Source organism: Ranitomeya imitator, chromosome 6 (genome assembly GCF_032444005.1).
Source record: "Ranitomeya imitator isolate aRanImi1 chromosome 6, aRanImi1.pri, whole genome shotgun sequence".
Lineage (NCBI taxonomy): Eukaryota > Metazoa > Chordata > Amphibia > Anura > Dendrobatidae > Ranitomeya > Ranitomeya imitator.
In genome coordinates this window covers 449407763-449551941 of record NC_091287.1, presented here as the reverse complement: position 1 = coordinate 449551941, position 144179 = coordinate 449407763, and the positions used below count along the sequence as shown (strand labels likewise).

Below are 144179 nucleotides of genomic sequence, written 5' to 3'. Positions count from 1 at the left end.
GCCATTTCATCTGCTGGTGTAGGTCCACTGTGTTTTATCAAGACCAAAGGCAGCACAGCCGTCTACCAAGAAATTTTAGAGCACTTCAAGCTTCCCTCTGCCGAAAAGCTTATTGGAGATGGAAATTTCATTCTCCAGCTGGACTTGGCACCTGTCCACACTTCCAAAAGTACCAATACCTGATTTATAAACAACAGTATCACTGTGCTTGATTGGCCAGCAAACTCGCCTGACCTTAACCCCATAGAGAATCTATGGGGTACTGTCAAGAGGAAGATGAGACACCAGACCCAACAATGCAGACGAGCTGAAGGCTGCTATCAAAGCAACCTGGGCTTCCATAACATCTCAGCAGTGCCACAGTCTGATCGCCTCCATGCCACACCGCATTGATGCAGCAATTGATGCAAAAGGAGCCCCGAACAAGTATTGAGTGCATTTACTCAACATACATTTCAGGTCAACATTTCGGATTTTAACCCCTTTCTGACATAAGATGTACTATCCCATTGAGGTGGTATGGGCCCGTATGACCACCGACGAGATAGTACGTCTAACGCGATCAGCAGCGCTCACAGGGGGGAGCGCGGCCGATCGCAGCCGGGTGTCAGCTGATATCCGGCACTATGTGCCAGGAGCGGTCACGGACCGCTCCTGGCACATTAACCCCCGACACTGCGATCAAAGATGATCGCAGCATTCCGGTGGCATAGGAAACCATCGTGCAGGGAGGGGGCTCCCTGCGTGCTTCCCTGAGACCCTTGGATCAACACGATGTGATTGTGTGGCTCCGAGGGTCTCCTACCTCCTCCTCCCTGCAGGCCCGGATCCAAAATGGCTGCGGGGGGCCTTTTGTGTCCTGCAGGGTGGTGGCTTTCAAGCGCCTGCTCAGAGCAAGCGCCGAGAAGCCTCCCTCCAGTGCCTGTGTGATCGCTGATCTGACATAGTGCATTGCAAAGTGTCAGATCAGCGATCTGTCACTTAACTGTGATGTCACCCCTGGGGCACTGTAGAAAAATATTAACATGTGTAAAAAAAAAAAAAAAAAATCGTAAATAAAGAAAAAAAAATATATTGTTCCAATAAATACATTTCCTTATCTAATTTTTTTTAAAAAGCAATAAAAGTACACATATTTACTATCGCCGCGTTCGTAACAACAAGACCTATAAAACTGTCCCACTAGTTAACCCCTTCAGTGAACACCGTAAAAAAAAAAACGAGGCAAAAAAACGACGCTTTATTATCATACCGCCAAACAAAAAGTGGAATAACACGCGATTAAAAAGACATATATAAATAACCATGGTACCACTGAAAAAAATCATCTTGTCCCGCAAAAACGAGCCATAATACAGCGTCATCAACGAAAAAATAAAAGTTATAGTCCTCAGAATAAAGAGATGCAAAAATAATTATTTTTTATATAAAATCGTTTTTATCGTATAAAAGTGCCAAAACATAAAAAAATGATATAAATGAGATATCGCTGTAATCGTACTGACTCGAAGAATAAAACTGCTTTATCAATTTTACCAAAATTGGAACGGTATAAGCGCCCCCCCCCAAAAGAAATTCATGAATAGCTGGTACCAATAAAAACATCAACTCGTCCCCCGAAAAAACAAGACATCACATGACTCTGTGGACCAAAATATGGAAAAATTATAGCTCTCAAAATGTGGAGACGCAAAAACTATTTTTTGCAAAAAAAAAAGCGTCTTTTAGTATGGGGCTAAATTTAGGCTTAGGGTTGGGGCTAAAGTTAGGGTTAGGGTTGGGGCTAAAATTTAGGGTTTGGATTACATTTACGGTTGGGATTAGGGGTGTGGTAAGGGTTATGGTTGGGATTGGGGTTAGGGGTGTGTTTGGGTTAGGGTTTGTTAGAATTGGGGGGTTTCCACTGTTTAGGCACATCAGGGGCTCTCCAAACACGACATGGTGTCCAATCTCAATTCCAGCCAATTCTGCGTTGAAAAAGGCTCCTTCCCTTCTGAGCTCTCCCGTGCGCCCAAATAGGGGTTTACCCCAACATATGGGGTATCAGCGTACTCAGGACAAATTGGACAACAACTTTTGGGGTCCAATTTCTCCTGTTACCCTTGGAAAAATACAAAAACCGGGGGCTAAAATTAATTTTTGTGATTAATTATTTTCACGGCTCTGTGTTATAAACTGTAGTGAAACACTTAGGGGTCCAAAGTTCTCACAACATATCTAGATAAGTTCCTTGGGGGTATAGTTTCCAATATGGGGTCACTTGTGGGGGGTTTCTACTGTTTAGTTACATTAGGGGCTCTGCAAATGCAACGTGACGACTGCAGACCAAGCCATCTAAGTCTGCATTCCAAACGGCGCTCCTTCCCTTCCGAGCTCTGCCATGCGCCCAAACAGTGGTTCCCCCCCACATATGGGGTATCAGCGTACTCAGGACAAATTGGAGAACAACTTTTGGGGTCAAAATTCTCCTTTTACCCTTGGTAAAATAAAACAAATTGGAGCTGAAGTAATTTTTTTGTGAAAAAAATTAAATGTTCATTTTTTTAAACATTCCAAAGATTTCTGTGAAACACCTGAAGCGTTACTAAACTTCTTGAATGTGATTTTGAGCACCTTGAGGGGTGCAGTTTTTAGAATGGTGTCACACTTGGGTATTTTCTATCATATAGACCCCTCAAAATGACTAAAAAAAATGGTGCTGTAAAAATAGAATTATTCTTACCGTTAATTCAGTTTCTAGGAGCTTTCCACGACAGCCCAGGAGGTTGTCTCCATACCCTAATGGGGGACTGGAAGCACAAGAGGTTAAAAACCCCTCCCACCTCCCATTAACCAGTGACTTACAACTGAACCCATAGCACCGGTTACCTTTTAGGTTCTCAGAAAAAATATCCAAGAACATCGGGAGGGAATTAATGTTGTCGTGGAAGGCTCCTAGAAACCGAATTAACGGTAAGAATAATTCTATTTTCTCTAGTAGCCTTCCACGACAGCCCAGGAGGCATGCCAACCAATTCTGTATTTAGGGAGGGACCACAGCCTGAAGAATCTTCAGGCCAAAGACTAGATCCTGGTTGGACCAGAAGTCCAATCTATAATGCTTAGTAAATGTGTGCAGAGAAGACCATGTTGCAGCCCTGCAAATCTGCTCTGTTGAAGCACCAGCCCTTTCAGCCCAAGAGACGGAAGTAGATCTGGTGGAATGAGCCTTTAGGCCAGCAGGAACCGCAATATTCTGAGCTAGATATGCTTCAGTAATGGCCTTTTTTATCCAGTTGGCAATGGTACTCTTCGCTACTTTTTCGCCCTTGTTTCGGCCAGATAAATGAACGAAGAGATTTTTGTCAATTCTGAAGGATTTAGTTTGTTCTAAGTAGTGTAATAATATACGCCGTACATCCAAGGTATGAAATCTGTGTTCTTCCGGATTTGAAGGATCGTGACAGAACGATGGGAGGACTATGTCCTTTGATCGGTGAAATTCTGACACTACTTTCGGAAGAAAACATGGATCTGGTCGGAACACAATGGAATCATCCCTTATGGTAAGATAAGGTTCTCTAATTGAGAGGGCTTGTATTTCCCCCACTCATCTTGCAGTAGAAATTGCAACTAAGAAGGCGGTCTTGCAGGACAGGAGCTGTGAGGAACAAGATGATAACGGCTCAAATGGAGGAGCCGTAAGGCCCTTTAGAACTATGTTTAAGTCTCATGATGGCACAAAGATTTGTTGTCTTGGACAATGTCTTGATGCTGAGACCATAAACCTTTTTATCCAACGATGACCTGCAAGGTCTTGGTCGAAGACAGAACTCAAAGCTGACACTTGAACTTTTAAGGTCGGCTTCAACCCCAACTCAGTCCTTTTTGTAGAAAATTTAATATTTATGAGATATTAGGATGGAAAGGGTCAGGATTATAAGGATGACACCACGAGGAGAACCTCTTCCAAATTTTGCTATATATAGCATTGGTGACAGGTTTTCTAGATTTCTGTAAAGTAGAGATTACGGACTCTGAAAGAACTTTAGCTTTTAATACCTGGGCTTCAATAGCCAGGCTGCCAGCTTGAATTTTTGAGGGTTCGGATGATAAAAGGGACCCTGGAAGAGTAGATCCTCTGATGTTTGTAGAAAGACTGGACCATCCACTTTCAATTCTGATGAGGTGATACCAGCTCCTCTTTGGCCATGCCGGAGCTACTAGGATAGTCGGGACCTGATCGTCTCGGATCTTCCGGAGGGTCTTTGCAAGTAACGGTATTGGAGGAAACACGTATGCTAGTTGGAACCTCCATGTATGAGCAAAGGCGTCTACTTCTTGAGACCTGTCTTTGGGGTCTAGAGAGAAATAGTTCTCGACCTGTGCATTCTGGCTTGATGCTAGAAGATCTATGTCGGGGAGTCCGTCAACATTCTGAAAACATCCGTCTTAAGGCTCCATTCTCCTGGTTGTAAATCGTGACGACTTAGGAGATTCGCATGAACATTTACTGACTCTTTGAGGTGTATTGCTGATAGTGAGAGGAGATGTTTCTCTGCCCAGCAAAAAATTCTGTTTGATACTACTCTCAATTGGTTGAACTTCGGACTCCCCTGGTGTTTTAGATGCGCTACAGTCGTTATATTGTCCGAGTAGACTCTGACATGTTGACCTACAATCAGACTGCTGGCGGCTAGAAGGGCCTTCTCCACTGCCATCAATTCTCTGAAGTTGGAAGAATTGGAGCTTTCTTTCCGATTCCAGTGACCTTGGAATGGGATCTGCGAGACAACTGCTCCCCAGCCTTTTTGACTGGCATCCGTTGTCACTGTCACCAGCGGATCTTGTATCCAGTCCACTCCTTTTTGCAAGTTTGTTTGGATCGCCCACCAGGTTAACGAGGCTTTTACCTTCCCTGGAGCGTACACTCTCCTGTTCAGGAAATTTGGATTTCCGTTCCAGTTTCCTAGGATATGTGCCTGCAGAACTCTGGAGTGGCCTTGAGCCCACTGGACTGATTGTATACAGGCCGTCATTGACCCCAGAAGAGACATTGCAGTCCGCAGAGTAGGAGACCGTTGCTTTTTGAAGTCCAGGACCTTGGATATCAGGTTCCTCTGGTGTTCTTCTGGTAGGAAAGATTTTTGATTTCCAGAGTCCAAAAGGACTCCGAGAAATTTTATCACCTTTGATGGTAATAGATGACTCTTCTTCAGATTGGGTATCCAACCCAAAAGCTGTAAGATGCTCAGAGTTTTGGAAATTCTCTGATTGAGAATTTCGGTGAAAGGACCAATTATTAGAAGGTCGTCCAAGTACGGCACTATAGCGACATCTTGGTTTCTGATATGAGATACAGCTTCCGCCATGACTCTGGAGAAAACCCTTGGGGCCGAGGAGATCCCGAAGGGGAGAACATTGTATTGAAAATGTAAGATTTTGTGATTGGACTGGACCGCAAATCTTAGATATCTCCTGTGACGAGGATGTATTGGAATATGGAAATAGGCATCCTTAAGGTCTATTGTTGCCATATATGAATGAGGAGCTATCAGAGGGATGGCTGTTTTTACTGACTCCATTTTGAATTTGCGGTAAGTAATGTATTGGTTGAGAGCTTTTAAATTTATTATGATCCGAGCTTGCCCGGAAGGCTTTTTTTTACCATAAAAACACTGGAATAATGCCCCTTTCCTTGCTCGTTTACCGGGACCATCGAAATAGATCTCGAGTTTAGTAAATCTTGTAACCCTGACATCATCAGTTTCTGAGTCTCCCGAGATGACAGGGAGGTGACTCTCAAGATCTTGGGAGGAGGAGCATTGAACTCTATCAGAAGACCCTGTTGGATAACACTTACTACCCAAGGGCTTTTGGAGATATTCTGCCAACTGAACGAAGTTCGAAAGCCTCCCCCCCTCCGGATCGGAGTCATTGTTTTTCTTGTTGTGTTTGTTGGGGAATAAGGATGTTTTTAGGTTTCCCCTTGGCATAACTCCATCTTCCGGTTTTTCCTTTTCCCTTAACCTGGGAGGGTTGGGACTGGGAGGCCCGAAAAATCGCTTCTTGGGAGGTCTTTGTTCAGGAAGTCATGACGTCACCGCTGTGCTCTGCTTTACAGCCAGCCGGCGCTGACACAGTCAGTGCGGGAAGCGGACGCCGGGGGACGTGACAGACAACAGAATGCGAGTATGTACTGTTTTTTTTTTTTAACTTTTACAACTGTAACCAGGGTAAATATCGGGTTACTAAGCACGGCCCTGCGCTTAGTAACCCGATATTTACCCTGGTTACCAGTGAACACATCGCTGGATTGGCGTCACATGCCGATTCAGCGATGACAGCGGGTGATCAGCAACCAAAAAAAGGTCCTGATCACTCCCAGCGACCAACGATCTCCCAGCAGGGGCCTGATCGTTGGTCGCTGTCACGATTAACGATTTTGTTAACGATATCGTTGCTACGTCACAAAAAGCAACAATATCGTTAACGAAATCGTTGTGTGAAGGTACCTTTATTTGAAGCTGCTGGTGCCTCTGGAGTCCCTCAAACCTCAAGGTGTAGGATCCTTCAAAGGCTTGCTGTGGTGCATAAACTTAATATTCAGCCACCCTTAAACAGTGTTCACAAGCAGAAATGGTTAAAGTGGGCCCAGACATACATGAACATTAATTTCCAAATAGTCTTGTTTACTGATGAGTGTCAAGCAACCCTGGATGGTCCAGATGGATGGAGTAGTGGATGGTTGGTGGATTGCCACCATGTCCCAACAAGGCTGCGACGTCAGCAAGGAGGTGGAGGAGTCACATTTTGGGCCAGAATCAGGGGAAACAGTTGGTAGGATGCTTTAAGGTTCCTGAAGGTGTGAAAATGACCTCTGCAAGTATGTAGAGTTTCTGACTGACAACTTTCTTCCATGGTCTAAAAAGCAGAAACGTGCCTTCAGGAGCAAAATCATCTTCATGCATGACAATGCACCATCTCATGCTGCAAAGAATACCTCTGAGTCATTGGCTGCTATGGGCATAAAAGGAGATAAACTCATGGTGTGGCCACCATCTTCCCCTGACCTCAACCGTACAGAGAACCTTTGGAGTATCATCCAGCAAAAGATCTATGACGGTGGGAGGCAGTTCACATCAAAACAGCGGCACTGGGAGGCTATTCTGCCTTCATGCAAAGAAATATAAGCAGAAACTTTCCAAAAACTCACAAGTTCAATGGATGCAAGAACTGTGAATGTGATATCAAAGAAGAGGTCCTATGTTAACATGTAACTTGGCCTGTTAGGAGGTTTTGGAGTTAAATAGCTGCTTTGATCAGTGTATGTGACCTCCTAATGCTGCAAATTCCACAAATGAGCATTTTCAGTTCTTTAAAACATATCAAATGTATAGAAATTCTACTGTGCCTAATAATTTGGAACAGTGCATTTTGAGTTTTTATTTTTTTGGAGATTATACTGTTATCATTGTGAGGTTTCCTCAATAAAATTCAATGTATAATCTAACGGGTAATGACTTTTATTAGACTGACTGTCATTTGCACCGACCATTTAGGAAAATCCGAGAAAAATATCATTTGCATAATAATTTGGAACAGTGTAAGCAGCGTCGGACTGCAGGACCTTGGGCCCACCAGAGAAAATAATTCTTGGGGCCCACTATGTAGCTACATAGAAATAAATATAAGACCACCAATTGTGTGATATGACATGCTAATATCGGCATAACATAAGGTAGTACACGTCTTAATGATATAGCGGAGTTTGGCGCCCACATTTCGGTTCAAACGCAATGATAAATGTCCCCTGGTGTTTATTAACCATTAGGCCAATGTGTTATAGCACCAGTGTAGTGGAGGGGATTTTATAACATCTCATCTATACTCGTGAGAAAATCCACGGCGGGAATTGACCGATGCAGATTTAACATATTCACTACCTATTTCATCCTTTGCAATATAAAGGATCAGGTCAGTGGTAAAGGTGTAACATTACATATTAGTAAAGGCAGCAATATCTGCACAATATCTGTGTGGATATTTCCGCTGTTAATTTCCTGTTTGATTTCTGCAGCAATACATTATGTGAATGTCCCCTCTTATAGTGGTGGGGGTCCTAAATCACTTATGTATGACGGAGTAATATCAAAAGAGTTTTTCCTCACATCCCTCCATATTAGGGTTGAGCGACTTTTAGTTTTTTAGGGTCGAGTCGGGTTTCGCGAAACCCAACTATCTCAACAGTCGAGTCGAGTGGAATCGGCCGATTATCGCGAAAAGTCGGGGATCGACCGAAACATGAAACCCAATGCAAGTCAATGGGGGAGCATAGTCGGCAGTGAGTAGAGGCCAGGAAAACATGTACAGTGCCCATTTTAATGGCAAAAACATCCATTCTTGTTACTGAAGCTTGTCAATCTTAATTTACCTTATAATAATAGTAAGGCATTGGAAATTGGGGGTCATTTGGCTAAAGTTGTGGGGGGGATAGGGCTGGTTCAAGTATTTAGTGGGCCCAGGAAATCTGGACCACGTCACGGCAGTGGAGCAGGGAGAGGTAAGTATTTCAACTTTGCAAGTGCTGTGATCCTGAGCAAGCAGGGGGGGCCCACTCGTTGGCATTGGCACTGGCACAGGGCCCCTCAAAGTACGGCGGTGTGTTTGCACAGCGGGGGCGCCTCCCACCGGCAGCGACACTTTTGCGTACTATGAGGGGCCCTGTGCCAGTGACGTCGTCAACGAGTATTCCTCCCCCACCTGATGAAGGAACCTGCACTTTCATCTGCACCTTCCTCTTTGTCCCCGTGTAAGGTGGTATGGTATGCGGGAAGAGGAACCTGACTTTCAGCAGGGTCACAATCTTGCTGTGTAGCGTGCACGGCGAATTGTGCGTTATTGGTCAATGTACCAGCAGACTCATCTATCACTGGCTGGGCAATGGGCAGGATGAGGAGGAAACACAGATATAGGCACAAAGAATAAAGTGGGCTAAATGCAGTTCAAAATTGGTAACAGGACTAACCAGGGGGCATTGCAGTGGAGGACAACTGTAATGAGAGGCTGACACAGAGAGTAGGCCCAAATCAGTAAGTAGTCTAAATGCAGTTCAAAATTGGCAACAGTAGTAAACAGGCGGCACAGCTTTGTTCAGTGGAAGACAACAGCAAGGAGTGGCAGACACCGATAGTAAGCCCCAACCCAACTAGTAGGCCAAATGCAGTTGTTCCATTTAACAACTATTTAACAAGAGCCTGAAGATAGAAGCTCAGGAAAGGCAACCTGGAGAACACCTTGGAGCGGAAGACACCGTCTCTACAACCCAGACCCAACTTGTAGGCCTAATGCAGTGTTGTTTCAACAACTACTTAACGAGAGCTAGAAGATCGAAGCTATGGAGAGGAAACCTGGAAAACACCTTGGAGCGGCAGACACCGTCTATACAACCCAGACCCAACTTGTAGGCCTAATGCAGTGTTGTTTCAACAACTACTTAACGAGAGCTAGAAGATCGAAGCTATGGAGCGGCAACCTGGAGAACACCTTGGAGCGGCAGACACCGTCTCTACAACCCAGACCCAACTTGTAGGCCTAATGCAGTGTTGTTTCAACTACTTAACGAGAGCTAGAAGATCGAAGCTATGGAGAGGCAACCTGGAGAACACCTTGGAGCGGCAGACACCGTCTCTACAACCCAGACCCAACTTGTAGGCCTAATGCAGTGTTGTTTCAACAACTACTTAACGAGAGCTAGAAGATCGAAGTCATGGAGAGGCAACCTGGAGAACACCTTGGAGCAGCAGACACCGTTTCTACAACCCAGACCCAACTTGTAGGCCTAATGCAGTGTTGTTTCAACAACTACTTAACGAGAGCTCGAAGATCGAAGCTATGGAGAGGCAACCTGGAGAACACCTTGGAGCGGCAGACACAGTTAGTAGGCCCTACCGAAGTAGTAGCCCCAATGCAGTTTTCAAATTCCTATAGGCTGAAAACCAGACTACTGACGCTCAGCTTTTTTCAGAGGAGGAAAGCTGTATTGAGTGGCACAGACAGACACAGGTAGTAGGTCTTAAACAAAAAATTTGGCTCAATGCAGTTTAAAAAAGGTTACAGGGGTACACAGGCAGCATTGCTCTGGTCAGTGGAGGACAATTTCAATTATGGACCGCAGACAGACTTAGTACGCCTACAGTTAAAAAAAGGATGCTCTATGCAATTTAAAATAGGTTCTAGGGGTACACGGACAGCATTGGTCTGGTCAGTGGAGGACTATTGGAAGGAGGGACCGCAGACAGGCTTAGTAGGCCTAACATAACAAAAGAAGGCTGTAGGCACTTTAAAATAGGTTCCAGGGGTACACGGGCAGCAGTGGTCTGGTCAGTGGAGGACTATTGGAAGGAGGGACCGCAGACAGGCTTAGTAGGCCTTACATAACAAAAGTAGGCTGTAGGCCCTTAAAAATAGGTTCCAGGGGTACACGGGCAGCAGTGGTCTGGTCAGTGGAGGACTATTGGAAGGAGGGACCGCAGACAGGCTTAGTAGGCCCAACATAACAAAAGTAGGCTGTAGGCACTTTAAAATAGCTTCCAGGGGTACACGGGCAGCAGTGGTGTGGTCAGTGGAGGACTATTGAAAGGAGGGACCGCAGACAGGCTTAGTAGGCTTAACATAACAAAAGTAGGCTGTAGGCCCTTAAAAATAGGTTCCAGGGGTACACGGGCAGCAGTGGTCTGGTCAGTGGAACACTATTGGAAGGAGGGACCGCAGACAGGCTTTGTAGGCCTAACATAACAAAAGTAGGCTGTAGGCACTTTAAAATAGGTTCCAGGGGTACACGGGCAGCAGTGGTGTGGTCAGTGGAGGACTATTGGAAGGAGGGACCGCAGACAGGCTTAGTAGGCCTAACATAACAAAAGTAGGCTGTAGGCACTTGGAATTATCTTGCAGGGGTACACAGGCAGCATTGGTGTTGTCAGCGGAGGCCGATTGTAATGAGTGTCTGACAGTTAGTACTTCCAAAAAATAAATAGATGTTAATGTCTCGCAATACAACAAAACCAAAAAACAAAAGGATGGCATACTTAGGTACAGGGGTGGGCTCCTCTGCTGAGTTTCAGACCTAGTAATTTGGCGCAAAGTATTTACTGGTGTAAATATAGGACACTGCCCCTGACTATTTTAAGTAGCATCATGCATATCAACACATTGGTATTGTCAGTGCCAGGCATTGAAGGATGTCAGCGCATAGACTAAACATTGGTAGAGCTGTGAGAGATAATTTAGCAAATCGTAGAGCACTGTTTGAGCTGGGGGTGGGGAAACTGTCTTGTGGCCGGCGGTACAGGCCCAGGGCCCCTCATGTTACAACGGTGTGTCTGACGTTGGTTGCGCGCCACCACCGCCAGAGACACTTTATTGTACTATGAGGGACCCAGTGGCAGTGCTGTCGACCAAAAGCGTGCACACCCACCTCTTCAGACAAACGGCCATTTAGGGAGGTGTAAACATGTCGTATGCTGGACAAACAGCTGCTGCAAATTACGAGATTGGAAAACTCAGTCAGAGCAGTCCAGAAGCAAGACCTTTTCATAGGAAAGCTAGGTGTCAGCCGGGAAAGGTGGGGCAAAATAATTTGAAATCCAGTAGTGGTTCATTTTAATGAAGGTTAGATCATCAACATTTTGGGTAGCCAGACGAGTCCTTTTTTCGGTTAATATTTAACCAGCAGCACTGAATACTCTTTCTGATAGCACACTAGCTGCTGGGCAAGCAAGCTCCTGCAATGCATATTCTGCCAATTCTGGCCAGGTGTCTAATTTGGATGCCCAGTAATCAACTGGGAATGACGGTTGAGGGAGAACATCGATAAGGGATGAAAAATAGTTTGTAACCATACTGGACAAATGTTGTCTCCTGTCACTTTGAATTGATGCTGCAGTACCTGTCCTGTCTGCGGTCATAGCAAAATCACTACACAACCTGGTCAGAAAACCCCTCTGTCCAACGCCACTTCTGATTTGTGCACCTCTAACACCTCTGGTCTGCTGCCCCCTGCAGCTCGTGTGAGAACGATCACCGGCGCTGTGTGCTGGGAATGCAAACGGTCAACAAGAGTTGATTGTTTGGTTGCTAATATTTGTTCCAGGTTCTCATGTGGCATAATATTTTGCAATTTGCCTTTATAGCGGGGATCAAGGAGGCAGGCCAACCAGTAATCGTCATCGGTCATCATTTTAATAATGCGTCGGTCCCTTTTGAGGATACGTAAGGCATAATCCGCCATGTGGGCCAAAGTTTCAGTTGTCAAATCTGCGGTTGTGCTGGGTTGAGGGGCAGTTACAGGCAAATCTACGTCACTTGTGTCCCTCAAAAAACCTGAACCCGGCCTTGCCACGCCACCAATTTCCAGTGCCCCCGGAGAAGCTTCCTCATTAAAAAAAATACTCATCCCCATCATCCTCCTCGTCCTCCTCCTCCTGTACACTGCCCTGACCAGACAATGGCTGACTGTCATCAAGGCTTTCCTCTTCCTCTGCTGCAGACGCCTACTCCTTTATGTGCGTCAAACTTTGCATTAGCAGACGCATTAGGGGGATGCTCATGCTTATTATGGCGTTGTCTGCACTAACCAGCCGTGTGCATTCCTCAAAACACTGAAGGACTTGACACATGTCTTGTACCTTCGACCACTGCACACCTGACAACTCCATGTCTGCCATCCTACTGTCTGCCCGTGTAGGTGTATCCTCCCACAAATACATAACAGCCCGCCTCTGTTCGCACAGTCTCTGAAGCATGTGCAGTGTTGAGTTCCACCTTGTTGCAACGTCGATGATTAGGCTATGCTGGGGAAGGTTCAAAGACCGCTGATAGGTCTGCATACGGCTGGAGTGTACGGGCGAACGGCGGATATGCGAGCAAAGTCCGCGCACTTTGAGGAGCAGGTCGGATAACCCCGGATAACTTTTCAGGAAGCACTGCACCACCAGGTTTAAGGTGTGAGCCAGGCAAGGAATGTGTTTCAGTTGTGAAAGGGCGATGGCAGCCATGAAATTCCTTCCGTTATCACTCACTATCTTGCCTGCCTCAAGATCTAGTGCCCAGCCACGACTGCGTTTCTTTCTGCAAGAACTCGGACAGAACTTCCGCGGTGTGTCTGTTGTCGCCCAAACACTTCATAGCCAATACAGCCTGCTGACGCTTGCCAGTAGCTGCCCCATAATGGGACACCTGGTGTGCAACAGTGGCAGCTGCGGATGGAGTGGTTGTGCGACTGCGGTCTGTGGACGAGCTCTCGCTTCTGCAGGAGGACGAGGAGGAGGAGGGGGGGCGAACGGCTACAGCCAACTGTTTCCTAGACCGTGGGCTAGGCAGAACTGTCCCAATATTGCTGTCCCCTGTGGACCCTGCATCCACCACATTCACCCAGTGTGCCGTGATGGACACGTAACGTCCCTGGCCATGCCTACTGGTCCATGCATCTGTTGTCAGGTGCACCTTTGTACTCACAGATTGCCTGAGTGCATGGACGATGCGCTCTTTAACATGCTGGTGGAGGGCTGGGATGGCTTTTCTCGAAAAGTGTCGACTGGGTAGCTCGTAGTGTGGTTCAGCGTAGTTCATCAGGGCTTTGAAAGCTTTGCTTTCAACTAACCGGTAGGGCATCATCTCTAACGAGATTAGTCTAGCTATGTGGGCGTTCAAACCCTGTGTACGCGGATGCGAGGATGAGTAATTCCTTTTTCTAACGAGAGTCTCATGTAGGATGAGCTGGACGGGAGAGCTGGAGATCATGGAACTAGCGGGGGTGCCGGTGGACATGGCAGACTGAGAGACGGTTGGAGACGGTATTCTTGCCGGTGCCCTAGATGCAGTGTTTCCTACTACGAAACTGGTGATTCCCTGACCCTGACTGCTTTGGCCTGGCAACGAAACCTGCACAGATGCTGCAGGTGGTGTGGAAAATGGTGGCCTTACAGTGACGGAAGGGATGTAGCGTTGCTGACTAGCTTCATTGGCCGAGGGTGCTACAACCTTAAGGGACGTTTGGTAGTTAGTCCAGGCTTGCAAATGCATGGTGGTTAAATGTCTATGCATGCAACTTGTATTTAGACTTTTCAGATTCTGACCTCTGCTTAAGGTAGTTGAACATTTTTGACAGATGACTTTGCGCTGATCAATTGGATAATGTTTAAAAAAATGCCAGACTGCACTCTTTCTAGCATCGGATACCTTTTCAGGCATTGCAGACTGAGCTTCTTTAACCGGATGGCCACGCTGTCCTCCAACTGGTTTTGGCTTTGCCACGCGTTTTGGGACAGATACGGGCCCGGCAGATGGAACCTGTTGCGATGTTGATGCCTGCTGCGGCCCCTCCTCCTCCTCCGCTTCAGAACTACTGCCGCCTGCACCCTGTTCCCCCAATGGCTGCCAATCGGGGTCAACAACTGGGTCATCTATGACCTCCTCTTCTATCTCATGTGCAACTTCGTCTGTTACCGTGTAAGCCGGTGGTATAGCGTTCGTGACGGGGCACCATAGTCTCATCAGGGTCTGATTCTGGATCAGTACACTGCGAGGGCAATGTGGTGGTCTGAGTCAAAGGAACAGCATAGTAATCTGGCTGTGGCTGTGCATCTGTGCACTCCATGTCCGATTCAATTTGTAATGGGCATGGCCTGTTAACTGTTTCACTTTCTAACCCAGGAACGGTATGTGTAAAGAGCTCCATGGAGTAACCCATTGTGTCGCCTGCCACATCCTTCTCTGTTGTTTTTTTTGCTCAACAGGACAATGGAGCGACTTGTCCCTGAGCATGAACATCCACTAACGACGCGCTGCTTTTACATTTACCAGTTTCAGAAGAGGAGGCAAAAGAGCTAGAGGCTGAGTCAGCAAGGAAAGCCAAAACTTGCTCTTGCTGCTCCGGCTTTAAAAGCGGTTTTCCTACTCCCAGACAGGGCCGCCATCAGGGCATTACAGCCATTACTGCTGTATGGGGCCCGGTCAGCAGCAGTACACAGAGGGGCCCGCAGATCCGGGGCCCCACTGTTGTGCTTCTACTGATCGGGCCCCATCATGCAGTAAAATACTGTGCACTGCGGCGCTGGGGCCCGGGAGCCTTTTTGGAGCTGTGCACGGCCGTCTCACCTAGTCGGCTGCACAGCTCCTGCTCGGCTGTGGCTAGAATGTATGGGCTCCCTGCAGGTCCTGACTACAGCCCATACATTCTAGCCGTCTCAGTAGTGAATGTGCTAGAATGTAGGGGCTCCTGTCAGGTCCTCTCAGCAGCCCATATATTCTAGCTGCTGCTTCACTGCTGGAAACACTAGACGCCCCGGGAACGACTGAGGTAAGTATAAAAAACATTTTTGTTTTTTTAATAGGTGAGGTGAGGTGGGGGGGAGTGAGACTGCAGATGATGGGGTGTGTTTTAGGGAGTACTGTACATGATGAAATAATAGGGGGCTGCAAATGATAAAGTGTATTTGAGGGGGTACTACACATGAAATGATTGGGGCTGCAAATGAAGTAAGGGGGACTGCAGATGAAGTGAAGGGGGGATAGGGGACTGCAAATGATGATGTGGGGGTGATGGGGACTGCAAATGATGTGGGGGGACTGCAAATGATGTGGGGGGACTGCAAATGATGATGTGGGGGTGATGGGAACTGCAAATGATGATGTGGGGGTGATGGGGACTGCAAATGATGATGTGGGGGTGATGGGGACTGCAAATGATGTTGGGGGACTGCAAATGATGTGGGGGTGATGGGGACTGCAAATGATGTGTGGGTTATGGGGACTGCAAATGATGATGTGGGGGGGATGGGGACTGCAAATGATGTTGGGGGACTGCAAATGATGATGTGGGGGTTATGGGGACTGCAAATGATGATGTGGGGGGGATGGGGACTGCAAATGATGATGTGGGGGGGATGGGGACTGCAAATGATGTTGGGGGACTGCAAATGATGATGTGGGGTGATGGGGACTGCAAATGATGTGGGGGTGATGGGAACTGCAAATGATGTGGGGGTGATGGGAACTGCAAATGATGTGGGGGTGATGGAGACTGCAAATGATGATGTGGGGGTGATGGGGACTGCAAATGATGTTGGGGGACTGCAAATGATGATGTGGGGGTGATGGGGACTGCAAATGATGATGTGGGGGTTATGGGGACTGCAAATGATGATGTGGGGGGGATGGGGACTGCAAATGATGTTGGGGGACTGCAAATGATGATGTGGGGTGATGGGGACTGCAAATGATGTGGGGGTGATGGGAACTGCAAATGATGTGGGGGTGATGGGAACTGCAAATGATGTGGGGGTGATGGAGACTGCAAATGATGATGTGGGGGTGATGGGGACTGCAAATGATGTTGGGGGACTGCAAATGATGATGTGGGGGTGATGGGGACTGCAAATGATGTGGGGGTGATGGAGACTGCAAATGATGTGGGGGTGATGGGGACTGCAAATGATGTTGGGGGACTGCAAATGATGTGGGGGTGATGGGGACTGCAAATGATGTGTGGGTTATGGGGACTGCAAATGATGATGTGGGGGGGATGGGGACTGCAAATGATGTTGGGGGACTGCAAATGATGATGTGGGGTGATGGGGACTGCAAATGATGTGGGGGTGATGGGAACTGCAAATGATGTGGGGGTGATGGGAACTGCAAATGATGTGGGGGTGATGGAGACTGCAAATGATGTGGGGGTGATGGAGACTGCAAATGATGATGTGGGGGTGATGGGGACTGCAAATGATGGGGGACTGCAAATGATGATGTGGGGGTGATGGGGACTGCAAATGATGTTGGGGGACTGCAAATGATGATGTGGGGGTGATGGGGACTGCAAATGGTGGGGGTGATGGGGACTGCAAATGATGTGGGGGTGATGGAGACTGCAAATGATGATGTGGGGGTGATGGGGACTGCAAATGATGTTGGGGGACTGCAAATGATGATGTGGGGGTGATGGGGACTGCAAATGATGTTGGGGGACTGCAAATGATGATGTGGGGGTGATGGGGACTGCAAATGATGTGGGGGTGATGGGGACTGCAAATGATGTGGGGGTGATGGAGACTGCAAATGATGATGTGGGGGTGATGGGGACTGCAAATGATGTTGGGGGACTGCAAATGATGATGTGGGGGTGATGGGGACTGCAAATGATGTGGGGGTGATGGGGACTGCAAATGATGATGTGGGGGTGATGGCAACTGCAAATGATGTGGGGGGACTGCAAATGATGATGTGGGGGTGATGGGGACTGCAAATGATGTGGGGGTGATGGGAACTGCAAATGATGTGGGGGTGATGGAGACTGCAAATGATGTGGGGGTGATGGGGACTGCAAATGATGTTGGGGGACTGCAAATGATGATGTGGGGGTGATGGGGACTGCAAATGATGTGGGGGTGATGGGGACTGCAAATGATGTGGGGGTGATGGGAACTGCAAATGATGTGGGGGTGATGGAGACTGCAAATGATGATGTGGGGGTGATGGGGACTGCAAATGATGTTGGGGGACTGCAAATGATGATGTGGGGGTGATGGGGACTGCAAATGATGTGGGGGTGATGGGGACTGCAAATGATGTGGGGGTGATGGGAACTGCAAATGATGTGGGGGTGATGGAGACTGCAAATGATGATGTGGGGGTGATGGGGACTGCAAATGATGTTGGGGGACTGCAAACGATGTGGGGGTGATGGGGACTGCAGATGATGATGGGGGGTGATGGGGACTGCAAATGATGTGGGGGGACTGCAAATGATGATGTGGGGGTGATGGGGACTGCAAATGATGTGGGGGTGATGGGGACTGCAAATGATGATGTGGGAGATGGGGACTGCAAATGATGTGGGGGTGATGGGAATTGCAAATGATGTGGGGGGGATGGGGATAGGTAATGATGTGGGAGTGATAGGGACTGCAGATGATGAAGTGTGTTTGAGGGGGTTCTGCACATGATGAAATGATAGGGGGCTGCAAATGATGAAGTAAGGGGGACTGCAGATGAAGTGACGGGGGGGGATAGGGGACTAAATGATGATAGGGGACTAAATGATGAAGTGGGGGTGATGGGGACTGCACATGAAGTGAGTGTGAGGGACGTGGACAGCAATTGAATTGAACTTGGGGGTGGGAAGAGCAAATGATGTATTGAAGGTGGGGAGAGCAAATAATGAATTTTGAGGGTGGGGAAGATCAATTGATAATGAATAGAGGGTGGGAGAGAGAGAAGACGTGGCAATGAATTGAGGCAGAAGGGGCATGTAACTATAATGAATCGGGGTAAGGGTTAGAGCGGGAGGTACATAGTGGGTTCGTTGAGGATAAAGTAACTGGTAATAAATTGGAAGAATACAGGTGCTAATTAATTTATATATTAAATGAGGAAAGTGGCTATATACAGATAGTGGGGGCACAGTGGCGGATTATAATTTATATTTGGAATGGTGGGTTGCATAATAACCAATTATATATTAATGGTGGGTGAACGTCTGTAGTCAGATGTGTAGTGTAGAAGAAAGGGAAAAAATGGGGAATGTGCTCTGGAAGCGGTGCTCTAGATAACTGTGTTATTTTATGCAGATGAGACGAGTCCTGGCAGAAAGAAGTGATAGCGGTCTGCGCTGGATTAAAAAGAAACGCAAAGATGAAGGACTTTAGCTAGAGACGTCACTGGTGAGTATGTTACCTGTACACTGACACCATACACTGTATACTGTATACAGTGCTCCTGTGTATAATGTCACTGGTGATCACTATACTATCTGTACACTATACACTATATACAGAGCTCCTTTGTATAATGTCACTAGTGATTGCTGTATTACATGTACACTGTACCCTATATACAGAGCTCCTGTGTATAATGTCACTAGTGATCACTATATTATCTGTACACTATACACTATATACAGAGCTCCTGTGTATAATGTCACTAGTGATCGCTGTATTACATGTACACTATACACTATATACAGAGCTCCTGTGTATAATGTCACTAGTGATCGCTGTATTACATGTACACTGACACTATATGAAGAGCTCCTGTGTATAATGGCATCGGCGACCACTGTATTACCTGTACACACACTGCATACTAAGTACAGATCTCCTGTGTATAATGGCACTTATGGTGATAGTATTTTTTTTTTTATTAATGATCAGTATTGTACTATTCAGTCACAATGTGGTGGTAATATGTTGTCCGGCCATGGTGTAGCGGTATTTGTTCCTTGTATGTGCTATTATTCGGTCACTGTGTGGTGGTAATATGTGGTCTGTTCATGTTGTGTTGGTATTTGTTCCTTGTATGTAGTTGGTCACCATGTGATGGTAATATGTGGTCTGGACATGCTGCGGTGGTATTTGTCCCTTGTATGTGATATTGTTCAGTCACTGTGGTGGTAATATGTGGTCTGCACATGGTGTGGCGGTATTTGTTCCTTGTAGATAGTATTATAGGTCACTATGTGGTGATAATATGGTGTCTGGTCATGGTGTTGTGGTATTTGTCCCTTGTATGTGGTATTATTGGTCAATTGAAAAATAAATAAAAATACACCTAAATTGTATTGCATATTTTAACAAATGTTTAATAGATTAGAGTAGAGTAGGGCTCGGCCAAAAGAGTCTACCTTGTTGTCGTCTCAAATTTAAAAAAACTTTTTGGCCAAAACAAAAGCTGCTGGCTATGTGTTTGATCTGGTAATGGGAACTGTTAATGTGTGATTTGTGAGAAGTGGAGTTTTGGCAAGAGACAGCGGTGGGGCTGTTGACAGTTCGAGGGGTGGAGGCGGGGCTGGGGTGGAGCCTGGGCGGAGTCTTAAGGGGCCCTGAAAATTTTGCCAGTATGGGGCCCTGAAATTCCTAGTGGCAGCCCTGCTCCCAGAAAATGGAGCGTTCGAGGCCTTGTGTAGCCAGACGAACCTGGCTCCACAGCTCGAGACTTAGGTGCTATATTGTTTTTCCCACGACCACCTGATGCTCCACCACCACTACCATCATTACCAGCTGGCAATGAACGCCCACGGCCACGACCTCTTTCACCAGACTTCCTCATTGTTTTAAAAACGTAACCAAAGTAACGGTATTTGTTACTGTAAAACAACTTACAAGGTGAACTCAAACTTCTGTAGGATTTAGATATCCCTTTATAGGTGGGTGAGACTGAAAGGAAAATCAGGCACAATGTTACACACTCGGTTTTCTGTGGCACAAAATGAGACAGATGCCACACACGCAGGACTGGCACTGAAGCACAAATGCCAATATTAATCTCCCACTATTTATTTTTTTTTCAGGGAGAATTTAAAAACCAAAATAAAAAAAAACAGACACTAGGCTTTCTGTGGCCCACAATTTGAGAGAGATGGCACACACGACTGGCACTCAAGCACAAATGCCAATATTAATCTCCCACTATTTATTTTTTTTCAGGGAGAATTTAAAAACCAAAATAAAAAAAAACAGACACTAGGCTTTCTGTGGCCCACAATTTGAGAGATGGCACAAACGACTGGCACTCAAGCACAAATGCCAATATTAATCTCCCACTATTTTTTTTTTTTCAGGGAGAATTTAAAAACCAAAATAAAAAAAAGAAACTAGGCTTTCTGTGGCCCACAATTTGAGAGAGATGGCACACACGACTGGCACTCAAGCACAAATGCCAATATTAATCTCCCACTATTTTTTTTTCATTATTTCTGGGAGAATTGGCAAGAAATCAGGCCCACTGTTAGACTGTATGTTTTCTGTGCCAGAAAATGAGACACAGATGCCACACACAGGACTGCCACTGATGCAGATTTGCCAATTTTAATCTGCACCCTTTTTTTTTTATTCAGGGAGACTAGTGAATAAATCTGGGCCACTGTATTAGATAAAAAAACACAGTATACCCACTATTGGTGTGCAAAAATTATAACATTATACTATCACTCAGAAAAAGAGGTACCGTATATAAAAAAAATGTATATAATCAACCACCAGGGTGCGCTGTGCCCGATTGCAATGAGACCCACTGCACAAGAAGATAAAAACAAAGCAATACTACAAGGACCAAAAAAGAAGAAAAACATACAAGGCAAAGGAATATAAAATATAAAAATATGTGTAAAAAAATAGCAAGTATTTGACGAAGGTTAAATACCGAAACGCGCGTCGGGTACGCGCTGGCACAGGAGAAAGCTCCCCAGGTATAGAGAATATTTTTTAATTTTGGCTGTACAGCTGCACTTTGGTATATGCAAATTTAGGCAGACGCTATCACTGTGTATGTGTGATAGCTGCCTGCAGTGGTGCACTTTAGTTGATTTGAGCTGAGTGGTGGCACATTATCACTTTATTCTTACTTGCACCTTATTGTAGCAATTGCGGTTACACTTTAGGGTTATATTAACCCCTTCCCCCTTTTTCTTTTTTACACGAGGTTTTCATGGTTCAATTGTGCAACATACCCCCAAAAAATTTTTTTCCTGCATACGTTATATATGTGATAATTTTTAGTCAGGTAAATACTACTTCACCTTACTTGCTATATTTGCACATTATATTATATATATATTTTTTACACATATTTTTATATAATGATAATTTTAGAGTATCCCCCCTCCCCGCTTTTCTTCCTTGTTTTTGCAAATTATAGTGTTTGTTATACAGCCTGTTATTTATTTATTTATATCCTGGTATTGTGGAGGCCATATTGCTCATAAATATATACAGCCTTGTAATCCTGCTGCTGCGCGGATGTGGTTTTTTGTTTTTAATATTTCTCTTTTGATTGTGTAAATCATTGGCATTTCCTTTAATAATGCCATATTTTTACTATTCCTTTGCCTTGTATGTTTTTCTTCTTTTTTGGTCCTTGTAGTATTGCTTTGTTTTTATCCACTGTATTAGAGTATATTTTCTGTGGCAGAAAGTGGCTTGAAGAGATGTAACAAAAAAAAAAAAGGGACTGTCCTACCATTACTATCTCCCTGCAGTAATCTCAGCAAGGTATGGCAGGCAGCAATAACAAGGAGTGGACTGCTGCACAAATTAAATCAAAAGTGTGGACAAACAAACAAGATAGCTGTACAGAAAGGAAGGAACAACAGGATTTGTGCTTTGAAAAAAGCAGTTGGTTTGCACAGCGGCGTACACACAGCAATGCAGCTATCAGGGAGCATTCTAGGGCAGCCCAATGAGCTACAGCGCTGAGGAAAAAAAATGTAGCCTCCACTGTCCCTGCAAACAAAAGGTGGTGTTGGACAGTGGAAATCGCTACAGCACAAGCGGTTTGGGGGTTAATGGACCCTGCCTAAAGGTACCTTCACACATAACGATATTGTTAACGATATCGTTGCTATTTGTGACGTAGCAACGATATCGTTAATGAAATCGTTATGTGTGACAGCAACCAACGATCAGGCCCCTGCTGGGAGATCGTTGGTCGCTGAATAAAGTCCAGAACTTTATTTCGTCGCTGGACTCCCTGCTGACATCGCTGGATCGGCGTGTGTGACACCGATCCAGCGATGTCTTCACTGGTAACCAGGGTAAACATCGGGTAACTAAGCGCAGGGCCGCGCTTAGTAACCCGATGTTTACCCTGGTTACCATGCTAAAAGTAAAAAAAAAACAAACAGTACATACTTACCTACCGCTGTCTGTCCTCCAGCGCTGTGCTCTGCACTCCTCCTGTACTGGCTGTGAGCCGGAAAGCAGAGCGGTGACGTCACTGCTCTGCTTTCCGGCTCACAGACAGTACAGGAGGAGAGCAGAGAAGCAGAGCGCAGCGCTGGAGGACAGACAGCGGTAGGTAAGTATCTAGTGTTTGTTTGTTTTTTACTTTTAGGATGGTAACCAGGGTAAACATCGGGTTACTAAGCGCGGCCCTGCGCTTAGTTACCCGATGTTTACCCTGGTTACCGGCATCGTTGGTCGCTGCAGAGCGGTCTGTGTGACAGCTCTCCAGCGACCAAACAGCGACGCTGCAGCGATCCGGATCGTTGTCGGTATCGCTGCAGCGTCGCTTAATGTGAAGGGGCCTTAACACTATCCCTGCTTCTGAAGAAGCGGCAGCAACCTCTCCCTATGCTCAGATCAGCAGCAGTAAGATGGCGGTCGGCGGGAACGCCCCTTTATAGCCCCTGTGACGCCGCAGACAGCAAGCCTATCACTGCAATGCCCTTCTCTAAGATGGTGGGGACTGAGACTTATGTCATCATGCTGCCCACACTCTGCGTCCACCTTCATTGGCTGAGAAATGGCGCTTTTCGCGTCATTGAAACGCGACTTTGGCGCGAAAGTCGCGTACCGCATGGCCGACCCCACACAGGGATCGGGTCGGGTTTCATGAAACCCGACTGTGCCAAAAGTCGGCGACTTTTGAAAATGAACGATCCGTTTCGCTCAACCCTACTCCATATACTTTTCACAGAAATCTCTCTACCTCCTATAAGGCCATAATGTTTTATGAAGGGCCTCATTTTGTTAGTAGTAGGGGAAGAAAAGTTTTAGTCAGGGGTGATGAAGAGGGAGAGGGGCTCAATCAGGGTGATACAGGGGGAGGTGACGCAGTCGGAGGTAATAAAGGGGGAGAGGAGCTCAGTCAGGGGTGATACAGGGGGAGGTGGCGCAGTCAGGGGTGATACAGGGGAAGGGGGCTCAGTCAGTCAGGGGTGATACATGGCGAGGGGGCTCAATCGGGGTGATACAGGGGGAGGGGATACAGTCAGTCAGGGGTGATACATGGGGAGGGGACGCAGTCAGTCAGGGGTGATTCGTGGGGAGGGGACACAGTCAGGGGTGATAAAGGGGGAGGGGACAAAGTCAGGGGTGATAAAGGGGGAGGGGACACAGTCAGTCAGGGATAATACAGGGGGGAGTGGGGCTCAGTCAGGGTGATACAGGGGGAGGTGGCGCAGTCAGGGGTGATACAGGGGAAGGGGGGCTCAGTCAGGGGTGATACAGGGCGAGGGGGCTCAATCGGGGTGATACAGGGGGAGGTGACGCAGTCAGGGGTAATATAGGGGGAGAGAGGCTCAGTCAGGGGTGATACATGGGGAGGGGACGCAGTCAGTCTGTCAGGGGTAATACAGGGGGGAGAGGGGCTCAGTCATTCAGGGATGATAAAGGGGGAGAGGGGCTCAGTCAGGGGTGATACAGAGGGAGGTGGAGTAGTCAGGGGTGATACAGGAGGAGGGGACACAGTCAGTCAGGGTAATACAGGAGGAGGTGGCGCAGTTAGGGTGATACAGAAGGAGGTGGCGCAGTCAGTGATACAGGGGGAGGGGACACAGCCAGTCATGGGTGATACAGGAGTAGGGGACACAGTCAGTCAGGGTGATACAGGAGGAGGTGGCGTAGTCAGTGATACAGGGGGAGGGGACACAGCCAGTCATGGGTGACACAGGGGGAGGGGACACAGTCAGTCAGGGGTGATACAGGGGGAGGTGGTGCAGTTTGAGGTAATACAGGGGGAAGAGGCTCAATCAAGATGATACAGGGGGAGGTGGCGCAGTCAGGGGTGATACAGGAGGAGGGGACATTCAGTAATGAGTGATACTAGAGGAGGTGGCGCAGTCGGAGGTAATACAGGGGGAAAGAGGCTCAATCAGGATGATACAGGGGGAAGTGGTGCAGTCAGGGGCAATACACGGGTAGAGGGACTCATTCAGGGTGATTCCGGGGCGAGGGGATTAAGCAGGGGTGATACATGGGAGGGGGTGCAGTCAGGGGTCATATAGTGGAGAGCTCACTGAGGGGTGATACGAGGGCCGGGGTGCAGTCAGGATGATTCAGGGGAGAGGGGTTGCAGTCAGGGGTGATATAGAGGGAGGGGGTGCAGTCAGTCAGGAGTGATAAGGTAATGGGGCCCTCATTAATCCCTAAGTGACTTAGCGCCTCCCCCTCTATCAACCCAGAGTAAAGGCCCCCCATTTACACTTACTTTTAGGCTGGCAGGGAGTCCCTTGTCCAACCATTGCAGCTGTAGCAGGGAGTCCTCTATCTCCCTCTGCTGCTTACACTGTGGGGGAGGGGAGCGCGCGTTATAGATGACAGCAGCTCATTAGGCTACTTTCACACTTCCGTCTTTTCAGATCCGTTGCAATGCGTCGTTTTGGGAAAAAAACGGATCCTGCAAATGTGCCAGCAGGATCCGTTTTATTCCCATAGACTTGTATTTGCGACGGATCGCGACAGATGGCCACACGTCGCATCCATCGTGCGACGGATGCGTCGTGTTTTGGCGGACCGTCGTCTGGAAAAAACGTTCAATGTAATGTTTTTTGTCTGCGTCGGGAAAGCGTGTCACGACGGATCCTGCGGCATACGTCGTTGACTAGAATGGAAGCCTATGGACGCAGGATCCATTGTGACACGTCGTATGATGGAATCCAGTGCTGGAATCCGTTTTTTTTACACTGAGCATGCTCAGAATCAGGAATTTGTAGCCAATTGGCCAGACAGGCCCCAAATCTATTTAAGCCTGGCCAGGGGCGTCACCCCCAAATGTGCCAGCAAGACTCCTGCCAGCCTGAAGACAGACAGCCAGTCAATATATTGGTTTCCCTATTTTCCAGTAGCCAATCACATTTGGGAGACTCCCATTTTTAGGCATGGAAAATGGATCCGTCAAAAAAACGGATGAAACGGATGGTAAAAACGGATGCAACGGATCCAGTTTTTTGACGGAACAGTCTAGCGGATGCGTCGAAATACTGGATGCGTTGCATCCGTTTTTCACTATTTTTGACGCATCCGTCGATACGTCGCGCCGACGCATTGTGACAGATTAAAAAAAACGGAAGTGTGAAAGCAGCCTTACCTGAGCTGTGCTGTACAGCTGGGGAGAGGAGGACACAAAGCTAAGGCTACTTTCACACTAGCGTTGTTTGGCATACGTCGCAATGCGTTGTTTTGGAGAAAAAACGCATCCTGCAAATGTGCCCGAAGGATGCGTTTTTCTCCATAGACTTACATTAGCGACGCATTGCGACATATGGCCACAAGTCGGATGCGTCGTGTTTTGGCGGACCCTCGGCACAAAAAAATGTTACATGTAACGTTTTTTTGTGCGTCGAGTCTATGTCGAAACTCCGCCCCCTCCTCCCCGGACATTACAATGGGGCAGTGTATGCGTTGAAAAACTGCATTTCTTTCACAACGTACGTTGGCCCGACGCATGGCGACGGCCCCGTACCGATGCTAGTGTGAAAGTAGCCTAACACTAACTGGCTGCGCTGTGGCCAATCAGTGTTAGCCTTATCAATAGCTGTTCCACTCTCCCTGCTTGTTCATCACAGGGAAAGGCGGTGACAAAGTCATCAGGACACGAGCGCTCATTACTTACAAATAGTGCTCCGCAGTCTGCAGCAGCCCAACATGTCAGCTGTAATGAGTGACGCCCGCACTGCTGTCTGAGTAGATCTGAGCGCCGGAGCCAGGAGTAGTGGTGACGTCACGCTGGGAGGACGTCCTGCTCGCAGCTCCCCCCACAGTCAGAGAGCAGCGTGGGCGTCAATGATAACAGCTGACATGTTCGGCTACTGCAGACCGCGGCTCAGGATTTGTAAGTAACAGCGCTCTTGTGTCCTGATGACTTTTTAGGTCACTACATGGGGGCGTGGGGAGCAGTGAATATTCATTTCCCTTTAGCAGCGGGGTCAGGGGCTTCTGCTTCCTGTCACCCGCTGCTGCTCCGCTGGCACTGGGGCCCCCATAGCAGCTGTCCACTGGCTGGGGGCCCTGGAGCAGTGGGGGCCCTAGGCAGCTGCTGGCCAGTATGCCAGCAGGTGTCAGTGCCTGGGCCCACAGGAGAATCCTCCAGTTCTCTGGTGGGACAGTCCGACAATGGCTGTAAGCCATAATCATCAATATTAACAGAAATAAACACATGAAATAGATCACTCTGTTTGTAATGACTATATAATATATGATTTTCCCTTTTTGTATTAAAGAACTGAAATAAATTAACTTGATGATATTCTGATTTTGTGAGATGCACCTGTATGTGAAAAAAGACCCGGTAAGGGTAGAAATATCTCTTACTTTGTAGCCTATGTCTCTATACCCCACACCACATGTTTTGTGCCTGTTACATGTATAAGTATTCCTTAATTTAATGCCCTTGGGAAAACAGGAGGGTCTGGTTGTTTTCTTCTGTTTTGGGACCATTACCCAGTTCAACCAGTACCTCCCAACAGTTCTGAGTGCACAACGATTTTTCTTCAAAGGGAGTCTTTAAAAGCCACTCAATGTATCTTGAAGTGGAGCCTCATCTGGGACAATGCCTTCACAAGGGCAGAAAATCTGGGAGACTCCCCCAAACAATGACGGAAAACATAGTGGCTCATTCATTCAGTCACCCATCCAATGAAAAATTTAGGCCACGGCCCACGTCTTCTGAAAAACAAAAAGGAAGAGAACAAGGTTAGCCTAGTCAAAGCTAAGACAGTTCTGCTGCTCAGACACGTCTACCTCGAAGGACATGAAGATGAATATCTGGGTGTCGGCTGCCCAGGTGTATCAGCTGTTTTTTTCTAAAATGTAACCTGAAGGTCAGCCTCCAGCTGACAACAGATTAAACCATGGTTCCTGTGTCCCCAATGAAGCAACAGAGAAAGAATTAATTTTATATTATCTAGTGTCTTCCATTTTTCGGTGGGTTCCAACAATTGCACATTACAATAAATCAAAAATATTTGTGTGAAAGCTAAACTAAAAAACAAGACGCAAAGTGCTGTATCCCGTGGCAAATATCTTATTTATCTCCATTGTATTTCTTATTAGCAGTCCTTTATATCACACTTCTGTTTCAATTTCTAGACCAGAGACCTTCTAAATGATATAGAGATGAAGCCAATGTAGCCACCGACATGACATTCAGCTACAATGTGGTCACCGACATCCCGCTACGATGTGGCCAGCGGAATGCCGCTACGATGTGGCCAGCGGAATGCCGCTACGATGTGGCCAGCGGAATGCCGCTACGATGTGGCCAGCGGAATGCCGCTGCGATGTGGCCAGCGGAATGCCGCTGCGATGTGGCCACCGGAATGCTGCTGCGATGTGGCCACCGGAATACCGCTGCGATGTGGCCAGAGGAATGCCGCTGCGATGTGGCCAGCGGAATGCCGGTGCGATGTGGCCAGCGGAATGCCGGTACGATGTGGCCAGCGGAATGCCGCTGCGATGTGGCCACCGGAATGCCGCTGCAATGTGGCCAACGGAATACCGCTGCGATGTGGCCAGCGGAATGCCGCTACGATGTGGCCAGCGAAATGCCGCTATGATGTGGCCACCGAAATGCAGCTACGATGTGGCCACCGAAATGCCGCTACGATGTGGCCACCGGAATACCGCTACGATGTGGCCACCGGAATGCTGCTACAATGTGGCCACTGGCACTGCTATGATGAGGCCAAACACTATGCCAACGTGCGTTGTTAATGTACGTCAGCACGGTTTTCATATTGTTAATGGCCACTTAACTCTGATAGTATAAAACAGGTCACAATTTAACACAGTCGCGATCAGTCTGAAAACCACGGCAATTTGCGGTTTACTCACAATCGTTCTGTAATATACACCTCGGGAAGATGATAGCCATACTCAAGCATCATCAGCCACTTTCTTTCCTCTTTTAAGCTCGGCAAACATCATTTCTTGGGTGTAAACTGCAGCACTTCGTGTTATACATATAATCATTACAAGTGACACTAATTGCCAATGCTAAACTAACGCTGCATATGCTTCTCTCCAATCTCTTTAAGGAGAGCAGAAGTATAATAATTATACACAACTTGAGAGAACAAATATACAAAATATCATTTTTCCTTTACACATTATACATTAAAGGGGAGTGAAAATGGCTTTTCTTCTCAGAAATAGTGCTACTGCTATCAACGGGTTGAATGATATTTGGGCTTAGCTCCACCCAAGTGAATAGAGCTCAGTTGCAGTACCAGACACAACCCGTGCTCAGAAGTGGCGCTGTTTCCGGAGGAAAAAATATCCCTTTATTTGTTAAATTTCAAACAACCATAAAGCATAACTAAAAATTATTATATAATACACTAATTTACACATACAGTTAGGTCCGTAAATATTTGGATGGTGACAGAATCCTCGTGATTTTGGCTCTGCAGGCCACTATTTTGGATTTATAATGAAACAACTGAGGTAAAAATTGAAGTGTAGATTTTCAGGTTTAATTAAAGGGGTTGAAGAAAAATATCCTGTGAAACATTTAGAAATTGCAAGCATTTTTTTTAAAAAAAAGCCTCCTCATTTAAGGGGCTCCAAAGTAATTAGATAAATTAACTTTACCATAAAAAGAATGTTCATTTATATTACTGTACCTTGTAGCGAATCCTTTGCAGGCAATGACTGCCTGTAGTCTGGAAGCCATGGACGTCAGCAGGGGCATAACTATCGCTGTTGCAGTGGTCGCCGCTGCAACAGGGCTCGGCGGGTGAGGGGCCCACCGACATCAGCAAATACTTCAGCTGGATGTGCATCCTTGGACACACATTCAGATGAAGTGTATTGCAGCGAACAGACCTATACGGGCCAATCAGAGGCCAGCAGTTGACGTCAGCACGCACTTGACTTGGGGTGCATGGTAGTGACGTCATGCGTTCCTGTCGCTTGCACACTGAAGTCAGTTGCCAGCTTCAGGAGAGGACACCGTGTGGCGAGGGAAAGGCTTCTTTTTTATAAATCAGTGAATACACGCTGGCCATGCTACTACATGGATGACTATGGGCTGTGCATTATATAACATGGATGAGTATGGGCTGTGCATGGTATTATATGAAGGATGTGGGCTGCGTATTACAGTAACATGGAGAACTATGGAGAGTGCATTATATTATATGGAGCACAATCAGGTGCATTAAACTATATGGAGAGTGCATTATATTATATATGGAGGACTATGGGCTGTGCATTATATTATATGGAGGACTATGGGCTGTGTATTATACTAATATGGAGGACTATGGCTGTGCATTATATATGAAGATGCATTATACTATATGGAGGAAGACAGGGTGCATTATATATAGAAGACTATGGGGGTTCATAATATTATATGGAGGATTATGTGGTGCATTATACTATATGGAGGACTATGGAGAGTGCATTATATGATATGTAGGACTAAGGAGTGCATTATACCATATGAAGGACTATGGGCTGTGCATTATAAGGATATGGGCTGTGTATTATACTAATATGGAGGACTATGGCTTGTGCGTTATATGATATGGAGGACTATGTGTTGTATTATACTATATCACGGACTATGGGCTGTGCATTATACTAAATGGAAAACTAAGGGCTATGCAGTATACAGCTCTGGCAAAAATTAAGAGATCACTGCACAGTTTTATAAAAATCAGCTTCTCTACATGTCTGTCATTGCATTCCAGTGTCAGTTGAATTTCAACCAGAGTACACCTCATTCTACTTAAAGGAAACCTGTCACCCCCCTCAGGCGTTTGTAACTAAAAGAGCCACCTTGTGCAGCACTAATGCTGCATTCTGACAAGGTGGATTTTTAGGCTAGTTTCACACTTGCGTTTTTTTGAATCCATCACAATCCGTTTTATTTTATGCAGGATCCTGCAAAAAAATTTGCAGGATCCTGCATTTTCCCATAGACTTGTATTAGCGACGGATTGTGACGGATGGCCATCCGTTTCATCCGTCGTGCACTGGATCCGTCGGAAAATAGCAGTCCGTCGTGCGAAGAAAACGTTCATAGAAACGTTTTTTCTGCACGTTGGAAAATTGGTCAGCGTCACATCCTGTGCTGTCCGTCGACGGATATAATGGAAGTCAATGGACACCGGATCCGTCGCTGACCGTCACACACTGGAATCCAGCGACGGATCCCGTTTTTCCCCTCTGAGCATGCCCGGAAGGATTTTCAGATCCTGAAAAGTCTATCTCTCTCTCGTCCCCGGACATTTAATTCCCGGAACTTGTGTACGACGCATCCATCATTTGTTTACTGTAAGTGATATCTGTAACTTGTATGTAACCCCTTCTCATGTAAAGCACCATGGAATCAATGGTGCTATATAAATAATAATAATAATTACATTGGATCCGTCGCACACATTTTTCCCTATTTTCGTTACGTCCGTCGATACGTCAATTTTGCTACACCAGGACGGACAGCACAAAAGGCAAGTGTGAAAGTAGCCTTAGTTACAAACGCCTGCACATGCTCAAATAAACACTTATAAAATGTGCCCCCACATACCCTGAAATCGTCCCGGGGGCGGGACTTTCCTTCCTACTTAGACGCAGCACAGCCGTCACTCCGGTGCTGTGCGCGCTGGGCGCCGCCTCCTCTTGCTGCGTTATCGTCCCGGCGCCTGCGCTGTAAGTACGAAGGGCAGCGCAACTGCACATGCCCGGAAAAAAAAAAAAAAAAAAAAAACTTACAGCGCAGGCGGCGGGGACGATAATGAAGCAAGAGGAGGCGGCGTCTGGCGCACACAGGTCTGGAATGACGGCTGTGCTGCATCTAATTAGGAAGGAAAGTCCCACCACTGGGACGATTTCAGGGTATGTGGGGGCACATTTTATAAGTGTTTATTTCAGCGTGTGCGGGCGTTTGTAACTAAAAAGCCACCTTGTCAGAATGCAGCATTAGTGCTGCACAAGGTGGCTCTTTTAGTTACAAACGCCTGAGGGGGGGGGGGGAGGGGGGTGACAGGTTCCCTTTAATGTGCTTCTGATTACGTGATCACCTGAACCAAATCTTATTTAACAAAGGAAAGTATAAAAAACTCTGCAGAGGTATTCACAATCCTCTTGAAAAAGGACAAGCTGGATGGCAAAACAAGTGCTAGTAATATCCGAAAAGTAATAGGAATGAAAATATAACTTAACCATGCCAAAGGAGTTGAAAAGAAAAGTCTCAAGTGAGGAAAAGAAGGGCTCAATTCTGGCTTCACTGGCAGAGGAACACAGTAAGCGTCATGTTGCCTCCATCCTTCTGTCCATTACAACAAGGTCAAGCAGCACACATTCGGGACAAGAAAGCTACAGACCGGCATAGGGTGAAAACGACTCTCCACTGACCGGGATGACCGTCATCTTATTCGAATGTCAATCAGCAACCACAGAATGACATCAAGTAACCTGCAAAAGGAATGGCAAATGGCAGCTGGGGTGAAGTGCACCGCAAGAACAGTCCATAACAGGCTCCTAGAGGCAGGACTCAAGTCATGTAAAGCTAGAAAAAAAAAACTTTCATCAATGAGAAGCAAAGGAGAGCCAGGCTGAAGTTTGCCAAAGACCATAAGGATTTGACCATAGAGGACTGGAGTAATTTTATCTGATGAGTCTAATATTCAGCTTTGCCCAACACCTGGTCAGCTAATGGTTAGACGGAGGTCTGGAGAGGCATAAAAGCCAGTGTGTCTTGCACCCACTGTGAAATTTGGTGGAGGATCGGTGATGATCTGGGGATGCTTCAGCAAGGCTGGAATTGGGCAGGTTAATCTTTGTGAAGGACGTATGAATCAAGCCGCATACAAAGTTATCCTGGAAAAACAGTTGATTCCTTCTGCTCAGGCAAAGTTTCCCAACTCTGAGGACTGTTTTTTCCAGCAGGACAATGCGCCATGCCACACAGCTAGGTCAATCAAGGTGTGGATGAAGGACCACCATATCAAATCCCTGTCTCCAGACCTGAACCCCATTGAAAACCTCTGGAATGTAATAAAGAGGAAGATGGATAGACACAAGCCATTACAAAGAAGTACTGCTTACATTTTTGTACCAGGAGTGGCATAATGCCACCCAAAAGCAGTGTGAAAGACTGGTGGAAAGCATGCCAAGACGCATAAAAGCTGTGATTAAAAATCATGGTTATTCCACAAAATATTGATTTCTGAACTCTTCCTGAGTTAAAACATTAGTATTGTTGTTTCTAGATGATTATGAACTTGTTTTTTGCATTATTTGAGGTTTGCAATCAATGCAATTTTTTGTTATTTTGACCATTTCTCATTTTCAGAAAATAAATAAAAAATTTATTGCTTGGAACTTCGGAGACATGTTGTCAGTAGTTCATAGAATGAAAGAACAAGTTACATTTTACTCATAAATATAACTACAAAGAGAAAAATCAGACAAACTGAACATTTTGCAGTGGTCTCTTAATTTTTGCCAGAGCTGTATATGCAGGACTATGGATTGTGCATTACATTATATGGAGGAATATGGGGTGCATTATAATATATGGGGAGATATATCAGGATGGGACCCAGAATAAGGGACATATATCATGATGGAGGACATACAGTGGTGACTAAGTATTTGATACACTGCCGATTTTGCAAGTTTTCCCACCTACAAAGAATGAAAAGGTCTGTAATTTGTATCGTAGACACACTTCAACCATGAGACTAAATCTAAAATAAAAAATCCACAAAAAATCACGTTGCATGATTTTTACATAATTAATTTGCATTTTACTGCATTAAAGAAGTATTTGATACAATAGAAAAACAGGACTTAATATTTGGTCCAGAAACCTTTGTTTGCACATACAGAGGTCATACGTTTCCTGTAGCTGTTGACCAAGTTTGCACACACTGCAGCAGGGATTTTGTCCCAGTCCTCCATACAGATCATATGATTTTGGGGCTGTCGCTGGGCAACATTGACTTTCAGCTCCCTCCAAAGATTTTCTAATAGGTTTAGGTCTGGATACTGGGTAGGCCACTCCAGGGCCTTAAAATGCTTCTTACAGAGCCACTTCTTAGTTGCCCTGGCTATGTGTTTTTCGGGTCATTGTCATGTTGGAAGACCCAGCCACAACCCATCCTCAATGCTTTTACTGAGGGAAGGAGGTTGTTAACCAAAATCTCGCGATACATGACCCCATCCATCCTCCCTTCAATACAGTGCAGTCGTTCTGTTCCCTTAGCTGAAATGCACCCCAAGGTATGGTTTCCCCCACCATGCTTCACGGTTGGAACAGTATTCTTGGGATTGTTCTATTTTGGTATCATTTGACCACATGACCTTCTCCCGTGCTTCCTCTGGATCATCCAGATGCTGACTGGTGAACTTCAAATGAGCCTCGACATGTGCTGGCGTGAGCAGGGGGAACTTGTGTTCTTTGCAGGTTCTTAACCCCTTTCTGACATCGGACGTACTATCCCGTCGAGGTGGGGTGGGCCCCTATGACCACGGACGGGATAGTACGTCCAGCGCGATTGGCGGCGCTCACGGGGGGAGCGCGGCCGATTGCGGCCGGGTGTCAGCTGCTTATGGCAGCTGACATCCGGCACTATGTGCCAGGAGCGGTCACGGACCGCCCCCGGCACATTAACCCCTGGCACACTGTGATCAAAGATGATCGCGATGTGCCGGCGGTGCAGGGAAGCATCGCGCAGGGAGGGGGCTCCCTGCGGGCTTCCCTGAGCCCCTCGCAGCAACGCGATGTGATCGCGTTGCTGCGAGGGTCTTACCTCCCTCCCTGCCTGCTCCAGACCCGGATCCAAGATGGCCGCGGATCCGGGTCCTGCAGGGAGGGAGGTGGCTTCACAGAGCCTGCTCAGAGCAGGCACTGTTAAGGCTGTACTGCTCTAAGTGAGATCAGTGATCTGACAGAGTGCTGTGCACACTGTCAGATCACCGATCTGTGATGTCCCCCCCGGGACAAAGTAAAAAAGTTAAAAAAAAAATTTCCAAATGTGTAAAAAAAAATATTCCTAAATAATGAAAAAAAAAAAATATTATTCCCATAAATACATTTCTTTATCTAAATAAATAAAAAAAACAAACAATAAAAGTACATATATTTAGCACCGCCGCGTCCGTAACGACCGGACCTATAAAACTGGCCCACTAGTTAACCCCTTCAGTAAACACCGTAAGGAAAAAAAAAAAAAACGAGGCAAAAAACGCTTTATTATCATACCGCCGAACAAAAAGTGGAATAACACGCGATTAAAAAGACACATATAAATAACCATGGTACCGCTGAAAGCGTCATCTTGTCCCGCAAAAAACGAGCCGCCATACAGCATCATCAGCAAAAAAATAAAAAAGTTATAATCCTGAGAATAAAGCGATGCAAAAATAATTATTTTTTCTATAAAATAGTTTTTATCGTATAAAAGCGCCAAAACATAAAAAAATGATATAAATGAGGTGTCGCTGTAATCGTACTGACCCGAAGAATAAAACTGCTTTATCAATTTTACCAAACGCGGAACGGTATAAACGCCTCCCCCAAAAGAAATTCATGAATAGCTGGTTTTTGGTCATTCTGCCTCACAAAAATCGGAATAAAAAGCGATCAAAAAATGTCACGTGCCCGAAAATGTTACCAATAAAAACGTCAACTCGTCCCGCAAAAAACAAGACCTCACATGACTCTGTGGACCAAAATATGGAAAAATTATAGCTCTCAAAATGTGGTAATGCAAAAAATATTTTTTGCAATAAAAAGCGTCTTTCAGTGTGTGACGGCTGCCAATCATAAAAATCCGCTAAAAAACCCACTATAAAAGTAAATCAAACCCCCTTCATCACCCCCTTAGTTAGGGAAAAATTAAAAAAATGTATTTATTTCCATTTTCCCATTAGGGCTAGGGTTAGGGTTAGGGCTAGTGCTAGGGTTAGGGCTAGGGTTAGGGTTAGGGTTAGGGCTAGGGTTACAGTTTGGGTTGGGGCTAAAGTTACAGTTAGGGTTTAGATTACATTTACAGTTGGGAATAGGGTTGGGATTAGGGTTAGGGGTGTGTCAGGGTTAGAGGTGTGGTTAGGGTTACCGTTGGAATTAGGGTTAGGGGTGTGTTTGGATTAGGGTTTCAGTTATAATTTGGGGGTTTCCACTGTTTAGGCACATCAGGGGCTCTCCAAACGCGACATGGCATCCGATCTCAATTCCAGCCAATTCTGCGTTGAAAAAGTAAAACAGTGCTTCTTCCCTTCCGAGCTCTCCCATGTGCCCAAACAGGGGTTTACCCCAACATATGGGGTATCAGCGTACTCAGGACAAATAGGACAACAACTGTTGGGGTCCAATTTCTCCTGTTACCCTTGGGAAAATACAAAACTGGGGGCTAAAAAATAATTTTTGTGGGAAAAAAAAAGATTTTTTATTTTTACGGCTCTGTGTTATAAACTAGTGAAACACTTGGGGGTTCAAAGCTCTCACAACACATCTAGATGAGTTCCTTAGGGGGTCTAGTTTCCAAAATGGTGTCACTTGTGGGGGGTTTCTACTGCTTAGGTACATTAGGGGCTCTGCAAATGCAATGTGACACCTGCAGACCATTCCATCTAAGTCTGCATTCCAAATGGAGCTCCTTCCCTTCCGAGTCCTCCGATGCGCCCAAACAGTGGTTCCCCCCACATATGGGGTATCAGCGCACTCAGGACAAATTGGACAACAAATTTTCGGGTCCAATTTCTCCTTTTACCCTCGGGAAAATACAAAACTGGGGGCTAAAAAATAATTTTTGTGGGAAAAAATTTTTGTTTTATTTTTACGGCTCTCCATTATAAACTTCTGTGAAGCCCTTGGTGGGTCAAAGCGCTCACCACACATCTAGATAAGTTCCTTAGGGGGTCTACTTTCCAAAATGGTGTCACTTGTGAGGGGTTTCTACTATTTAGGTACATTAGGGGCTCTGCAAATGCAATATGGCGTCTCATCTCAATTCCTGTCAATTTTGCATTGAAAAGTCAAACGGCGCTCCTTCCTTTCCGAGCTCTCCCATCCGCCCAAACAGTGGTTTACCCCCACATATGGGGTATCAGCGTACTCAGGACAAATTGTACAACAACTTTTGGGGTCCAATTTCTTCTATTACCCTTGGGAAAATAAAAAATTGGGGGCGAAAAGATAATTTTTGTGAAAAAATATGATTTTTTATTTTTACGGTTCTGCATTATAAACTTCTGTGAAGCACTTGGTGGGTCAAAGTGCTCACCACACCCCTAGATAAGTTCCTTAGGGGGTCTACTTTCCAAAATGGTGTCACTTGTGGGGGGTTTCAATGTTTAGGCACATCAGGGGCTCTCCAAACGAAACATGGCGTCCCATTTCAATTCCAGTCAATTTTGCATTGAAAAGTCAAATGGCACTCCTTCGCTTCCGAGCTGTGCCATGCACCCAGTGGTTTACCCCCACATGTGGGGTATTGGCATACTCAGGACAAATTGTACAACAATGTTTGGGGTCCATTTTCTCCTGTTACCCTTGGTAAAATAAAACAAATTGGAGCTGAATTAAATTTTTTGTGAAAAAAAGTTAAATGTTAATTTTTATTTAAACATTCAAAAAATTCCTGTGAAACACCAGAAGGGTTAATAAACTTCTTGAATATGGTTTTGAGCACCTTGAGGGGTGTAGTTTTTAGAATGGTGTCACACTTGGGTATTTTCTATCATATAGACCCCTCAAAATGACTTCAAATGAGATGTGGAACCTAAAAAAAAATGGTTTTGTAGAAATGAGAAATTGCTGGTCAACTTTTCACCCTTATAACTCCCTAACAAAAAAAAATTTTGGTTCCAAAATTGTGCTGATGTAAAGAAGACATGTGGGAAATGTTACTTATTAAGTATTTTGTGTGACATATCTCTGTGATTTAATTGCATAAAAATTCAAAGTTGGAAAATTGCAAAATTTTCATAATTTTCGCCAAATTTCCGTTTTTTTCACAAATAAACGCAGGTACTATCAAAGAATTTTTACCATTGTCATGAAGTACAATATGTCACGAGAAAACAACGTCAGATTCACTGGGATCCGTTGAAGCGTTCCAGAGTTATAACCTCATAAAGGGACAGTGGTCAGAATTGTAAAAATTGGCCCGGTCATTAACGTGCAAACCACCCTTGGGGGTAAAGGGGTTAATCCATGACGGCATAGTGTGTTACTAAGAACGGGATCTCACTTGCGAGAAACTCGCACGAGTCTCGCATCTCAGTACCCGGCACTCGGACTGGAGCGCTAAGCTGCATAGAAATACATGCAGCCGCACACTCCAGTCCTGAGTGCCGGGTATTGAGGTGTGAGACTCGTGCGAGTTTCTCGCAAGTGTGATCCCGGCCTAATGGTAATGTTTGAGACTGTGGTCCCAGCTCTCTTCAGGGCATTGACCAGGTCGTCCTGTGTAGTTTTGGACTGATTCCTGACCTTTCTCAGAATCATCCTTACCCCACGAAGCAAGATTTTGCATAGAGTCCAAGACCGAGGTAGATTGATAGTCATCTTCTGCTTCTTCCATTTTGTAATAATTGTGCCAACAGAATTTGTCTTCTCACCAAGCTGCTTGCCTATCGTCCTGTAGCCCATCCCAGCCTTATTGCAGGTCTACAATTTTGTTCCTCTTGTCCTTAGGCAGCTCTTTGGTCTTGCCCATGGTGGAGAGATTCGAGTGTAAATGATTGAGTGTGTGGACAGGTGTCTTTTATACAGGTAACTAGTTCAAACATGAGCAATTAATACAGGTAAGGAGTGCAAAGTAGGAGAGCTTCTTAAAGAAAAACTAACAGGCTTGTGAGAGCCAGAATTCTTGCTGATTGGTAGGTGATCAAATACTTATTTCATGCAATAAAATGCAATTTAACCCCTTAATGACTGCCAATACGTCTTTTAACCCCTTCATGACCCAGCCTATTTTGACCTTAAAGACCTTGCCGTTTTTTGCAATTCTGACCAGTGTCCCTTTATGAGGTAATAACTCAGGAACGCTTCAACGGATCCTAGCGGTTCTGAGATTGTTTTTCGTGACATATTGGGCTTCATGTTAGTGGTAAATTTAGGTCAATAAATTCTGCGTTTATTTGTGATAAAAACGGAAATTTGGCAAAAATTTTGAAAATTTCGCAATTTTCATTCTGTTAAACCAGAGAGATATGTGACACAAAATAGTTAATAAATAACATTTCCCACATGTTTACTTTACATCAGCACAATTTTGGAAACAAAATTTTTTTTTGTTAGGAAGTTATAAGGGTTAAAATTTGACCAGCGATTTGTCATTTTTACAACAAAATTTACAAAACCATTTTTTTTAGGGACCACCTCACATTTGAAGTCAGTTTGAGGGGTCTATATGGCTGAAAATACCCAAAAGTGACACCATTCTAAAAACTGCACCCCTCAATGTACTCAAAACCACATTCAAGAAGTTTATTAACCCTTCAGGTGCTTCACAGCAGCAGAAGCAACATGGAAGGAAAAAATGAACATTTAACTTTTTAGTCACAAAAATTATCTTTTAGCAACAATTTTTTTATTTTCCCAATGGTAAAAGGAGAAACTGAACCACGAAAGTTGTTGTCCAATTTGTCCTGAGTACGCTGATACCTCATATGTGGGGGTAAACCACTGTTTGGGCGCACGGCAGGGCTTGGAAGGGAAGGAGCGCCATTTGACTTTTTGAATGAAAAATTGGCTCCACTCTTTAGCGGACACCATGTCACGTTTGGAGGGCCCCCGTGTGCCTAAAAATTGGAGCTCCCCCACAAGTGACCCCATTTTGGAAACTAGACGCCCCAAGGAACTTATCTAGATGCATAGTGAGCACTTTGAACCCCCAGGTGCTTCACAAATTGATCCGTAAAAATGAAAAAGTACTTTTTTTTCACAAAAAAATTCTTTTAGCCTCAATTTTTTCATTTTCACATGGGCAACAGGATAAAATGGATCCTAAAATGTGTTGGGCAATTTCTCCTGAGTACACCAATACCTCACATGTGGGGGTAAACCACTGTTTGGGCACATGGTAAGGCTCGGAAGGGAAGGAGCGCCATTTGACTTTTTGAATGAAAAATTATTTCCATCGTTAGCGGACACCATGTCGCGTTTGGATAGCTCCTGTGTGCCTAAACATTGGCGCACCCCCACAAGTGACCCCATTTTGGAAACTAGACCCCCCAAGGAACTTATTTAGATGCCTAGTGAGCACTTTAAACCCTCAGGTGCTTCACAAATTGATCTGTAAAAATGAAAAAGTACTTTTTTTTCACAAAAAAATTTTTTCGCCTCAATTTTTTCATTTTCACCTGGGCAGTAGGATAAAATGGATCATAAAATTTGTTGGGCAATTTCTCCCGAGTACGCCGATACCTCATATGTGGGGGTAAACCACTGTTTGGGCACACGGCAGGGCTCGGAAGGGAAGGCGCTCCATTTGACTTTTTGAATGGAAAATTAGCTCCAATTGTTAGCGGACACCATGTCGCGTTTGGAGAGCCCCTGTGTGCCTAAACATTGGAGCTCCCCCACAAGTGACCCCATTTTGGAAACTAGACCCCCCAAGGAACTTATCTAGATGCATATTGAGCACTTTAAACCCCCAGGTGCTTCACAGAAGTTTATAACGCAGAGCCATGAAAATAAAAAATAATTTTTCTTTCCTCAAAAATGATTTTTTAGCCTGGAATTTCCTATTTTGCCAAGGATAATGGGAGAAATTGGACCCCAAATATTGTTGTCCAGTTTGTCCTGAGTACGCTGATACCCCATATGTGGGGGTAAACCACTGTTTGGGCGCACGGCAGGGCTCGGAAGGGATGGCACGCCATTTGGCTTTTTAAATGGAAAATTAGCTCCAATCATTAGCGGACACCATGTCACGTTTGGAGAGCCCCTGTGTGCTTAAACATTGGAGATCCCCCAGAAATGACACCATTTTGGAAACTAGACCCCCAAAGGAACTAATCTAGATGTGTGGTGAGGACTTTGAACCCCCAAGTGCTTCACAGAAGTTTATAACGCAGAGCCATGAAAATAAAAAATAAAAAATATTTTCTCAAAAATGATCTTTTAGCCTGCAATTTTTTATTTTCCCAAGGGTAACAGGAGAAATTTGACCCCAAAAGTTGTTGTCCAGTTTCTCCTGAGTACGCTGATACCCCATATGTGGGGGTAAATCACTGTTTGGGCACATGCCGGGGCTCGGAAGTGAAGTAGTGACGTTTTGAAATGCAGACTTTGATGGAATGCTCTGTGGGCGTCACGTTGCGTTTGCAGAGCCTCTGATGTGGCTTAACAGTAGAAACCCCCCACAAGTGACCCCATTTTGGAAACTAGACCCCCAAAGGAACTTATCTAGATGTGTGGTGAGCACTTTGAACCCCCAAGTGCTTCATAGAAGTTTATAATGCAGAGCCGTGAAAATAATAAATACGTTTTCTTTCCTCAAAAATAATTATTTAGCCCAGAATTTTTTATTTTCCCAAGGGTTACAGAAGAAATTGGACCCCAGAAGTTGTTGTCCAGTTTCTCCTGAGTACGCGGATACCCCATATTTGGGGGTAAACCACTGTTTGGGCACATGCCGAGGCTCGGAAGTGAAGTAGTGACGTTTTGAAATGCAGACTTTGATGGAATGCTCTGTGGGCGTCACGTTGCGTTTGCAGAGCCCCTGATGTGGCTTAACAGTAGAAACCCCCCACAAGTGACCCCATTTTGGAAACTAGACCCCGAAAGGAACTTATCTAGATGTGTGGTGAGCACTTTGAACCCCCAAGCGCTTCATAGAAGTTTATAATGCAGAGCCGTGAAAATAATAAATACGTTTTCTTTCCTCAAAAACAATTATTTAGCCCAGAATTTTTAATTTTCCCAAGGGTAACAGGAGAAATTTGACCCCAATATTTGTTGTTCAGTTTCTCCTGAGTACGGTGATACCCCATATGTGGGGGTAAACTACTGTTTGGGCACATGCCGGGGCTTGGAATTGAAGTAGTGACGTTTTGAAATGCAGACATTGATGGAATGCTCTGCGGGCGTCACGTTGCGTTTGCAGAGCCCCTGATGTGCCTAAACAGTAGAAACCCCCCACAAGTGACCCCATTTTGGAAACTAGACCCCGAAAGGAACTTATCTAGATGTGTGGTGAGCACTTTGAACCCCCAAGTGCTTCATAGAAGTTTATAATGCAGAGCTGTGAAAATAATAAATACGTTTTGTTTGCTCAAAAATAATTATTTAGCCCAGAATTTTTTATTTTCCTAAGGGTTACAGGAGAAATTGGACCCCAAAAGTTGTTGTCCAGTTTCTCCTGAGTACGCTGATACCCCATGAGTGGGGGTAAACCACTGTTTGGGCACACGTCGGGGCTCAGAAGGGAAGTAGTGACTTTTGAAATGCAGACTTTGATGGAATGGTCTGCGGGTGTCACGTTGCGTTTGCAGAGCCCCTGGTGTGCCTGAACAGTAGAAACCCCCACAAGTGACCCCATTTTAGAAACTAGACCCCCCAAGGAACTTATCTAGATATGTGGTGAGCACTTTGAACCCCCAAGTGCTTCACAGACGTTTACAACGCAGAGCCGTGAAAATAAAAAATCATTTTTCTTTCCTCAAAAATTATGTTTTAGCAAGCATTTTTTTAGATTCACAAGGGTAACAGGAGAAATTGGACCCCAGTAATTGTTGCGCAGTTTGTCCTGAGTATGCTGGTACCCCATATGTGGGGGTAAACCACTGTTTGGGCACACGTCAGGGCTCGGAAGTGAGGGAGCACCATTTGACTTTTTGAATACGAGATTGGCTGGAATCAATGGTGGCGCCATGTTGCGTTTGGAGACCCCTGATGTGCCTAAACAGTGGTAACCCCTCAATTCTACCTCCAACACTAACCCCAACACACCCCTAACCCTAATCCCAACTGTAGCCATAACCCTAATCACAACCCTAACCACAACCCTAATTCCAACCCTAACCCTAAGGCTATGTGCCAACGTTGCGGATTCGTGTGAGATATTTCCGCACCATTTTTGAAAAATCCACGGGTAAAAGGCACTGCGTTTTACCTGCGGATTTTCCACGGATTTCCAGTGTTTTTTGTGCGGATTTCACCTGCGGATTCCTATTGAGGAACAGGTGTAAAACGCTGCGGAATCCGCACAAAGAATTGACATGCTGCGGAAAATACAACGCAGCGTTTCCGCGCGGTATTTTCCGCACCATGGGCACAGCGGATTTGGTTTTTCATATGTTTACATGGTACTGTACACCTGATGGAACACTGCTGCGGATCCGCAGCCAAATCCGCACCGTGTGCACATAGCCTAATTCTAAAGGTATGTGCACACGCTGCGGAAAACGCTGCGGATCCGCAGCAGTTTCCCATGAGTTTACAGTTCAATGTAAACCTACGGGAAACAAAAATCGCTGTACACATGCTGCGGAAAAACTGCACGGAAACGCAGCGGTTTACATTCCGCAGCATGTCACTTCTTTGTGCGGATTCCGCAGCGGTTTTACAACTGCTCCAATAGAAAATCGCAGTTGTAAAACCGCAGTGAAATGCGCAGAAAAAAACGCGGTAAATCCGCCATAAATCCGCAGCGGTTTAGCACTGCGGATTTATCAAATCCGCAGCGGAAAAATCCGCAGAGGAACAGAATACGTGTGCACATACCGAAACCCTAACCCTAGCCCTAACCCTAGCCCTAACCCTAGCCCTAACCCTACCCCTACCCCTAACCCTACCCCTAGCCCTAACCCTATTCTAACATTAGTGGAAAAAAAAAATTTCTTTATTTTTTTATTGTCCCTACCTATGGGGGTGACAAAGGGGGGGGGGGGGTCATTTATTATTTTTTTTATTTTGATCACTGAGATAGATTATATCTCAGTGATCAAAATGCACTTTGGAACGAATCTGCCGGCCGGCAGATTCGGCGGGCGCACTGCGCATGCGCCCGCCATTTTGGAAGATGGCGGCGCCCAGGGAGAAGACGGACGGGACCCCGGCTGGATCGGTAAGTATGATGGGGTGGGGGGGACCACGGGGGGGGGGATCGGAGCACAGGGGGGGGGAATCGGAGCGCGGGAGGGGTGGAACGGAGAACGGGGGGCGTGGAACGGAGCACGGGGGGGCTGGAACGGAGCATGGGGGGGTGGAACGGAGCACCGGGGGGGGGGGTGGATCGGAGTGCAGGGGGGGTGATTGGAGCACGGGGGGGTGATTGGAGCACGGGGGGAGCGGACAAGAGCACGGGGGGGGAGCGGCGCACAGGACGGAGGGGAGCCGGAGCAGTGTACCGGACAGATCGGGGGTCCGGGGGGGCGATCGGTGGGGTGGGGTGGGGGCACACTAGTATTTCCAGCCATGGCCGATGATATTGCAGCATCGGCCATGGCTGGATTGTAATATTTCACCCGTTATAATAGGTGAAATATTACAAATCGCTCTGATTGGCAGTTTCACTTTCAACAGCCAATCAGAGCGATCGTAGCCACGAGGGGGTGAAGCCACCCCCCCTGGGCTAAACTACCACTCCCCCTGTCCCTGCAGATCGGGTGAAATTGGAGTTAACCCTTTCACCCGGCCTGCAGGGACGCGATCTTTCCATGACGCCACATAGGCGTCATGGGTCGGAATGGCACCGACTTTCATGACGCCTACGTGGCGTCATGGGTCGGGAAGGGGTTAACTGACCTGAGATATTAGAGAATAGCATCCCCATACAGGAGACAATCCAGCAGCTGTCGGCTGGACACTATAGCTGACAATTTTCTGCATCAGCCACGATCAGTGTTGGCACCGTACATATCTGTTTAACCCCTTAGATGCTGCAGTCAATAATGACTAACATATAAATGTTTAAAAGAGTGTGGCCTCTCCCTCTTTATCCCCATCGGCACACTGAGATCATGATTGTGTGGTCCTGATGTTTGCCATGGAAATTCACGGCCAAATAGCGACATTAGAGTCTGCCGGCTACACTGACCTGTTACAAAATTCAGCGACATTTTGGTGGTAAAAATAAAATATATCATTCCTATCATGCCACTTTGTATTAAATCCTGAAAAGCACCCGAAGGGTTAATAAACTACCTGACAGCAGTTTTCAGTATGTCAGGAGGTGTTTTTAAAAAGGTATCAGTTTTAGGGTTTTTCCAAAATATAGAACCCCTAAAGTCACTATTTTTTTTTTTTTAAATCAGATACATTTTTATTTAACCAAATTCAAGGTACAAAGCAATAAAATAAAAATCGCAATGAGAACAAAATTAACAATGGTCATTAGTTTCAGAAATTCTCTCCCTTCCCCTCCGCCTCATTACATACAAGAGCAGCGAATAATGCATGGTATAACCTACATTTGGGGTCATCTTATCTCCACCCAAGGTGTCCACAATGTCTCAAATGTTCTTATGCCTTTTATCTTAAGATAAATGTTTTTTTCCATATTCACAAGAGTCAGACTGCATGAAAAATTCCCTTAACGTCGGCGGATCTTCATTTATCCAGTATCTGGCGATTAGTTTCCGCGCAATATATAATAATCTAGCTATTGCCAATTTATATTTATTATGTACCCGGACCTCCTCCATATATCCCAGTATACACACCACAGGATCTATCCTACAACCATATGCTCCTCCTATGACATTAAGCACCGCTATCCAATATGGGTTTGGACACTGCCATAACATACAGTGGGGCAAAAAAGTATTTAGTCAGTCAGCAATAGTGCAAGTTCCACCACTTAAAAAGATGAGAGGCGTCTGTAATTCACATCATAGGTAGACCTCAACTATGGGAGACAAACTGAGAAAAAAAAATCCAGAAAATCACATTGTCTGTTTTTTTAACATTTTATTTGCATATTATGGTGGAAAATAAGTATTTGGTCAGAAACAAAATTTCATCTCAATACTTTGTAATATATCCTTTGTTGGCAATGACAGAGGTCAAACGTTTTCTGTAAGTCTTCACAAGGTTGCCACACACTGTTGTTGGTATGTTGGCCCATTCCTCCATGCTGATCTCCTCTAGAGCAGTGATGTTTTTGGCTTTTCGCTTGGCAACACGGACTTACAACTCCCTCCAAAGGTTTTCTATAGGGTTGAGATCTGGAGACTGGCTAGGCCACTCCAGGACCTTGAAATGCTTCTTACGAAGCCACTCCTTCGTTGCCCTGGCGGTGTGCTTTGGATCATTGTCATGTTGAAAGACCCAGCCACGTTTCATCTTCAATGCCCTTGCTGATGGAAGGAGGTTTGCACTCAAAATCTCACGATACATGGCCCCATTCATTCTTTCATGTACCCGGATCAGTCGTCCTGGCCCCTTTGCAGAGAAACAGCCCCAAAGCATGAGGTTTCCACCACCATGCTTTACAGTAGGTATGGTGTTTGATGGATGCAACTCAGTATTCTTTTTCCTCCAAACACAACAAGTTGTGTTTCTACCAAACAGTTCCAGTTTGGTTTCATCAGACCATAGGACATTCTCCCAAAACTCCTCTGGATCATCCAAATGCTCTCTAGCAAACTTCAGACGGGCCCGGACATGTACTGGCTTAAGCAGTGGGACACGTCTGGCACTGCAGGATCTGAGTCCATGGTGGCGTAGTGTGTTACTTATGGTAGGCCTTGTTACATTGGTCCCAGCTCTCTGCAGTTCATTCACTAGGTCCCCCCGCGTAGTTCTGGGATTTTTGCTCACCGTTCTTGTGATCATTCTGACCCCACGGGGTGGGATTTTGCGTGGAGCCCCAGATCGAAGGAGATTATCAGTGGTCTTGTATGTCTTCCATTTTATAATTATTGCTCCCACTGTTGATTTCTTCACTCCAAGCTGGTTGGCTATTGCAGATTCAGTCTTCCCAGCCTGGTGCAGGGCTACAATTTTGTTTCTGGTGTCCTTTGACAGCTCTTTGGTCTTCACCATAGTGGAGTTTGGAGTCAGACTGTTTGAGGGTGTGCACAGTTGTTTTTTTATACTGATAACAAGTTTAAACAGGTGCCATTAGTACAGGTAATGAGTGGAGGAAAGAGGAGACTCTTAAAGAAGAAGTTACAGGTCTGTGAGAGCCAGAAATCTTGATTGTTTGTTTCTGATCAAATACTTATTTTCCACCATAATATGCAAAAAAAATGATAAAAAAACAGACAATGTGATTTTCTGGATTTTTTTTCCCCAGTTTGTCTCCCATAGTTGAGGTCTACTTATGATGTAAATTACAGACGCCTCTCATCTTTTTAAGTGGTGGAACTTGCACTATTGCTGACTGACTAAATACTTTTTTGCCCCACTGTATGTAGAATTCCAGCCCTCTCCACCGGGCACCGAGGACACTCAGAAGTCTGTCTAAGGCCGGTTTCACACGTCAGTGGCTCCGGTACGTGAGGTGACAGTCTCCTCACGTACCGGAGACACTGATTCACGTAGACACACTGAAATCAATGTGTCTCTGCACATGTCAGCGTGTTTTCACGGACCGTGTGTCTGTGTGCAAAACACGGAGACATGTCAGTGTTCGTGGGAGAGCACGGATTACACGGACCCATTAAAGGGGTGGAGCCGCATATTCATGACTGTAATGGGCGGCACCACGTGACCGCTCATACAGGAGAAGCTGCGGCCAGGACAGGACGCTGCGAGGGAGCCAGGTGAGTATTTTATTAACAGCGGGCGGCCGCACTGGGGGTGGGTGGGGACAGGGATCTTTATTTAAAACACGAAAAAACAACAAAAAAAAAAAGGATTTTTTCATATCTTCTTTCCAGTGAACGCTGCTGGAGAGAAGTTATGAATGGCGGCTTCAGCACCACGTGGGGGGGGACAGCGCTTATCTCTAGCGCTGTCTCCTGCACGCTCCGTGTGGTACCCATTCGACACACGGGCGTCACACGTGTGCCACACGGATGGCCTACATGAGCTCACGGACACACGGATAACTCCGGTACCGGAATTATCTGGACGTGTGAGACTGGCCTAAGACCCGCTCTATAGAGCTGTACAGGAGTCCTATATACTCTATGGAGTACATATCTCTGCAAGAGTCTACCCGGTTCACTCAGCGATAATTGGAGTATACCGTATTTTTTGGACTATAAGACGCACCGACCATAAGACGCACCCCAAATTTGGAGTGAAAATTGCAGAAGATAGAATTATTCTTACCGTTAATTCGGTTTCTAGGAGCCTTCCACGACAGCCACCAGGAGGTTGTCTCCATACCCTAATGGGGGACAGGAAGCACAAGAGGTTAAAAAACCCTCCCACCTCCCATTAACCAGTGACTTACAACTGAACCCATAGCACCGGTTACCTTTAGGTTCTCAGACTAAATATCCAAGAACATTGGGAGGGAATTAATGCTGTCGTGGAAGGCTCCTAGAAACCGAATTAACGGTAAGAATAATTCTATTTTCTCTAGTAGCCTTCCACGACAGCCACCAGGAGGAATGCCAACCAATTCTGTATTTAGGGAGGGACCATAGCTTGAAGAACCTTTCGGCCAAAAGCAAGATCCCGATTGGACCAGAAGTCCAATCTATAATGCTTAGTAAATGTGTGTAGAGAAGACCATGTTGCTGCCCTGCAAATCTGCTCTGTTGAAGCGCCAGCCCTTTCAGCCCAAGAGACGGAAGTAGATCTGGTGGAATGAGCTTTTACGCCCGCAGGAATAGCAATATTCTGAGTTAGGTATGCTTCAGAAATGGCCTTTTTTATCCAGTTGGCAATGGTACTCTTCGCTACCTTCTTGCCTTTGTTTCTGCCAGAAAGATGAACGAAGAGATTTTTGTCAATTCTAAACGATTTAGTATGTTCTAAGTAGTATAACACTATACGTCGTACGTCCAAAGTATGAAATCTGTGTTCTTCCGGATTTGAAGGATTGTGACAGAACGATGGGAGGACTATATCCTGTGATCGATGAAATTCTGACACTACCTTCGGCAGGAAACAGGGATCTGGACGGAATACGATGGAGTCATCCCTTATTGTAAGATAAGGCTCTCTCACTGAAAGGGCTTGTATTTCCCCCACTCGTCTTGCAGTAGAAATTGCAACCAAGAAGGCCGTCTTGCAGGACAGAAGTTGCGAGGAACAAGATGATAATGGCTCAAATGGAGGAGCCGTAAGACCTTTTAGAACTATGTTTAAGTCCCAAGATGGCACGAAAATTTGTTTTCTTGGACAAAGTCTTGATGCTGTGACCATAAACCTCTTTATCCAACGATGACCCGCAAGGTCCTGATCGAAGACGGAACTCAAGGCTGACACTTGAACTTTCAAGGTACTTGGCTTCAGCCCCAACTCTAATCCTTTTTGTAAAAAATCTAATATTTGTGAAATATTAGGATGAAAAGGGTCAGGTTTATGAGGATGACACCACGAGGAGAATCTATTCCAGATTTTGCCATATATGGCATTGGTAATAGGTTTTCTAGATTTCTGTAGAGTAGAGATTACTGACTCTGAAAGGCCCCTAGCTCTTAGTACCTGGGCTTCAATAGCCAGGCTGCCAGTTTGAACTTTTGTGGTTCCGGATGATAAAAGGGGCCCTGGCAGAGAAGATCTTCTGATGCTTGAAGAGAGACTGGACTGTCCACCTTCAGTTCTTCGATGAGGTGGTACCAGCTCCTCTTTGGCCATGCTGGAGCTACTAAGATAGCCTGGTAATAACAAAACCAGGCAACATAATAGATACAGGAGGGGGATAGGAGCACTAAATAGTGCAAAATAACTCCCCACCCAACAAAACAACCAACTCCATAACATATGTAAGCAAAGAGTACAAAAGGAGCATAACGGAGATCAAAAAAGGTAATAATGCTTTATTAAATTACATGTAAATGTCACGCACGCGCCCAGACTGGTTGGCGCGGGCATACGGGGGTGTGGCCCCACTGGACCACAGACCAAACTTCCCTGGAAGGGGCGTAACTAAGTAGCTTCCTAGGTGTTCGCTGGAGCCTCTGATGGTGAGGTCAGACTTGTGCAATAGGAAGCTACCAGGTGCCACTCCAGGGTGATGTCTGGCTGTGGCTGCTGATCCCACTAAGGAACGGAGCGGGCACGGCTGGCACTCTGGCTGACAGGCAGGCACGGCTGGGACACAGGCAGGCAGATGGGTACAACAGAGACACTGGCGGGCAGGCGGACACGGCTGGCTCTCTGGTAGGCAGGCGGGTACGGCTGGAACATAGGAAGAACCGGTAGGGACCGGTCTGCAGGCAGGTATGTGAAACAGGTTGGAACCTGTTCAGACAGGAGGACTAAGTAACAAGTAGAGAAAGACCGCAAGAGCGGATGCAGAGCGAAAGCACAAGAGCTAGAACCAAGAACAGAAACGCAGGAGGCTGAGTACGAGTAGAAGGTGGAACTAAGAGAAGAGGAGAAGGCAGAGCCAAGGGTGGAGCCGCAAGAGGCGGAGCCAAGGGCAGAGACGCTGGAGGCGGAGCCAAGAGCGGAGACGCTGGAGGCGGAGCCAAGAGCGGAGACGCTGGAGGCGGAGCCAAGAGCGGAGACGCTGGAGGCGGAGCCAAGAGCAGAGACGCTGGAGGCGGAGCCAAGAGCAGAGACGCTGGAGGCGGAGCCAAGAGCAGAGACGCTGGAGGCGGAGCCAAGAGCGGAGACGCTGGAGGCGGAGCCAAGAGCGGAGACGCTGGAGGCGGAGCCAAGAGCGGAGACGCTGGAGGCGGAGCCAAAAGCGGAGACGCTGGAGGCGGAGCCAAGAGCAGAGACGCTGGAGGCGGAGCCAAGAGCGGAGACGCTGGAGGCGGAGCCAAGAGCGGAGACGCTGGAGGCAGAGCCAAGAGCGGAGACGCTGGAGGCGGAGCCAAGAGCGGAGACGCTGGAGGCGGAGCCAAGAGCGGAGACGCTGGAGGCGGAACCAAAAGCGGAGACGCTGGAGGCGGAACCAAAAGCGGAGACGCTGGAGGTAACGCCAAGAGCGGAGACGCTGGAGGCGGAGCCAAGAGCAGAGACGGAGCCAAGTGTAGAAACAGGAGGCGGAGCCAGATAGAACCGCAAAGAGCGGAGCCACAGAGCAAAGCCAGAGAGTGCGAAGCAAGGTCTGAGTGCAGAGCCGCAAGAGTGCGGAGTGTAAGCAGACAGAGAACACAATGAAAGACACAGCAGGGAAGGAAGCCACAGACAAGAAGACCGAGATAAGACTTAAGGCCCCTTCACATTTAGCGACGCTGCAGCGATACCGACAACGATCCGAATCGCTGCAGCGTCGCTGTTTGGTCGCTGGAGAGCTGTCACACAGACCGCTCTCCAGCGACCAACGATGCCGGTAACCAGGGTAAACATCGGGTAACTAAGCGCAGGGCCGCGCTTAGTAACCCGATGTTTACCCTGGTTACCATGCTAAAAGTAAAAAAAAAACAAACAGTACATACTTACCTACAGCTGTCTGTCCTCCAGCGCTGCGCTCTGCTTCTCTGCTCTCCTCCTGTACTGTCTGTGAGCCGGAAAGCAGAGCGGTGACGTCACCGCTCTGCTTTCCGGCTCACAGACAGTACAGGAGGAGTGCAGAGCACAGCGCTGGAGGACAGACAGCGGTAGGTAAGTATGTAGTGTTTGTTTTTTTTTACTTTTAGCATGGTAACCAGGGTAAACATCGGGTTACTAAGCGCGGCCCTGCGCTTAGTTACCCGATGTTTACCCTGGTTACCAGTGAAGACATCGCTGGATCGGTGTCACACACGCCAATCCAGCGACGTCTCCAGGGAGTCCAGCGACGAAATAAAGTTCTGGACTTTATTCAGCGACCAACGATCTCCCAGCAGGGGCCTGATCGTTGGTCGCTGTCACACATAACGATTTCATTAACGATATCGTTGCTACGTCACAAATAGCAACGATATCGTTAACAATATCGTTATGTGTGAAGGTACCTTAAGTACAGACAAGGCAATGGAACAAGACACAGGGACCAGGATATTCTGCCTCCTGGAGGGCGGACTACAAGATCAAGGCAATAGCACAGAGAAAAGCTCAGAGGGAGTAACTCAGAGCAAGGCCAGGCAAACTCAGCAGCTAAACACTAACTGAGCTAACACATTGCACAGGCCCAGACCACAGGGTGGAGCTGCACTATATACAGGAGGCCTCTTGATAATTGGTCAGGAACTGATTAGACAGATGCACCTGATTCCTATAAGAACCAGAGAGTTCAGGCGCCGGCCCCCTATACACATAGCCATGAGGCATGCAGAGAGCAGAGACACAGAACATGGAGCTGGCATGAAACAGAAACCACATCATGGCCTGGAGCAGTGGGTAAGATTGTGTGAGAGATGTGAGGCCATGCCGTGATGCCAGCAGAGTTGTTACAGTACCCCCCCCCCTTTACGGCCCCTCTTCTTCAAGCCCGCCAGAATAACTTGTAGAAGAAGGATAGGAGCACACATAGTCCAGGCCAACATGACATCTTCAGAGTAGAATAAGGCAGGCGGGTCACCAGGAATCTCATAAAACAAAGTCTCTTGGTGCTCAACAGGGTTAGCTTCCACAATGAGCTGGACCACCTCCTTCAGGTAGACAGGCAACAGGGAATTGAATGCTGCTGTCTTAACATCTTCACCAGCCGGACACATGGAAACTGGAAGCCTTCTCATAGGATTCAACTTTTGCCCGACAGGTAGCAGAGATGTTCTTAGGTATGGAACACAAGAAAAGTCATTAGAGATGAGAGTGGAGAACAACAGCTCCACCGGGTCAGAGAAAAATTGAGGTGAACAAACTTCTGTTTTGAAATCTTCACCAGCCGGCCACAAGGACGCTGAAGGTATCCACATAGGAACCATCTTCTGCCTGTTATACAGAAGAAATCGTCCAAACGGTGGGGATGTTCCTAGGAACGGATTACAGGAATAGTCGTGGGAGATGTGTGGAGAGATAGTCACCACCTCCCCATCTTCAGTGACGTTAGCACACCTTGACTCGACGACTAACTGTTTACTGGTATAGTCGCTGGAGATGTGTGGAGACATCGTCACCGTCTCCCCATCTTCGGTGACGTCGGCACATCTTGACTCGACAACTAGCAGACCAGCTGAAGAAGATGACGCTGCTGAGAGTCTTTGATGCATGGGAACCAGACACTTCTCAAGACTGGGTAAGTTCAAACGAAGCACTTTACTGGAACTCTTGACCAGAGCGGGTGGTAGAGTCCTTGGCTCAGAATGACCCATGGGCATAACAGTCAGCATACGGAAAACAAACTTCTTCGTGTATAAGGCTCCAACTTGGAGCTGTAGTTGTCCTTGCAGGACTAGACTGCTCTTTAGCAGGGCTCGGCCATTATCAGGCAACGCCCACACCGGGTTCTGGAGCTGTAGAACGGAGACCATACACTGACTCCGAATGATAGGCGGCTCAAACACACCAAAGCTCCCAGAAGGCAGAGAAACAGTCATTAACTTTGACGGAGAGGAAGTACTCTCGCCAGGGGCAGCCTCTCCTACTGGCCCAGGGTTTTGGAGTACAGGCTTCACAGGGCAAAGACCATCTGAATGTTCTTTACAACCACAGGGATACCGTATTTCAATCTCAGCACCAGATTCAGGCTGCAGATTTGCCAGACCCCTCTTATTAGACCTCTTGGATCTTGCTCGGGTGGCCGTTTTGGCGGGTTGTGGAGCAGATGAGTCTTGGACGGTCATGGACGGAAGTGACGGTTTACCTACAGGTTTCTTTCGTCTGGACCGTCTCTGTGAGCTTGAAGGGGAAGACTTTTCAGGAGATGCTGTACTTGGCTCATCGAAGGCTTTACAGAAGGCCACCAGGAAGGCCGGCAGATTCGAGATGATGGGGTCCCCTGCTTCCCAAAGGGGGTCGCACCACATCAAAGCATCTCCTCTAAGGTAGGCCATTAAGAAACCTACTTTCAACCAGTCAGTGGGGAATTGGGTAGCATGCCACTTGAAATAACGCAAGCACCGCTCCAGGAACACACGACATTGCTTTGGGTCCCCATAGTAGCATGGAGGATCTGCTGGCTTGGATTCGACATTAGGAGCGCAGGCTTGAAGTTCATCCAACAGCTCATTAGCGATGACAATTGGGGATGGAGCAGTGAAGGACTGGCTTTCAGACTGGGTAAACAGTTTCCTCGGAGGCCAATACTGGCAAGAAGAGAGTTCATCTTGCTCCGAGAGCGAAGGTACATGGGACTCAGCGGGGACCATGGCCTGTGCAAACTGTCACGCACGCGCCCAGACTGGTTGGCGCGGGCATACGGGGGTGTGGCCCCACTGGACCACAGACCAAACTTCCCTGGAAGGGGCGTAACTAAGTAGCTTCCTAGGTGTTCGCTGGAGCCTCTGATGGTGAGGTCAGACTTGTGCAATAGGAAGCTACCAGGTGCCACTCCAGGGTGATGTCTGGCTGTGGCTGCTGATCCCACTAAGGAACGGAGCGGGCACGGCTGGCACTCTGGCTGACAGGCAGGCACGGCTGGGACACAGGCAGACGGGTACAACAGAGACACTGGCGGGCAGGCGGACACGGCTGGCTCTCTAGTAGGCAGGCGGGTACGGCTGGAACATAGGAAGAACCGGTAGGGACCGGTCTGCAGGCAGGTATGTGAAACAGGTTGGAACCTGTTCAGACAGGAGGACTAAGTAACAAGTAGAGAAAGACCGCAAGAGCGGATGCAGAGCGAAAGCACAAGAGCTAGAACCAAGAACAGAAACGCAGGAGGCTGAGTACGAGTAGAAGGTGGAACTAAGAGAAGAGAAGAAGGCAGAGCCAAGGGCGGAGCCGCAAGAGGCGGAGCCAAGGGCAGAGACGCTGGAGGCGGAGCCAAGAGCTGAGACGCTGGAGGCGGAGCCAAGAGCAGAGACGCTGGAGGCGGAGCCAAGAGCGGAGACGCTGGAGGCGGAGCCAAGAGCGGAGACGCTGGAGGCGGAGCCAAGAGCAGAGATGCTGGAGGCAGAGCCAAGAGCAGAGACGCTGGAGGCGGAGCCAAAAGCGGAGACGCTGGAGGCGGAGCCAAGAGCGGAGACGCTGGAGGCGGAGCCAAGAGCAGTTATGCTGGAGGCGGAGCCAAGAGCGGAGACGCTGGAGGCGGAGCCAAGAGCGGAGGCGCTGGAGGCGGAGCCAAGAGCGGAGACGCTGGAGGCGGAACCAAAAGCGGAGACGCTGGAGGCGGAGCCAAGAGCGGAGACGCTGGAGGCGGAACCAAAAGCCGAGACGCTGGAGGTAACGCCAAGAGCGGAGACGCTGGAGGCGGAGCCAAGAGCAGAGACGGAGCCAAGTGTAGAAACAGGAGGCGGAGCCAGATAGAACCGCAAAGAGCGGAGCCACAGAGCAAAGCCAGAGAGTGCGAAGCAAGGTCTGAGTGCAGAGCCGCAAGAGTGCGGAGTGTAAGCAGACAGAGAACACAAGGAAAGACACAGCAGGGAAGGAAGCCACAGACAAGAAGACCGAGATAAGACTAAGTACAGACAAGGCAATGGAACAAGACACAGGGACAAAGACACAGGGACCAGGATATTCTGCCTCCTGGAGGGCGGACTACAAGATCAAGGCAATAGCACAGAGAAAAGCTCAGAGGGAGTAACTCAGAGCAAGGCCAGGCAAACTCAGCAGCTAAACACTAACTGAGCTAACACATTGCACAGGCCCAGACCACAGGGTGGAGCTGCACTATATACAGGAGGCCTCTTGATAATTGGTCAGGAACTGATTAGACAGATGCACCTGATTCCTATAAGCACCAGAGAGTTCAGGCGCCGGCCCCCTATACACATAGCCATGAGGCATGCAGAGAGCAGAGACACAGAACATGAAGCTGGCATGAAACAGAAACCACATCATGGCCTGGAGCAGTGGGTAAGATTGTGTGAGAGATGTGAGGCCATGCCGTGATGCCAGCAGAGTTGTTACAGTAAAAGTGTAATAAACACATAATAGCAATATATTAGTACAAGAATATATATATAGTGCTCATGGATGGTTAAAACATAAGTGGACAACCCCCGATGTGCACCGCCAATAGGGCCAATACACAAGCATAAGGTATACGTGTGCTGATTCAGGTGCGCAAGGGTAGCTGCACCCGAGTAACGATAGTACCTAGTGGTAACAGGAGTAAGTATAAAACGTAGCCACACATACCGCGTAAAGGCACCAAGGCAGGGCACACCGGGCGGGGACCACCAACGCAACCCCCGACGCGCGTTTCGCCCAAAGGTTAATTAGCTTTATCAAGGGGGGATTAAGATAGCCTGGACCTGATCGTCCCGGATCTTCCGGAGGGTCTTCGCAAGTAACGGTATTGGAGGGAACACGTATGCTAGATGGAACCTCCAAGAATGAGCGAAGGCGTCTACTCCTTGAGACCTGTCCTTGGGGTTTAGGGAGAAGTAGTTCTCGACCTGTGCATTCTGGCTGGACGCGGAAGGTCTATATCGGGAAGACCCCACCTGTCTGTCAACATTCTGAAAACGTCCGCCTTCAGGCTCCACTCTCCTGGATGCAAGTCGTGACGACTTAGGCGATCTGCATGAATGTTCACTGACCCCCTGAGGTGTATCGCTGAAAGTGAGAGATGTTTCTCTGCCCAGCAAAATATTATGTTTGATATTGCTCTTAGTGGGTTGAACTTCGGACTTCCCTGGTGTTTTAGATGCGCAACAGTCGTCATATTGTCCGAGTAAATTCTGACATGTTGACCTATAATGAGACTGCTGGCTGCCAGAAGGGCCCTCTCCACTGCCAACAATTCTCTGGAGTTGGAGGAACTGGAGCTTTCTCTCTGATTCCAGTGACCCTGAAAAGGGATTTGCGAGATCACTGTTCCCCAACCTTTTTGACTGGCGTCTGTTGTCACCGTAATCAGCGGATCTTGCACCCAGTCTACTCCTTTCAGCAGGTTTGATTGGATCGCCCACCAGGTTAACGAGGCTTTTACCTTCCCTGGAGTGTAAACTCTTCTGTTTAGGGAATTTGGATTCCCGTTCCAGTTCCCTAAGATGTGTGCCTGCAGAACTCTGGAGTGGCTCTGAGCCCACTGGACTGATTGTATACAGGCCGTCATCGACCCCAGAAGAGACATCGCAGCCCGTAAAGTCGGAGAACGTTGTTTTCTGAAGAGTGAGACCTTGGAAATTAGATTTATCCGGTGTTCCTCTGGTAGGAAGGATTTTTGAGCTTCTGAATCCAAGAGGACTCCAAGGAATTTCCTCACCTTTGATGGTGATAGCTGAGACTTTTTTAGATTTGGAATCCAACCCAAAAGCTGTAAGATGTTCAGAGTTTTGGAAATTCTCTGATTGAGAACTTCGGCGGAAGGACCAATTATTAACAGTTCGTCCAAGTACGGTACTATAGCGATGTCTTGGCTCCTGATATGGGCTACTGCTTCCGCCATGACTCTGGAAAACACCCTTGGGGCTGAGGAGATCCCGAAGGGGAGAACATTGTATTGGAAATGTAAGATTTTTTGGTTGAATTGGACCGCAAATCTTAGGTATTTCCTGTGGCGAGTATGTATTGGAATATGGAAATAGGCATCCTTGAGGTCTATTGTTGCCATATATGAATGAGGAGCTATTAGAGGGATGGCTGTTTTTACTGACTCCATCTTGAACTTGCGGTAGGTTATGTATTTGTTGAGAGCTTTCAGATTTATTATAATCCGAGATTGCCCGGAAGGCTTTTTTATCATGAAGATACGGGAATAGTGTCCTTCCCCCTGCTCGTTCACCGGGACCATGGAAATAGCTCTTGAGTCTAGCAAGTCCTGTATTCCAGCCATCATCAACTTTTGAGTCTCCCGAGATGACGGGGAGGTGACTCTTAAGATCCTGGGAGGAGGCGCATCGAACTCTATGAGAAGATCCTGTTGGATAACACTCACCACCCAGGGGCTGTTGGAGATATTCTGCCAACTGTGAACGAAGTTCGAAAGCCTCCCCCCCACCGGATCGGAGTCATGCTTTCTTGTTGTGTTTGTTGGGGAATAAGGATGTTTTTAGGCTTCCCCTTAGCATAACTCCACCTCCCTGTTTTTCCTTTCCCTCTACCCTGGGAGGGCTGGGAGGGTCGAAAAAACGCTTCCTGGGAGGTCTCTGTTCAGGAAGGGTTTTCTTTCTGTCTGTGGCTTTCTCTAAGATGTCATCTAAGGAGGGCCCAAACACATAGTCACCCTTAAAGGGAATAGAACAGAGTTTTATTTTTGAAGTAACGTCTCCGCTCCACATTTTTAACCAGAGAGCTCTTCTGGCTGAATTTGTCTGGACCAAGGATCTGGCGGCCACCCGGATAGATTCCAGTGAGGCGTCTGCAAGGAACCCTGTTGCTCTGTGCAAGATAGGCAAAGAGTCCAGTACCTCCTCTCTAGGGGTACCCTGAGAGATGTGGCTTTCTAACTCTTCTATCCAACGGAAGAGAGAGCGGGCCACGCAGGTGGAAGCTATATTGAATCTGAGGGCCGAGGTAGACGTTTCCCAGGACTTTTTGAGAAGGCTCTCAATCTTCCTATCCAAGGGGTCCTTTAATTGGGAAGAATCTTCGAACGCCAGAGCCGTCTTTTTAGCCACTCTAGCCACCTGGACATCAATTTTTGGGATGCTCCATTTTATTGAGTCCTCATGAAGAGGAAACCGATGTTTAAAATCTGGAGGCGTTGTTAGCTGCTTCTCGGGCAATTCCCATTCATTATTAATCATATCTATTATGCTTTTATGGACGGGAAACCCAGGTTGCTTTTCAGTATGTATACCGAACAGTTCGTCTTGTATAGACTGAGGAACTGATTCCTCCTTTAACCCCATGGTGTTCCTCACTGCAGACACCAATTCCTCAATATTTTCAGAGGAAAAAAGGTATCTCCTAATTTCCGCAGTTTTATGGGGTAACGCATCTTCCTATTTAACAGAGGAAGACGTATAAGATCCCTCAGACTCTGACTCAGAATACTCCTGGATTTTCCTCTTTTTGGGGAGTGAAGGACCAGGTGAGGATGGTGGTGGCGATGGAGGTGGGGCGAGTGTTGCTAAAGAGGTTTGAACCTCCTGCCTAACCAAGGAGCAAATTTCATCAATGAAGGGTGTTCCGCTCTGACGATTTTATCCGTACAAGGTTGGCACAACTTTTTCTCCCAATCTGGTGGCATTTTCGCATTACAGGTAGCACATTTGCGTTTGGTAATGTTTTTAGGGCCAGGCTTGACTCCCTGCAATGAGAGAGTAAGAGGTAAGAAGGTATATTTAAATGTACCTTTAAATGGGACCCCCTCTGCCGCACTTACTAGGGCTTGAGGAGAGCTGGGCTCTGCAGCTGCAGGGCAAGACGAATCCATGCTACAGCAGGCTTACCTGAGACGTCTTCGCAGCTTATATAGAAAATAAGCTTGCACCAGCGCGTGGCAATTAGCCGCCCCGCCCCCTCCGCAGTCCCAGGCAGGCGTGCGAGGATGCAGCGTGCCTCGCACGCCGTTCGGTAATCCATAGCACTGGACTGTGTCGCTCCTGTACAGGAGCGCCGACCCGGAAGTGGAGCGCCACCTGACTTCCGGGTCGCCGAACAGCGTGCGCTGGAGGGGGAGACGCCAGAGAGCTCAGGGAGGCCTCCGGTGGGCTCACCGACCAGCTTTGTCCCCGCAAGAGGACGCAGGAGGACCGGGAAACGCGGTCCCAGAATCCAGAGGAGACGGGAGGCACAGCGCAGGAGGAAGCCGCGGGGGGCCCGACCATTAGTGCCCGGCAAAGAAAGTAAAAAACAGGTACACTGCTAGAGCCGCCGCTGCAGCGCACCAGAAACCTCTCCATGCCCCATGGGGGACAGGAAAGACACTGGTTAATGGGAGGTGGGAGGGGTTTTTAACCTCTTGTGCTTCCTGTCCCCCATTAGGGAATGGAGACAACCTCCTGGTGGCTGTCGTGGAAGGCTACTAGAGAAAAAAAGATTTTTTAGAAGATGGGGGTCCGTCTTATTGTCCGAATTTACAGTATCTTACCTGAGGGCTGGCGGTGGCAGAGCAGGGTCACAGGTGGCATGGTGTCAGCAGAGGTGGGGTGATGCGGTACGGCGTGCACCTGAGCAGGGTCCCTTCCTGCTAAGGTGGGCGACGCCACAGCCTGGTGTCCATGGGGGGATTGCAGCAGTGATGTGGCGATGGCAGAGGTGCGGGGATGAGCGGTATGGCGTGAGCAGGCTCCCTTCCACAGGTGAGGTGATTCAGCAGCCCGGTAAGCAGCAGAGCCGGGTTAATTACCGGTTTATCGGTGGCGGCGGCCATCTTCCTGAGGCCACGCATGTGCAAGTGGAGTGCTCTGCTTCCTGGGGCTTCAGGAAAATGGCCGCGGGAGGCCACGCGTGCGCAGATGGAGATCGCGGCTGCCATTTTCCTGAAGCCGAGATCTAAAGCTGCGAACTCGGCTTCAGGAAAATGGCCGCCGCAATCTCCATCTGCGCACGCGCGGCCTCCCGCGGCCATTTTCCTGAAGCCCCAGGAAGCAGAGCACTCCATATGCACACACGCGGCCTCAGGAAGATGGCCGCCGCCACCGATAAACCGGTAATTAACCTGGCTCTGCTGCTTACCGGGCTGCTGCATCACCTCACCTGTGGAAGGGACCCCGCTCACACCATACCGCCTCCTCATCCCCGCACCTCTGCCGCCGCCGCACCACTGCCGGTAAGCCTGCATTACGACTATAAGACGCACCCCCCGTTTTCCCCCCTTTTTTGGGGGGAAAAAGTGTGTCTTATAGTCGGGAAAATATGGTATCTACTATATAATTGTCTAAGGGTCACTTCCGTCTTTTGGTCTGTCCTTCTGTATGTCACGGATATTCATTGGTCGCGGCCTCTGTCTGTCATGGAATCCAAGTCGCTGATTGGTCGTGGCAAAACACCCACGACCATTGCCACGTCCAATCAGCGACGGGCGGCAACATGGCCGCTCCTTCCTTCCTGCATTCAGTGCCCGCTCCGTACTCCCCTCCAGTCAGCCCTCACACAGGGTTAATGGCAGAGCTAATGGACCGCGTTATGCCGCAGTGTAACGCACTCCATTAACGCTGCTAATAACCCTGTGTGACCAACTTTTTTTTTACTATTGAGGCTGCCTATGCAGCCTCAATAGTAAAAAGATCTAATGTTAAAAAAAAAATAAAAAATCATCATATACTCACATTCCGGCGCATTTCCCGCTCCTTGCGACACTCCGGTGACCGCTCCATGCAAGCGGCAGGTTCCGGTGACAAGAATGGTATGCGACAAGGACCTGCCATGACGTCACGGTCATGTGACCGCGACGTCATCACAGGTCCTGCGCCCATACCAACCCTGGGACCGGAAGCTGCCGCATGCACCGCACACAGGGCCAGGACTTCAACGAAGGGTGAGTATATGTTTATTTTTTATATTAAGTCTGTATACTACATGGCTGGGCAATATACTACATGGCTCTGTGCTGTATACCCCGTGGCTGGGCAATACACTATGTGGGCTGTGCAATACACTACGTGGGCTGTGCAATACACTACGTGGCTGGGCAATATACTACGTGGCTGAGCAATATACTACATGGACATGCATATTCTAGAATACCCGATGCGTTAGAATCGGGCCACCATCTAGTATTCCATAATCAGTTCCCATCTATCTTCCTCTATCGTACCCAACTCCTCCTCCCATTTCCCTTATGCTCTGATAGGATAATTATTTTAAAAAAAAAGTATGCATTAGATCCTTATAAATGCCCGACTCTACCCCTTTTGTTCCCCCCTCTGTGCAGACATAATCAATCAATATATCCTTGTGAATCTCCATATTCATCGTCCTACTCTGCATAAGAATGCCGAAACTGCCCGTATTGAAATCTGCAAACCTCCCGTAGCCCATAATCCTCCTGCAACTTTCCAAAGGGCACCAGTCCCTGTGCGTCCTGCACCTGTACCATGTACTGTATTCCCAGTCTCATCCAATTTTTAAATTCTCCCATTTTAACAAATTCCGGTAGAGTTTCGTTTTGCCATATCGGGGAAAAATTTGTCAAGTGCTCCAAACCCCTAATCTTTTCAATTGCCTCCCAGACTTTATGCATCAGCGTTAAAGTAGGATACACCAAACCCATCTTCCTAAAACCTCCTGCCTCCAACTCCTGAATCAAGGGATCCCTCCCCATCACCTGGACCAAGACCCTTTGTATTGAACCAGCCTCAGACACATCCCTCCACCCCCTCATCTGTTGGCCCTGAGCAGCTAAGTAATAAATCCAAGGGTTCAGAAGCGCCAGCCCCCCACCATCCTTGGGCCTCTGCAATATCTCAAGTCTGATCCTCAGTGGTTTTTCCCCCACACAAGATCCCTAAATATAGAGTCAGTAGTACGAAACCATCGCCTAGGGCAGGGGTCCCCAACTCCAGTCCTCAAGGCCCACCAACATGTCATGTTTTCAGGATTTCCTTAGTCTTGCCCAGGTAATAATTGCATCACCTGTGCAATGCAAAGGAAATCCTGAAAACATGACCTGTTGGTGGGCCTTGAGGACTGGAGTTGGGGACCTCTGGCCTAGGGAACCAGATAGGGGCATTGTGCAAGACGTACAACAGTTGGGGCATCAAAATCATCTTAATCAGATTAATTCTTCCCACTACTGTTTACACCAGGCCCCTACTTTACTACTAAACTTACTCAGCAGTGGAATCAGATTCAAATCTGCATAGCTCGAAATTGGAAGTGCCACCTGAATGCCCAGGTATTTAAACTGACGCACCACTGCCAACCCACTACCTTCCCCCGACACTGGCAAATCAAAAACACAATCATCTAAAGCCAGAACAGTGGATTTTTCCCAGTTAATTTCTAAACCAGACAAAGACCCAAATGTTTTAATAATATCCATTGCTCCCAACAACGATTCTCCGGAATCCTCCAAAAAAAAGCAACACATCATCTGCATACAGGGATACTTTTTCTTCTACCAAGCCATATCTGAACCCTTTAACCGAAGCCATCCTCCTAATTGTCTGCGCCAAAGGCTCCACTGCCAAAGCAAAAAGTAGCGGGGACAGTGGACACCGCTGCCTAGTCTCCCTATGAAGCGCAAAACTCCCAGATATTTGCCCGTTAAATCTGACCCTAGCGGTTGGGGAAGTATATAGCAACCGTATCCATGAAATAAAGGTGGGCCCAAAACCAAAGCGTCCCAACACCCTCCAAAGATACTGCCACTCAACACTATCAAACGCTTTACGCGCGTCCAATGATACCACAACCCTACTGCTCCTATTGTCCAACGGCAGCTTCAAATTCAGAAAAAGTCTACGCATATTAGTCACCGTAGACTTATTTGGCATAAATCTAGATTGGTCAGGATGAACAAGATCCTGAACCACACTCGCCAAATGGCTAGCCAAAATTTAGGCCAAAATCTTTACATCCACTGTCAGCAATGAGATGGGCCTATGAGATTCCACCAACCCCGGATCTCTTCCCTCTTTCGGAAATTTTATTATTATTATACATTTTTTATAGCGCCATTTATTCCATGGCGCTTTACATGTGAATACGGGGCAAATATAGACAAATACATTAAACATGAGCAGATAACAAGGCACACGAGTACATAAGGAGGGAGGACCCTGCCGCGAGGGCTCACAGTCTGCAGGGGGTGGGTGAGGATACACTAGGAGAGGGAAGAGCTGGCTGTGCGGCTGTTCAGTAGGTTGAGGATCACTGCAGGCAGAAATGACCACCACCACCGCCTCCCTCATGGATGCCGATAATTCACCCTCCCGAAGAGCCTCTTCAAATACCTTTTGCAGTCTGGGTGTTACCATCTCAATTGTTTTTGTTTGTAAATTTCACTCAGGTTACCATATGCCCCCGGGGCCCTATTATTAGCCATAGAAATAATAGCCATTTCAATCTCTTCTTTTGTTATGGGCACCTCCAGTCTCCCTTTATCACTATCTTTAATACTTGGGAGCCCTGCTTCCTCAAGAAAACCCTCTAGGTCTCCAAATGAGTCCTCCGATCCCGAAGAATATAACTGATTTTAGAACCGTCTAAATTCCCCCAAAATACTCTGTGTCCCCCACCTCCCTTCCCTCATCAGTCTTCAATTTATATACATAAGACGATTCCCTCTGCGCCGCTACCACCACTGACAACAGATGCCCCACTTTTTCACCGTCATCATAAAATTGCGTTTTCTGGAAGGACCACCTCCTCTCCGCTTTTCTCAAGTACACCTTATTCTAAAAGTCACTGCAAACCTGGATAGGCCCCTAAAAAAAAAATAATTTTGTAAATTTCCTTGAAAAAATGAAAAGTTACTGCTACATTTGTAAACCTCCTAAAATGCTAACAAAATAAAATAGGGATTTTTGTGTACTCACCGTAAAATCCTTTTCTCCGAGCCATTCATTGGGGGACACAGACCGTGTGTGTATGCTGCTGCCACTAGGAGGCTGACACTAAGTGATACAAAAAGCACCTCCCCTGCAGTATGCACCCTCCTGCTGGCTCGCAGCTAACCAATTCAGTGGAAAAGCAGTAGATCAATAATAACATATGAGAGTATAGTATATCAAATTATATATGAGAGTATAGCAAGTAAAAAATTTTATATATATATATATATATATATATATATATATATACATACACATATATATATATATATATTTTACTTGCTAGACTCATAATTTGATATATATAGAGAGAGAGAGATATATAGATTATATATATATATATATATATATATATATATATATATGAACATAGCATGTGAGATTATATATGAGAGAGTAGCATGTTAATTATAAAAAACAAGTACAAACTAATAACAGGGCGGGAGCTGTGTCCCACAATGAATGGCTCGGAGAAAAGGATTTTACGGTGAGTACACAAAAATCCCTATTTATCCTTCGCCTCATTGGGGACACAGACCGTGGGACATCCCAAAGCAGTCCATGGGCGGGAACAACATCAGAACAGACCCTGTGTAACGCCATTTACAAGGGCGCCACCGCGGTCTGCAGAGTCCGCCTGCCCAGACTCACGTCTGCGAAGGTCTGGGAATTATGGTGCTTCAAGGGTGCATGCGGGCTGGATGAACCCGCAAAGCTGACAGATGCGCTTTGCTGATGCCTGGTGTCTAGGACCCAAGGAACCTCGATCGATCGAGTGGAGTGAAAATAGGCTGACGTCTAACACGGAAGGACTTCTGGATGTGTAAAGAATCCACCAGACTAACATGGCTGAAGACACGGCTAAGCCCTTCCTGAAAAAAACACCAGGAAGCCCAAATGAGGTGTCCATCCTCTCGAAGGACACCATCCTTGACACGTACTTGCTCAGGGCTCTCACATTGTCCAGGGAATGGGGTGCCCATTCCGTTTTGTGGGCTGGAGCTGAAAGAGAAGAAGGAAGAACGATGCCCTCGTAACAGTGGAAATCCGATACCCCCTTGGAAACAAGGGATGGGGATGGGCTGAGGACAACCTTGCCTTGATGGAAATAAGGAAAAAAGATCTGAAGGAACAGAGCGGTCAGCTCCGAAGATTCGTCTGAATTGACCTGGACAACACGGATGTCCAGGATCATTGGGGCCTTCCTGTTTCCTAAACACCCTCGAAACTAGTGGGAAAGGCGTGAAGGAGCTGGTATGACAGAAGAACCAGAGCATGCACAACAATGGCTATTGGGTCTCGAAGCCGAATCATGAACTGGAGTACATTGGCGTTCAGGCTGGACGCCAATCGATCTATATCTGGAGTGCTCCAGTGAAGGTAGACATGTTGGGAGACTTCCGGATGAATTTCCCACTCACTTGAGGCGAGATCCTGGCGGCTGAGCTGCCACCCAGAGCTGTACTCCTGGAATGAGTACTGCGGAGATCATCGGATGATAGATCTCGGCCCATCAGAGAGGGTGAGGTACGCAGGTCAAGGTGTCTGACCGCGGGTACCTGGTAGATGTATTGCACAGCCGTGAAAATATCCAACTGAATTTGGATGGGGAGACCTGCCAGAGAGCATTGGGCCTGCAGCAGGCGCAGAGGTACCATTGGGATTCCCAGAAAGAACTGATCGGGAGACTGGATTCCCGAAATAACCAGAGGCCTTGAGCTGGGACGCTCCGTAGTTACTAGCAACCATTGAACCAGAAAACAGGATCTCCCCCAGATGAGAAAGACGCTCAAAGATTATCCTTTGGAAACCTGTTTGACCTGTAGAAAAAAAACAAGCGGAGCGAAGGGAACTGCCTCCATTGCTATTATTCTACTCAAGGATACTCATAGCAACTCGGATGGAATGAGGGCAGGTACCGATTGGGGCTGAAATTCAGCCCTGTCTTGAGGACCCGCGTCTTTTAACGACGTAGCAGAAGAGATAGCCCACGACCAGACAGGCCGTTCTGACATTTGCCAGAATTGCCTGATGACCATTCTGGCCCGGAAAGAGGGGATGAGTGACCAAGTGCGGGGGCTCCCTGTTGAAGGACCACGGCCTTGTTTCAAGGGAAGACTCCAACCCTCTGGAGGTGTCTAGGATCGCCCTTAAAGAAAAAGGATATCTGCTGGGCTGAAAACGAGGAAGACCTGTCTGAGTCTATATGCTAGCCCAGGTGAGGAAGGGTATTGTAAGGTACATATGTATATAGACGGGTTCAGCGTAATCCTGGAAGGACGGTTGGAAGTCGACCAGATAGGAGAGAACGGCCACGCACACAAGGTGCCAGAGGGACATGACAGCCGTCATGAAAATGGCGAACACTTTGGGAGCAGTAGCAAAGCCGAAGGGCAAGGTCGAGACTTGTGAACGTAAGCATCCCAAATGTCGATGGATGCCAGGAAAAACTCCAGCTTTTCCTATTGAAGTGATGGCCGAGTGGGGGAACTCCATCCAAAGGAGGATGACCTTTTCGAAGCTTGTTAGAAGTTCGAGTTCCAGGATTGGTCTTATCTTTCGGTCCTCTTTTTGGAACCAAGATCCCTCAGATCTAGACTGTCCTGGACAACCCTTCCACTGTTGGTTGGCCCCATAGGCCCCTGCTATCCTTTGAGCCCACGTGGGGAACACTCCCAATTATTTACCGAATAAGTGACCACTCTGTAAGGGAGTGATGACAGAGGCTTTTTTTTTTTTTTTAAACGCAGAGTATGCTTCCGTTCTGTTATCCATAAAGCTGAATGAAATGGGATTTGCCGCAGACAGCGTCGCGCAACTAGCCGCATTCAAAGAGGCACGCACCAGAAAAGCCTCCCGCTCAAGAGATTTGAATGGCCCGCTGTACTGTCTCCGGAGGAGAGATAATTGATCTGAACCAAACAAATATAGATTAATACTGGAACCATCAGTAACAAAAAACTTCATAGACCAAGCACCCTATGGCGAGGTGTGTAGCATATTGTACATAGGACACTCCTATGTGTTGCGGACACTACTCAAACTTTTTGTTAATGAAAGAAGCTAAGGTGTCCCACCAGTAGACCATTGGTCTGGTAACCCGTGTGGGCTAAGGAAGGGTAAAGCTCTGAACTCGATGCCGCAAGACAGAACGAGTCATTGTCTGACAGTCCGTTGCATTTTAAAAGATGATCCATCGGCAGGAAAACTGGTAGGCGCCAGGTAGCGAAGTGCGCGGTTGAATCCGCCAGTGAGGAGAAGAACCCATCTCTTGAGTTGCTGCCGTCTTTGAACGTGCAGAGATAAAAAGGATGAACTCTCAAATTAACCAACCTCTTATCAGGGAAGTGGAGAGGAATCGTCCGCCTCCTCGCATCATCCGCTAAATAGTGGCGATGCAGAGGGGAACTGCTCGGATGTCAAATGGAAAGGCATCTCTACAACTACGGGGATCAAGTCCCCTGGAGGGCTGGGTTGACATCAAGCCCGGTGGTAGCAGAGTATACGTAGAGGGGACACTCCATGTGTTCATTTGATGAGGAGGACGTGAGGAGATCGGTGCCCTTTGAAGGACCCGTCGCCCAGAGTATACGTGGAGGCGACACTCCATGTGCTCATTTGACGATGGTGTGAGGAGATCAGAATCCTTTGAAGGACCTATCGCCGTGAGTATACGTGGAGGCAATACTCCATGTGCTCATTTGATGCTGGTGTGAGGAGATTGGTGTCCTTTGAGAGACCCGTCGCCCAGAGTATACGTGGAGGAGACACTCCATGTGTTCCTTTGATGCAGGTATGGGGAGATCGGTGTCCTTTGAAGAATCCGTCACCCAGGGTAAACGTGGAGACAACACTCCATGTGCTCATTGGTGCTGGTGTGAGGAGATCGGTGTCCTTTGAAGGACCCGTCGCCTTTAAAAGAAAGTTAAACCAGGCATGGCATCTCATGACGCTTGAAGAGTCTGTTTCTAGAAAAATTCTATTTGCGATTATTCATTGGTGTTTACCGTTGCGCTACCATGGTGCTCGCCAGTGAGTCACTTATCCGGACGCTCGCTGTCCAGGAAAATTGCAAATGCGCTACTAAGGGTTTCCATTTTTGAGGGACCCTGCGTGATCTAGAGGAAGACCTTGTCAAATTACAGAGATTGTGGCCTAAATGGGCGAATCGATCCTTTTCTGAGGCTCTAGCGTATAAATCCAAGGCGATGTCTGATTCATATGCGGAGTCTTGTTCCTCTAGAATACATGTGGCCCCTGCTAGCCTAAAACTCCCATGTATGGGAGGATCTATGTATATTGGTCTTGCGAGCACTTCAAACCTGAGGGTTCAATCTTTTGTCAGAGAAACCATAGATTACGCCAGATGCGAAGCCCCTTGGGGGGAGCTAGGTACTCTGGGAAGAGCTGGGATCGGCGGCGGCGGAGGGCTCTTGCGCTCATTTGAGCTAAGTACTCTGTTAAAGGCGGTCGGCTTCTGGCTGGTCATGACTTTAAGAGCAGAGAAAAAACTGGTCATGAGTCTCTTTAAACTAGGAAACCTTTAAGACCAGGGAATGCTGGTCATGTGTCTTTAAGTCCAGGGAAAAAAATGGACATGTACCTATAAGCCCAGCGACTATTGGACATGCGCCTTTAAGACCAGGGAATGCGGTCATGTACCCTTAAGACCAGGAAATGCTGGGCGAGTGCCTCATAGACCAGGGATTGCCAGTCACTTGCTGGTCATGCGCCTTTAAGACCAGAGATTGTAGGTCGTAAGCATTAAACAAAACAGGGAACGCTAGTCCCTTTTATGCTGCCAGTGCGTACGGGGAAAGGTGGGAGGGATTGCTGTCTCCTTACCCGGATTCTGAGTCCCCCTTCTGGAATAGCGCTGTCTTCAGTGCTGAATACGCCAGTGCGTGCAGCAGCCACTTCCGGATGAGCTTGTGTCCGGAGATTGCAGGAGGAAGAAGATGGCCGCCGAGAATAGGGTTCTCGTCCTGAATTAGAGGCGCCTGAATAAGGAGGTGGACCTGAAGCACGGCCTTGCAGGGGGCGGAGTTCCGGATTGCGGCCTACACAAACCCGAAGCCGGGGGCTAAATTTTTTAAACCAGCAGGCGCCGAACGGGGGAAAATGGGGAAAAAAAGCCACCGATTGCGCAGAGCCCTCCACCGCTCGAGCTCCGGCACTTACCCCAGTCTGCAGCTTTGTTCAGCAGGTCAGAAAAGAAAGAGATCCTGTGCTGTTGCTGCTGTTTGGACGGTGCAGGGATAAGAAAAGTCCTCAATCCATCGTCCCTTTGGAGGTGGAGAGGAACCGTTTGCCTCCTTGTACCATCCTCTTTTCGTGGTGGTGTAGTGGGGGCTGCTCGGACGCCACACTGTAAAGTGCCTCTGAACAGCCGAGGGTAAAACCTGGTGGGCAGGGCTGAATGTCGGCCAATAGGCCTGGCTACAGAAGAGAAGAGGATACTGGAGGTGACACTCCAGTGCTTGTCTGATAAGGGAGGGGGGAGATCGGTGCCCTTGAAGGGGCCCGTAGCCCCTAGAATCAGCTCAGGCAGTGGCTTCCCACGTCGCAGGAGAGGATACGGAGATTTAAACTTCCGTGCTCGCCTGTTGTTGGTTCGGGGAGATCGGAACATGAAAGAATCCGTTGCCCCATTCGTCAGTTGTAAAGGTACAAAGAGTTTTTGGGGTCTGAATAGCAGACCAGTCCATGTGCATCAAACGGACACGAAGCAAGAACTGGTTAGCTGAGAGCCAGCAGGAGGGTGTATACTGCAGGGCGGGAGCTGAGAGCCAGCAGGAGGGTGTATACTGCAGGGCGGGAGCTGAGAGCCAGCAGGAGGGTGTATACTGCAGGGCGGGAGCTGAGAGCCAGCAGAAGGGTGTATACTGCAGGGCGGGAGCTGAGAGCCAGCAGAAGGGCGTATACTGCAGGGCGGGAGCTGAGAGCCAGCAGGAGGGTGTATACTGCAGGGCGGGAGCTGAGAGCCAGCAGGAGGGCGTATACTGCAGGGGAGGAGCTGAGAGCCAGCAGGAGGGCGTGTACTGCAGGAGAGGAGCTGAGAGCCAGCAGGAGGGTGTATACTGCAGGGGAGGAGCTGAGAGTCAGCAGGAGGGTGTATACTGCAGGGCGGGAGCTGAGAGCCAGCAGGAGGGTGTATACTGCAGGGCGGGAACTGAGAGCCAGCAGGAGGGTGTATACTGCAGGGGAGGAGCTGAGAGCCAGCAGGAGGGTGTATACTGCAGGGGAGGAGCTGAGAGCCAGCAGGAGGGTGTATACTGCAGGGGAGGAGCTGAGAGCCAGCAGGAGGGTGTATACTGCAGGGGAGGAGCTGAGAGCCAGCAGGAGGATGTATACTGCAGGGCGGGAGCTGAGAGCCAGCAGGAGGGTGTATACTGCAGGGGAGGAGCCGAGAGCCAGCAGGAGGGTGTATACTGCAGGGGAGGAGCTGAGAGCCAGCAGGAGGGTGTATACTGCAGGGCGGGAGCTGAGAGCCAGCAGGAGGGTGTATACTGCAGGGGAGGAGCTGAGAGCCAGCAGGAGGGTGTATACTGCAGGGGAGGAGCTGAGAGCCAGCAGGAGGGTGTATACTGCAGGGGAGGAGCTGAGAGCCAGCAGGAGGGTGTATACTGCAGGGGAGGAGCTGAGAGCCAGCAGGAGGGTGTATACTGCAGGGCGGGAGCTGAGAGCCAGCAGGAGGGTGTATACTGCAGGGGAGGAGCCGAGAGCCAGCAGGAGGGTGTATACTGCAGGGGAGGAGCTGAGAGCCAGCAGGAGTGTGTATACTGCAGGGGAGGAGCGAACTTTTTTTGCATCACTTAGTGTCAGCCTCCTAGTGGCAGCAGCATACACCCACGGTCTGTGTCCCCCAATGAGGCAAAGGAGAAATAACATATTACAAATGGTGCTGATGTAAAGCAGGCATGTGGGAAATATTTATTAATGATTTGCTATGGTATGACTATCTGAATTAAAGGGATAATCATTCAAAGTTTGAAAACTGCTAATTTTTTTTTACATTTTTGTCAAATTTCATATTTTTTTCTAAATAAGCACAACACATATTAACCTAAATTTACCATTATCATAAAGTATAATGTGTCACGAAAATACAATCTCAAAATCACTGGAATTTTTCAAAGCGTTCCAGAGTTATTACCACAAAGTGACACTGGTCAGATTTTTAAGATTTGGTTCTGTCACTAAGGGGTTTTTTTTTGCCTTAAAACTCCTGGGTTTCTTTTGCAGTATGTTTTGAGTCGTTGTCCATCTGTACTTTGAAACGTCGTCCAATCAGCCTTGCTGTATTTGGAGCAGATACTATAGCCCTGTATGCTCTACACACACACACACAGTTAGGTCTAGAAATATTTGGAGACTGAAACAAGTTTTGACATTTTAGCCATTTACCAAAACATATTCAAGATAGAATTATATAATTAATATAAAATACAGAGGCTTTAATTTGAGGATATTCACATCAGAGCTATCTCTGACCACTGCTGTTAGAGGCAGATGCTACCTGTATAACGCAGCTTGGACCTACTATGGATGGAACGGGCTCAGCTTCTAATCCTGCACCATACACCTGCACCCAAGATATGCAATACATTTATGGTGGATATCAGAAGGCACGTTTTTCGAGATCGGAATTAAAAATAAAATAAATAATAATATGGATTTTATTGATAGAATATCACTTAAATCATGTCATAATTGAAACCAGATAAAAAAAATTATTTTTTCTAATCTGTTCTACTTGTCTTGGTGAACTTTACCACCATTGTTTGTGATAAACATTGTAAAGAAATATTTTCATAAAGACCATGGTTCTGTTTTAGATTTATTTTATTACAAATTTGTATTGAAATAACAAAAATATTAAGCACAGATGAAAACGTTTTTTCCAAATACTGTATGAGGTCTTCAATTTCAGTTGGAACCAAAAAGGTATTTCAGAGAAAATCATACAAATATCTGACAATATCAAAATTCACAGTCCTGCACAAAGAAAAAAAAAAGGAACAAGTTAAAATGTAATTACCGTATATACTCGAGTATAAGCCGAGACCCCTAATTTTGACACCTAAAAACTGGGAAAACTTAATGACTCGAGTATAAGCCTAGGGTGGAAAATGCAGCAGCTACCGGTAAATGCCAAAAATAAAAATAGGTACCAATAAAAGTAAAATTAATTGAGACATCAGTAGGTTAAGTTTTTTTGAATATCCATATTGAATCAGGAGCCCCATATAATGCTCCATACAGTTCATGATGGGCCCCATATAATGCTCCATACAAAATACGCCCCATATAAAGCTCCATACAGTTTATGATGGGCCCCATAAGATGCTCCATATTAAAATATGCCCCATATAATGCTGCACAAATGTTGATTATGGCCCCATAAGATGCTCCATAGACACATTTGCCCCATATAATGCTGCACAAAGGTTGATTATAGCCTCATAAGATGCTCCATAGACACATTTGCCCCATATAATGCTGCACAAATGTTGATTATGGCCCCATAAGATGCTCCATACAGACATTTTCCCTATACAATGCTGCACAAATGCTGATTATGGCCCCATAAGATGCTCCATAGAGATATTTGCTCCATATAACGCTGCACATGGCCCCATAAGATGCTCCATAGAGATATGTGCCCCATATGCGGTTGCTGCAATAAAAAAAAAGGACCCCAGCACTTGCTATATTCACCTTTCCCGTTCCACCGCTGAGCGTCGCTGTGTCTTCTGCACTGACTGTTCAGGCAGAGGGTGGTGCGCACACTAATCGCGTCCTCTGACCTGAGCGTCACTGCAGAGGACGCAGAAGACACAGCAGCACAGACGGTGGAATGGGAGACAGGTGAATATCGCGCACTGCCCCCCGTCATACTCACCTGCTCCCGGCGCGGTCCTTGCAGGTCCCTGGTTCTCCGGGTGCTGACAGCTTCTTCCTGTAGTGAGCGGTCACATGGTACCGCTCATTACCGTAATGAATATGCGGCTCCACCCATATGAGAGTGGAGTCGGGTCCATATTCATTACTGTAATGAGCAGTACCATGTGACCACTCAATACAGGAACAAGCTGTCAGCTCCCGGAGAACCAGGGACGTGCAGGGACCGCGCGAGGAGCAGGTGAGTATTATTAGACAGCTGCCGCTCCCCCTTCCCTGCCGACCCCTGGGAATGACTCAAGTATAAGACGAGAGGGGCAATTTCAGCCTAAAAAAATGGGCTGAAATTCTCGGCTTATACGGTACATTGTTTAAAGAGTTAGTACTGCTTTGCTCACTTCTGAATCGAGAGGAGAGTGCGGGCTGGTGACATCACGTCCAAATATACATGCCATGTCTCTAAATTAATGGAACAGGTTCACAATAGTCGCTGATCACGCACCGTCCCAGCAGGTATCAGTACATGGGAAGTCACCCATCCGCTCACCTCTCTGGGCTCGGGAAGTGCTCCCATCACACCGATGTTCTGAAGCAGCTTTTATAAATAAAGGTTTGGATTGTCTTAGGTTTCAAAGAGCGACGTGATCATGCAGTTTGAGATGTGTGATGGGGGCTTGATTGTGAGGACAGATTCTCTCTAACACTCTATGAAGTTTGTATTTTGAAATTTGGTGATAGATCCGCTGTAAAATTTATAGCAGGAGGAGGTTGGGAGCTCACCTATTAAACTCAGCTATTGGACAAAATGATTAGGAGGGGTTTGGTTGCATTACCTTGGCATAGAAGACCTTTTATGAACCATTAAAAGACATAATTGTGTAAAAAAAATATATAAAAGAGTATAAAAAAACAGCATAAACATTGCCTACGCCAAACCAAATCATCGTCTGTCTAGATTCTATGGATACTTCTCCATGTTTCCCTTAAATTCATTTTGGTAAATTATCCTGACCTTACCGAGCTGAACATACTAACATAAATACACTATCATGCACAACTATATCAGAATTACTGCTTTGTTGTACACGTACTAAAAGAAATTGAAAAAAAATAAATAAAGTACCTTGCTACAGCTCGGATAAAATCCAGCGACACGGTACATTTGTACTTGGGTCCATCAAGCTGATCGTCATGGCCCACCAGAGTTAAAAGCTGAAGAGTCACAAGGGAAGAGATCTATAAAAGAAAAAGAAGAAATGGTTATTTACAAACAACCGTCAGGACTCGTAGGTTTAGTGCCGGCATTTTCAGGACTGCACATTCTATTTACCTGAGAAAAAATGTTTGCAGTGGGGGCCACTCTGCTGTCCACAATACTGTACAGTATGGCCAGCAGTCGGTCCAGAGGGAAAGGCTTGGGGCCCAGAAGATGATTGCTAGTCTGAAAATGAAATACAAGAATCATGGCTAGTCATTCCTAATCGGGGTTAAGCCTATCCAACATCATCCAACAATAACCTACAACCACACGTGAAGGATAAAAGGGACAAATGTAACATGAAGAGGAAAAGATCTATATGGGATACTGACCATAATAAAAATGATTGACCACATACACAGAGCATCTACATTAATAGCACACCAATAGGTCCATCTGCACAAATAGGTTCTATGTTACAGGGAATCTGTCAGCAGGTTCTTCTATGTAATATGAGAGCTGTATGATGTAGAGGCTGAGACCCTGATTCCAGCGTGGGATCACTTTCTGGCATGCTTGCTTTCTTTTTTTTTTTTTTTACAATCACTGTTTTCTCGTTTTCTCTGCTGCATACCTAGCAGTTCTCTAAATGCTGAGTCCTGTAGCTTCCGCCCACACCACTGATTGGCAGTTTTCTGTGTACACTGTGCATAGGTAGAAAGCTGCCAATCATTATTGGGGGCGGGGTTAAAAAGAGCAGTTGACTAGGAGATACGAGACAACTAGTCCTGTAGTGATAATCTCCTGCTGATAAAACACTAATTTTATTAAAACAGCAACATACAGCCTAGGAAGTGACATCTCTGGAATCAAGGTCTCTGCCCCGACATCCTCCTCCTCCTCTTAGATTACATAGCAAACACATGCTGACAGATTCCCTTTCACCATTAATTTACAATACACATGAGGCTTCTTAAACTATCTAAAGAATATGTGGGTGGCCTTACCAAAGGCAGATGGGGCAGTAAGGGGGCTCAGGTATGGTCAAGCAAGTCTGCACCTACAATATATCCTGAGGAAGGGGCACTGAAATGTTTGGACACATTAAGGGTGAACTGAGCACCTGTGCTTGGTTTGCGCGGTCATTTTATACAAGCAGATTCCCCTTAACCCCTTAGTGACGAAGCCAATTTGGTACTTAATGACCGGGCCAATTTTTACAATTCTGACCACTGTCACTTTATGAAGTTATAACTATAGAACGCTTTAACAGATCCCGCTGATTCTGAGAATGTTTTTTCGTGACATATTGTACTTCATGTTAGTGGTAACATTTCTTCGATATTACTTGCGATTATTTATGAAAAAAACGGAAACATGGCGAAAATTTGTAAAATTTTGCAATTTTCAAACTTTGAATTTGTATGCCCTTAAATCAGAGAGATATGTCACGAAAAATAGTTAATAAATAACATTTCCCACATGTCTACTTTACATCAGCACAATTTTGGAAACAAAATTTTTTTTTGTTTTGTTAGGAAGTTATAAGGCTGTGTGCACACGATGCAGATTTGGTGCAGAATTTTCTGCATAAAATCTGCACTAAATCTGCATCTCCTGGCAGAATCCGCAGGTGCGTTATTTATGCGTTTTTTATGCGTTTTTTGTGCAGATTTTACCAATGGATTTCTATTATGGAGGGGTGCAGAAACGCTGCAGAACTTCACAAAAGAAGTGACATGCACTTCTTTGAAATCTGCAGCGTTTCTGCGCAGATTTTTCTGCACCATGTGCACAGCTTTTTTTTTCACATTGATTTACATTGTACTGTAAATCACAGTGCAGTTCTGCAGCGTTTCTGCTGCAGAAAAATCTGCTGCAGTTCTGCACTAAATCTGCATAGTGTGCACATACCCTCAGGGTTAAAAGTTGACCAGCAATTTCTCATTTTTACAACAAAATTTACAAAACCATTTTTTTAAGGACCATCTCACATTTAAAGTCACTTTGAGGGGTGTACATGACAGAAAATACCCAAACTTGACACCATTCTAAAAACTACACCCCTCAAGGTTCTCAAAACCACATTCAAGAAGTTTATTAACCCTTGACGTGCTTCACAGCAACTGAAACAATGTGGAAGGAAAAAATGAACATTTAACTTTTTTTTGCAAACATTTTACTTCAGAACCAATTTTTTTTTATTTTCACAAGTGTAAAATGTGGGGATAAACCACTGTTTGAGTGCACGGCAGGGCTTGGAAGAGAAGGAGCGCCATATGACTTTTTCAATGCAGAATTGGCTGGAATTGAGATTGGACGCCATGTCACGTTTGGAGAGCCACTGATGTGCCTAAACAGTGGAAACCCCCCACAAGTGACACCATTTTGGAAACTAGACCCCTTAAGGAACTTTCTCTAGATGTGTGGTGAGCACTTTGAACCCCCAAGTGCTTCACAGAAGTTTATAACGTAGAGCCGTGAAAAAAATAAATAAATAAATATCGCATTTTTTACACAAAAATGATCTTTTCACCCCCAGATTTTTACTTTCACAAGGGTAACAGGAGAACTTAGACCCCAAAATTTATTGTGCAATTTATGCAGAGTACGCTGCTACCCCATATGTGGGGGGACCACTGTTTGGGCGCATGACAGAGCTCGGAAGGGAAGGTGCACAGTTTTGCAATTCAGATTTTGATAGAATGATCTGCGGGCGTTATGTTGCGTTTGCAGAGCCCCTGATGTACCTAAACAGTAGAAACACCCCACAAGTGACCCCATTTTGGAAACTAGACCCCCCCAAGGAACTTATCTAGATGTGTGGTGAGCACTTTGAACGCCCAAATGCTTCACAGAAGTTTATAAATGCAGAGTCGTGAAAATATATATTTTTTTTTTTCCACAAAAATGATTTTTTTAGCCAATTTTTTGGGTAACAGGAGAAATTGGACCCCAAAACTTGTTGTCCAATTTGTTCTAAGTACGCTGATACCCCATATGTTGGGGGGAGACCACTGTTTGGGCGCACGACAGGACTCGGAAGGAAAGTAGTGACGTTTTAAAGTGCAGACTTTGATAGAATGGTCTGCGGGTGTCATGTTGCATTTTCAGAGCCCCTGATGTACCTAAACAGTAGAAACCCCCCACAAGTGACCCTATTTTGGAAACTAGACCCCCCAAGGAACTTGTCTAGATATGTGGTGAGCATTTTGAACGCCCAAGTGCTTCACAGAAGTTTGACGCAGAGCCATGAAAATAAAAAAAATCATTTTTCCCCACAAAAATGATTTTTTAGCCCCCAATTTTTTATTTATTGTCGCATAGGTAACAGGAGAAACTGAACCCCAAAAGTTGTTGTCCAGTCAGTCCTGAGTACGCTGATACCCCATATGTGGGGGTAAACCACTGTTTGGGCGCACGGCAGAGCTCAGAAGGAAGGGAGCACCAATTGACTTTTTGAACGCAAAATTGGCTGTCGCATTTGGAGACCCCCTGATGTACCTAAACAGTGGAAACCCCCAATTCTAACTCCAACCGTAACCCCAACACACCCCTAACGCTAATCCCAGCCCAATCCATAATCCTAATCAAAACCCTAACCCCAAAACACCCCTAACCCTAATCCCAACCCTAATCAAATATCTAAGCTAAACACACCCCTAATCATAATCTCAACCCTAACTAAGGGGGTGATAAAGGGGGGGGGTGCTACTTACTATTTTTTTTTTGTTTGATCACTGTGATAGGATCTCACAGTGACCAAAATAAAACAAGAAGAAGAATCTTCCTCTGCCAGCCGGCACATCACGGCGGGTGCATTGTGCATGCGCCCACCATTTTCTTCCCGGAGGAAGAAGCCGGCGGCCAGGAGGAGGACCCAGGGACATCGATAAGTATGATAGGGTCCCCGAATCCCCCTATTTCTCTGTCCTCTGATGTGCGATCACATCAGAGGACAGAGAATGACACGCCGGGTTATTTATTTATTTTTATTTCCATTTTGTGGTCGCCGGTAAACGGTTATTTACCGGCGATCACAAAACTGACCCCGATTATGTTCTTTGGGGTCTCGGCTACCCCCGACAGCCGAGACCCCAAAGATCTTCCGGGTGCCGCCATATTTTTCCCGGCAAAAGATGTCGGCGCCCATCGGGAGCCACGAGGAGCACCGGGGGAGACAGGCGAGTATAGTGGGGCTATCGGGGACCCCATTTCTCTGTCCTCTGATGTGCGATCACATCGGAGGACAGAGAAATTAAATGGGAAATCGTGGTTTTTGGTGTTTGCAAAAATTAGTCTCTGGTGGGATAATTCCTCTCTGCCACAAAGATGCCAACCTAATCTATATTACGTGACCTGTGCAGGATCACTGGCCACCAAGTCATGCCTCTGTGCTCCATATAATAAGACAATAGCTTTTATATGTTCACATGATATTTTACAGTTTCCTATTAATATATAAAGTATCCTTTTTACCTTTTCGTGTTTCTTCAGGAAATCAGTTTTCCTAATCTTCCCATGATGCTATAACAAAAAAAAAATCTTTATTTAGCTTTAGCAGAAAAAAAGACAGAAGATTCACAACTAAACGTCTGACCGCAATACAAAAACTGCTATGGAAAAGTGAGTAATAATCATCTAGTGAGGATAAAACTTACATGGACACACAAGTGGATGTGCAGTGAAGGTGGATCAGCCACCAGATTGCACAATACAGTGTAAGATATAAAACAGATCTCTTAGACCTGAGGAGGCTGACACCTGAAATTGAAAACCTGTCAGAAAATGGATGTATAATCCTGAGTCCAACTAAAGAATGAGAGGTCTCATGAGTATATTCACTCTCTGTCGTGCCTGACTGACAGCTGCAGCTGTTACTGAGCAGTGGGAGATTTCAGCAGAGAAAAGAGGCACTGAGGAGCTGTCAGTCAGGCTACCTGGGCAGAGACTGACATTACATCTTCAGAAAGAATTATACAACCATCATGACATGGGTTTTCAAAGTAAGTACGCCATCCTCATCAGGTCCACGATCTTTTTAATCGACTCTAATAAATAATTTCACTGTACATTTCAGTAAAGCATAGCCATAACTTATATGTATAGAGGTAGTGGGTGGGCATTTTAAGGACTTGTGTTGACGTTGATAGCATAGGCTCAGATATGCCAACAGTGTCTGGTCCGGAGTCATGAATCTCTGAGCGCTGCAGCACTGAGCCAGAAAGCGACAAAGCAGCACAGCACTTTTCTAGAGCTGCTCCAATTATTATTATTATTATTATTTATTTATATAGCACCATTGATTCCATGGTGCTGTACATGAGAAGGGGTTACATACAAGTTACAAATATCACATACAGTAAACAAACTAACAATGACGGACTGATACAGAGGGGCGAGGACCCTGCCCTTGCGGGCTTACATTCTACAGGATTATGGGGAAGGAGACAGTAGGTTGAGGGTTGCAGGAGCTCCGGTGTTGGTGAGGCGGTAGCTCCGGTGTTGGTGAGGCGGTAGCTCCGGTGTTGGTGAGGCGGTAGCTTCGTTGGTGATGAGGCAGCAGCGGTGTCAGTGCAGGCTGTAGGCTTTCCTGAAGAGATGAGTTTTCAGGTTCCGTCTGAAGGATCCGACTGTGGTTGATAGTCGGACGTGTTGAGGCAGAGAGTTCCAGAGGATGAGGGATATTCGGGAGAAGTCTTGGAGGCGATTGGATGAGGAGCGAATAAGTGTGGAGTCCAATCGGACATACCCCGGTGATAGTCTGCCTGTACTATGCGAGCCATATAATCTATAATTGTTAGAACATTTCCTTTCAATTTACTTCTCAGTGGACTTTATTTAGGCTGTAATTACGGGTGGTCAGGGTATCAGACACAGTGACAGTAGAGAAGGCCATTTCTATGAACTGAACAGTCTGCAGCCTCTGTGGCCATAATCCAGCAGACCTGTGCCGACGCGATTTTGAAAAGTTTAGCCTGAAGCCCCTGTGCCTTGCACCATGTGCTAATTTCCATCCTTAATACATTTAAAGGAGAACTCCAGAAATACTTTAACCCCTTCATGACCTAGCCTATTTTGACCTTAAAGACCTTGCCGTTTTTTGCAATTCTGACCAGTGTCCCTTTATGAGGTAATAACTCAGGAACGCTTCAACGGATCCTAGCGGTTCTGAGATTGTTTTTTCGTGACATATTGAGCTTCATGTTAGTGGTAAATTTAGGTCAATAAATTATGCGTTTATTTGTGATAAAAACGGAAATTTGGCGAAAATTTCACAATTTTCACATTTTGAATTTTCATTCTGTTAAACCAGAGAGTTATGTGACACAAAATAGTTAATAAATAACATTTCCCACATGTATACTTTACATCAGCACAATTCTGGAAACAAAATTTTTTTTTGCTAGGAAGTTATAAGGGTTAAAATTTGACCAGCGATTTCTCATTTTTACAACGAAATTTACAAAACCATTTTTTTTAGGGACCACCTCACATTTGAAGTCAGTTTGAGGGGTCTATATGGCTGAAAATACCCAAAAGTGACACCATTCTAAAAACTGCACCCCTCAAGGTACTCAAAACCACATTCAAGAAGTTTATTAACCCTTCAGGTGCCTCACAGCAGCAGAAGCAACATGGAAGGAAAAAATGAACATTTAACTTTTTAGTCACAAAAATGATCTTTTAGCAACAATTTTTTTATTTTCCCAATGGTAAAAGGAGAAACTGAACCACGAAAGTTGTTGTCCAACTTGTCCTGAGTACGCTGATACCTCATATGTGGGGGTAAACCACTGTTTGGGCGCACGGCAGGGCATGGAAGGGAAGGAGCGCCATTTGACTTTTTTAATGAAAAATTGGCTGCACTCTTTAGCGGACACCATGTCACATTTGGAGAGCCCCCGTGTGCCTAAAAATTGGAGCTCCCCCACAAGTGACCCCATTTTGGAAACTAGACGCCCCAAGGAACTTATCTAGATGCATAGTGAGCACTTTGAACCGCCAAGGGCTTCACAAATTGATCCGTAAAAATGAAAAAGTACTTTTTTTTCACAAAAAAATTCTTTTAGCCTCAATTTTTTCATTTTCACATGGACAACAGGATAAAATGGATCCTAAAATTTGTTGGGCAACTTCTCCTGAGTACACCAATACCTCACATGTGGGGGTAAACCACTGTTTGGGCACATGGTAAGGCTCGGAAGGGAAGGAGCGCCATTTGACTTTTTGAATGAAAAATTATCTCCATCGTTAGCGAACACCATGTCGCGTTTGGAGAGCTCCTGTGTGCCTAAACATTGGCGCTCCCCCACAAGTGACCCCATTTTGGAAACTAGACCCCCCAAGGAACTTATCTAGATGCCTAGTGAGCACTTTAAACCCCCAGCTGCTTCACAGAAGTTTATAACGCAGAGCCATGAAAAAAAAAATAATTTTTCTTTCCTCAAAAATGATTTTTTAGCCTGGAATTTCCTATTTTGCCAAGGGTAATAGGAGAAATTGGACCCCAAATGTTGTTGTCCAGTTTGTCCTGAGTACGCTGATACCCCATATGTGGCGGTAAACCACTGTTTGGGCGCACGGCAGGGCTCGGAAGGGAAGGCACGCCATTTCGCTTTTTAAATGGAAAATTAGCTCCAATCATTAGCGGACACCATGTCACATTTGGAGAGCCCCTGTGTGCCTAAACATTGGAGATCCCCCAGAAATGACCCCATTTTGGAAACTAGACCCCCAAAGGAACTAATCTAGATGTGTGGTGAGGACTTTGAACCCCCAAGGGCTTCACAGAAGTTTATAACGCAGAGCCATGAAAATAAAAAAAAAATTATTTTCTCAAAAATGATCTTTTAGCCTCCAATTTTTTATTTTCCCAAGGGTAACAGGAGAAATTTGACCCCAAAAGTTGTTGTCCAGTTTCTCCTGAGTACGCTGATACCCCATATGTGGGGGTAAACCACTGTTTGGGCACATGCCGGGGCTCGGAAGTGAAGTAGTGATGTTTTGAAATGCAGACTTTGATGGAATGCTCTGTCGGCGTCACGTTGCGTTTGCAGAGCCCCTGATGTGGCTTAACAGTAGAAACCCCCACATGTGAACCCATTTTGGAAACTAGACCCCGAAAGGAACTTATCTAGATGTGTGGTGAGCACTTTGAACCCCCAAGTGCTTCACAGAAGTTTATAATGCAGAGCCATGAAAATAATAAATACGTTTTCTTTCCTCAAAAATAATTATTTAGCCCAGAATGTTTTAATTTTCCCAAGGGTTACAGGAGATTTTGGACCCCAATATTTGTTGTCCAGTTTCTCCTGAGTACGGTGATACCCCAATTGTGGGGGTAAACTACTGTTTGGGCACATACCGGGGCTCGGAATTGAAGTAGTGACGTTTTGAAATGCAGACTTTGATGGAATGCTCTGTGGGCGTCACGTTGCGTTTGCAGAGCCCTTGATCTGGCTAAACAGTAGAAACCCCCCACAAGTGACCCCATTTTGGAAACTAGACCCCGAAAGGAACTTATCTAGATGCGTGGTGAGCACTTTGAACCCCCAAGTGCTTCATAGAAGTTTATAATGCAGAGCCGTGAAAATAATAAATACGTTTTCTTTCCTCAAAAATAATTATTTAGCCCAGAATTTTTTATTTTCCCAAGGGTTACAGGAGAAATTGGACCCCAAAAGTTGTTGTCCAGTTTCTCCTGAGTACGCTGATACCCCACGTGTGGAGGTAAACCACTGTTTGGGCACACGTCGGGGCTCAGAAGGGAAGTAGTGACTTTTGAAATGCAGACTTTGATGGAATGGTCTGCGGGGGTCACGTTGCGTTTGCAGAGCCCCTGGTGTGCCTAAACAGTAGAAACCCCCCACAAGTGACCCCATTTTAGAAACTAGACCCCCAAGGAACTTATCTAGATATGTGGTGAGCACTTTGAACCCCCAAGTGCTTCACAGACGTTTACAACGCAGAGCCGTGAAAATAAAAAATCATTTTTCTTTCCTCAAAAATGATGTTTTAGCAAGCATTTTTTTTATTTTCACAAGGGTAAAAGGAGAAATTGGACCCCAGTAATTGTTGCGCAGTTTGTCCTGAGTACACTGGTACCCCATATGAGGGGGTAAACCACTGTTTGGACACACGTCGGGGCTCGGAAGTGAGGGAGCAACATTTGACTTTTTGAATACGAGATTGGCTGGAATCAATGGTGGCGCCATGTTGCGTTTGGAGACCCCTGATGTGCCTAAACAGTGGTAACCCCTCAATTCTACCTCCAACACACCCCTAACCCTAATCCAAACTGTAGCCATAACCCTAATCACAACCCTAACCGCAACACACCCCTAACCACAACCCTAACCCCAACACACCTTTAACCCTAACCACAACCCTAATTCCAACCCTAAGGCTATGTGCCCACGTTGCGGATTCGTGTGAGATTTTTCAGCATCATTTTTGAAAAATCCGCGGGTAAAAGGCACTGCGTTTTACCTGCGGATTTTCCGCGGATTTCCAGTGTTTTTTGTGCGGATTTCACCTGCGGATTCCTATTGAGGAACAGGTGTAAAACGCTGCGGAATTCGCACAAAGAATTGACATGCTGCGGAAAATATAATGCAGCATTTCCGCGCGGTATTTTCCGCACCATGGGCACAGCGGATTTGGTTTTCCATAGGTTTACATGGTACTGTAAACTGCTGCGAATCCGCAGCGGCCAATCCGCTGCAGATCCGCAGCCAAATCCGCACCGTGTGCACATAGCCTAATTCTAAAGGTATGTGCACACGCTGCGGAAAACGCTGCGGATCCGCAGCAGTTTCCCATGAGATTACAGTTCAATGTAAACCTATGGGAAACAAAAATCGCTGTACACATGCTGCGGAAAAACTGCACGGAAACGCAGCGGTTTACATTCCGCAGCATGTCACTTCTTTGTGCGGATTCCGCAGCGGTTTTACAACTGCTCAAATAGAAAATCGCAGTTGTAACACCGCAGTGAAATGCGCAGAAAAAACGCGGTAAATCCACCATAAATCCGCAGCGGTTTAGCACTGCGGATTTATCAAATCCGCAGCGGAAAAATCCGCAGAGGACCAGAATACGTGTGCACATACCGAAACCCTAACCCTAGTCCTAACCCTAGCCCTACCCCTAGCCCTAACCCTACCCCTACCCCTAACCCTATTCTAACATTAGTGGAAAAAAAAAATTCTTTATTTTTTTTATTGTCCCTACCTATGGGGGTGACAAAGGGGGGGGGGTGATTTATTATTTTTTTATTTTGATCACTGAGATATAATCTATCTCAGTGATCAAAATGCACTTTGGAACGAATCTGCCGGCCAGCAGATTCGGCGGGCGCACTGCGCATGCGCCCGCCATTTTGGAAGATGGCGGCGCCCAGGGAGAAGATGGACGGACCCCGGCAGGATCGGAAAGTATGATGGGGTGGGGGGATGCACGGGGGGGGGGAGGGGGGGAGATCGGAGCATTGGGGGGGTGGATCGGAGCGCGGGAGGGGTGGAACGGAGCATGGGGGGGTGGAACGGAGCACGGGGGCGGGGGGGTGGAACGGAGCACAGGGGGGGGGTGGATCAGAGTGCAGGGGGGGTGATTGGAGCACGGGGAGGGTGATCGGAGCACAGGGGGGAGCGGACAAGAGCACGGGGGGAGCGGAGCACAGGACGGAGGGGAGCCGGAGCAGTGTACCGGACAGATCGGAGGGCTGGGGGGGCGATCGGTGGGGTGGGGGCACATTAGTGTTTCCAGCCATGGCCGATGATATTGCAGCATCGGCCATGGCTGGATTGTAATATTTCACCAGTTATAATAGGTGAAATATTACAAATCGCTCTGATTGGCTGTTGAAAGTGAAACTGCCAATCAGAGCGATCGTAGCCACGGGGGGGTGAAGCCACCCACCCTGGGCTAAGCTACCACTCCCCCTGTCCCTGCAGATCGGGTGAAATGGGAGTTAACCCTTTCACCCGATCTGCAGGGACGCGATCTTTCCATGACGCCACATAGGCGTCATGGGTCGGATTGGCACCGACTTTCATGACGCCTACGTGGCGTCAAAGGTCGGGAAGGGGTTAAAATGTTCTTATTTATTTATGAACAGTAATGTGTATGCAGAGAGCGTATTACAATATTCACTGACTGCCATCTTCTGCCGTCATGCGGAGAGGTAGGGCTTAGGGCCTACGGACATACACCTTCTGATGGTAAGGTTGGGCTTGACTGCTAGCAGACACCAAGCACCACTCCGGGGCAGTCTCTGAATTCACCGATCCACCCAGACGGCGCACAGCGTCCACCCCCAAACCGAAACCAAGGTATAGCAAGTGATCACTGGAAACCACCCAAACTAAGACGTGAGTGCTTATAACAGAGAAGAGTGGAGAAATCAGAACAGCTGATAACTCAGGACAGAAAGCTTGCAACAACAGAACATGGGAAATTTGCATAGCTAAGTGGAAAACAAATTAGATAGAGCCAGTGCAGAAGTGCGTGTAGCCAAATACTGCGATCTTCTGACCTCTGAAATAGAGGAGACCACTCCGTGTCACAGTACCCCTGTGACAGTAACCCCCTTTTAACAGTGGACTCCAGACCCTCAGGACCAGGTTTATCTGAATGTGAGACATGAAAGGACCGAACCCAATTTGATCGCATGAACATCAGATGCTGTTACCCACATTCTCTCCTCAGGACCTTCCAATGCACAAATACTGAAGTGACTGGCATACAAAGCGAGAGTCAATCTTAGCTATCTGAAACTGCAGATTCCAATTAACAATTGCCGATGAAGGTGACGTGTGAAGAAACCGGATTATATCTTAATCACCCAGATGACTATTTTTAGCAAACCAAGAAGAATATGCTGTTATCTATACTTTTGCTTGTGCAAGCCTGTAATAATGACTTGTAAGCTGATATTTCATATAACATATTGTGCGCTTATCTTTGTTGACTAGTGATGTTTGCTGATATGCTAATTATGAATTGTATTATGGAGCCAGTTTGTTGACTTCGAAAACAGGGAGGGAAAACCTATGCCAATAGATTAAATAATCAAGTAATGCGACTTGATCTCATTACCATTGTTCCCTTTATCTTGATACTGGTCTGAAGGACACTGGGTAAATCTAAAAATAGGTTACATGCCTTTGTATAAAGAGACTCAGAGACAGAGAGACAAGGGGAGAGACAGCCAGAGATCCTGCCAAGACACATACATCCAAAGGATCAGATACAGGACAGCAGCCAATATCATGGCACAATCACGAGGGACACGGACCTATCATTCTACAGGAAACAACCTAGGGGTTTTCGGCTCCGGTTGGAAGAATACAGATCTGCTCCATTGACCATCGCTGGACCATGGATACGTTTGTTGAAAGCCAGGATTGGGACCAGCTGGTCGCCTGGCTCCATAGAGAGTCTCCATGGAGAGTTTATACGGTTCAATCCAGTTGACACGTTCTCTTCAACAGGAAAGCGAAGTAGATCCAGCCAGTGCAGGCATGCGTGTAGCCAAAAGCTGTGATCTTCTGACCCCTGAAATAGAGGAGACCACTCTCTGTCACGGTATCCCTGTGACAGGCAGTTACTTTCTCAGTTCAGGTCTTTGAGAGTCAGAATGAGCCTAGGGAGTCTTGTTATGATTCTCAAAGACCTGAACTGAGAAAGTAACTGCTGCTCCACACAAAAGACGCGGTGATTCGGAAGGTCACAAATTCGGTTATGTGGTGCTAGAGTGGCCCGGAGCCCTGCTGAAGACGGCATAAAATGATGATGGGCGAATATTGTTTTACAGTATCTGCACACACAATACTTTTTGCTAATAGATGGGAAAATCAAACACTGATGTTACTTTGAAAAGTAACTGTTTTACTGTTTGTTTTTTTCAATAATAGGTTTCATTTTTATTTCAGAAATCGACAGTTAAGCTTTAAGGCCTACATGATACAGGCCTACCTGGGTGATAATTTCCATTTAAAACATTGTGCTATGTAAATCAAAGGACAACAAACATCTTTCAGGCGTTTAAATAACATATAGTATACAAATTGTCTCTTCAGAGAGGAAGAGGACTTGAAGTCTAGTGCCACCTATTGGAAAAATATAGTTCTTACCGATAACGGTATTTCTCTGAGCCCATGACGGCACCACGGAGAGAGGGGATCCGCCCACCAAGGACAGGAAACCTACGGATAAAAAGGCGGTACCAATCTCCTGCATCAGTTGTTTACATAGATAACGATGGGAGACTACTAAGACATTTGTAAAATTTTAACTGTTTAGCCAGTGGCGTAGGAAGGGGGGTGCGGGGGGGGGGGGCGGTCCGCCCCGGGCGGCACAATGCGGGGGGCGGCCGGCGCTGCAGGAGAAGAAAAAAAAAGACGCCCCTTTAAATCTTCGGGCGGCGCCGTCCGCCGCCACCACCAGCTCCCCCCACCCCCGCCCCCGCCCCCCGCTCTAATACTCACCTCTCCTGGTTCCTGCGGCTTCAGCGTCCTCTGACTCTGCGACGTCTCAGAGCAGAGGGCGCGATGACGTCACTACTGTGCGCGCCGCTCAGCCCCTCTGTCCTGAGCGTCGCAGAGCAGGAGAGACGCTGACTGCACCGGACCTGCGCTAGGAACGGGAGAGGTGAGGATTTTACTTTTTTTTTTCCTTTATGTCTGACTGTCTGGGGGCAATGCTGGACACACTGGGGCAATACTGGAGAGCATGGGGCAGATTGCTGGACACACTGGGGCAATACTGGAGACCATGGGGCAGAATGCTGGACACACTAGGGCAATACTGGAGACCCTGGGGCAGAATGCTGGACACACTGGGGCAATACTGGAGACCATGGGGCAGAAATATGCTGGACACACTGGGGCAATACAGGAGACCATGGGGCAGAATGCTGGACACACTGGGGCAATACTGGAGACCATGGGGCAGATTGCTGGACACACTGGGGCAATACTGGAGACCATGGGGCAGAATGCTGGACACACTGGGGCAATACTGGAGACCATGGGGCAGAATGCTGGACACACTGAATACTGGAGACCATGGGGCAGATTTAAGGACACATTGAGGAAATGCTGGAGACCCTGGGGCAGACTTCTGGACATACTGGGACAATACTGGAGACCATGGGGCAGATTGCTGGACACACTGGGGCAATACTGGAGACCATGGGGCAGAATGCTGGACACACTGGGGCAATACTGGAGACCATGGGGCAGAATGCTGGACACACTGGGGCAATACAGGAAACTATGGGGCAGATTGCTGGACACACTGAATACTGGAGACCATGGGGCAGATTTCAGGACACATTGAGGCAATGCTGGAGACCCTGGGGCAGACTTCTGGACATACTGGGGCAATACAGGAGACCATGGGGCAGATTGCTGGACACACCGGGGCAATACTGGAGACCATGGGGCAGAATGCTGGACACACTGGGGCAATACAGGAGACCATGGGGCAGATTGCTGGACACACTGGGGCAATACTGGAGACCCTGGGGCAGATTTCTGGACACATTGAGGCAATGCTGGAGACCCTGGGGCAGACTTCTGGACACACTGGGGCAATGCTGGACACTGGGGCAGATTGCTGGACACACTGGGGGTAATATGCTGGACATACTGGGGCAATGCTGGACACTGGGGGTAATATGCTGGACACACTGGGGCAGACTGCTGGACACACTGGGGAAAGGCTAGACACTGTGGCAGATTGCTGGACACACTGGGGGCAGTGCTGGACATACTGGGACAGATTGCTGGACACACTGGGGGTAATATGCTGGACACACTGGGGCAGATTGCTGGACAACATGGGGGTAATATGCTGGACACACTGTGGCAGATTGCTGGACAACATGGGGGTAATATGCTGGACACACTGGGGGCAGGACTTGAGGCATGGGCAGAATGTAGATACGGGGCATGATTGGAGACATGGGGCAGGATTGGATCATGGGGCAGGATGGATACGATGGAGGCTGGTGGGGCAGGATGGGGAGATCATATGGGGTAGAATGGATACTCATGAGGGCAGGATGCGAGAACATATGGCTGGAGCCAGGAATGAGATAAACGGGGCCAGGGTGGGGAATAGTGTTACCATAGGGGATAATTAAGGGATATTATTACTGCAGTGATGTATTTATTTTATTTTTTGAGTATACTGTTTTAAATGGGGGGGCGGTCCTGTTACTGTGCAGAGTGACACTATATCACCTTTTTTTCTTCATGTGATGTAATGTAGAAGTTGTGAAAAATTAAGTAATGTGTTCTGCAAGCGGAGCTCGAGATAACTTATTTCCTGCAGAAACGAGTCCTGGCTGGAAGGAATGATGGCGGTCTGTGCTGGATGAAAGATGAAGGACTTCACCTAGAGACGTCACTGGTGAGTCAGTGTTACCTATACACTGACACTATACACTGTATACTATATAGAGGTCCTGTGTATAATGTCACCAGTGATCTCTGTATTACCTCTACACAGACACTGCATACTAAGTACAGATCTCCTGTGAATACTGGCACTTATGGTGATAGTATTGTGGTTTTTTTTTTATTACTGATCAGTATTGTAGTATTCAGTCACTATGTGGTGGTAATATGTGGTCTGGAAATGGTGTTGTGGTATTTGTCCCTTGTATGTAGTATTATTCGGTCACTATGTGGCCTGGTCATGGTGTGGTGGTATTAAGTCACAGGTGTGGCATGTGGGGGTGACACCATTAGGCCCAGTTTAAGTTCTACAAAACAGGAAAACCATTTTTGGTAACCTTTGTGTGTATTGAGCCGGGGGGGGGGGGGGGGGCGCCAAACTCGGGAACAGCCCCGGGCGGCAAAAGCTCTAGCTACGCCTCTGTGTTTAGCATAACAAGATACCGCGTGACTTTAAACTATAAATGGACTATGGCACTATTTCAATGTGTGCACCCATAAGTGAAGGGAGGGAATGTACGGGTGCCGTCATGGGCTCAGAGAAATACCGTTATCGGTAAGAACTATATTTTTCTCTGATCGCCCATGACGGCACCACGGAGAGAATTGCATAGATAGTACATTCAGGGGGGGACCACCGCCTCCAGAACCCTTTTACCAAAAGTAAGGTCTGAAGAGGAGATTAGGTCCAATCTATAGTGCCTATAGAATGTGGATGGTGAGGACCAGGTAGCAGCTCTACATATCTGGTCTATGGAAGCTCCGGCCTTCTCCGCCCAGGAAGTTGCTACTGCCCTCGTTGAGTGAGCCTTAACCTCCCCGGGAACGGACATCCCACTTGCTGAGTATGATAGACTGATGGCGTCTGTAATCCATCTTGCTATGGTGGCTTTAGATGCTTTTTTCCCCTTCCGGGGACCCTGGAAACACACAAACAGAGAGGAATCCTCCCTACTCTCTCTAGTGACTTCTAGGTAGTGTAAGAGACATCTTCTTACATCTAGTGTATGTAGTGTTTGTTCCTCCTTGTTCTTAGGGTTAGGGCAGAAGGAGGGGAGAGATATCTCTTGAGACCTGTGAAATTTTGAAGCCACTTTCGGGAGATATGCTGGGTCTGTTTTTAGGACAACCCTGTCCTCTAGAAATTGTGTGTGAGGAGGGTTGGCTGAAAGAGCCTGTAAGTCGCTGACCCTACGGGCAGAAGTGAGGGAGACTAATAGAGCTGTTTTGAGAGATAGCGTTTTTATTGTAGATTCATGTAATGGTTCGAATGGAGGACTGGTCAGGGCTTTAAGGACCAAGTTTAAGTCCCATTGAGGAACCACTTTTACTGGCAGAGGCCTCGATCTTCCTGCTGCCCTAATGAATCTAGAGACCCACCTATTTGAAGCTAAGTCAAAATTAAATAGGGCTCCTAATGCTGCCACGTGAACTTTTAGGGTACTGGTGGCTAAACCCATATCCAACCCGTTTTGTAGGAACTCTAATATGGAATTAAGGGGGATCTCTTTCCCTATTTTTGCACCTGAAAAGGACAGAAACTTTTTCCATATTTTGCCGTACTGTTTTGTTGTAACCGGCTTCCTACTTTTTAACAGAGTTGACATTAACCCCGAAGAGAACCCTCTGCTTTCTAATATTTTCCTCTCAAGAGCCAGGCTGTCAAGTGCAAGTTCTTGACTCGTGGATGACAGATTGGGCCCTGTGACAACAGATTCTGGAGGTCTGGTAATACCTAAGGGTCGGATATTGACATCTTCCTCATCCATGAGAACTAAGGTCTCTTCGGCCAGAACGGAGCAATTAAAATGACCAGCGCCCCGTCCTCCCGAATCTTCCTCAGTACTGCTGGAATCAGAATGAGGGGAGGAAAGGCATAGACCAGATGGTGACCCCAAGGAATCAGGAACGCGTCCACAGCTACTGGGTTCCCCAGGGGAGATAGGGAGCAAAAGGAGGCTACTTTTTTGTTTAAATGGCTCGCGAAGAGATCTATTTTGGGAACACCCCATTTTTGCGTGATCTGGGTAAATATCTCTGGATTTAGTTCCCATTCCCCCTGTTTTAGGCTGGAACGACTGAGGAAGTCTGCCTTGTAATTGTCTACCCCCTTTATGTGTAGGCTTGTCAGGGATAGAAGGTTGTTCTCGGCTAATTGAAGGATCGAGTTGGCCACTTCCATTAGGCTTTTGGAACGGGTACCCCCCTGATGGTTTATGTAAGACACTACCACCCGATTGTCCGACATCACCCTTACATGGTGAGATTGAAGGACTCCCGAGAATTCCTGAAGGGCAAATTTTACTGCCAGGAGTTCCTTCATATTGGAGGAATTGTTTGCAAGGGAAGGAGACCAAATGCCCTGAGCTACCAAGTCGCCCAGATGAGCCCCCCACCCTGAGGGGCTTGCGTCCGTGGTTAGGACCTTTGATATCGGGATTACCCATGGGACTCCCTGGGAAAGATTTCCCTGCAACGTCCACCAAGTCAGAGAGTGATTGGTGCGAGGAGATAATGTTAACCGCCCGTCTAAATGCTCTCCTAGGAGGATTTGCTCTGATAGTAGCTGCCATTGGAGATCTCTTGAATGTAGTTGGGCCCACTGGACCGCAGGGATGCAAGAGGTCATAGAGCCTAACAGGGACATGCCCTGACGGAGAGTTATAGAGGGGAGAGATTGTATTCTTGACGCTAAGCTCATTATCTTTTGTATTTTGCTCTCTGGGAGCCGGCATTCCATTTTCCTGGAGTCTAGAGTGAGACCTAGGTACTCCTGAACCTGAGAAGGCACCAATCTGGATTTCTCTAGGTTTATTAGCCAGCCCAGGTTTTTTAGAGAATGAATCACTAAATCTAGTTGATTCTTGCAATGTTGCGGGGAGGAGCCTATCACCAGAAAATCGTCCAGATATGGTACGATCAGGGTGTTTTCTTCCCTGAGGTGAGCCATTACCTCCGCGACCAGCTTTGTAAAAACCCTCGGGGCTATTGCTAGGCCAAATGGTAGGGCTGTGAACTGGAAGTGGCTTAGGACTCCCTTGATGTGGATTGCCATTCTGAGGAATCTTTGGTGATCCTTGTGTACTGGGACGTGATAATATGCGTCCTTCAGGTCCAGGACCACCATGAAGCATTGAGGAAACAGCATTTTGATTGATGATTTTATCGTTTCCATCTTGAATGCCTGAACCTCTAGGTAATTGTTTAGGTTCCTCAAATTGATAATAGTCCTGAAGGAACCATCTGGTTTCTTTCTCAGGAATAGAGGGGAATAGTACCCTTGCCCTCTTTCTTGAGGGGGAACTTCCAGGAGTACTCCTTTTTTTTACTAACCCCACAATCTCGTTCTCTAATGTTAACTGCTCTTCTGCCGAGGATCTTGTAGATGTTATCTTGAAAGAGGGACGAGGGTACCTCTTGAATGTTAACCTCAGTCCTGATTTTATGATGTTTAAGATCCATTGACTGGAGGTAATCTTTTCCCAGGCTGGGAGAAAGAGAGATAATCTCCCTCCCACCTGGGGCGAACCTTCATTGTGGAGGTTTCTTGCTGTTATTGAGGTTTTTGTTGAAGATAAATCCTTTATTCTTATTCTTCTTATATTCCCACTTCCCCTGGCCTCTCCCTGGGTTCTTACGGAAAAACCTCTTGTTCCGAAAGGGCTTCCTATAAGAGGGGAGACCCAGAGAGGGGAAGGACTTTTTCTTGTCCCCTGCTTTTTCCAGGATGTCATCTAGAGTCGACCCGAACAGAAACTCTCCTTCACAAGGGATGGTACACAGTTTCGTTTTCGTCTGCAGGTCACCTGGCCAATTCTTAAGCCAGAGGGCGCGCCTGGCCGCATTAGCAAACACTGCTGCTCTGGCGGATAGCCTGATGGAGTTGGCCGAGGCGTCAGCTAGGAAAGCCGCGGCCCCTCTCATTACGGGTAATGTGTTCAGAATTGAGTCCCGGGAAGTTTTCCCCTTTAATTGACTCTCTAGTTGGTTCAGCCAGATCATCAGCGAGCGTGAAGTACATGCTGCTGCAACTGCCGGCTTCAGGCCTCCTCCTGCTGCCTCCCAGGAACCCTTGAGAAAGGCATCTGCCTTCTTGTCCATGGGGTCTTTTAGAACCCCCATGTCCTCAAACGGGAGGGCGAATTTCTTTGAGGCTTTAGCAATTGCTACATCTAATTTGGGGGCCTTCTCCCAAAAGGAGCACGATTCTTCCTCAAAGGGGTATTTCCTTTTTGGCGTTAAGAGAGTCTTCCTCATGGGCTTCTTCCATTCCTTCTTAATTAAGGCTGCGATTGCTTCATTAAGCGGAAAAGCTCTTCTCTTTTTCTGTTCTAGGCCCCCAAACATGATGTCTTGTACTGTTTTTTTTAGGATGGGAGTCTACCAACCCCATGGTACTTCTCACCGCCTTTATGAGGCCATCAGTATCCTCTAGAGGGAAACAGTTATGTCCCCCTGAGGAAGAAGTAGATGATGCAGATGAGTCGGAGGAGACGGAGGACATTGAACTCTCACTATCACTTTCGGATTTTGAGACTGGAGATGGGGACCTGTGATTGGTCTTTCTCCTTTTTTTCCCACTTTTTAGTGACCTAAAGGTGTCCTCCACTTGCTCTTTAATTAGGCTTTTAAGATCTGTTGCAAACCCTGGAAGGTTTTCAGATACAGTCTGCTGAATGCAAGTATTGCATAGTCTCTTATCCCATGTAGGTGGAAGATCCTCTCTACAGATGGCGCAACTTTTGTGCTTAGTTTTAGCTACGCTTTTCCTCCCCTAAAAGAGACAAATAACACTCTTACTGTCTCTGACATTCACGAAGATCCACTTACCACCTCCAGGACCCATAAATACCGGTTGGGGGTTCTCTGCCTCTGGCTTTCTCCCCGACGCCGTACTGGACTCCTTACTGTGTTGAGACCTTTGGCGTTCTTTGCTGGTGTCCTGGTGCCCTTTCTGCTGTCGCCTTTTTTGCTGCTGCTGCTGTGGCGATGCTACAAGTGGAGGTGATTCAGGCAAAGGTGATGCCGGGTCGCTAATACTGCTGCTGGTCTGCGGATGCTGCCTTGAGACTTGGCTGAGCTGGCGCTCCTCCTCTTGAGGCTCCTGCTTATTACTGCAGAGCCACTGGGAGGATATGGATTCTACTATTTGAACCCTCCCGCCGCTCCCCGCACCTGCGCAGTAGCGACCGCTCCCACAGAGGAGCGCCGAACGCCGGCGCCTGCGCAGTAACTCTGTCATACACTGTGCCAGAAGCGCTCTAGCGGCCATCCCGCCGGCGCCTGCGCAGACCGCGCCAAGCGCCCGGCCGGAGCCCCGCCGGCGCCTGCGCAGCGCACCAGGCGCCCGGCCGGAAGCCCCGCCGGTGCCTGCGCATACCGGCGCACGAGCACATCGGCGCCTCTCGCGAGACCAGCCTAGATCCCGGGCATGCGCCGAACTTTCAAGATGGCGCCCGGGAAGCAGATATGGCGCTGCTGACCGGCGCCCCCGATCCTATGCAGTCCCTGTAGCGCTTACTCTGCACGCCCGATGGCGGTGCAGCGTGCAGACTTATGCTTGTTTTAGGGAGGGTCGCGCTGCACCTCCCGCAACCACAGAGGGACCCCCCTGGATGTTGCCGCTGCTGCATCTTACCTGGGGAGGTGACCGCGAACTCCTTGTCACCTCCCCAGCACACCCTGTCGGCCCACTGGCTCCCAGCGGTGGCGCTTCGGGTCACCACCCTAGCCGAGGCAGAGGTACCCCAGCTGCCTGAATCGGACTGGTTGGCCCCGGAATTCCAACGACGACTGGTAAGTCCGTAGGTCTCCCATCAAGGACAGGAAACCAACTGATGCAGGAGAGTGGTACCGCCTTTTTATCTGTAGGTTTCCTGTCCTTGGTGGGCGGATCCCCTCTCTCCGTGGTGCCGTCATGGGCGATCAGATAAATAGCAATCATACAAGTCAATATCGACCCTTTAACGAGCCTTGCCATATAACTTAGGATAAAAGCCAAACCAGAACCTCAATTTGCAGATAGTGTTTCAGGATATTGCCCCTCATCAGTGCAAAGTATGAGATCTGATTTGGCTAGGTGAGAAGCTTAAGACTGGGATCTAAGGTGTAATGTTTCTCCTTGTGGAGCCAGGGTAAGAAGATTTATAGGCTATGCAATGCTTTGCATGGCCTATAAGTGTTGCTACCCTGGCATGTCACTCTCCACAAGGAGAAATGTTACCTCCTTAGACCTGAATATATAGGGATCAGAAACACAAATGCCACAACCACAAGCTGACATGACAGGTGGCCCGATATTGCCATGTGTTAGACCCCATAAAAGTTTGTGCTATCTGATGTCTATATTACAGCACACAGCAAGTACTTCGGCTTTTTTTGTTTTTGTAAATTGGCATGTCATACAAAAACAACAGTCTGCCAAAGTAGTGACTGCCGAAAATCAAATCGATACTATAGATTTAGTAATCCTGCGAGCACCAACATCAAATGGAAAACGAAAAAACAGCAAAGTACCTTTAGAAAAAATCTTTTATCTGTCCTCGCTGGATTATAAGAAGCCAAATATCCAGCTATGAGCAGAAACTTGGAGTAATAAGGCAGCTCTACATGTGCATGTGCCGACAGCCCTGGGAAGACAGGACGCAGCATAAAGGTACAAGTCACCAACGTCAGAGCGGATCTGTAGGAAATGAATTGCGCACAAGTCACCTTTCAGCTGTGAGGCCTCTCGGTCTTCTTGCTGCATTTTTTCCCACTGAGAGCTGAGGAAAAAGAATATCAAATGATAACGGAGCTGTAAAAGAATTCCTAAGACATTATTTCTGATAAAAGAAACGCGTCTTTCCCCCACTAACAGATGAGAAGTTACCTACTACCAGAGGGGTCTATTCACAATCCCACCCCCACAGAGCCACTGTCAGATGGAGCACAGGGATGAATATTCTGATTCAGGATAACATGAAATATAAACAAGTTTTTCTCCACAAACATCTCTTTAGGACAAGGGCAGCGATGGCATCATTTTCAAAGACTTTGGGGGCAGATTCATTGAGAATGAAGTTTTGAATGCAAGATGCACTGGAGGAAGATGCGCCACAGTTCATTGCATGTAAATTGTAATAAATTTGTCCACCACTTTTCGAAAAGTTGAAGGAGTTGGAGTAAACTACAATTGAGCAAGAAGATTTGCAGAACCCCACATAGATATCTACGTGGCCGCCAGACCAGCGCTCTGAGAACTTCCAACTACTTGCCGGCATCCTCAGCGCCTCTTCTGATTCGTATAGCTAGTGCAACATCATGCAAATCTTTTTTGCTCAACTCTAATAAAAACACCAAAATTAAGATTCACTAAAAGGTTTGCTCCAGAAAATGTATCAAACATAAGAAAACCAACAGCTCACCACACTGTACTGGGGTCATCCGGGGCACTCAGCAGCTTGAGATGTCAATATAATCTAGTAAGAGGGAAGCCGGCACTCCGTCCTTCGTGAGAAAACTATGTTTTATTGCAACTTTATTCCATAAGTTCTAAAAGTACTGAACACAGGTCGTCAAACATCTAACCTGTTCCGAAAGGCATCAGATATGTGATGATCTGTGTTCGCTGGTTTTAATGAGTACGGAAAAAAGTTACAATGAAACACGGAGTTTTCTCAAGAAGGACGAAGTGCCAGCTTCTCTCTTACTGGATGTTCAATGAATCGGGGTCTTAGTCTTAGGGATCTTTGTCAGATCCACAGAACATGCCACAAATACCTGGCATAATGTCCAGCTAGACAAGGTCCCAGAGGAGAAACTTACAAATATTAAGTATTTATGGCATAGCCATAAGTGTCTAAAATGGGAATATTCATTTATGGGATTTACCAAAGCATATAGCAAGAGAAAAAAAAACAAAAAGCCAATTATCCTCAACATTATTTGGGGTCCAACTCCCATTATTTGGGGTTCCACTGCTGTGACCCACTTTATGTCTTAAAATTCTTGTTCAACACGATCCAAGGACTTACTGTGACACATTAATAACAGGGTGAATACCTTGAGATCTCTCGGAGATAAACAGTCTGCATCGCCTTCTTCAAATGTGGCTCAATATTCCTCCATAGTTTGTGTGTCTCCGTTTCCTTTACTAGAAACATAAAAATAAAGCTGTCAGAATAATCTCCTGGCAGAGAGTTGGTACCGGATGTTATAACCAAGGCGTTCTGTGAAAGGTGGTGGCATTTCCATGACTCGCAGTAAACTCTAAGGGATCGCCCACACACTGCATTTTTTTCTGTGTGTTTTTGCAAATCTGCAGCATGTCATTTCTTTTAGCGTTTTTGCAGCATTTATCATCAAAAGGGAAAAAATATATGTAAAAATACACAAAATGTAAGCAATAACTCCCATATTTTACACAGCATTATTACAAGACCTGGCAAAAATTATGTAATCGCCGGCCTTGGAGGATGTTCACTCATTTGTTTAAATTTTGCAGAAAAAAAAGCAGATCACAGACATGGCACAAAACTAAAGTCATTTCAAATGGCAACTTTCTGGCTTTGAGAAAAACTATAAGAAATCAAGAACAAAAAATGTGGTAGTCAGTAATGGTTACTTTTTTTAACCAAGCATAGGGAAAATATTATGGAGTCACTCAATTGTGAGGAAAAAATTATTTACTCACTCTGTAAATTTTCATACCCAAAACTAACACCTGCATCAAATTAGATCTGCTCGTTAGTCTGCATCTAAAAAGGAGTGATCACACCTTGCAGAGCTGTTGCACCAAGAGGACTGGCATGAATCATGGCTCCAATATGAGAGATGTCAATTGAAACAAAGGAGAGGATTCTCAAACTCTTAAAAGAGGGTAAATCATCACGCAATGTTGCAAAAGATGTTGGTTGTTCACAGTCAGCTGTGTCTAAAATCTAGACCAAATACAAACAACATGGGAAGGTTGTTAAAGGCAAACATACTGGTAGACCAAGGAAGACATCAAAGCGTCAAGACCGGAAACTTAAATCAGTATGTCTCCAAAACAGGAAATGTACAACAAAACAAATGAGGAACGAACGGGTGGAAACTGGAGTCAACGTCTGACCGAACTGTAAGAAACTGCCTAAAGGAAATGGGATTTACATGCAGAAAAGCTAATCGAAAGCCATCATTAACACCTAAACAGAAAAGAACAAGATTACAATGGGCTAAGTAAAAGCAATCGTGGACTGTGGATGACTGGATGAAAGTCATATTCAGTGATGAATCACGAATCTGCATTGGGCAAGGTGATGATGCTGGAACTTTTGTTTGGTGCTGTTCCAATGAGATTCATAAAGATGACTGCCTGAAGAGAACATGCAAATTTCCACAGTCATTGATGATATGGGGCTGCATGTCAGGTAAAGGCGCTGGGGAGATGGCTGTCATTACATCTTCAATAAATGCACAAGTTTATGTTGATATTTTGGACACTTTTCTTATCCCATCAATTGAAAGGCTGTTTGGGGATGATGAAATCATTTTTTCAAGATAATAATGTATCCTACCATAGAGCAAAAACTGTAAAAAAACATTCCTTGAAAAAAGACACATAAGGTCAACGTCATGGCCTGCAAATAGTCCGGATCTCAATCCAATTGAAAATCTTTGGTGGAAGTTGAAGAAAATGGTCCATGACAAGGCTCCAACCTGCAAAGCTGATCTGGCAACAGCAATCAGAGAAAGTTGGAGCCAGATTGATGAAGATTCCTGTGTGACACTCATTAAGTCCATGCCTCAGAGACTGCCAGCTGTTATAAAAGCCAGAGGTGGTGCAACAAAATACTAGTGATGTGTTGGAGTGTTTTTTTGTTTGTTTTTCAGGATTCCATATTTTTTTCCTCAGAATTGAGTGATTCCACAATTTTTCCCCTATGCTTGGTTAAAAAAGTAACCATTACTGACGACCACATTTTTTGTTCTTGATTTCTTTTAGTGCTTCTTAAAGCCAGAAAGTTGTCACTTGAAATGACTTTAGCTTTGTGCCATGTCTGTGATCTGCTTTTTTTTTCTACAAAATTAAACAACTGAATGAACATCCTCCAAGGCCGGTAATTCCATAATTTTTGCCAGGGGTTGTATTACCAACACTTGCTGCAGAAAAATCAACTGCAAAATACTCAACATGTGCACATACTCTGAGGCTGAAGCACATAAATGCTGCCAGATTCGGGGGCATGGGATCTTACTGCCCACCTAGCTTACATTTATGATATATCCCGTACAGTATGCTTAGATACTTACTTTACTACTTGACTGTTAGTGTAAGGCCATGTTCACACGTTGAGCATTTTGTCAGTATTTTACCTCAGTATCTGTAGCCAAAACCAGGAGTGGGACAGTCAGAGGAAAAAGTATAATAGAAACACGTCACCCCTTCTGTATTTATCACCCACTCCTGGTTTAGGCTTACAAATACTGATGTAAAATACTGACCAAATACTGACGTTCTCCAGAATAAAACAGTCAGTAGCAGAGCGGTTGAGACTAATCTACAACAGACCACGGATCATACATTGCCATCTTCCCTTACACAAATCTAGTGTTGGATGGCGGACTCACCTTCTCCTCTAACCACTGGTTCACTAAATTTTGCAAAGTTTAACGCGGCCTGTGTGAGACACAAGAAGAGTAAATGTACTTCATACACACACGAGGAATAAAGACAAACACTAGAAAATACACGGAAAACGAGCACTACATTTTATCTCCATACGGCCATGATTTCACATGGGGGCTACAAAGGTTATTTTTCTGTTGTCCAAAAAAGAAAAAAAAACGTGGCATGTTGCATCAGATTATATATTAGGAGCTATTCTTCCCAAGAAGCGCCAAGCAGGAAGCCCCCAGGAAGCTTTGTTCTGTCTTTCACCCTGTGCATATACATCTGAAGTATGAAGGAGGTCTAGAAGTTTTTAAACAACCTACACCAAACTGCAAGTGTGAGCGGGACCTAATTTGGGATAGTGTCAGTACTCTGTACAGCGCCGGTCCAGAGAGTGCTTGGAGCTAATGAGGCATAGGCATTTCATACATTGCTGATCTATGATGACATGTTCCCTATAGAAGCATTGCTGCAAGGGGAAAGAAGCTTTAAAATCGGAGATCTGAAAAGATCTTGGATTATCTCTGTTGCATTTATACAGAATCCAACAGGACAACAAGTCACAGAATGCCTCCTTACCATAAGATAGTCACTAATCACCTGCTGACTACAGCATTAATGTTTCCAGCACAGGCAGACACATACATGCACTTATTAGAATGTTTCCAGCACAGACACATGCACTCATCAGAAGGCTCACAAGAATGTTTCCAGCACAGACACATGCACTTATCAGAAGGCTCACCAGAATGTTTCCAGCACAGACACATGCACTTATCAGATTATCAGAAGGCTCACCAGAATGTTTCCAGCACAGACACATGCACTTATCAGATTATCAGAAGGCTCACCAGAATGTTTCCAGCACAGACACATGCACTTATCAGAAGGCTCATCAGAATGTTTCCAGCACAGACACATGCACTTATCAGAAGGCTCACCAGATGCCTCAGCTCCTTTATGTCCCTGCAGACAGTGTAGAAAATGCCCAGCAGAATATTGATGTACGACGCGTAGAATTCAGCAGCGTATTCTTCAGGGTGATCGCTGGACAAAATCTTCTGCAGTTCGGCTAAGAGATCGGCCAAAAGATGAGTATTATAACATACCTACATCTAAAAGAGACAAGCAGTACAGCAGCTCCGATGGTGACAGAGACAGAAGTGCATCCCTGTGTGCCCGGCATCAGCGACACTGACCGATGGGCAGCGCAGCAGCAGAAGACCCAGGTACACTACTGTGAGCGCAGGGCGGCAACCCAGGTAGCTAAGGCCCCAAAGTCACCTAAACTGGACAGATGAAGCTTGGGGAAAGACATTCTTTGAAGAATTGTTGTGGCATCACACAAATGGTCTATACCACAGATACCCACCTAAGGAATATTATGAAATCAAATAAAAAAATAAAATAAAAAAAACCTTAAAAGTTGTCCCCTTTCAGAAAACCCCAGGCCCCAAGCACGGCTTGTTATAAAAAAAATAGGGATTTTTGTGTGTACTCACCGTAAAATCCTTTTCTCCGAGCCACTCATTGGGGGACACAGGACCATGGGTTATGCTGCTGTCTCTAGGAGGCTGACACTAAGCTGAGACAAAAAAAGGTTAGCTCCTCCCCTGCAGTATACACCCTCATGCTGGCTTCCAGAGACCCAGTTCAGTGCAAAAGCAGTAGGATAATAAGAACAATATATCAAAAAACATTAGAATATAACCTGTCAAACAACAGTCAAAGACTAAAAAAGATAAGCCGTAAGGCTACCAGGGTGGGTGCTGTGTCCCCCAATGAGTGGCTCGGAGAAAAGGATTTTACGGTGAGTACACACAAAAATCCCTATTTCTCCTTCGCCTCATTGGGGGACACAGGACCATGGGACGTCCCAAAGCAGTCCCTGGGAGGGAAACAATACAACCAAGTAACTCCGTGTACCATCTGACTACAAATGCGCAATGGCCGCCTGCAGGATACACCTGCCAAGGGCCGCGTCCGCAGAGGATTGGATGTGAACATTGTAATGCTTTGTGAAGGTATGCAGGCTGGACCACGTTGCGGCCTTGCAAACCTGCTCCGCTGTTGCCTGGTGCCGGATGGCCCAGGAAGCACCCATCGACCGAGTGGAGTGTGCTCTAATCCCCGCCGGGATAGGACTGCCCCTGACCCGATAGGATTCCTGGATAGCAGATCGGATCCATCTGGCTATCGTGGATTTAGACGCAGCCAAACCCTTTCTGTGACCCACCGGGAGCACAAAAAGGGCGTCCGATTTTCTGAAGTGCGCCGTTCTGGAAATGTACCTCCTGAGGGCCCGTACCACGTCCAGAGTATGGAGAGCCTTCTCGACCCTATGTTTGGGCTGCGGACAAAAGGAGGGAAGAATGATGTCCTCGTTAAGGTGGAAAGATGAGACCACCTTTGGAAGAAATGCCGGAGAAGGACGTAGGACTACCTTGTCCTGATGAAAGGCAAGGAAAGGTGCCTGGCAGGATAGAGCGGCGAGCTCTGAAACCCTTCTGATGGACGTCACCGCTACCAGGAAGGCGACCTTCCAAGAGAGGACAGAGAGCGGAACGTCTTGAAGGGGTTCGAACGGAGGTTCCTGGAGAACCCCCAGGACCAAGTTGAGATCCCAGGTCTCCAACGGCATCCTGTAGGGAGGAACAACATGGGAGACTCCCTGAATGAAAGTCTTGACCTGAAGGTTGGTGGCGATCCTACGCTGGAACAGCACGGATAAGGCTGAGATCTGACCTTTAAGAGAGCTCAAGGCCAAACCGGAATCCACACCAGACTGAAGGAAATTCAGGATACAAGGGATAGAGAACACGAGCGGAGGGTACCCTCGGAGCCTGCACCATGAGAAGAAGGTCTTCCAGACGCGGTGGTAGATAGAGGCGGAAGACGCCTTGCGAGCACTTAACATGGTGGGAATGACCTGCTGAGAGAAACCGGCACGAGTTAGAATCCAGGTTTCAACAGCCACGCCGTTAAACGTAGGGCCCCTGAGCTCTGATGGTAAATCGGTCCTTGGCGAAGTAGGTCTGGGCGGTCTGGCAACCGCAAGGGAACGTCGGCTACGAGCTGGACGAGTTCCGCGTACCACGCGCGACGAGGCCAGTCTGGAGCGACCAGAATGACCGGAACTCCCTCCGTCTTGATCTTTCGGATTACCTTCGGCAGTAAGGGAAGGGGAGGGAACACGTATGGGAGCTGAAACTGATGCCACGAAGAAATCAGCGCGTCCACTCCTATGGCCTGGGGATCCCGAGAACGTGCAATGAAGTTGTGGACCTTGGCGTTCAATCTGGACGCCATCAGATCCACGTCCGGGGTGCCCCAACGAAGACAGATCTGTTGGAAAACCTCTGGGTGGAGTTCCCACTCCCCCGAGGCAAGACCCTGGCGGCTCAGGAAGTCCGCCGCCCAGTTCTCGACTCCCGGGATGTGCACCGCGGAGATGATGGAGTGGTTGGTTTCGGCCCAACGAAGGATGAGGGAGACTTCCCGCATCGCCGCCCTGCTGCGGGTACCCCCCTGGTGGTTGATGTAAGCCACCGCCGTGACGTTGTCCGATTGGACTCGTATTGGGTGACCCGCGAGCAGAGCGTGGAAGTGACTCAGTGCAAGTCTGATAGCACAAATCTCTAGAATGTTGATGGGGAGTCTGGATTCCCGAACAGTCCAACGGCCCTGGGCAGAGTGGTGAAGAAACACCGCCCCCCAGCCAAGAAGACTGGCGTCGGTGGTCACCACTAACCAGCGGATCGGAAGGACTTCCCCTGGCGAAGAGATGGGCCCAGGGTCCACCAAACGAGAGATTGTCTGACCCTTGGGGACAGGGGACAAAGGGGGGGGGGGGGGGGGGGGAGTCGAGAGAAAAAAAACTCCTGTCCCAGTTGTCCAGCAGAGCCTGTTGCAAGGGGCGAAGATGGAGTTGAGCAAAGGGAACCGCTTCGATTGCCGCAACCATCTTTCCCAGGATCTTCATGGCGAACCGAATGGTTCGCGGGCGAGAATGGCAGAGCGTACGGGCCCCCTGTTGGAGCGCTTGGGCCTTGGACCGAGGAAGCAAGACCAGCCCCCTTGAAGTGTCCAGGATCATTCCCAGAAAGGAGATCCGACGGGCAGGAACGGGAGAGGACTTGTCCAAGTTGATCAGCCAGCCCAGGCGTGAAAGAGAATCCAGGGTAATGTGGACGCTTGACTCGCAGGCTTGGAAAGACGGGCCCTTTATGAGGAGGTCGTCTAAGTACGGTAACACGACGACTCCTCGAGAGTGAAGAATGGCCATGACAGCCGCCATGACCTTGGTGAATACCCTGGGCGCCGTGGCGAGGCCGAAGGGTAGGGCCGTGAACTGGAAGTGATCCTCCAGAATGGCAAAGCGGAGGAACCTCTGATGAGGCGGGAAAATCGGGATGTGAAGATTAGACATCAAGGATGCCTATCGAGGCCAAGAATTCCCCTCTTTCCATGGAAGAGATGACCGATCTGAGCGATTCCATCCTGAAGTGCCGGACTCTTACGCACTTGTTCAGGAGCTTCAGATCCAAAATGGGACGCACTTTCCCGTCCTTCTTTGGCACGACGAAGAGGTTTGAGTAGAAGCCTTTGAACCTCTCGTGTTCCGGGACCGGAACAATGACCCCGCTCTGGCGGAGGGAGTGGATGGCGCAAAGAAGGGCGCGAGACTGAGCTCCCGAACTGGGGAGACGAGAGGGGAAAAACCGAGTTGGAGGAGGAGAGGAGAACTCTATCTTGTAGCCAGACGATACCAGATCCCTGACCCATTCGTCGTGAACGACGGAGAGCCAGGCTTGCTGAAAAAGGAGTAGACGTCCGCCTACTCTGATGGTATCGACTGGCGCCGTTCCCAAGTCATTGAGACGGGAATCTGGGGGGTCTCGAACCTCTGGTTCTGGGCTGCCTCGGTTTTCCGCGCCAGGAAGGATTAGGCCTGAAGGATGGACGAGCGTCTCTGTCTGCGCGGGCGGAACGGTCCGATCTGGGAAGACCAGTGGGATTGGACCAGGCTGAGCTGGTACGAAAACGAAAGTAAGGCTGGCGCTGGAAGGCCGCCTTGGGCCTCTGTTGGGGAAGAAACTTGCTCTTTCCCCCTGTGGCGTCGGAAATAAGCTGGTCAAGCTTTTCGCCGAAAAGACGCCCGCTTTGAAAAGGGAGAGAGATCAGGGATTTTTTAGAGGAAGAATCTGCGCGCCAATCTCTGAGCCAAAGAGCCCTTCTAATAGCGATGGCGTTGGAAGCCGCCGATGCTGCGCAATTCGCCGCGTCGAGGGATGCGAACATCACATAATCACTGGCCATGGCTAACTGCTTAGCTAGGTCATCCATTTCAGAGGGGAGATCCTGCTCATTAATGGATTTCGCTAGAGCATCCGCCCAGGAAACCATAGCCTTGGTCACCCAAGCCGCGGCGAAGGAGGGAGACAGGGAAGAGCCAGAGGCTTCGTACACTGACCGAGCTAGAGAGTCTATCTGGCGTTCAGTGGGGCTCTTAATTGAAGCGCCCTCCGGGACTGAAAGAAGAGTTTTAGAAGCCAGGCGCGAGACCGGCGGATCTACAGTAGGGGGATCCGTCCAGTCTTTCACGAGATCAGCTGAGAAGGGATACTTGGAAACCAAGTCCTTCTTACCCGTGAAGCGCTTGTCTGGGCGCTCCCTGTGACGCCTGACTATATCCAGGAAGGCTGGATGAGAGGCAAAAGATTTGTGAGAACGTTTGGTTCTGGAAAAAGAGACCGCGTGTTCCGGAGCGGAATTAGAGTCGTCATCCACCTTAAGTGCGTGATTGACTGCTACAATGAGGGAGTCAACCGTAGCTCTGAACTCCGGAGCCTCCGGGTCCAAAGATATCTCGGACTCATGTTCAGAGTCTTGAACGCTGCGAGCCCCCAAAGAGGGAGAGCGAGAGGTGGAGCTGCCAGAGTCTGAGTGGCGAGGTGAACGCTCAGGAGAGGTAGTACGGATCCGTTTTCTGGATGACCGTGCCTCTTTAAGAGGAGAGCGGCCCCTGCTGGCCGACGATTCCCCTGCTATGGAGGGATCTCTTAACACCTGTAACGGATTGCCTCGTTCCCCGGGAGGATTTTGAATGGATTTGATGGCGTTAGCTAAAAAATCCACGGACTGTGAAAGCGAGGCGACCCACGGGGGGGGGACTAGGTACGCCGGAGTCGGTGGCGGTGGAGGGCTCCTGGGCACATGGAGCATCGCAGGCAGAGCAGAGGGGAGAGCTTTGAGGCCTGGGAAGTGGGGCCTGGCAGGTGGTACACGCAGAAAAAAAGGTCGTATGCACCTTAGAGGATTTTTTAGACCTTGACTGCGACATGATTCTAATGCAAAAAAAAAAAAAAAAATCACAGGGTCTATAAAATGTAACCGAGCCTGAGAGGGCGGCGCTGCAGAGGAGAGCTAACGATGTCTCCTTACCCCGGTCCTGTGTCCCGCTGTCCAGGGAAGACGAACTGCGAAGAATTCCCCTCTGAGAAGTGAAAGCCGGCTGCACGTGGGCCACTGTGACAACGGAGATGCGACAGGCAGGAGCTGCGGCGCTGTAGTGAGGGACCAAGATGGCCGCCGAGATCAGGAGAGAGATCTCGGCGGCTGCGAGAAGCTCCAGGACCGGGGGGCGGCGCCGCTGTGACGCGCAGGAGTGGGCGGAGCCTAACGGCGGCGACCAGCGGCTAGGCCGAAGCCGGGGGCTAAATTTGCGGCCTCGGCCCGGCGCGCGGCCGCAAGAGCCGAAAAAAACGGGGACACCGCCCCCCAATGAGCGGTATCAGCCTGCCGATGTGCCAGAAGTTTGTGGAGCCCTCCGAACCGCCGGCGACCCCCCCCAATCCCCCCACAGGACACTTACCCTGATCTGGAGGTGAGAGGGTGCCTTGGAATAGGGACGGTGCAGGGGTTGGGAAGCCTCTATCCACCGGCCCCCGATGGGGGGTGGAGAGGAACCGTCCACCACCTGAGTCACGCAGAGCATTGGTGATGCAGTGTGGTCTGCACGGATGCCACGGGGATAGGACCACTGTACAGCCGAGGGTAGAACCTGGTGGACAGGGCAGATGTCCGGCAATAAAAAGGCCTGGCTGCAGAGGAGGATACTGGAGGTAAAACACCAGTGCTCGTCTGTATAAAAAAGGGGGAGATCGGGGCCCTTTTAGGGGAGAAACCGTCGCCCAAAAAAGGTCAGCTCAGGCAGTGGCTCCCACGTCGCAGGAGAGGATACGGTGAGGTGAAACTCCCGTGCTCGCCTGTTGTTGGTTCGGGGGAGATCGGACCTTAGAAGAATCCGTTGCCCCCTTCGTCCGGAATAGATTGAAAATGAAAAAAAAAAAAAAAAAGAAAATCCATGAGGATTAAAAATCAGTGTGCCTCCTACGGACACTAAGCTTAAACTGGAAGCCAGCATGAGGGTGTATACTGCAGGGGAGGAGCTAACCTTTTTTTGTCTCAGCTTAGTGTCAGCATCCTAGAGACAGCAGCATAACCCATGGTCCTGTGTCCCCCAATGAGGCGAAGGAGAAAAAAAAAATTAACTGAGCTACACTCACTCTCCCCAGGTCCAGTGCTGCACTTAGTATTGTCTGTGAAAAACGGAGATTTCTCTGATCCCGGTCATTAAAAGCTCTGATAATAGCCACCGTCCAGCAGGTGATCACACAGGCACATCTTATGCGCCCCCCACTGTGATCATCATGGGCGTAGAATGATGGGTTGTAGAAAGGGGACCCCCATAGTGCTCCCCTCCTGGGACACGTTTATCTCACAATTATGTGTAATACTGATAAATAATGCTTGGATTCAATGAAATGTATACAGGGAACAGCACTAGAAAAGGCTAAACTGTACGGGAACAACTTACTATCTCCGACTCCTCAGTACCCGGGTTTGTCTTTCCACATGTGTTTCCCATATGTCGCATTCAAGCAAAACTGTCCATAGACATGGCCATGAATAACTACCTCAGGACTAGATGCTCAACTAAGACTAGAAAAGAAATAAAGCCTTTCTCTAATACAAATAAGGGACAACGTCAGATAGCGGAAACACATACCTTTACTGTAGTCCGCAAAATATATGGTCAGAGGCTCCAGACAGCCGGTGTTCGGTCGGAAGGTTTCCCAGGCTATTTCAGTCAGGAAAATCACCGTTACGTTATTACCGGTCTGAAATATGAAAGGGAAAAACATCATAAAATATATGCAAAAGCAGCAGAAACAAAGTCATGAATGCTCTGTTCACATATGTGGAGCCTGCAGGTAACCCTAATATATCAGTAAGTTCCTCTGATGTACGACCCCGAGGGAAGGCTGCAACGTCGCCTGCTGTGCAGTCATACAGCAGACCAGTCGCAGGTGGGCTTCTAGTCTTAAAAAAAAAAAAAATAATAATATATTATATATATATTATATATATATATATATATATATATATATATATATATATATATATATATATACATATACACACACACACACATATTTTCGTGTTTTTTTTTTATGGAACACAATAGTCTACTATTACTATGCCATTCCTTACTACAAGGAATAGTATACAATGTATGCCATCCCATGTATACTGGAAGGACTATTGGCAGGGGCCAAGGCGCTGCGCGCCTATGTATAGATTTAGCGTATGCATTGGTAAGGCATAGCACCAAACGCAGATGTGAACAGGTCCCAATCCAGATTGATATTCTATGTATGCTTAAACAATGCAAAAGGTTCTGTTCACTTACCAGTTCCTGAAGCCTCAGGAATCCTGGTACAAGGTTTGCATCCATTTCTCGCAGTATATCTGCCTTATCAAGAACCTGTTATTAGAAAGTTTATCCATCTTAGAAATGCAGTAAATGTGCTCATCAATGTTAGGAAATCCAAAAAAGTGAAGAGTGAAAACAAGCACTAAGGATAATATTGACTATCAGGACACACACATTACAGGTGCGGTTGGCACAAGACTACAGTAACAGACACCATTAGGACATTTTGGGATGTTCGGTCAGTTGGACTCGCATGCACTCTGCATACTCGGCGTATACCTTTATCTAAGTGTAAAAGTGTGATGCAAATATGGCCTAATCCAGCATGGAAATATTTCTCTGGATCAATGTACACCAGATATGTAACGTGCATTGATAAACGTAAAGACTTTTCTGTATTAAATGAAGCAGTTCCAACAGTGGTTTGGTAAGTCCAAGACATATAAAGTGCTGGGCAGCTTTTTAATAATATGCAGCACGTGACACCGATTTCTTTTTAGTATTGCAATAGAATAAACTTGGATATTCAGCTAATACTCACAATGTAAACCGTCTCATTTTCTAGTCCTTGGCTTGTAATCGCTCTCTTATAGAATCGGACAAATTCATTAAATGTATCACATTTCTTGTAGGAAGAAAACTCATTTTCAGGCCCAGGGCAGTGTTTGTAAAGCTGGTTCAGGATTTGCTCAAAGAGAAGTCTGGCTGTAAAACACTCCACACAATTCACAAAGGCAGAAGGAAGCTGCAACGCAAACAAAAACAACATACAGTACATGCGCGACCTACAGCCTTTATAGGTAATGCATATCTATCGGCAGATTTTGGGCTTGTGTATAGCCCCCCATATACATTAGACTATTGTCGTTCGAACCCACTGATATCGACAAGTTGGGCCGACAGTCAATTTTTGGGGGTCTCCCTGACAGATGATGTCAGTGGAGAGAAGGATCCACCATGTTCCATTTCATAATGCAGATTCTCTTGTTCTCTAAGAGAAAAGGAGCCTGGTGGCCACCAAGATGGCTGTCAGATAGCCACAGTGTAAGGGGCTTACACTAATAATTTCCATGGTCGTACACTTTTGTTCCTTGCCTTGTTCCCTTGTATATTCTTTACATATTATGCGCAACAGAGGCCTATAAGTCATTGGGAACGCGGTCATTATTAGCACAATGCTTATGTACGTCAGTGGTGGACATGGGGAGGAATATTGGTATACAGGTCCTTCTCAAAAAATTAGCATATAGTGTTAAATTTCATTATTTACCATAATGTAATGATTACAATTAAACTTTCATATATTATAGATTCATTATCCACCAACTGAAATTTGTCAGGTCTTTTATTGTTTTAATACTGATGATTTTGGCATACAACTCCTGATAACCCAAAAAACCTGTCTCAATAAATTAGCATATTTCACCCATCCAATCAAATAAAAGTGTTTTTTAATAACAAACAAAAAAACCATCAAATAATAATGTTCAGTTATGCACTCAATACTTGGTCGGGAATCCTTTGGCAGAAATGACTGCTTCAATGCGGCGTGGCATGGAGGCAATCAGCCTGTGACACTGCTGAGATGTTATGGAGGCCCAGGATGCTTCAATAGCGGCCTTAAGCTCATCCAGAGTGTTGGGTCTTGCGTCTCTCAACTTTCTCTTCACAATATCCCACAGATTCTCTATGGGGTTCAGGTCAGGAGAGTTGGCAGGCCAATTGAGCACAGTAATACCATGGTCAGTAAACCATTTACCAGTGGTTTTGGCACTGTGAGCAGGTGCCAGGTCGTGCTGAAAAATGAAATCTTCATCTCCATAAAGCATTTCAGCCGATGGAAGCATGAAGTGCTCCAAAATCTCCTGATAGCTAGCTGCATTGACCCTGCCCTTGATGAAACACAGTGGACCAACACCAGCAGCTGACATGGCACCCCACACCATCACTGACTGTGGGTACTTGACACTGGACTTCAGGCATTTTGGCATTTCCTTCTCCCCAGTCTTCCTCCAGACTCTGGCACCTTGATTTCCGAATGACATGCAAAATTTGCTTTCATCAGAAAAAAGTTCTTGGGACCACTTAGCAACAGTCCAGTGCTGCTTCTCTGTAGCCCAGGTCAGGCGCCTCTGCCGCTGTTTATGGTTCAAAAGTGGCTTTACCTGGGGAATGCGGCACCTGTAGCCCATTTCCTGCACACGCCTGTGCACGGTGGCTCTGGATGTTTCCACACCAGACTCAGTCCACTGCTTCCTCAGGTTCCCCAAGGTCTGGAATCGGTCCTTCTCCACAATCTTCCTCAGGGTCCGGTCTCCTCTTCTCGTTGTACAGCGTTTTCTGCCACATTGTTTCCTTCCAACAGACTTACCATTGAGGTGCCTTGATACAGCACTCTGGGAACAGCCCATTTGTTGAGAAATTTCTTTCTGGGTCTTACCCTCTTGCTTGAGGGTGTCAATGATGGCCTTCTTGACATCTGTCAGGTCGCTAGTCTTACCCATGATGGGGGTTTTGAGTAATGAACCAGGCAGGGAGTTTATAAAAGCCTCAGGTATCTTTTGCATGTGTTTAGAGTTAATTAGTTGATTCAGAAGATTAGGGTAATAGGTCGTTTAGAGAACCTTTTCTTGATATGCTAATTTATTGAGACAGGTTTTTTGGGTTATCAGGAGTTGTATGCCAAAATCATCAGTATTAAAACAATAAAAGACCTGACAAATTTCAGTTGGTGGATAATGAATCTATAATATATGAAAGTTTAATTGTAATCATTACATTATGGTAAATAATGAAATTTAACACTATATGCTAATTTTTTGAGAAGGACCTGTATAGTGGCACATGGCACTCATTGTTTCCTATATTAAAGGACTTCTACTCTTTATAACTGGATGCCTCTGTATAGAAAACGATAGTAGACTAGGCTATTCTTTATAGGAAAAAAAAAAAAGTTATACTGATGTATACACTGGTAATGCACCATAATCACCAATAATGAAACTTCTGAGTGTAAACCTTACGTGATAAGTAACACAATGGAGCACATCCATTAATATACACATAATCTTTGTATTCTAAGTAACCCTAACTAATGAAGAACCACAGAATATGTACCCTTGTAGCTCCTGGGTTTTGTGAAGTTCTGCAGCAGCTGCAGCCTGTAATCTAAGACCCCCCTACCCTCTTCTCCCTATAAATGGTGGGAAACACTGGCAGACCCCCCGCCGGCAGTCACATGTATTCCTGTGGCCACAGAATCCGTTGTGGATGTTGCCTGGCGTATGCACTGAGTATATATGTATGATCATACGCTGCCCAACAGCTCCTATACACACAAGAAGGATACTGTGAGGTATTACTTAATAGGGAAAACCTAGGCTCCCTCAAGCTTAACCCTTAACTAACGACACTCAAATAGTGCGCAGAGTTACCTCTAGTGTGCTCAGCACTGTCTGCAGGATGTACGTCTTTCCAGTGCCGGTGTGCCCATAAATAAAAATGGAAGGAAAGCTTAAATGTGAACGCTGAAGAAAAAGCAAAAAACATAAATCAATTAAATATCACTGTTAGAGGCTGTAACGGAAGATGTGGTGAAAGATATTATATTTCAGGCAATCGAAGGTTAAAGGGGTTATCCCACAATCTACTATTCTTTTTTCAGACTTCCTGTAGATGAATAACCACCCTCCAGAAATTGGTCAGATCCTCTTTGGCGACATTCTTACTGCTATTTCTGGTTCCAGCTCCTCCATAACGGCATCCTTCTAATCAGTGCTGTGTATGTGACCACTGCAAACTACATTTCCCACCAGCACCTGCTGGTTCTGCCTTACCGGATGCACATGGGCAAATCATCAGGATCCTCTGCTGGCAGCTCTCTTTGCAATTGCCGATCAATGACGTCCCGGATGTGGTTGATAGGAGACAAGCCTGGAGACGCTGCAGGCCATGGTAGCACATTTAGGCCACCCACACTTGTCACCAAACCAAGAGCAACATGCAGCCTGATGTTGTCGTGTTGAAATACGACTCCTGGGAAACATTGGAGAAATGGTGGTACCACTGGTTCCATGACTTATCCACTCAGTACTGCACATGAAATTAGACATCAAACAACAAGCCGAAGGGGTCAAATTGTGTACACAAACCATCAGAGGAGGTTTGACTACTAGTCAGGCATCAGCTACGTGTTCCTCTGATCTCACACCACCGCTCTCAAAGGCAATCATGGTGCAGAGCAAGATGGCAATATAGGATGGAGTGGAGGTCCGTCCTCTTCAGCGACAAGTTCCGCTTGTGTCTTGGACGCAATGATTCATTCCAGGTACACGAACAGCTCAGTGTTACATTGATTTGGTCGTGGAACCAGTAGTATGGCCATTTCTCCAAGGTGTCTCAGGGGTAGTTTTTCAACATGACAATGCCACGTTGCTCAAGTTACGGTGAGCAGCGTGCTTGAGCTAAGTGTGCTACCATGGCTTGACTCCCACATCTGGGAAGTTACTGGTCGGTAATTGCAAAGGATCTGCCAGCAGAGCATCTTGATGATTTGGCCAAGTGCATTCAGTGTAGCAGAACCTTCCTCAGACAACCAATAATAACCTGAGTGATAAACGCCAAGGCTGTAAGTGCAGGGATTTGTGTGCATGGCGCTCACACTCAATACATCGAGATGTTTTGAAAACATTGTTTCCCTTTTTTCATCATTTGCATATCATTAACATGTCTATTAGTGATGGGCGAATATACTCATTACTCGAGATTTCTCGAGCACGCTCGTGTGATCTCCGAGTATTTGTTAGTGCTCGGAGATTTAGTTTTCCTCGCCGCAGCTGAATGATTTACATCTGTTAGTCAGCTTGATTACATGTGGGGATTCCCTAGCAACCAGGCTACCACCACATGTACTTATGCTGACTAACAGATGTAAATCATTCAGCTGCGGCGATGAAAACTATATCGCCGAGCACTAAACAATACTCGGAGGACCCCCGAGCGTGCTCGGGAAATCTCGAGTAACGAGTATATTTGCTCATCACTAATGTCTATCCATCCTGTGATTTCCATAATGCCACAATTTTTCATTCATGGTGCTGTAATTTCAATGTTGAGGAGTGTATTATAGCTAAAAGTATAAATAAAGAACTAGTACTACCTCCCCGAAGATTGCAAGCAGCATAGATAGCTGTGATTCTCGGCACGGAGCCAGCTCCTCCAGGCTGTGAAGCTTCCCTTCTGGATACGGAGAAAGGACTACTTCACTCATGTTTCACCTCAACATAATAACTGAAAATGAACATAATACAGTTCTGACATTAAAGAAACAGAGGCAGGACTCAACAAGCTCGTCATAGGGTGTATAGGGCCTAGAACAATGAAAGTGGTACCTGTCTTGTAGGAATCTGACGTGCCAGTACTGAGAGATCAAGTGAAGGCGCTACCTACAAATAGGCCTGGAAGTGTATTGGGGGCGTGAGGATATACTCCAAGTGCATCTCTATCCCCCCAATACACTTTTGGGCTAATCTGACCCACCTTGATATTTAGCTCCTGAGCACAACAGGCTTACAAAAAGAAAGAATACCCTTCGGAAGGGGTCATCAATATTAAAGGGGTTATCTGGGACTATCTGCCTATCGGCTTGGGGCGATCTCTGCCAACACAGAACACTCCTGCCAGTGAGTAAGGCGGCTGCTGCTGACATCATGTTGACAAAGCAATGGCTTCTCTTCTGCTCTGTTGACTGTGCTTGACTGCCGACGTCAAGCTAATTGACCGCCAGCTTCCAGCTGCCAAACTGCGGGGAGCCAGCTGTCAATCAACAGGACATCAACAGGCATGTCCTTTTGACATAGCAGCCCGGAATAGGAAGAGCTTCTCCGTTGACGTGGAGCAGCTGAATCGCTGGCAAGAGCAGTCAATGATCGCTGAGTGCAGACGTCATGTAGAACAAGCAGGCAGTTAGCTACTACCTTTCTGTTAGGTTTAGGCCCATAGTAAAAACAATAAAATAGTCCTAGATAAACCTTTACAATCAGGTGGCGTCCGACAACACACACCTGCATCAATTCACGGTTATTATCTGTGTCGGACGGTTTTAAAGAGAACCTGTCACCCCGAAAATCGCAGGTGAGGTAAGCCCACCGGCATCAGGGGCTTATCTGCAGCATTCTGTAATGCTGTAGATAAGCCCCCGATGTTACCTGATAGAGGAGAAAAAGACGCTAGATTATACTCACCCAGGGGCGGTCCCGCTGCTGGTCCGGTCGGATGGGCGTCTCTGGTCCGCTGCGGCGCCTCCTATCATCATTACAAGACGTCCTCTTCTGATCTTCAGCCACAGCTCCGACGCAGGGTACTTTGCTCTGCCCTGTTGAGGGCAGACAAAGTACTGCAGTGCGCAGGCGCCAGGCCTCTGACCTGGCCCTCTGAGGGCAGAGCAAAGTACGCCTGCGCCGGAGCCGTGGCTGAAGATCAGAAGAGGACGTCTTGGAATGAAGATGGGAGGCGCCGCAGCGGACCAGAGACGCCCATCTGACCGGACCAGCAGCGGGACCGCCCCTGGGTGAGTATAATCTAACCTCTTTTTCTCCTCTATCAGGTAACATCGGGGGCTTATCTACAGCATTACTGAATGCTGCAGATAAGCCCCTGATGCCGGTGGGCTTACCTCACCCGCGATTTTTGGGGTGACAGGTTCCCTTTAACAACTGAACGGCATAGCTCTGTTCAATATGTAGCAGCCCCTGCTGGGAACTGCAGAGAAGCCCCTACTGATGAAAAGATAAGTGGTCAGTATCATATGACCAGACAACCCCATTAAACAGCCCAAGAGGGAGATGCTCAGTCCAGCAGACAGATAAATCAACATGGCAGAAAATCTTGTGACAGCTACACAACAAAGGCCTCATTCAGATCTCACTGATTTTTCTTCCACTAAAATAAGGGACCGATTTCCACCAGTGTTTTTACTCAGTGTCACTTTTAACCAGCAATTATTTTCTAGTATGCAAAAAAAATAAATAATAATAAACTGCCAAGCTTCTATGGCCCATAGTAATGTTATAACTGGACTGAGAACGCATGGCAATGTGGGCAGCGATTTTCACGGACCCTTGTAGGAGGGATTCTGATTTGTGACACACGGTCATGTGAAAATTACGAGTATAAAGTAATTGGTCAGAGGTTTACTCAGAAAGTGGGAGGATTGTTTTATCTGTAGAAAATCCGTTGTTGCTTTTTTACAGCAGCGGCTATTAATCATTCCCAAGACCTCTTAAAGTTTCATACCTTACAGGTCTGCAGTGTATTATTATTATTTTATATATCTGTATCTGTATAATATGAATGCTGGCCTGTGGCTTCAGATTTATTTGTATATCCATAGACTTGAATGGGCGAGTCTCGTTCGATTTATAGAAGAAACTAATGCGGCTGACATTTTTTTCACATGCAGATTCAGTCATGGAAAAAGAAATACGGTATTCATCAGCTCTGACCCACAGAATAACATCAGTCCGACTGCTGTCCATCGTTTTCACAGATGGAACTCGGACCAAAAATATGGTGGTGTGAGCGAGCCCCAAGGGTGACACCAGAGGAAAGGCGTCATCATGGTACAGACTATGCACCCTTCTCCGACTGGTGGAGACTAGGGTTGAGCGAAACGGATCGGTCATTTTCATAAGTTGCCGACTTTTGGCAAAGTCGGGTTTCATGAAACCTCACCCGATCCCTGTGTGGGGTCGGCCATGCGGTACACGACCTTCGCGCCAAAGTCGCGTTTCATATGACACGTTCAGCGCCATTTCTCAGCCAATGAAGGAGGACGCAGACTGTGGGCAGCGTGATGACATAGGTCCTGGTCCCCACCATCTTAGAGAAGGGCATTGCAGTGATTGGCTTGCTGTCTGCGGCGTCACAGGGGCTATAAAGGGGCGTTCCCGCCGACCGCCATGTTACTGCTGCTGATCTGAGCTTAGGGAGAGGTTGCTGCCGCTTCGTCAGAAGCAGGGATAGCGTTAGGCAGGGTCCATTAACCACCAAACCGCTTGTGCTGTAGCGATTTCCACTGTCCAACACCACCTTTTCCTTGCAGGGACAGTGGAGGATAGATTTCAGTGCATCAGCTCTGTAGCTTATTAGGCTGCCTTAGAAGGCTCCCTGATAGCTGCATTGCTGTTTGTACGCCGCTGTGCAAACCAACTGCTTTTTTCAAAGCACAAATCCTGTTGTTCCTTCCTTTCTGCACAGCTATCTTGTTTGTTTGTCCACACTTTTTATTTACCGTAATTCGTGCAGCAGTCCACTCCTTGTTATTGCTGCCTGCCATACTTTTCAGAGATTACTGTAGGGAGATAGTAGTTGTAGTGCAGAGATATATTATATTATATTATATTATATTATATTATATTATATATATATATATATATATATATATATATATATATATATATATATATATATATATATATATATATATATATATATATATACATATATATATACATACATATATCTTCAAGCCACTTTCTGCCCCTGAAACTGTGTAGTGTGAAACAGTGGGCCTGTATTTTTCTGCACTGTCCCACACCTAAAAAGGGAGATTTATATTGCTAATCAGTGCATCTGTGCCAGTCCAGTCTGTTGTATCTGTCAGTCATTTTGTGCCACAGAAACAATGCTGTAAAACAGTGGGCCAGATTTATTCACTAGTCTTCCATATAAAAACAAAAAGGGGAGATTAATATTGGCAAATCTGTGCATCTGTGCCAGTCCAGTCTGTGGTATCGGTCTGTCATTTTGTGCCACACGAGGTGTCCCATTATGGAACAGCTAGTGGCAAGCGTCAGCAGGCTGTATTGGCAATGAAGTGTTTAGGCGACAACAGACACACCGCGGAAGTTCTGTCCGAGTTCTTGCAGCAAGAAACGCAGTCATGGCTGGGCAGTGTACATCTTGAGGCAGGCAAGGTAGTCAGTGATAACGGAAGGAATTTTATGGCTGCCATAGCCCTTTCACAACTGAAACACATTCCTTGCCTGGCTCACACCTTAAACCTGGTGGTGCAGCGTTTCCTGAAAAGTTATCCGGGGTTACCCGACCTGCTCCTCAAAGTGCGCAGACTTTGCTCGCACATCCGCCGTTCGCCCGTACACTCCAGCCGTATGCAGAACCATCAGCGATCTTTGAACCTTCCCCAGCATCGCCTAATCATCGACGTTGCAACAAGGTGGAACTTCACACTGCACATGCTTCAGAGACTGTGCGAACAGAGGCGGGCTGTAATGTATTTGTGGGAGGATACAAATACACGGGCAGGCAGTTGGATGGCAGACATGGAGTTGTCTGGTGTGTAGTGGTCGAAGCTACAAGACCTCTGTCAAGTCCTTCAGTGTTTTGAGGAATGCACACGGCTGGTTAGTGCAGACAACGCCATAATAAGCATGAGCATCCCCCTAGTGCGTCTGCTGATGCAAAGTTTGACGCACATAAAGGAGCTGGCGTCTGCAGCCGAGGACGAGGGAAGCCATGATGAAAGTCAGCCATTGTCTGGCCAGGGAAGTCTACTGGACGAGGTGGCGGGCGAAGAGGAGGAGGATGATGATGATGGGGATGAGTATTTTTTGGATGAGGAAGCTTCTCAGGGGGCAATAGAAACTGGTGGCGTTGCAAGGCCAGGTTCAGGGTTTTTGAGGGAGGCAAGTGAAGTTGATTTGCCCGAAAGTGCTCCTCAACCCAGCACAAGCAGTGAATTGACAACTGGAACATTGGCCCACATGGCGGATTATGCCTTGCGTATCCTAAAAATGGACCCCCGCATTATAAAAATGATGACCGATGACGATTACTGGTTGGCCTGCCTCCTGGATCCACACTATAAGGGGAAACTGCAAAACATCATGCCACATGAGAACCTTGAAGAAATATTGGCAACCAAACAAGCAACTCTTGTTGACCGTTTGCTTCAGGCATTCCCAGCACACAGCGCCGGTGATCGTTATCACACGAGCTGCAGGGGTCAGCAGGCCAGAGGTGTTAGAGGTGCACAAATCAGAAGTGGCGTTGGACAGAGGGGTTTTCTGACCAGGTTGTGGAGTGATTTCGCAATGACCGCAGACAGGACAGGCACTGCAGCATCAATTCAAAGTGACAGGAGACATTTGTCCAGTATGGTTACTAACTATTTTTCCTCCCCTATCGATGTTCTCCCTCACCCGTCATTCCCATTTGATTAATGGGCATCCAAAATAGACACCTGGTCTGAATTGTCCGAATATGCATTGCAGGAGCTCGCTTGCCCAGCAGCTAGTGTGATATCAGAAAGAGTATTCAGTGCTGCTGGTTCAATACAGACCGAAAAAAGGACTCGTCTGGCTACCCAAAATGTTGATGATCTAACCTTCATTAAAATGAACCACTCATGGATTTCTAATTATTTTGCCCCACCTTTCCCGGCTGACACCTAGCTTTCCTTTAAAAAGGTCTTGCTTTTGGACTGGTCTTACTGAGTGTTCCAATGTCTCCATTTGCAGCTGCTGTATGTCCAGCATATAACATGTTTACACCTCCCTAAATGGGCTGACTCCCCCTATGGGGCCGTGGTCTCGCCACTTGGGGGAAGCACCTGTGAGAGTGTCTTTTTTTTCTGAAGAGGTGGGTGTGCCCACTTTTGGTCAACGGCACTGGCACCGGGTCCCTCATAGTACAATGAAGTGTCTCTGGTGGTGGTGGCGCGCACTGTTATGAAAGATAATTCAGAACCACAATGGACATAGAGGTCAACGCACATACAGTGACCTGACAATAACCCAAAAAACAAGAACGAGCTCTGAAACGTGGGAACTCTGTTGACCGCAATCCCTGATCCTAACCAACAACACTAGAGGCAGCCGTGGATTGCGCCTAACGCTGCCTATGCAACTCGGCACGGCCTGAGAAACTAGCTAGCCTGAAGATAGAAAATAAGCCTACCTTGCCTCAGAGAGATACCCCAAAGGAAAAGGCAGCCCCCACATATAATGACTGTGAGTAAAGATGAAAAGACAAACGTAGAGATGAAATAGATTTAGCAAAGTGAGGCCCAACTTTCTGAACAGAGTGAGGATAGGAAAGGTAACTTTGCGGTCAACACAAAACCCTTCAAAAACCACGCAAAGGGGGCAAAAAGACCCTCCGTACCGAACTAACGGCACGGAGGTACACCCTCTGCGTCCCAGAGCTTCCAGCAAGCAGAAACAACAAATTGACAAGCTGGACAGAAAAAAACAGCAAACAAATAGCAAAGAGGAACTTAGCTATGCAGAGCAGCAAGCCACAGGAACGATCCAGGAGGAAAACGGGTCCAACACTAGAACATTGACTGAAGGCCAGGATCAAAGCACTAGGTGGAGTTAAATAGGGAAGCACCTAACGACCTCACCACATCACCTGAGGAAGGAAACTCAGAAGCCGCAGTACCACTTTCCTCCACCAACGGAAGCTCACAGAGAGAACCAGCCGAAGTACCACTTGTGACCACAGGAGGGAGCTCTGCCACAGAATTCACAACAGTACCCCCCCCTTGAGGAGGGGTCACCGAACCCTCACCAGAGCTCCCAGGACGACCAGGATGAGCCATATGAAAGGCACGAACAAGATCGGGAGCATGGACATCAGAGGCAAAGACCCAGGAATTATCTTCCTGAGCATAACCCTTCCACTTAACCAGATACTGGAGTTTCCGTCTTGAAACACGAGAATACAAAATCTTCTCCACAATATACTCCAACTCCCCCTCCACCAAAACCGGGGCAGGAGGATCAACAGATGGAACCATAGGTGCCACGTATCTCCGCAACAATGACCTATGGAATACGTTATGGATGGAAAATGAATCTGGAAGGGTCAGACGAAAAGAACCTCAGAAATCCTATACGGACCAATAAAACGAGGTTTAAACTTAGGAGAGGAAACCTTCATAGGAATATGACGAGAAGATAACCAAACCAAGTACCCAACCCGAAGTCGGGGACCCACACAGCGTCTGCGATTAGCGAAACGTTGAGCCTTCTCCTGGGACAAAGTCAAATTGTCCACTACATGAGTCCAAATCTGCTGCAACCTGTCCACCACAGTATCCACACCAGGACAGTCCGAAGACTCAACCTGCCCTGAAGAGAAACGAGGATGGAACCCAGAGTTGCAGAAAAACGGTGAAACTAAGGTAGCCGAGCTGGCCCGATTATTAAGGGCGAACTCAGCCAAAGGCAAAAAGGACACCCAGTCATCCTGATCAGCAGAAACAAAGCATCTCAGATATGTTTCCAAGGTCTGATTGGTTCGTTCGGTCTGGCCATTAGTCTGAGGATGGAAAGCCGAGGAAAAAGACAAGTCAATGCCCATCCTACCACAAAAGGCTCGCCAAAACCTCGAAACAAACTGGGAACCTCTGTCAGAAACGATATTCTCTGGAATGCCATGTAAACGAACCACATGCTGGAAAAACAATGGCACCAAATCAGAGGAGGAAGGCAATTTAGACAAGGGTACCAAATGGACCATCTTAGAGTAGCGATCACAGACCACCCAAATGACTGACATCTTTTGAGAGACGGGAAGATCTGAAATAAAATCCATTGAGATGTGTCCAAGGCCTCTTCGGGACCGGCAAGGGCAAAAGCAACCCACTGGCACGAGAACAGCAGGGCTTAGCCCGAGCACAAATCCCACAGGACTGCACAAAAGTACGTACATCCCGTGACAGAGATGGCCACCAGAAGGATCTAGCCACTAACTCTCTGGTACCAAAGATTCCAGGATGACCAGCCAACACCGAACAATGAACCTCAGAGATAACTTTATTCGTCCACCTATCAGGGACAAACAGTTTCTCCGCTGGGCAACGATCAGGTTTATTAGCCTGAAATTTTTGCAGCACCCGCCGCAAATCAGGGGAGATGGCAGACACAATTACTCCCTCTTTGAGGATACCCGCCGGCTCAGATACACCCGGAGAGTCGGGCACAAAACTCCTAGACAGAGCATCCGCCTTCACATTTTTAGAGCCCGGAAGGTATGAAATCACAAAGTCAAAAAGGGCAAAAAACAACGACCAACGAGCTTGTCTAGGGTTCAACCGCTTGGCGGACTCGAGATAAGTCAAGTTCTTATGATCAGTCAAGACCACCACGCGATGCTTAGATCCTTCAAGCCAATGACGCCATTCCTCGAATGCCCACTTCATGGCCAGCAACTCTCGATTACCCACATCATAATTACGCTCAGCAGGCGAAAACTTCCTGGAAAAGAAGGCGCATGGTTTCATCACCGAGCAATCAGAACTTCTCTGCGACACAACAGCCCCTGCTCCAATCTCAGAAGCATCAACCTCGACCTGGAACGGAAGCGAAACATCTGGTTGACACAACACAGGGGCAGAAGAAAAACGACGCTTCAACTCTTGAAAAGCTTCCACCGCAGCAGAAGACCAATTGACCAAATCAGCACCCTTCTTGGTCAAATCGGTCAATGGTTTAGCAATACTAGAAAAATTGCAGATGAAGCGACGATAAAAATTAGCAAAGCCCAGGAACTTTTGCTGACTTTTCAGAAATGTCGGCTGAGTCCAATTATGGATGGCTTGGACCTTAACAGGATCCATCTCGATAGTAGAAGGGGAAAAGATGAACCCCAAAAATGAAACCTTCTGAACACCAAAGAGACACTTTGATCCCTTCACAAACAAAGAATTAGCACGCAGGACCTGAAACACCGTTCGGACCTGCTTCACATGAGACTCCCAATCATCCGAGAAGATCAAAATGTCATTTAAGTACACAATCAGGAATTTATCCAGGTACTCTCGGAAGATGTCATGCATAAAGGACTGAAACACTGATGGAGCATTGGCTAGTCCGAATGGCATTACTAGATACTCAAAATGGCCCTCGGGCGTATTAAATGCAGTTTTCCACTCATCGCCTCGCTTAATACGCACAAGATTATACGCACCACGAAGATCTATCTTAGTGAACCAGCTAGCCCCCTTAATGCGAGCAAACAAATCAGATAACAATGGCAAGGGGTACTGAAATTTAACCGTGATCTTATTTAAAAGGCGGTAATCTATACAAGGTCTCAGTGAACCATCCTTCTTGGCTACAAAAAAGAACCCTGCTCCCAATGGCGACGATGACGGGCGAATATGCCCCTTCTCCAAAGACTCCTTCACATAACTCCGCACAGCGGCGTGCTCTGGCACAGATAAATTAAACAGTCGACTTTTAGGGAATTTACTACCAGGAATCAAATCGATAGCACAATCACAATCCCTATGCGGAGGTAGGGCATCGGACTTGGGCTCATCAAATACATCCCGGTAATCAGACAAGAACTCAGGAACCTCAGAAGGGGTGGATGACGAAATCGTCAGAAATGGGACATCACCATGTACCCCCTGACAACCCCAGCTGGACACAGACATGGATTTCCAATCTAAAACTGGATTATGGACTTGTAGCCATGGCAACCCCAACACGACCACATCATGCAGATTATGCAACACCAGAAAGCGAATGACCTCCTGATGTGTAGGAGCCATGCACATGGTCAGCTGGGTCCAGTACTGAGGCTTATTCTTGGCCAAAGGCGTAGCATCATTTCCTCTCAATGGAATAGGACACTGCAAGGGCTCCAAGAAAAACCCACAACGCCTAGCATACTCCAAGTCCATTAAATTCAGGGCAGCGCCTGAATCCACAAATGCCATGACAGAATACGATGACAAAGAGCAGATCAAGGTAACAGACAGAAGAAATTTTGACTGTACCATACCAATGGTGGCAGACCTAGCGAACCGCTTAGTGCGCTTAGGACAATCAGAGATAGCATGAGTGGAATCACCACAGTAGAAACACAGCCCATTCAGACGTCTGTGTTCTTGCCGTTCAACTCTGGTCAAAGTCCTATCGCACTGCATAGGCTCAGGTTTAAGCTCAGGTAATACCGCCAAATGGTGCACAGATTTACGCTCGCGCAAGCGTCGACCGATCTGAATGGCCAAAGACATAGACTCATTCAGACCAGCAGGCATAGGAAATCCCACCATAACATCCTTAAGGGCTTCAGAGAGACCTTTTCTGAAAATAGCTGCGAGCGCACCTTCATTCCACTGAGTGAGTACAGACCACTTTCTAAATTTCTGACAATATACCTCTATTTCATCCTGACCCTGACACAGAGCCAGCAAATTCTTCTCTGCCTGATCCACAGAATTAGGCTCATCGTACAGCAATCCGAGCGCCAGGAAAAATGCATCGATATTACTTAATGCAGGATCCCCTGGCGCAAGGGAAAATGCCCAGTCCTGAGGATCGCCACGCAAAAAAGAAATAACGATCCTAACTTGTTGAACTGGGTCACCAGAGGAGCGAGGTTTCAAAGCCAGAAATAGTTTACAATTATTTTTGCAACTCAGAAATTTAGTTCAATCTCCAAAAAACAAATCAGGAATAGGGATTCTCAGTTCTAACATAGAATTCTGAACCACAAAGTCTTGAATACTTTGTACTCTTGCCGTGAGCTGATCCACACATGAAGACAGACCTTTAATGTCCATTGCTACACCTGTGTCCTGAACCACCCAAATGTCTAAGGGAAAAAAAAGACAAAACACAGTGCAAAGAAAAAAAAAATGGTCTCAGAACTTCTTTTTTCCCTCTATTGAGAATCATTAGTACACGGCCTTCAGTACTGTTATGAAAGATAATTCAGAACCACAATGGACATAGAGGTCAGCGCACATACAGTGACCTGACAATAACCCAAAAAACAAGAACGAGCTCTGAGACGTGGGAACTCTGTTGACCGCAATCCCTGATCCTAACCAACAACACTAGAGACAGCCGTGGATTGCACCTAACGCTGCCTATGCAACTCGGCACGGCCTGAGAAACTAGCTAGCCTGAAGATAGAAAATAAGCCTACCTTGCCTCAGAGAGATACCCCAAAAGAAAAGGCAGCCCCCACATATAATGACTGTGAGTAAAGATGAAAAGACAAACGTAGAGATGAAATAGATTTAGCAAAGTGAGTCCCAACTTTCTGAACAGAGCGAGGATAGGAAAGGTAACTTTGCTGTCAACACAAAACCCTTCAAAAACCACGCAAAGGGGGCAAAAAGACCCTCCGTTCCGAACTAACGGCACGGAGGTACACCCTCTGCGTCCCAGAGCTTCCAGCAAGCAGAAAAAAACAAATTGACAAGCTGGACAGAAAAAAAAACAGCAAACAAATAGCAAAGAGGAACTTAGCTATGCAGAGCAGCAAGCCACAGGAACGATCCAGGAGGAAAACGGGTCCAACACTAGAACACTGACTGAAGGCCAGGATCAAAGCACTAGGTGGAGTTAAATAGGGAAGCACCTAACGACCTCACCACATCACCTGAGGAAGGAAACTCAGAAGCCGCAGTACCACTTTCCTCCACCAACGGAAGCTCACAGAGAGAACCAGCCGAAGTACCACTTGTGACCACAGGAGGGAGCTCTGCCACAGAATTCACAACAGCGCACCCAATGTCAGACACACCGTTGTAACATGAGGGGCCCTGGACCTGTACCGCTGGGCACGAGAGAGTGCCCCCCACCCCCCAGCTCAAACTGTGCTCTACCACTTGCAAAATTATCTGTCACTGCTCCACCGCTGTTTAGTCTATGCGCTGACATCCTTCAATGCCTGGCACTGACAATACCAATTTGTTGACATGTATGATGCTACTTAAAATATTCAGTGGCCCTGTCCTACATTTACACCAGTAAAAACTTTGCGCCAAATAACAATATCTGAAAGTCAGCAGAGGAGCCCACCCCTGTACCTAAGTATGCCACCCTTTTTTTTGTTTGTTTTGTTTTTATACAAGACATTAACATCTATGTATTATTTTGGAGTACTAACTGTGTTGTGAATTCTGTGGCTGAATTCACTCCTGTGGTCACAAGTGGTACTGCAGCTTCTGAGCTTCCTCCCTCAGGTGTTCTGGTGAGCTCGTTGGCTGCTTTGTTATTTAACTCCACCTGATTCTGTCTTCCTTGCTCCTTGTCAATGTTCCAGTGTTGGATCTGAGCTTCTGGATCTTTCCTGTGGCCTGCTGCTCTGCTTAGATAAGTGCTTTTTGCTTTTGTTGCTACTTTTTCTGTCCAGCTTGTCATTTCGTTTTGCTGGAAGCTCTGAGACGCAAAGGGTGTACCGCCGTGCCGTTAGTTCGGCACGGTGGGTCTTTTTGCCCCCTTTGCGTGGTTTTTTGCTTTAGGGTTTTTTGTAGACTGCAAAGTTCTCTTTGCTATCCTCGCTCTATCTAGAATATCGGGCCTCACTTTGCTGAATCTATTTCATCCCTATGTTTGTCTTTTCATCTTGCTAACAGTCATTATATGTGGGGGGCTGCCTTTTCCTTTGGGGTATTTCTCTGAGACAAGTCAGGCTTGTTTTTCTATCTTCAGGCTAGTCAGCTCCTCAGGCTGTGCCGAGTTGCATAGGTAGTGTCAGGCGCAATCCACAGCTGCCTTTAGTTGTGTTTAGGTTAGGTCTAGGTATTGCGGTCTACAGAGATTCCACGTCTCAGAGCTCGTTCTATTGTTTTTGGGTTATTGTCAGATCACTGTATGTGCTCTGATTGCTGGCACACTGTGTCACTGGATTGCCTACATAACACTGTGTCAGACACTCCTTCCAATTGTACTCCGCTGACCACACCAATGCTGCCTGTGTACCCCTGCAACATAATTGAAACTGCATTGAGCCTACTTTTTTTATGTTAGAAGACACAAAAGAGAATAGTAAAACCAAAAACACTCAGTTTGAAAAAATGTTGCAGTAATCCGCAAGTGCTAGTAAAAGATGTAAAAAAACAGGGTATTTGGTTGATACGTTTTTTGCAAAAAATGTATACTAAGCTGCTCTACCAAACTTCACGATATACCCTTATCAGAGCAGTCCTAACTAATGTATGCAATCCCTATCTGATGTATTTAAAAACCTGATCATCTGTATATTACCTATGTGAACAGGGTTCAGAGAGGAAAAATCCATGTGTGCATACAGGGTAGAACAGCTTTTGTGCAGATAGCCCAAGAGGAGTGGTGGAACTCCCCAGTCTTGTAGACACAAGAGAACATTTTTTCAAACGGAGTGTTTTTGGTTTTACTAGTCTCTTTTGTGTCTTCAGGTTTCTTGGTGGTGTGTGAACATGATCATACAGACTTGTTCACTGTGCAAGTAGCCCATGTGTTCCTGTTTCCATAATTGTTCACTGGCACAGGGCCCCTCATAGTACGCAAAAGTGTCGCTGCCGGTGGGAGGCGCCCCCGCCGTGCAAACACACCGCCGTACTTTGAGGGGCCCTGTTCCAGTGCCAATGCGAAGGAGTGGGCCCCCCCTGCTTGCTCAGGATCTCAGCACTTGCAAAGTTGAAATACTTACCTCTCCCTGCTCCACTGCCTTGACGTGGTCCAGATTTCCTGGGCCCACTAAATACTTGAACCAGCCATACCCCCCACAACTTTAGCCAAATGACCCCCAATGTCCAATGCCTAACTATTATTATAAGGTAAATTTAGATTGACAAGCTTCAGTACCAAGAATGGATGTTTTTGCCATTAAAATGGGCACTGTAGTTGTTTTCCTGGCCTCTACTCACTGCCGACTATGCTCCCCCATTGACTTGCATTGGGTTTCGTGTTTCGGTCGATCCCCGACTTTTCCCGATAATCGGCCGATTTCACTCGACTCTTGAGATAGTCGGGTTTCGCAAAACCCGACTCGACCCTAAAAAAGTAAAAGTCGCTCAACCCTAGTGGAGACCTTTATGTCTGTCAGTTATACATACGTTATATACAGTCTATAGATACATATTGGGCAAAAACTCAGTATGAGCAGAGAGACTGTACCGTATAGAATACAAGGGCAAAATCTGCACAGAAAACAGAGAAAACGTCTCATGTGAACAAAAACCTACTCATTAAAATGGAAGGAAACACAGAAACTGCGGCCACAAATGGATCATGTGTCGTCCATTACCATCAGTGACGGCTGTGGTCTGCAGGACAAGTAATGTGACCTGTACATTCAGTCTGTGCCCACAAGCAGCTCGCACACACTGACCGCTGCTACTGGTCGTGGCAGACATTGTTTTCACTGGTTTTCTGGGCACTTCAGTGGTTTCTGCGTATATTATACCGTGTACAGACGTATGTTTACAGTATACAGCTATATTATACAGTATACAGCCTATATTATACCGTGTACAGAAGTATATTTACAGTATACAGCTATATTATACAGTATACAGCCTATATTATAACGTATACAGAAGTATATTTGCAGTATACAGCTATATTATACAGTATACAGCCTATATTATACCGTATACAGAAGTATATTTACAGTATACAGCTATATTATACCGTATACAGCCTATATTATACAGTATACAGCCTATATTATACCGTATACAGAAGTATATTTACAGTATACAGCTATATTATACAGTATACAGCCTATATGGGGGGTGGGGTCAGAACAGTTAATAATTTAAGAAATAATTTAAGAAATAGAAGTACAGAGAGGAACATAAAGTGCATGTGTACTAATGCCAGAAGCCTCGCCAACAAAATGGACGAATTAGAACTAATGTTGTTGGAGCATAATTATGACATGGTGGGGATATCTGAGACATGGCTGGATGAGAGCCATGACTGGGCTGTTAACTTGCAGGGCTACAGCCTGTTCAGAAATGACCGTACAGATAAGCGAGGGGGAGGGGTGTGTCTATATGTAAAATCATCCTTAAAACCCATCCTGCGCGATAATATAGGTGAATTTAATGAAAATGTAGAATCCCTGTGGGTGGAGATAATGGGAGGGGGAAAAAATAATAAATTACTGATAGGGGTTTGTTATAAATCTCCAAAAATAATGGAAGCAATGGAGAATATCCTCGTAAAGCAAATAGATGAAGCTGCGACTCAAGGAGAAGTCATTATTATGGGGGACTTCAACTACCCTGAAATAGATTGGGGAATAGAAACCTGCAGTTCCAGCAAAGGTAATCAGTTTTTGACAATTATGAGAGACAATTACCTTTCACAACTGGTTCAGGACCCAACAAGAAGGGGGGCACTGCTAGACCTAATATTAACCAACAGGCCAGACCGCATAGCAAATATAAGGGTTGGGGGTCACTTGGGAAATAGCGATCACAAAATAATAAGTTTTCAAGTATCCTTTAAAAAGATGTGTACTAGAGGGGTTACAAGGACACTAAACTTCAGGAGGGCAAATTTCCAACGGATGAGAGAGGATCTTGGTGCAATTAACTGGGACGATATCCTGAGACACAAAAATACACAAAGAAAATGGGAGACGTTTATTAGCATCCTGGATAGGACCTGTGCACAGTATATACCGTATGGGAATAAACATACTAGAAATAGGAGGAAACCAATATGGCTAAATAGAGCTGTAAGGGGCGCAATAAGGGACAAAAAGAAAGCATTTAGAGAATTAAAGGAAGTAGGTAGTGAGGAGGCATTAAATAAATACAGAAAATTAAATAAATTCTGTAAAAAGCAAATCAAGGCAGCAAAGATTGAGACAGAGAGACTCATTGCCAGAGAGAGTAAAAATAATCCTAAAATATTCTTTAACTACATAAATAGTAAGAAACTAAAAAATGATAGTGTTGGCCCCCTTAAAAATAGTCTGGGTGAGATGGTGGATAAGGAAAAAGCCAATATGCTAAATGACTTTTTTTCATCAGTATTTACACAAGAAAATCCCATGGCAGACAAAATGTCTAGTGATAAAAATTCCCAATTAAATGTCACCTGCTTAACCCAGCAGGAAGTGCGGCGGCGTCTAAAAATCACTAAAATTGACAAATCTCCGGGCCCGGATGGGATACCCCCTCGAGTACTGCAGGAATTACCGTATATACTCGAGTATAAGCCGACCCGAGTATAAGCCGACCCCCCTAATTTTGCCACAAAAAACTGGGAAAACTTATTGACTCGAGTATAAGCCTAGGGTGGAAATGCAGCATTTACCGGTGAATTTCAAAAATAAAAATAGATCATTATTTCCCCATAGCTGTGCCATATAGTGCTCTGCACCGTTCATATTTCCCCATAGGTGTGAACCATATAGTGCTCTGCACCGTTCATTGTGCCCCCTAGCTGTGCCATATACGGTGCTCTGCACCGTTCACTGTGCCCCATAGCTGTGCCATATACGGTGCTCTGCACCGTTCACTGTGCCCCATAGCTGTGCTGTGCCATATACGGTGCTCTGCACCGTTCACTGTGCCCCATAGCTGTGCTGTGCCATATACGGTGCTCTGCACCGTTCACTGTGCCCCATAGCTGTGCTGTGCCATATACGGTGCTCTGCACCGTTCACTGTGCCCCATACATAGCTGTGCTGTGCCATATACGGTGCTCTGCACCGTTCACTGTGCCCCATAGCTGTGCTGTGCCATATACGGTGCTCTGCACCGTTCACTGTGCCCCATAGCTGTGCTGTGCCATATACGGTGCTCTGCACCGTTCACTGTGCCCCATACATAGCTGTGCTGTGCCATATACGGTGCTCTGCACCGTTCACTGTGCCCCATAGCTGTGCTGTGCCATATACGGTGCTCTGCACCGTTCACTGTGCCCCATAGCTGTGCTGTGCCATATACGGTGCTCTGCACCGTTCACTGTGCCCCATAGCTGTGCTGTGCCATATACGGTGCTCTGCACCGTTCATTGTGCCCCCTAGCTGTGCCATATACGGTGCTCTGCACCGTTCACTGTGCCCCATAGCTGTGCTGTGCCATATACGGTGCTCTGCACCGTTCACTGTGCCCCATAGCTGTGCTGTGCCATATACGGTGCCCTGCACCGTTCACTGTGCCCCATAGATGTTCCACATAAATTTGTGCTGCCGCTGCTACTGCCGCAATAAAGAAAAAAAAACACATACTCACCTCCCTTGATTGCAGCTCCCGGCGTCTCGTTCCGGCGCCTCCATCTTCCCGGCGTCTCTGCTCTGACTGATCAGGCAGAGGGCGCCGCGCACACTGTATGCGTCATCGCGCCCCCTGCCTGAACAGTCAGAGAGCAGAGACGCCGGGAAGATGGAGGCGCCGGCCGGGAAGATGGATCGGCGCCCGGCGGCTGGAACGAGGACAGGTGAATATGCTATACTCACCTAGTCCTGGCGATCCTCGCGCTGTCCCCTCCTGTCTTCGGTGCCGCAGCTTCTTTCTCTATCAGCGGTCACCGGCACCGCTGATTAGAGAAATGAATAAGCGGCTCCGCCCCTATGGGAGGTGGAGCCGCTTATTCATTTCTGTAATGAGCGGTCCCACGTGACCGCTGAAGAGAGGAAGAAACTGCAGCGCCGAAGCCCGTGGGACGGCAGGGACAGCGCGAGGATCGCTGGGACTAGGTAAGTATACCCCAGCGCCCTCAGCCCCTCACCCGCCGACCCCACCGCTACCGTGACTCGAGTATAAGCCGAGGGGGGCACTTTCAGCCCAAAAATTTGGGCTGAAAATCTCGGCTTATACTCGAGTATATACGGTAAGTACAGTCATTGATAGACCATTATTTTTAATCTTTAAAGACTCCATAATAACAGGGTCTGTGCCACAGGACTGGCGTATAGCAAATGTGGTGCCAGTATTCAAAAAGGGGACAAAAACTGAACTCGGAAATTATAGGCCAGTAAGCTTAACCTCTACTGTGGGTAAAATCCTGGAGGGCATTCTAAGGGACGCTATACTGGAGTATCTGAAGAGGAATAACCTCATGACCCAGTATCAGCACGGGTTTACTAGGGACCGTTCATGTCAGACTAATTTGATCAGTTTCTATGAAGAGGTAAGTTCCAGATTGGACCAAGGGAACCCAGTGGACGGAGTGTATATGGACTTTTCAAAAGCTTTTGATACGGTGCCACACAAAAGGTTGATACATAAAATGAGAATAATGGGGATAGGGGAAAATATGTGCAAGTGGGTTGAGAGCTGGCTCAGGGATAGGAAACAAAGGGTGGTTATTAATGGAGCACACTCGGACTGGGTAGCGGTTAGCAGTGGGGTACCACAGGGGTCAGTATTGGGCCCTCTTCTTTTTAACATATTTATTAATGACCTTGTAGGGGGCATTCAGAGTAGAATTTCAATATTTGCAGATGACACTAAACTCTGCAGGGTAATCAATACAGAGGAGGACAATTTTATATTACAGGATGATTTATGTAAACTAGAAGCTTGGGCTGATAAATGGCAAATGAGCTTTAATGGGGATAAATGTAAGGTCATGCACTTTGGTAGAAGTAATAAGATGTATAATTATGTGCTTAATTCTAAAACTCTGGGCAAAACCGTCAATGAAAAAGACCTGGGTGTATGGGTGGATGACAAACTTAAATTCAGTGGCCAGTGTCAGGCAGCTGCTACAAAGGCAAATAAAATAATGGGATGCATTAAAAGAGGCATAGATGCTCATGAGGTGAATATAATTTTACCTCTATACAAGTCACTAGTTCGACCACACTTAGAATACTGTGCACAGTTCTGGTCTCCGTTGTTTAAAGGGAACCTGTCACCCCGTTTTTTGAGATTGAGCTATAAATACTGTTAAATAGGGCCTGCGCTGTGTGTTCCTATAGTGTATGTAGTGTACCCCGATTCCCCATGTATGCTGAGAAATAACTTACCAAAGTCGCCGTTTTCGCCTGTCAATCAGGCTGGTCAGGTCGGGAGGGCGTGGTGACATCGGTGGTTCTTCCTCAGCTTTACGTTGGTGGCGTAGTGGTGTAGTGGTGAAGACACAGCGCGCGATCTGCGCTGTAATCCCTTGCATCGGTGGGGGCGGCCATCTTCCTGGGGCCGCGCGTGCGCAGATCGAGTGCTCTGCTGCACGGGGCTTCAGGAAAATGGCCGCGGGATGCCGCGCGTGCGCATTAGAGATCGCGGCGGCCATTTTCCCAAAGCCGAGTTTGCATCTCGGCTTTGGGAAAATGGCCGCCGCGATCTCTAATGCGCACGCGCGGCATCCCGCGGCCATTTTCCTGAAGCCCCGTGCAGCAGAGCACTCGATCTGCGCACGCGCGGCCCCAGGAAGATGGCCGCCCCCACCGATGCAAGGGATTACAGCGCAGATCGCGCGCTGTGTCTTCACCACTACGCCACTACGCCACCAACGTAAAGCTGAGGAAGAACCACCGATGTCACCACGCCCTCCCGACCTGACCAGCCTGATTGACAGGCGAAAACGGCGACTTTGGTAAGTTATTTCTCAGCATACATAGGGAATCGGGGTACACTACATACACTATAGGAACACACAGCGCAGGCCCTATTTAACAGTATTTATAGCTCAATCTCAAAAAACGGGGTGACAGGTTCCCTTTAAGAAAGACATAGCTGAACTAGAGCGGGTGCAGAGAAGAGCGACCAAGGTTATTAGAGGACTGGGGGGTCTGCAATACCAAGATAGGTTATTACACTTGGGGCTATTTAGTTTGGAAAAACGAAGACTAAGGGGTGATCTTATTTTAATGTATAAATATATGAGGGGACAGTACAAAGACCTTTCTGATGATCTTTTTAATCATAGACCTGAAACAGGGACAAGGGGGCATCCTCTGCGGTTGGAGGAAAAAAGGTTTAAGCATAATAACAGACGCGGATTCTTTACTGTAAGAGCAGTGAGACTATGGAACTCTCTGCCGTATGATGTTGTAATGAGTGATTCATTACTTAAATTTAAGAGGGGACTGGATACCTTTCTGGAAAAGTATAATGTTACAGGGTATATACACTAGATTCCTTGATAGGGCGTTGATCCAGGGAACTAGTCTGATTGCCGTATGTGGAGTCGGGAAGGAATTTTTTTCCCCGATGTGGAGCTTACTCTTTGCACATGGGTTTTTTTTTGCCTTCCTCTGGATCAACATGTTAGGGCATGTTAGGTTAGGCTATGGGTTGAACTAGATGGACATAGTCTTCCTTCAACCTTAATAACTATGTAACTATGTAACTATATTATACAGTATACAGCCTATATTATACCGTATACAGAAGTATATTTACAGTATACAGCTATATTATACAGTATACAGCCTATATTATACCGTATACAGAAGTATATTTACAGTATACAGCTATATTATACCGTATACAGCCTATATTATACAGTATACAGCCTATATTATACCGTATACAGAAGTATATTTACAGTATACAGCTATATTATACAGTATACAGCCTATATTATACAGTATACAGCCTATATTATACAGTATACAGCCTATATTATACCGTATACAGAAGTATATTATACAGTATACAGCCTATATTATACAGTATACAGCCTATATTATACCGTATACAGAAGTATATTTACAGTATACAGCCTATATTATACCGTATACAGAAGTATATTTACAGTATACAGCTATATTATACAGTATACAGCCTATATTATACAGTATACAGCCTATAATACCGTATACAGAAGTATATTTACAGTATACAGCTATATTATACAGTATACAGCCTATATTATACCGTATACAGAAGTATGTTTACAGTATACAGCTATATTATACCGTATACAGCCTATATTATACAGTATACAGTATATTTACAGTATACAGCTATATTATACAGTATACAGCCTATATTATACCGTGTACAGACGTATGTTCACAGTATACAGCTATATTATACCATGTACATAAGTATATTTACAGTATCTATAGAGCCTATATTATACCACCTACACACGTATATTATACAGTATACAGCTATATTATACAGTATATATATATATATATACATACACCCAGTGCCGGCCATGTATATACCGTACATACATACATTATTCAGTCTATATACCGTATACATAGGATACAGCAACCAGTGCTGACTAGTGATGTGACGTTCATGAACGAGCCGACTCAAAGAGCCGGCTCTTCCCTGTGAACGATATGAGCCGGCACCTATCAGTGAGCCGCTTGTTATCTAGTGGCTCTCTGCTCTCCTCCCTTCCCTGTGCTGCTGGTGGTGGAGGGGGAGGAGAGGAGCCAGGAGAGACTGTGCTGGAGGGGGAGAGAGGAAAGCTGCTGCTGAAAGTCCTGTAGGAGAGGAGTCGGCAGCAGCACAGTGTTATCTCATTCACCCGGCCAATACAGAAGCAGGATGTAAATGAATGCAGAACATGTGACCACAGAGCAGCCAGTCACAGCTCAAGTTTCACTTGTCCTCATGCACTGTCTTCTTACATCTTTGGCTACTTTCACACACTGCAATCCATCACAATGCGTAATTTTGCAGAAAAAACGCATCCTGCAAAAGTGTTTGCAGGATGCGTTTTTTCTCCATTGACTAACATTACGCAACGGATTGCCACACGTCGCAACTGTCGCGCGACGGTTGCGCCGTGTTGTGGCAGACCGTCGGCCGCAAAAAACGTTCCATGTAACTTTTTTGCAGCCGACGGATCGTCTTTCCGACGGCGCATGCGCGGCCAGAACTCCGCCCCCACCTCCCTGCACCTCACAATGGGGCAGCGGATGCGCTGAAAAGCAGCATCCGCTGCACCCGTTGTGCGGCGGAGACAACGCTAACGTTGGTAACCTCGGCCCGACGCACTGCGACGGGCCGAGCCCGACGCTAGTGTGAAAGAAGCCTTTATTGGCATCCTGCCCTGTGTTCAGTAGCAACATCAGTCCCTTCAGAGAGAATTTTCTCCAAAACAGGGCAGATAACCACAGAGAGAAGAAACCGGATCAGCCCGTCCAAACTGAGGCACTTAGTGTTTCTTAATGCCAATTTGTCCTAATGACCTTCTAAAAATGTTTCACTGTTAAGTTATACTGCTGTTTTGCACATTTTTTGCATTTGTTTGATGTTCTTATAATGAAAAATAATATAAACAATGTTAATCTGTTAACTAGAAGGTTTTGTGTCATTATTTTGGTGAGATTACTGAAGAGCCGATTCAAGAGCCGAAAGAGCCGATTCCCCAAAAAAACCCCGAAGTCCCATCACTAGTGCTGACGTCCTGACCAGGTGCAGCTCCTGTGCTGGCCGCTATGTGGCACTGCATGCAGACTGTGTACAGAGATACATGGACGTCACGTGTGTACAGCTGTAGCGTATACCTGCGTCCTGTAGAGACAGAGCCCGGCTCTCCGCAGCACCGTGTGCTACTCCCCGGCGGCTAGTGACTGCCCGGCTGCCAGTTTACGCTGCACATTCCCGCCAGATACACGACTCCGCCCTCTGCCTGGTCACTTCCTCCTCCAGGCAGCAGCACACACGGCAGTCACATCACACCGCGCTTCTCTCCAGTGTCGCCTCCTGCCGACCAGTCACCGATGCTACACCAAGGAGCTGCTGCTCAGCTACAGCTTTCTGTCCTCATTGGTGTGGGGTGTCATGAGACTACAGACAGGAAGCACAGCAGACAGTGCTGGACACAGCTATATGCGACTGTACCCTCTATGTATAGTGCTAAGCACACAGCTATATGCAACTGTACCCTCTATGTATAGTGCTAAGCACACAGCTATATGTGACTGTACCCTATACATACAGTGCTGGACACACAGCTATATGTGACTATCCTATACATACAGTGCTAAGCACACAGCTATATGTGACTGTACCCTATACAGACAGTGCTGGACACACAGCTATGTGTGACTGTACCCTATACATACAGTGCTGGACACACAGCTATATGTGACTATCCTATACATACAGTGCTAAGCACACAGCTATATGTGACTGTACCCTATACAGACAGTGCTGGACACACAGCTATGTGTGACTGTACCCTATACATACAGTGCTGGACACACAGCTATATGTGACTATCCTATACATACAGTGCTAAGCACACAGCTATATGTGACTGTACCCTATACAGACAGTGCTGGACACACAGCTATGTGTGACTGTACCCTATACATACAGTGCTGGACACACAGCTATATGTGACTATCCTATACATACAGTGCTAAGCACACAGCTATATGTGACTGTACCCTATACAGACAGTGCTGGACACACAGCTATGTGTGACTATACCCTATACATACAGTGCTGGACACACAGCTATATGTGACTATCCTATACATACAGTGCTAAGCACACAGCTATATGTGACTGTACCCTATACAGACAGTGCTGGACACACAGCTATGTGTGACTGTACCCTATACATACAGTGCTGGACACAGCTATATGCGACTGTACCCTCTATCTATAGTTCTAAGCACACAGCTATATGTGACTGTACCCTATACATACAGTGCTGGGCACACAGCTATATGTGACTGTATCCTATACATACAGTGCTAAGCACACAGCTATATGTGACTGTACCCTATACATACAGTGCTGGACACACAGCTATATTTGACTGTACCCTATACATACAGTGCTGGACACAGCTATATGCGACTGTACCCTCTATGTATAGTGCTAAGCACACAGCTATATGTGACCGTACCCTATGCATACAGTGCTGGGCACACAGCTATATGTGACTGTATCCTATACATACAGTGCTAAGCACACAGCTATATGTGACTGTACCCTATACATACAGTGCTGGACACACAGCTATATTTGACTGTACTCTATACATACAGTGCTGGACACAGCTATATGTGACTGTACCCTATATATATATATATATATATAGTGCTAGGCACACTGCTATTTGTGACTGTGCTCTATACATACAGTGCTGGGCACACAGCTATATGTGACTGTACTCTATACATACAGTGCTGGGCACACAGCTGAGAGCGGGGAGGCCACAGAGGAGGGTGTTGCAGTAATCGAGGTGGGAAATGATGAGGGCATGCACAAGAGTTTTAGTAGATTTAGGGCTGAGGAAGGGACGGATTCTGGCAATATTTTTGAGTTGGAGGTGGCAAGAGTTTGGACGTGCGGTTTGAAGGGCAGGGCAGAGTCGAGAGTTACCCCGAGGCAGCGGATTTCAGGCGCGGGAGAGAGTGTGATGCCGTTTACCATAATAGACAGGTCAGGTAGGGGGGATACGTGAGATGGGGGAAAGATGATGAGTTCGATTTTGTCTACATTGAGTTTTATTAACCCCTTCCCGACCTGTGACACAGCGTATGCGTCATGAAAGTCGGTGCCAATCCGACCTGTGACGCATATGCTGTGTCACAGAAAGATCGCGTCCCTGCAGATCGGGTGAAAGGGTTAACTCCCATTTCACCCGATCTGCAGGGACAGGGGGAGTGGTAGTTTAGCCCAGGGGGGGTGGCTTCACCCTCCCCGTGGCTACGATCGCTCTGATTGGCTGTTGAAAGTGAAACTGCCAATCAGAGCGATTTGTAATATTTCACCTAAAAAACTGGTGAAATATTACAATCCAGCCATGGCCGATGCTGCAATATCATCGGCCATGGCTGGAAACACTAATGTGCACCCACCCCACCCATCGCCCCCCCAGCCCCCCGATCTGTGGTCCGCTCCCCTCCGTCCTGTGCTCCGCTCCCCCGTCCTCCTGTCCGCTCCCCCCGTGCTCCAATCACACCCCCCGTGCTCCAATCAAACCACCCCGCACTCCGATCCCCCCCCCCGCACAGCGATCCCCCCCCGTGCTCCGATCCACCCCCCCCGCACAGCGATCCCCCACCCCGTGCACCAATCCCTCACCCCGTGTTCCGATCCACCCCCCGTGCTCCAATCCACCCCCCCGTGCTCCGACGCCCCCTCCCCCCGTGCCCTGATCTCCCCCCCCTTATACTTACCCGGCCTCCCGGTGTCCGTCCGTCTTCTTTGCTGGGCGCCGCCATCTTCCAAAATGGCGGGCGCATGTTTAGTGCGCCCGCCGAATCTGCCAGCCGGCAGATTCGTTCCAAAGTGCGTTTTGATCACTGAGATATAGCCTATCTCAGTGATCAAAATAAAAAAAATAGTAAATGACCCCCCCCCCCCCCCCCCCCTTTGTCACCCCCATAGGTAGGGACAATAAAAAAAAATAAAGAATTATTTTTTTTTTGTTCCACTAATGTTGGGGTAAGAACTAGGGGTAGGGTTAGGGGTAGGGGTAGGGTTAGGGGTAGGGTTAGGGTTAGGGGTAGGGTTAGGGGTAGGGTTAGGGGTAGGGTTAGGGGCAGGAATGTCCACATGTATTCTGGTCCTCTGCGGATTTTTCCGCAGAGGATTTGATAAATCCGCAGTGCTAAACCGCTGTGGATTTATCGCAGATTTACCGTGGTTTTTCTGCGCATTTCACTGCGGTTTTACAACTGCGATTTTCTATTTGAGCAGTTGTAAAGCCGCTGCGGAATCCGCAGAAAGAAGTGACATGCTGCGGAATGTAAACCGCTGCGTTTCCGTGCAGTTTTTCTGCAGCATGTGTACAGCGATTTTTGTTTCCCATAGGTTTACATTGAACTGTAAACTCATGGGAAACTGCTGCGGATCCGCAGCGTTTTCCGCAGCGTGTGCACATACCTTTAGAATTAGGCTATGTGCACACGGTGCGGATTTGGCTGCGGATCCGCAGCAGTGTTCCATCAGGTTTACAGTACCATGTAAACATATGGAAAACCAAATCCGCTGTGCCCATGGTGCGGAAAATACCACGCGGAAACGCTGCGTTGTATTTTTCGCAGCATGTCAATTCTTTGTGCGGATTCCGCAGCGTTTTACACCCGTTCCTCAATAGGAATCCGCAGGTGAAATCCGCACAAAAAACACTGGCAATCCGCGGTAAATCCGCAGGTAAAACGCAGTGCCTTTTACCCGCGGATTTTTCAAAAATGGTGCTGAAAAATCTCATACGAATCCGCAACATTAGCACATAGCCTTAGGGTTAGGGTTGGAATTAGGGTTGTGGTTAGGGTTAGGGGTGTGTTGGGGTTAGGGTTGTGGTTAGGGGTGTGTTGGGGTTAGGGTTGTGATTAGGGTTACGGCTACAGTTGGGATAAGGGTTAGGGGTGTGTTGGAGTTAGAATTGAGGGGTTTCCGCTGTTTAGGCACATCAGGGGGTCTCCAAACGCAACATGGCACCACCATTGATTCCAGCCAATCTTGTATTCAAAAGGTCAAATGGTGCTCCCTCACTTCCGAGCCCCGACGTGTGCCCAAACAGTGGTTTACCCCCACATATGGGGTACCAGCATACTCAGGACAAACTGCGCAACAATTAATGGGGTCCAATTTCTCCTGTTACCCTTGAGAAAATAAAAAATTGCTTGCTAAAACATAATTTTTGAGGAAAGAAAAATGATTTTTTATTTTCACGGCTCTGCGTTGTAAACGTCTGTGAAGCACTTGGGGGTTCAAAGTGCTCACCACATATCTAGATTAGTTCCTTGGGGGGTCTAGTTTCCAAAATGGGGTCACTTGTGGGGGGTTTCTACTGTTTAGGCACACCAGGGGCTCTGCAAACGCAACGTGACGCCCGCAGACCATTCCATCAAAGTCTGCATTTCAAAAGTCACTACTTCCCTTCTGAGCCCCGACGTGTGCCCAAACAGTGGTTTACCCCCACACATGGGGTATTAGCGTACTCAGGAGAAACTGGACAACAACTTTTGCGGTCCAATTTCTCCTGTAACCCTTGGGAAAATAAAAAATTCTGGGCTAAAAAATTATTTTTGAGGAAAGAAAACGTATTTATTATTTTCACGGCTCTGCGTTATAAACTTCTGTGAAGCACTTGGGGGTTCAAAGTGCTCACCTCACATCTAGATAAGTTCCTTTGGGGGTCTAGTTTCCAAAATGGGGTCACTTGTGGGGGGTTTCTACTGTTAAGCCACATCAGGGGCTCTGCAAACGCAACGTGACGTCCGCAGAGCATTCCATCAAAGTCTGCATTTCAAAACGTCACTACTTCACTTCCGAGCCCCAGCATGTGCCTAAACAGTGGTTTACCCCCACATATGGGGTATCAGCGTACTCAGGAGAAACTGGACAACAACTTTTGGGGTCAAATTTGTCCTGTTACCCTTGGGAAAATAAAAAATTGCGGGCTAAAAAATCATTTTTGAGAAAACAATTTTTTTTTTTTATTTTCATGGCTCTGCGTTATAAACTTCTGTGAAGCACTTGAGGGTTCAAAGTCCTCACCACACATCTAGATTAGTTCCTTTTGGGGGTCTAGTTTCCAAAATGGGGTCACTTGTGGGGGAGCTCCAATGTTTAGGCACACAGGGGCTCTCCAAACGCGACATGGTGTCCGCTAATGATTGGAGCTAATTTTCCATTTAAAAAGCCAAATGGCTTGCCTTCCCTTCTGAGCCCTGCCGTGCGCCCAAACAGTGGTTTACCCCCACATATGGGGTATCTGCGTACTCAGGACAAACTGGACAACAACATTTGTGGTCCAATTTCTCCTATTACCATTGGCAAAATAGGAAATTCCAGGCTAAAAAATCATTTTTGAGAAAAGAAAAATTATTTTTGATTTTCATGGCTCTGCATTATAAACTTCTGTGAAGCACCTGGGGGTTTAAAGTGCTCAGTATGCATCTAGATAAGTTCCTTGGGGGGTCTAGTTTCCAAAATGGGGTCACTTGTGGGGGAGCTCCAATGTTTAGGCACACAGGGGCTCTCCAAACGCGACACGGTGTCCACTAACAATTGGAGCTAATTTTCCATTCAAAAAGTCAAAAGGCGCGCCTTCCCTTCCGAGCCCTGCCGTGTGCCCAAACAGTGGTTTACCCCCACATATGAGGTATCGGCGTACTCGGGAGAAATTGCTCAACAAATTTTAGGATCCATTTTATCCTATTGCCCATGTGAAAATGAAAAAATTGAGGCGAAAAGAAATTTTTTGTGAAAAAAGTCGTAGTTACTCACCGATAACGGTGTTTCTCAGAGCCCATGACAGCACTACGGAGAAAGGGGATCCGCCCTTCAGGGACAGGAAACCTACAGATAAAAGGGCGGTACCTCTCCCTCGCATCAGTTGGTTTACAGAGCATCGGAGGACCTCCAGGTTAGTTTACAACAGAGAAAAAATCATATTACAACATTTCTTAAAAGAGGAACCCCGTGCCTATACTCATACTATATACACTATATAAATTATATGTAATTAAAGGTGCTCACCGCACACGTGATGGGAGGGAATAAGCGAGTGCTGTCATGGGCTCCGAGAAACACCGTTATCGGTGAGTAACTACGACTTTCTCGGTCTCCCATGACAGCACTACGGAGAGAATTGCAGAGACTAAGCTTAGGGAGGGACCACCGCCTGGAGAACCCTTCGTCCGAAGGTTAAGTCAGACACAGAGGCTAGATTTAATCTATAGTGTCTAAAAAAGGTCGATGGTGATGACCAGGTGGCCGCTTTACAGATTTGCTCTATTGATACCTCTGACCTCTCAGCCCATGAGGTAGCTACTGCTCTTGTGGAATGTGCTCTTATACCATCTGGGATCTCATTCCCCGAGGATGAATATGCCAAGACTATCGCCTCCTTTATCCACCTCGCCAAAGTACCCTTGGATGCCCGAAATCCTTTTCTGGGACCCTGGAAACAGATAAACAGAGAGCCTTCCTTCCTATACTCTCTGGTGGAATCTAAATATTGGATTAGGCACCTTCTGACGTCTAGATTATGGAAGTTCTGCTCTTTCTCATTTTTTGGGTTTGGACAAAAGGATGGCAGGGAGACTTCTTGTGACCTATGGAATTTTGATGCCACTTTTGGCAAATAGGCCGGGTCAGGTCTAAGAGTGACTCTATCATCTAATATTTTAGTGAAGGGTGGATTAGAGGATAAGGCTTGAATGTCACTTATTCTGCGTGCGGATGTTAACGCTACCAAGAGAATGGTTTTAAGTGATAGAGTTTTAATGGGAATAGTCTCTATGGGTTCGAATGGAGGACCCGTTAACGCCGAGAGGACTAAATTTAAGTCCCATGAGGGCACTTTCTGAGCGACTAATGGCTTTGATCTTGTCACCGCCTTAACAAATCTAATTATCCATGGGTTGGCCGCAATATTATGATTATAGAGTGCTCCTAGAGCTGCTATTTGTACTTTAAGAGTACTAACCGACAACCCCTGTTCCAGACCTTTTTGTAGGAACTCCAGTATTTTAGGAATTGAGGGCCCATCTTGGACTTTTACTTTGGAGACGGACAGAAATTTTTTCCAAGTTTTCCCATATATTCTAGTAGTGATGGGTTTTCTACTTTTTAACAACGTGGTGACTAAGTTATCTGAGAAACCCCTTTCTTTTAATAGTCCCCGTTCAAAAACCAGGCTGTCAAATGTAAGTTCGATTCCTGTGGGTGGAAGATCGGCCCTTGATGTAGAAGGTCTGGTATATTCGGCAGGACCCATGGGTCCGAGACCGAAAGCATCCTCAGCCAGGAGAACCACGTCCTTTTTGGCCAGAACGGGGCTATGAGGATCATTTTCGCTTTGTCCTCTCTGACTTTCCGAATGACTGCCGGGATCAGAATAGTTGGAGGAAAAGCATAAGTTAATTTTTGAGTCCACGGAATCATAAAGGCATCTAGAGCCTGTGGATTCCCTACCGGGTTCAGTGAGCAGAATTTGTTCACCTTTTTGTTTTTGTAATTGGCGAATAGATCTATTGTCGGTGCTCCCCACATTTTTGTGATCTGATCGTAGATGGATTGTTTTAGGGACCACTCGCCTTGTTTTAACAGCGATCGACTCAGGTAATCTGCTCTCTCGTTGTTTGAACCCTGAATGTGTAGCGCAGAGAGGGATAGTAGATTTTCTTCTGCAAGGTTGAAAATTTTGGCTGAAGAACTCATGAGTGCCTGAGACCTTGTTCCTCCCTGGTGGTTTATATACGCTACAGTCACTTTGTTGTCCGAAAAGATTCGGACATGATGTCCCTGAATATAGGTCAGAAAAGAAAGAAGAGCCTGAAGCACTGCCCAAAGTTCTTTTTGATTTGAGGATGCTGATATTTCCTGAACTGACCAGGTTCCCTGAGCCACTCTGTCCCCCATGTG

The 144179-nt window shown here is 46.8% G+C and overlaps 1 protein-coding gene across 3 annotated transcripts; it reads right to left on the bottom strand.

Moving 5' to 3' along the window:
• Positions 1–71981: 71981 nt before the first annotated feature.
• Positions 71982–136536, bottom strand: ORC5 (origin recognition complex subunit 5). Of its 3 annotated transcripts, XM_069731447.1 has the most exons (16): positions 136343–136480; positions 114300–114430; positions 112576–112668; positions 109683–109886; positions 109118–109192; positions 108434–108545; positions 101304–101434; positions 100320–100368; positions 97770–97860; positions 96438–96490; positions 96243–96355; positions 87396–87467; positions 78736–78783; positions 74389–74499; positions 74182–74294; positions 71982–72152 (listed from the first exon to the last, which is right to left on the bottom strand). In XM_069731447.1, exons 2-16 carry the CDS (start codon positions 114408–114410, stop codon positions 72107–72109), a joined length of 1422 nt encoding a protein of 473 aa, XP_069587548.1. In that variant the 5' UTR covers positions 114411–114430; positions 136343–136480; the 3' UTR covers positions 71982–72106. The 3 variants fall into 3 exon arrangements, with proteins under 3 accessions (XP_069587548.1, XP_069587549.1, XP_069587550.1); XM_069731448.1 differs by lacking the exon at positions 87396–87467 and having other exon boundaries at positions 136343–136536; XM_069731449.1 differs by lacking the exons at positions 71982–72152; positions 74182–74294; positions 87396–87467; positions 96243–96355.
• Between the last annotated feature and the right edge of the window lie 7643 nt (positions 136537–144179).

Bases quoted from the DNA above. Each gene is read 5' to 3' on its own strand.
- ORC5 (XM_069731447.1), bottom strand. From the start codon at position 114,410: ATGAGTGAAGTAGTCCTTTCTCCGTATCCAGAAGGGAAGCTTCACAGC. The intron at 100,369-101,303 runs GTGAGCCTTCTG...TGTCTCACACAG, and splicing joins TAAAGGAGCTGAGGCATCTG to GCCGCGTTAAACTTTGCAAA. The intron at 97,861-100,319 runs GTGAGTCCGCCA...TTATGTTTCTAG, and splicing joins ACCAGTGGTTAGAGGAGAAG to TAAAGGAAACGGAGACACAC.